Here is a 144,179-nt window from a genome sequence, read left to right as displayed (position 1 = left end):
TTTGTTTTTCAGTCGTGACTCCACTGCGATAATATTATGACTGCTCGCGAGAAAATCGGGCGAACGATTTATAATATAATATTCGACTAGTTTTCCGAAGCGCATACAATCGTAATGGAAATTGCGTGTAAGGCGCGCGGAGAGATGTCGGCGGACGCGCCGCCGTCGATGAATTATTAACACAATAATATTCGGCAAACGGATAATTCAATATAACAACGAGTGCATGCAACTGTATAGCAATATTATTATTGTACGTACTGACTGCGTAGTTCGGCCTGTATTTTATATACCGTATTATACATACCACGCTTCGGGTAACCTCTCTCGCGGCTCACCGTTCGCAACCGGCGCGTTAAATATTTAATTTCTATATTTTCTACTCCTCGCCGGATTCGCCATCCAGCCAGTTAGATCGAGACGTCGTATACTTCGCAGATCCAGCCAGAGCTTGGCGCGCATACAGCTGTTTTTGGACCTTACTGAGCCGGGTGGTCCGAATAGTCACCAAGCCCGGATTAAGGGTTGGGTACAAGGGGGGCCACGTCACCGGGGCCCACGTATGTAAAAGGCCCATAGTCTTCTCGGCTTAAAATTGCATTGAGTGGTAGTTTGTACTTTTTATAGTGCCTACAAGAATTTTTTTTTTTAACTAACAGGCGTTGTGTCTTGTTTCCCGCATATCATGTTTACAGTCACGGTGTTAACCACTACGGGCATGGTAAGTGGGGGCATATTTCCCTATACCCTATACTTAGCGGTAATGATGAATTTCGGGTTGAGACATATAAACACAATAATTGATAAATTTTGTTCAGAACTGGACAATAGAATAAATGCATATAGTGTAGTAGTTGAACACTTTTTATTCTTAATAATACAACATGTTGATTCTACTAATGATGTTGAGGAAAGTGTTGACAAATTCATTAGTGTATATAAAAATTATGTTGATGATTCCATCAAATATGAAGTACTTAATACATTTCAAGCAGTTTTGGGATCAGTTAACAAACATTTGATGGAAGAGAAGTACTCAAGATATTTGAATGGATGACCGAATATAGTATTATTAATATTTTCCCTAACATGCATATTGCTATCAGAATATCTTACCATTCCTGTTGCTAATTGTACTGCAGAGAGAACTATTTCGAAGTTGGCCAGAATAAAAATAAAAATAGATCAACACAAACACAAGAAAATCTGTCATCATTAATGATATAGTCTACAGAGAATGATATTCTACCACATTTAAGCTTTGATGAGACATTAGAAGCATTTGCTACACAAAAAGCTAGAAAAAAGACTTCTATATAAAATACTAATTTTGATTGTAGATATATGTATTATAATAAAAAAATAATGTTTATATTTTTTAGTATACATAATTAAAAATTTGCTTACATTTGTTTTACTATACATTTATATTATTTTAAAGAGTTGTTTTCATTGGTGGGGTAGGGGGCACGACCATATTTTTGCCTCTGGGCCCCTGAAGGTCTTAATCCGGGCTTGATAGTCACGTGTCATCTGAATCTACTGTATACTAATGCGTGCGATGTCCATTCGATTTTCTCGTCAGATTATGCGAACATAATCGTGTATGGTTTTGACATTATAATTATAATTATGGATAAAGAGCTGTATCAGAGCGGTATTACACGATTTGTAAATTATTTCGTTTATTAATTTTGTAAATTTTAAAATTGTGTTTACAGCGTGCACTTAAAAATCTGTGTTATGAAAAAAAATAATACTTCTGCTATTTGTTATTAAATGAAAACCTCTTTCTTTCTTTTTTATAGCTGCGTTGGAAATGTAATAATAAAAAAAGACGAATTGCCGAATCGTCTGTCGGTTGTGCTCAGTTCCTCATTTAAACACCGTGAGTAGGCTTCTGTGAATGGTTTTCTCACTACTGAGAACCGTCGACCACCTTATCGACTTGTCTCTCAGCTATAAAATAATAGGTACATTTTCCGCAGTTGTTCAGATCAGTGGATGCCCTTTCAGGCCGTGGTGAGAATATGTTGAGCGATATTGGTTGCATTTGAAACCCAAACCCAACAAACATCCCCAACCGCTGGACTTAAACATATCACCAGGATCGAAACCACATTCTCGCCGTTCGTTCTTGGGTAATTTGCAGACTCATCGTGTTGATGGTTTGGCTATAGCATTATTTTACCATGCACTAATTATGCTAGTACAATAATAATTCGAGTTATCAAGAATTATTATTTTAGTTATAACTGGAAAATTAAGTATATCGTTGCTCAAATCTATGTAAAAATATATTTGTTTAAAAAATATATTAAATTATGTGTTTGGTTTCAAAGGCTTAAAAGGATAATTCGCACGATTGGTCAACTGATGATAATTAGTGCTTAATCCTTTGAAGCAGGAGGCTTTTGTAAGTTGTAAAGGTGATGGTTCTTAAAAATTTAATGCACCATATTATACGAATAAAAACAAAAATAAATAAATATAAGTTTATAGTGTTTAAACAGGTATTATATCATAATTATTAATTACCACCATGCATTATAAACAACGATTCAGTATCATATTATATAGGTATATACTATATGTTTTAAAAACAAAATAATAAAAACTATTACTGAGTATTAATTTTAATAATAAAAAAATAAAAAAATGAAGTTGTATTATTAGCTTGTAATTTATTCTAAAGGGTATTAAAATGATCTGTTAAACATTAAAATAACAAAATAAATATATTTTTATTAAAACAATAATAGGTACCTATGTGGAGTATTAATACCAAAATGATATCAGAATAGCTGTACACACTGCCCAATACATATTATACTCCGGTTGCAAATCGTAATTATTAATATTATAAAAGTAAACCAAAATCGTTTAATGAAGCTCAAGCCTCAAATACACAACTAAAAGAACACTACTACCGGTACAGTGATGAATTTATTAAATTTGTCATCCTTTGACTTCTAGGTGCAGTTGATAGGTATATTATTATAAAATATAATTCATAATATGCGTTTTGCGTACCAGCTATTTTGTTTGTATATAATGTGTATAAGTGTTAAAGTGTACACCGTTTAACTCACATTTGATAAACAATCGCTACTTCATTGGTACGAGTAACTTATTGGTAGGTAATAATAGAAGAAAAAATACACTGTGTTTTCGAAAAAAAAAAAGAATGATGTATACAATTAAATAATATTTTATGTTCGATTTTTTATTTTCTGTGTAACTTTTTATTTTTAAGTCATCTTTAGAGTAGAATAGCTATGTATGTAACACAGTTATCTTTTATTGAACAATACAGCTTATTGTTTATGATCGCGTAAAGATTAGATCCCCTACCAATAGATGATAACCCATTAATGTTTTTATTATGATTATGTAGTTTTATGCTTGTTTATTAAAAGTTAGGTTTAGGAATTAAAATAATCGTCTGAAACAACTATTGTATTGCAAATCATCGTATGCGGTCTACTGAAAGACACAAATAAAGTCATGACACTGTAGAAAACCGAAAAGCTACACTGCTACCAGCCTCGCTGTATAATACGTGTACAGAGTATGTGTGTAATAACGTTACGTTTGAGATAGTTGTTAAATCACAACAGATAATGTCACACTTGGATAAATAAATGATTATAAAATGTAGATAGAATTTAATTGTTAAAGATTAATTTTATATCATGTAGCATTTGACGCGGTACGAATATATTATGATGAATGCGATCAAAAATTGTTTAATATTTTATGAAAAAATAGCCAAACGTTGATGACTCTTTCCGTATATTCATTGGTATACACATTTTGATCTTGATATTTCAAAGATAAAACTAAATTCGATCTAGTTATTTTTATCTTTTGAGTTATAATATAAAATATAGAATATATCTTCAAAGGACAAAAAAATCGAGCTATCTAGAATCTTTTACTCGACCATGATTATATATCTTATAATATATAAGCATTTATTTATTTGTTCTTGTTAAAATAACACCGAACCCTTTTCACTTCAAGGATCTTGAGAAATACCACTTACCTGGTATTTATGAATGTAAAATATAGGGGGATTTGTTGAGAAGTTATGTGCCAAGTCTTTTATGAAAAAATACTATTTTGGCTTCTTCCGTGTTAAATTTAAGCCCGTATGACCATATGTTGTATTTTTGTTGAATAAGGCGATCTTTCATTAATTTTCCGAGGTAAATATTTAGAAATTATTAAACTTAGTTTAATTAAACTTAGTTTAAGCTCAAATGTATCTCATTACAACCGAACACCCACACTTATCCCAACAATATTAAGTTTGTATCTAGTCCAAATACGTTTAAGAAGAGTTTTGTAAATTTAGAAGTTTAATATTAATGTAAGCGTGTTTGTTTCTACATAATATGATTATAAAATAGGGTTTGAACATGTGTAGAAAATATTTTTGAAAAAATTGTAGTCAAAAAATGTTTTGATGAGGATCGTTATTATTTGTTACTGACGGTCACGGATTTTAAGCTGGTGATTGTCGGTATAGACAAAACCGCTCGTTTAACCAGGAACAAAAATATAGGAACAAATAACACCGTGATAAGTGTTGGTTTTTATATTTTTCTGTCAAGAACAATAGGTATATATGGATAATTGATGCCTGCTCTGACGGAGTTTTTTTTCGTTTTTTAGTTTTTTTCATCATAATGCGCGTATCACATAAAAATATGACAGAATTGTACAGCATTCGTTTTATAAATCCGTTGCAACCGCAGCCACTCTTTACATCGAGCTGACGACACGGACGCGTGTAAACCAGATGATCCTTCCATAACATACAATTGTACGGGATATTATGTTTAATATATTATCCAGCACGTATATTCGGATATTATGGTATACGTATATTTTTATTCCCCTCTACAAATTCCTTCTATACGATTCAAACCTGTAGGCGTGACGATGTAATCCATTTAAACATATAAAAGTGAATCTTGTGAAATAGAAGCTGAATTCTATGAATACGCACACAACACCCGCGATGGTGAGCGCTCACTCTTTCGTAGCGACTTTTCAATTTTTTCGTGTTAACATTGGTGAGTACCCACATTGAAACCACTTTTCCAGTTGAGATACCTTATAAAAAATATTAGATTATTTTTTATGTGTTTTAACAATCATACAACGGCTGAACTTAATATAAAAAAAGCGCCTATATACGTAGATATTATTATGTGCATCACAGTTTTACTATTAAAACAAAACAATGCGTCCGCCAAACGCATAACTCACCATCCATAAAAACAAAACTTTACACTCTAATTTTATTTTCCTTTAACTATAAAATATAAATTGCAAATATACAAATCAGCAATTCAGAAAAACTTATTGATTTTTAATTAATGTTTTTGAAAATGTTTTCCTTTTCATCCATACTTATAACAAAGTAATGTTTTTTTTTTGTCTTCAAAAAAATAATTCTATCTAAATCTCCTTATCGACTTAGGTTCTAAATGAAATTATTTTATATACATTCAAATAAATTGTTCACACTTCAACATCTTTCCGTTATAAACATAGTTCTATAACTAATTTTCAAAAGGGAACATTTTTAATTATTATTTATTTCTTACATAAAGAAAAATCAATGTACATGAGGGGGGTCAAAATTGTCATCTTTATGAGTTTATTTTACTCCTTGAATTTTTCCATAAGCCATAATATAATATTATATTATATAGGGTGATTGAAAATGCATAATAACCTTAATTTTTTCATTAGTTTTATTTTTATTTTTATTCAAATCCTGATTTTTAGAACTTCATTATATACCATTAAAGAAGTTTCTAGGGACGATACAAACTTATTTTTTTTTTAAATTAAGTTCTACTCCTTTGTGCTGTAAATTGTCTTTAAAACATAAAGCTTAATAATTTAGAAACTTGTAACTACTCGTTTGAGTATAAAATAAAGTATTAAAAAAAACTTTAAAATGTACAGTAAAAAGGTGTGGTTTTCATTTTGAAAAAAGTAGTTTGTACCACCACAGGATACTCTTAAATGGTATGAAAGATCTAAGTATTTAAAAATACAGCCTTTATGAATTCTAAGCAATTTTAAAATTCAAAATTTGAATGAATATTTGCTATTTTAAAGGACAAAATAGGGATGAGAACTCCTGAATTCACCTCTATATTTTAGTTTCTTTTCATTAGTAGCGAAACGATTTAAAGATCAAAACATTATCCTAGCTGGCTAGCTATCATTTCAGAGCCAACTATACACCGTTATTTTTTAACTTTTTAATGATGAGTAAACGATAGGTAAAACTATATAATATTAATAAGGGGGGTATAAGCACCAGGCACGGGAGATGGTATTTTGAATGTTCCACCCCCTTCCCCCGGCCAAAATGTTTGTATTTTTTTTTTGTAGCTTTCACAAATATAAAGTGGTCTGGTAAAATATTTTTTTATAATAATTGTAAAGAGAAGAGAAAGAATAGTAGGTACACCAATTGGAAGTTCACTGTCAGCCAAGATAAAACTAATCACATTATACTACGCTATTCATATCACGAAAAATGTCTCCATGTTCAAATGTCAATCTATATAGAACCCCAATCCCTTCAACCAAAATATTTGAGTATGTACCCAGAATTTTTACTAGGTCGTTGGCTAACCTTGGCCCAACATATATCATCAAAGAGACTTCAATTAAACAACAAACCACATTCGCATGCTAAGCACTATTTTAGACAAAAATACACATACAAAGTAAAAACCTCAAGATCAAATTATTAATTTATAAGCCCCCTTAAAACTTCTTATTTTTTTTTATGGTTTTCAGATTGAGGGAAGTTCTACAAAGTTCAACGTTAGTAAACTTCTACTATAAAAAAAATATTCATTAATATGTATAATATTATGTATATTTTGCTATTTTAGTATAGTACTAGCTAAAAAAATATATCTTCGTTAATACTATAGAATTTAATTTAAATGTTTTACAATTGTATACCCATTTTAGATTTATTTACATTCAATACGTATATTATAAAGTTAAAATTATCAAATAATTGTACCTTTGAAAAAGTTGAACTCCACAAAAAAATAATGTATATTATATTTTTTCTGCTTAAGTCTCCGTTGTGAACCATCTGACGATAGCAAAATTAACTCCACGAGTACACGCCCTGCAGCATATTATATTTTTGAAATCATATGTAGTTTCTGGTATCTATTTAGGTATATTGATGATTTCGTAGTAGTGGGGTCAACGAGAATATTCACAGAATATCACCAGGCCCACGTCACTTATCGATACATATATAACGTTGACGTTCGTGTATAATCATTAATAGTGTATACCACTATCTGTGCGTTGTTCGATATCTGTACGTAACAACTTTTTAGAGAATATTTTGATTCGGAACTCAAATTCAAAAACAACAATAATTGTTGACTTTTCAGTAAAAAATAAAAACAAATAACGTTCTACATTAATTTTCCATAGATAAATTGATTGTAACAGTGAACAGCAAGTGGTGGGTCATTTTACAAAAATACAAATAACCGTATCGATCAAATACAGTTTATTGTTTATTGTTTGTAATCATTCAAAGTTCAAAGTGATGTTTTTAATGCGTTTTAATAATATAACGACGATAAAACATTCATGTGGGGAAAAACGTCAGACAAATGTGCACCGAAACTATCTTGATTTTACCACAGACCACGCTTAGAATATAACCATAGTCAATATGATTAATTACGAAGCAATAATAATCTATTACAAAATAAACATACACCAGACTCGTGGAGTAACTCAACCTACTAGCTAAAACGTTTTCAAACATGTTTAAATTTTGTTGGCGTACAGCACTTTTTGAATTTTTATATTTAATACAAAACCATGTTCTATAAGGTTAAACGTACTGTAATGTTTAATTGTGTGTATAATAACTGACGATTGTTCTCTAGAAATTGATTTATTTTATTTTGTACATTTTATTATTTACTAGTTGTAAACGTGAAACGAAAACTATTGTGATGCGACGTTTGCGACAAACCGACAAGACGTATAAGGAAACATGAAATATAGTAAGTGAATATTCTCAAAGGTGTATAATATTATATGGGTACTTTATATGGAGTATATTTATATAAGCTTTATAGAGTACTTTTGTGGTGTGATATGATCAACGGAGCGGATTTCGTCACATACAATGTGACCATGTTTTTCTCACTCATTTCGACATTAAAATAATTATTGTAACACCGCGCGTGTCCACGTTTTTCATAATCGGGGCATTTCGATGGTAAAAAATAATCTGCGCATGTCCGCTGGTGTATATTAAAAAGAAAAAAACCGTCTTCTGCTTAAACCTGCGCTTATGCATTATAATATTTTACACATCCAAATAATGATAACAATAATAATGACCGTGTCGCGTGTGCGTTTCAGATTGTCGTCTCTTTTTTTTTTATAAATATACATAATATGTATAATAGGGCCATAGGGGTATGTTTCCGTTTCGTGAGCGAGCCACATTTGTTCGGATTTACAGACGCGTGAACACGCCATTTTCCCCGGGTTCTCTTTGTGTGGTTTTCCTGCTCGTCTCGCGAACACACAACTTTTTTGTATACTGCAATTGTAACTGAAAACCGCGAACCGCAAAAAAAAAAAAACATTTTAAAAATGTATTCTCATAAATTAATTTTTTTTATAAGCAATAATTCAATACGATTTCACGAACGAAAAATGCTCCAGCATTTAGCTCTCCGCGTAACATTTAAATTGTTTGTAATAGTCCTGATAATAATACTATTGCTGTAGTTGGTATGTACAATGTACATATTATTATATTTTAATATATTTTATCATTGTTATTATTATTTTTATTACTGTTCGGTTCTGGGGACCATTTCTCTAAATCGACCTCGCACAGAGTGCTTTGCAAAACTCGACCGCAACGAGAAGCCAACCGATTTGGGAAAAATCAACTGGAGAAAAATATATCAAGCGTATAGCCCAATAATATTATGTACGTAGGTAAATAATATAGTCAAAAATGAATTGATCATTTAAAAAAAAAGTGATAAACCACAGGTTATTTCTACACCCGGTAGCAGTGGTAAACTTAAAGTGCATAATATATTACATGTGTACGATTTGGTACATAAATAATGTATTCATTAATAGATTAATATTATGAACGATGAGTATATTATAATATTAATTAATATATTATTTATGTACTATTGTCGAAGAAATTTTGTCAAATCAACCGTCAATAATTTTAAACCAAAAGTAGAATAATCAATTGCACTTACATTGTACAATGTAATAATAATAGTCAGTTGTTATAGTCGTGTATTGTGCATGTATAGTTTTAACGAATACGAGTGTACTTATATTGTTTATATCATCTGTAGAATAGACGTAATGAAAAGCGAATGTAACAAAACGGTTTTTTATATTTTAGTCGTTACACAATTGGGTTCCACTAAATGTTAAAAAATAAAATCTAGCGTCGGTCTTGGACCCTAAATGTGTGTAGGTGCTGTATAAAAATAAATGATTTCCACAAAACTTAGAAACAGTAAAAAATAATCAACTGCTAAAGACATTCTTTCGTAGATATTTCAAATAGACCATCCAAACATTCTAAATGATTACATTCCGAGTAATACTATGTCAGTCACGACTATTATTAAAACATATATTCGAAATGTCCGGTCAATTATTCACCCTAATTAACCGAAAAATGTAATTGAAACACACAAAGTTCTTAATTAAATCATAATTAAAACGAATCAAGCGAACCATTTTTAATTGTTAATTACCATGATAACAATATTATTGGTTTTTAAACAACTTTAAGACGAGACACAATTAAACACATTCGGTTTTGTACACCTTTTTTTGATGAATTTATAAGTTTATCTAAAATAGTCAAAATGGAACTCAATTTTTAAAGCCTGGTCTTAAAATGATGTTGTATACTCTGGCTAAACTTCTTTGTTCAATCATTGTGTCGAATTTAAATGTATATTTAAAATTAAAACTTATATATTGTACTTACATAATACCTACGTATTGAAATTGGCACCATTTTTCTAAAATAAAGCAATCGTATTTATCAATTTTAGCTGTTGTACGACCTAGTATGATCGATGACAACGAAACATTTTCCATCTCATTCGTGTCTGTTAACCACACGCTCGAACCACTTCGATGTTCAACTTGCTCTCTCGTCGTGACAAAGCCATGTAGAATTTTCACTGCGAATAATATAATATTGAAAACTAACAATGTTGTCCTCGTTATTTTTGGCTGTTATTCGATACGATTAATGGGAAAGAAAAAAATTGTTTTTTTTCAACGAGTACCAACTAAATTTTTTTTTTTTTTATTCTTCTCTGTTGCGACATTGATAGGCATTCACAAGGCAAGTTTGTATGAAGTATAAAGTTATATAGTTATATGATAATAATATCTTAACGATTCTGTCATTGTGGTTATAATTGTATTATTTAATTAAATTATTTCATTGGGTAATTTCATTAAACTGAACATTTTGAACAAAACCGCCAAATCGTTATAGGTAAACCAGAGTGTTTTATTTAATGTTTAATTAATGTACCTACAAATTTGTCACCATCAGATGTATCTAATTAAGTACATTTTTATTGTCAACATCAACGAAACTAAAATACATACTGTTATCTGACGTCGGGATAATAGGTATTGACTCAATAGTGCTAACCCTAACCTCATGAGGTTCATGCCCCCATTTATACAACTGTAGGAGGTCACGCTTCCCCGCCGCTATAGATTGTAGTATATTTCGTAATGTAAGACAAAACATTAAACATATATATATATATAGAATTTAATATTGGGTATTGAATAAAATAAATATAAAGAAAATTGCAATGCAGTTTTTTTAGTTTTTAACTAATTTATTGATGTCAATATAAAATATCATTACAATTTTGAAATAAATTAGGTATATTAGCTTTGTACACATTTAATTATTTTTTTATACAATAATTTTCAAATCTATTAACAATATTGATGCTGTTCTAATTGCTAATGGACCTTTTACTATACATATATTTACGGATATTGAATAAACCTTGATATATCGATTTTTATACAACCCAACATCCTATCGGTATTTTCAGAATCATTAAAGATAGTAATAGCACAGTATAGTCTTATAAATGCATATCTACTAAAATAAAAAATAATTCCAAACAAAATGTGAATAACCAGAAACGACATTTTCACATTTCACTGTTTTTTTTTAAATTCCATTCCTCCCCTGAAATATGGCCACCACTCTTTAGGGATGCACACCCCCTCAAGTTGGGAACCCTAACGTTAATGTATAAAAACTGTCGACTTGGTTTAATGGATAGTTGAAATTTATTATTATAATATAATATTAAAATAAATTATTTTATGACCAATTCGTTCTTTATTTTATTACGTTATATAATTTCGTGTTTTAAATGGTTATTGTTGTCGCCCAATAATGTTTATGGCCAACTGCCTTGTCTGCAAATATCGAGGTAATAGACGAAGGTATCAGTTGTCATGTTTATTATTACACTTTTGTTTGTTTATATTTCACACCGAAACATTAATTCTAAACAATACTCGTGTTTTGGGCACGGTAAAAAAAAAAAAAAAATCAATTCAATTCAAGAAAAACGCTCCTCAGACTGCAAATATGGACACGTAGGACATGTCATGGCTATAGGGCACTTCGAGATGTGTTCTACAACAGAAAAAACGGAAAATCTACGGCAGATCTACGAAGAAAATTTAGTGTGCACAGTCCAATCATATCATTGTTATAATGATATATATTATTACAAGTCTACAAAGGACTATAATTGGGGTGGCGGGCTGTACCGGTAGTCGCGAACACGGGATCACCGTGTCCGGAATCATTGATAAACAGTGCGGGTCAGTCCATTTATGTAGCAATGCATCATCTACGGCTGCGCGAGATGTATAAACGACGTGGCACACACGTTCACACACATAGAGAGAGAGACGAAAATAGTTGTGATACACGTAGATAAGGGATGGAAAATATAGAGCGGGAGAGGGCGAGCGAGCGAGCTTAACGCCGTACTCGGCAAAAGTTTACGGGCGGCTCCGGAGTAAAGTGCAAAATATTAAGCGTCCGTTTTACGGTTTCCGAGCACATCTCGCCAGCGGAGTCGTTGCCGCCACTGTCGGTGGAGAATTCTACTTTATTATTTTATACGTCTGCCTCCTCGCCAGTCGCCGCCGGGACCTCGGCAGCGGCAGCGGCGTCGGCGGCGAAGTAACTTTTGGCGGGCCCGCGGGGAGAAGTTTTAGTACTTTTCATTAGCGGCGCAACGGGAGCGGAGCGGAAAATGGGGCGCGCAAACTCGAGACCAGGCATGACATATAATAATAATACACACCACACGCGGAAATTATTTCACCCGAACATATTATGGCATTAAATTATGATGTTACGTTATATTATTATGACTACGTCACGACGTACCGCGTATGCGTAAAATGTACCTAGGTACCATGCGGTATGGTGTTTGACTCCTCGGTACAATAATAATGCACCACCTCGGTATGCATACACGCTCTCGCTGTTTGACTCTTTGAAGTCGAGTGTCGACTGCCCAAGCCCAAAGTCGTAGGTCCGCCGCAGTCGTTACTGCGACAGTGCGCGCGGCGGTGGCGGCGCGGACGAGCGGACGAATACAACGAAACGCACCATGCGCATCTCACGCCTTAACTCGACTCGTTAAACTCGTGTCATCTGGACGATTGTAAGCTCTGGAGAGTACGCGGTGTATACGTATACGTACGACACGATAATAATGATACGTTTTATCATTTTTGAATTTCACCAGTTCTGCAATACCGACGAGTCTCCTCGCCGACACTTGTGCTTGGTGCAATCAATCACGAACAAAAAAAAAAAAACCCACCTCCGCTGCAACTGCTGCAGACCGACCGTCTTTTGACACCGCCGGCGACGACCCTCGAGCGCCGGAATATTATCGACGTTTATCATCATAGGTATTATGCAGAGTGATGGTTTTTTTTTTTTAACGCGAGACACTCGGTATTTTACTATATAATAATTTAGTTTTTGGTATATATTTTTATTTTTTGCGCTATACCTATAATAATTGCATCAAAATCGTCGTCAAACGTTTTTTACTTATGTATCGAAATTCTCTGCCAAATTTTCTGCTCCAGAGTAAGAAAAAAAAATACTCTGCTATTCAAAAAAGGTAAAAACTTAAAAAAGGAATGATAACCATAAAAAATGATGTCATGTATTAACATTATTATGACTATTATGTAGTAAAAATGTTGTTTTATAATGACACTAAAAAATCTATATAAATAGGTAAATTATATATTTTTTTAAATGTTAATAATTTTAAAATTAATGAGTGTCTTGTGTTAGAATAATACTTCGTCCTGTACATGAATAGTGTAATTATTTTTATCACGATAAGTGGATGGAGAGGCGGCCGTCGCGAAAGTCGGCGAGACGAAAAAATATCTCGGTACCTGTAACTATGGCCGAGAATAATTTAAAAATTATAAATTATAAGTACTTTGATAGTATTCTGAATAATTATTAGATAAAAACTGTTTTTTTTTTTAAAGTATTTAATACTGTATACCATGAATACTTTTTAAAAGTATTTAATATACTGTATACCATGAATATTTTTAAAATTATTTATGCAATTGAAAAAATTATGAGTTTTGTCAAACAAACCAAAAAAAAAACGTTGCATAACATACGTAAATCTCAATTTCTTTCTTTTGCTATTATTCACGCCCGACATTTGTATGATAATTTGCTAATTTTTTTCCAAAAAACCACCATAAAAATTTATTTGCAGGGGCTGGAGAAACCGAATAAAACCATTAACCCGCTAACAGTAGTTTCATATTGTCCAATAATAATAATATAACCCATAACATTCGGCATTAATAATATTATAATTATAATAAAATAAGTAAAATATATAAAATTAAATACCAAAAAATTACCTGAATATTATTAGATATTTAGAATAAAAATCATCGTTTTTATTCTATGACTGTTATTATATTAATATAGTAAATAGCACAAAATAAAACAGGAAAATCGATTGAATATGAAACAGTGAAGTTCCTATACAAAATACAATTGTATTATTGGGTACTTAAAGAATTATAGGTAAGTATGGGGATAAACGTTCGCATTTCAACTTTCAAGTACATTATACTATAAGGTATACTAAGTAGGTGTATAGGTAAATTTAAATGTTATTAGATTTGATTTTAACGCAATTTAAATTTAACAGTGTCAATTTTTTGCGTTCAAATAAATAATATATTATAAAAACCATTCACTTTTATATGGTTTATTATTATCATTAAGTATTCGTAAAAATACATTCTGAATACTTTTTTTTTAAATCGAATATTCATTATTTTGGTACACCGCTTGTGTAGTTTCGTATTTTATTCCTATTTATATAATATAGTACACTGTTATAACAAAGAAAAACTAGTGGTTTTTCTACCGTGGTTAGATTTAAAATACCTAAAATATTATTTCCATGTTTTTATGTATTTTTGTTTTATGGTTAAGTGTTTTCCTGTGTTCGAAAAATGTTTTCAACGTACACCGACGACTCTCAACCTCGGAGACAAGTGTAATCGCAACACCACCATATTGTTTTTCAGCTTAAACAACACTAGATTAAAATCGTCCCTTTTAACAACTATTTATACTTTTCAAGGAAGTAAATACATTATTTCCAAAAATAACCGAGTAGATGGATTTATAGGTTATACACGGTAAAAGGATGGAACATTACTTCCCGTATAAAAAAGGTCAACGTATTACAAGGTTCCGGATATAAAACCATATCACATCCAAGTCATCAAAGTCACCTCTAAATACGTGCTTACCGAATACCGAACATATCACCACACCAGAACATGCTCCAAACTTCCTGAATCAATAGTCGAAATGTTAAACAACCATACTCAATCAACCTCAAACATCATCAAATAGGTACATCACTGCTGTAGTGCCGCCAAACTACAATTCGAAATCTGAAAAACTTAATGAAAAGTACACTATTAATGTACGGCTAAAATCGTAAAATAATATAAGTTCATATGTTCAATCAATAAAAATAAGAAAAAAATGATTTATACAGTTTTATGGGTAGTCAATATTTTAAAATTGTATACTGTTTGCTGTATAGAATAATCATAATATACCTTAAACTACTAAATAAGCAATGAGTGTATGAAAGCATAACAACATAATATATGGCTTTTTTTCGTTTACTCATTTACTCAATATGCGTATAGTAGTGCGGAGTGGTAGGGTAAGATATTTAGATGTATAGATGATAGTATTTTTTCGTCGAAACAGCCAACATTACTGGACGATCTTATGACGCGGATCGTAATGCTGTTGTTATACATATAATTCTTGTCTAGTAGTATGCATAAGGGTTCTAAGTATAATTTGTACTCGTGCTTTGTAAATCGGAATATTCCACGAGCTATGAAATCAAAGTCAGAAACTGTATTACGCACACACACACATTGTAAATTGCACAAACGCCAACGAATTTCATGGAAAAAGGTATTACGACATATTTTAGTTGCCATATGACGTTCTACGATGAACTAACTAGAAAGCCGTTCAATTTTAATTTCTTTAAAAGTATAATTTAGATGAATTTTTAGACGTACTATAATATGGCAGTGAACCAAATTTTCCTGTAGACATTTTCTGTCGAAAAGTGGAGACTTTTCGGGATGAGATGGCTTAAGCCATTGCTGCAGCTGCCGAACCGGAATTTTCCTATACGCAATTAAAACCGAACGATTCCGAGTATCTGGCCGTAAATCGTCGTGAAAAGGCGACTATACCTAGGAAACGACTTTCTTGTCCAAAAAGTAATACAGACTACGGCCAAACCTTATAACACTAACGGTCCGTATATAAATATTTATGTTGTTGTACGAACAGGCAAAGCGGGGCTTCGGGCGGTACCATCTTAATGGCGTTTATTATCGGTTTCCAATTTTTCGATACGTTTATTTCGGTTTTATAGTGTGCGTCCGTCGTCGACACGTTCGCAGCCCTGCGCGACGTCGGCACTATATTATATGCTTTTGCGTTCCCCAACGAATTGTAATTTCGTTTTTGTTATTTCTTCGAGGAAAACGTTCCGACGCGAAAAACAGTGACATTTGGAACTCTAGCTGGTATATTGAGTTTTATCAATTTTGTTTTTCCGATAATTTTCGTACAAGTTATCGAGACGTCAGCTACTATTATTGTAACGGCGCAGTTTGTGGAAAGGCAAAATTAGTAATAATTTTTGTGTCGATTATTAATTATCATAGTAATGAGAGTTTGTACTCACGTAATAGCTTGAAATATTTTTATGACAGTATAACAACATGTTATAATGCATGCGTCAATGGTTTCACTTCTCATAATAATCTTATTTTTTCATTTGAATAAGCTTGTACCTACACCACCCAGACACAGACAAAATACCATGAACTGGGCACTAGCACCTTAAATAAACGTGCTAAAAATTTTGGTTTTGAGGTAGAGCTTTTTTATGTCCACGCCGAATGATTTATTGATTGAATTCTTCTCATGTATATAATACGAGTAAATATAAGTACCTACGCACAGATAGTTACAATAATCATCGGTATGATGACCATTTCGTCGAAACGAATTTGGTATAACTTAGAATTATTTATAATTATTTACGCATAAGATGTAAATCACGCACACGCAAAACTTATAATATATCTTTGAATTTTCTAATGAATCGTGCAGTCATGCCGGTTAAGAACTCGTGTGTATAACGTACAACTTCAAATGAAAACTTTTCGTTTTTACCCGTTTGCTCGATCGTCTTTATCACGTGTATATCTATCGGTCTCTTTGGGGCTGTACCCGAGTTCCGTCCCACTGGCCTTTTTTTAATACTAATCCCATTCCAAAAAAATAAAAACACTATGTACCATTCCACGTCTGGGTTGAAAATAAATTCATACCACGATTCCGTCCTTTCTAATACATTTAATATAATTTAAAATAATACAAAATCTTAATCACAGTAACAAATTAAATTATAACATAAATGCAGCGAATATATTAAATAACATAAATTAATTCGATATTATTTTTTCATTAAAAATGCTATTTTTAAATAGTTAATAATTTATAGGTATTAGTTTTATTATTGCCTAATAATAATTTACATTCCATACAAGTTTATGTACAATAAGTAATTTTGGTGACAATAGCTAGATATTTGGGGGGTGGGGGTTAACTGAAGCCCTGGTATAATAATGTTGAATAAATTTCCAAACAATATAAAAATAATGAGGGGGGCTATTGAAATGTTTGTTGGAGACTTAGCCCCCCTATTCATTTCTATGTACCCTGTTAGTAGGGTCGAAGTTTAGGTTAATCTTGAATTCTTGGTGTAAAGTGAGGGGTAGTGATTTTTTGATTATTTAAAATATGTATAAGGCTTGGGGCGGATACAATTTTATGAAAAAATTGGATTTCAACGCCTGAAGCGTTTTAAGATTTGGGCTTTCATGAATTTCGCACATTTGTATGGTTAATTTTATAATATAATTTGTAGGTAAGTACAAAATGCAATTCACAACTTTGTGATAAAATTATCACATTTTTAATAAATATTTTTGCATATCTATCAGCTATTTCCATATTTTTGGGTTAATAGGTTATATTTTTATAAACTGTTCACCTGTTTACTTTTGCAAAATACTGCAGTGACGTGTTGATGGCTGACACCATTCAAGATTTAACGAACATCTACCGTTTCTTTTATCGTAATCCCATTGCAAGTGTAGAAACTTTTCCGAAATGTCTTTGTGTATAGAAGCTTGTGTATTATTCGCTCCCAAGCGATTGAACCAATAATTAATACTGTATAATGACCAATGTAGTCTTTAATTGTTTTGTTCTATATCGTGTCCATGATTGAAAGCAGCACATCACTAATGATAATTAATAATAACATTGTGATAAAAAAACAAACAGTAAGCAGATTACGTTGATAATATTGGGTAAAAACAATGCAGAAAAACACTAATAAATAATAAAAGAAATTTACAAAATAATAATAATCACCACATAACTATGATGAGGAAATATTCAGTAGAATTCAAAATATCATATACTCATGCACTTAGAAATTGTAAAAACAATTTTATTTTGATTAAAAAAGCTTTGTTGTTGCAAATAATATATTAAACTATATTATTTCTAAAGCTCTAATTTTGTAACTGTAACTAGTACATAGTCAAGTTTGTCAAAACATTTCGAGCGATAAAGTGGTACTGCACTCGAGGAAGAAATATAAAAACAGTATACATTATAAAATACCTAGAAATAATCGTAACAAAGAGTATTTGAAGGTAGATTGAATGTACAGCAGCTGCATAGACTAGAGTTCATTATTATTATGAAACGTGATATGGCCATAATAATGACCGTACTTAATTCAACGGAAGTGGTTATATATAAAATACCTAAATGTATTTCTCTATCAATGGCGTCATAATCATGTCATAATCAACGGCACCAAAGGAAAAAGGTCTGCAGCTATTATAAGTCCATTCAAGCTGTACGGTTGTCGTTAATCGTTATCATTTACTATCACTACCAGATTATAAATTATTAATTTGAAGATTTAAAGTGTTTTTATTTTTTACTTCTCCAAAAACCAATTGCAGAAACAAAAAAATTCAAAAATATACACACAGTTGTAATATCAGAATCTAAAAGTATATAAATACTAATAAATACTTTTAAAATAGCTTTTCGTTTCATTAAGTCCCTTCCCCACCCTGTATATACACAAGACACAACTTAGTCAACCATACAGTTAGTATTTCATTTTTCTTAGTAACCGACTACTAACTAGACTAAAGTTTGTTATTATGTAAGTATTAAAATTATTTATTATTTTATTCAAATATTATCATTAGCAGGGAACGGATTTATATGTAATAAAAATACAAAAATATGTACATATATATGGAAGTATAATTTATAAAATATGTGCTAAAAACATCCAAATATGTGGGAAAATAATTTAATTAAATTTAACAAAAAAAATACAATTAAAATTATTAAAATTATTTAAATTATTAAATTATCAAAATGATTTGTTGCAATTTCTTTTAAATTTTCGAATGTTAAATGTCGCCTATTAGGTCTCAAAATATTTTTAAAACCGCTAATAATGATCGTTCCGCGTCAACCGATGTAATTGGAGCATTTTTGAAGCGCATAATATCAGAAGGCAATAATTCCAAATTTTTAGAAGTGTGTCTGCCACTTATTATGTCATTGATTGTTTTAAAATCAATATAGCCTGGATTTTTTTCTGTAACTGCATGAATTTTCTTTTTTACAACATCTTCTATTGGTCCGCTTACGAGTTTTAATTTGTCAATCGCTGATTCAACAATTTGCATACTATCATTTAAGGACGTATTTTTTGTTTCTAATTTTGTAATTGTATGTGCAATAAAACTAAAATTCACTGAGATGAAAATTAAATTATTTTTCAATGTTTCATTTTGCATAATATTTTGAGCTTTTCCAATAGCGATAGAAGTTTCTGGATCCAATTGTGAAATAATTTCATAATGATTCATTAGTTAATTATTATTGTTGTTGTATCCAGTACTATTTAAAATATATACAGTCTACTTCTATGTTACTAAAATATATACCATACTTTACAACCATTTTACAATATACTTAGTGACTTGCTATTATTGTAAGCTTTTATGCGATAACAAGTGGTGGTTTGTTGTTTTTTTGTGTTTAGGAAATGTACTTCATTTTTGTGTTTATATGTGATTTCTCTCGAAATTGTTTATATATATGAGCCAAGTTTATTGACCCCCAATATCAACAACGAGTGTCATAAAACCAAATGACGTTGATACACAATATTTGTCGAGAGGTAACAAAAGGCTCAATCCCTTTTGCGTTAGCTTCAAGTGGTCAAAGTACAGACTTGCCCATAAATTTGCTGTTTTCATAATAAACTGGCTGAAGAGTTATTACTTATTACCTATCAATAAAGTAGTTCCATCTTTGGTGACCTAATCGTGTAACCTTGGATGGCCTATTGGTGAAAAGTCTACGCAAATTAGTGCTTTGGAGTCTGGACTCCAACAATGGATGAACGTTTCGAACAACCAGTGGACAAGTTAGTGTGAATGGGTTAGGGGGGGGGGAGAGGGTAGTTTCTATCATTGTACGGCTGGATCGTCCATAGATCGTGATGCAATATTCATACAAATTGATAAAATAAAAAATATTATCAATTTTATTTCATGTTGTTAACGTTTAGGTTAGATGGAACCTAGTGCGTATAGTTTATTTTATATTTTTGATTTAGTAAGTACGACGTATTAACTTCAGAAGACGGATCCTACTATTATTATGTCATTTAAATTAAACATAGTAAAATACTGTTTCATTTTATGGTGAAACGCCTAAACTCTTTCTTCCACTGCAGCTTTAAGAGATAATTGTGTCACTGCAATGACCACTTATCTAGTTGGACTCCTTAAAACTGTTGTCACGACAACGAATCAGCGATTTGGGCTAAGGTCGGCTTAACTAATTAGAGTTGCAGTGGTCAGCCGACCGTCCCACTGGCGTAATAATAATGTCTAATCAAACAGTTCTAGCTTATCCTGTTGCCATCCATTTTATGACCAAAAATCCATTTGACGACACTTAGGAGTTTGGACCTAAGTTACCCAATCGTCAACAACCACCAGCCTAAGGTCTACTTCGGAAATCCCTGGGAACAGCAAACAACACCATGGACGACGCCAGCAGTATCACTGCACGTGACTGTTTGAGCGACTGTCATTTATACCGTTTAAGCAAGTAAAATTATTATCTGCATGAGTGATGCATGGACTTTGACATTATACTACATCATACCTACAGTCGTATTACGATAAGTACCAATATCGTTTTAAATGTTAGGTTATTTTCTATCAATCATGACTTATATTGTACGTGATTTGATAATATTAATGTTTTACAGTACATTACTGTATCACAGTATTTCTATGTTGTATTTTTTTTAAAAGTTTGAGTCCATTTTGTGTTTTCGCCCACAACGGCCACAACTGTGAGTACTCTTACTAATTACATTAGATTAGTTAATTAACGCATAAGTATATTCATACTTATTCATTCAAACTGTATTTTTTGATACACTACCCAAAAGAGATCACATGTTAGGTCGATTCGCCATAACGATATATGCGCCCTGTTTCGCAACTGTTGTTGTGGCACAACAGCTCTTTTCAAAGCCAATGATCCTTTTTGGAATTTAATACATTGGTCTCCTATCCTTACATTTACCCTGTCACATACTAATTTACTCGATTTTCGGGGTTGTAAGCTAAGGCAACATTCTTAAAAGAGTTCTGTTGGCTTTGGAACCACTGGTGCTCTGGGAAAGCACAATGTATCTCAGAATTGAATGACCCCGTTCTTTCACTAGAACATTCTGTGCAAATTTCTATTAATTCATTTAAATAGTTATATAAACATAATTATTTTAAATATTATATGGCAGTTAAATATTATAGTATTATAATGTAATTACATATGAAATGGGAGTGATCAAAAATCGCCATGTATAAATTGTTATTATTTATTTCGAAAACAAATATATAACATTATAGTGTAGATGTTGCATTTCATTTTACGATATTATTTCAAATAAATGTGGATTTCAAGATAAAAATAAGACATTTTAAATTGACAGACACGCCCTGGATAAACAGTGTTGTGAATATTATTATACCCAGGGACATCATTCTTTATTTTACATTTTAATACAAGATAAATGTTAAATAGAAGTACAAATATACAGACTGATTTAACAATTCAATAATTTCTGACAAATAAGAACTTTAAAATTAAAATATTTAATTTTAATCTTAAATCTGTCCTATAAGTTCAACGATAAGCACACGACTATTATACTAAGTACACTATCATAATATTAATTTATATAAGGAGTATTTATCTGTGGTACCTGTAAGCTGTAATATTTACAAATTTGATTTTTTATTGATGAAATATGATTTTTCAAAATGCTTGAAAACAATAATTTGGCAGAAAAGGTAAATTATAAAATTTCAGTATGCATATATAAAAATATAAAAATCTTATCTAATTTTAAAAAGAGATAACTAAATAATATGTCTTCAATTTTTTTATACAATTTTTTTTAGTGTCTTTAACACACGTTAATTTATTTTAAGATATTATATTACTATTTATTAATGGAAACAATGTAATACGAATAAATATTATAATCAAGTTATCCTATAATACCAATATTATTATTATATTTTTGAATAAATACTCGTACTTTACGAATTTAAACTTCTCAGTTCTTATACAATTACACATAATTTCGAACTCATTTATTCTAGTGAGCTAATAAATACTATATTCAGGTGAGTTTTCAAGAGAGTCGAGGTATTATTATAGCGTTACGTTGTGCATAATATGCTCATGAACAAAGCTCTCAAATTTAATTCGATCGGAAACTTAATCGACGCATAAAACATATTCTCAGAATACATTATCAAGCTTTGAGCACAAAACAGAATGTTTTCGAACAGGTCGGGATCGGAATATAGGCACAAGGGTGATGACAGGGGTTATGTCTATACTTATGTGTTATTCGGAAGGACATACATATTTTAATTTAACGGCTACATAGATAGTCATATAGAAGCGTATTTTTCGAGTTCCAAACCCCTTTAAATCTCGGTCCAAGTTCATAAGACTCATCTTACAAATAATAAATATTTTCCCCAAACTTAAACTTTTAACAACGCTTGAACATAAGAGACTTAATACAACGACGATCTTGTGCTAAAATTAAATTTTAATTTCTCATGATTTCAATTTTAATCAATTTTATTCTTTTTTAATAATAATATAAAAGTTTTTCGAGAATTTTTCAGTAAGTACTTACTTTGGTGATAAATCTGGTTGAGAAGTAAATATTTCTAGAATATTTGAAAATCAACTATTAAAATATGAATTTTCACCACTATGCGTTACGTGGTACATATTAATATAGGACTATATATACATTGTAAAGCTGTGTATTGCTCAATTATTACTGCCCTAATTACTTTTACAATAGAGTACCACAATGCCGACATAATATAGGTCTTGTGCATTATTATCAGTTCTGTGAAATTAACTCTAGACTGAAAATTGCTTAAATAACCATAATACGCATCTTACACTGAAATAGTTAGTACCTATACACTGTCAAAATATGCAAACACGTGCAATTTAAAGTGAGAAAATGTAGAATAAATAACTTTTTGCATTTTTAGTTGATGGTAATAGTACCTACTATACCTTTATGTTTGTAGGGTTAATAATATAATATCATATAATTATGTGTCTGGGTACTACTATTACGCTATTCGCCTTCACTTTTTGAGTGTTTTCGGTTTTCATGTTATGGTCTTGTGGACATTATATATTTTCATTGGAATTTATTGTAACCGCAATAGTGTTTTTCTGTTACAACTGTATTTATTATTTTATTTCGTGTGATATTTATATACCTTAATAAATAAAATATATTATTTTATCAGATTTACAGACTTTTGTGACTATAATATTATCATATGAATCTGTTTTATTCGTTCTACGACTCTGGTTGGTTTTTAGATTTTAATGTCTTATACATACTAGGAAAAAATTTTAAAAATGGAATAGTTTTTTTTATAATATGCACTTTATGTATAATCGTACAATAATATGACGAGTTAAGAACAGTATATTAATTACAGCAAGTTAATTATTATGTAACACCATGATGTCTTATCGTGCTATGCCAGTCTAAAAGTTGATGTACGAAGGTCAAATAGTTTATTAACTATGCTATAAAAAAGGGGGCAGTAACTTTGAAGTTCATGATTTTTCGTTGCCCACAACCACGTATTCATATACAAAACTTCCCCAATTCAAAACTATGTTCACTACTCAACATTGAAAAAAAAAATTTGTAATAATAATATATTATACAAACACGCCGAAAGTGCTGAATGTGCAAAATTATGAGTTTAAATTTTTTGAATTATAACCTTTAGTGTGTAGCAAGCACGACATATTATTTATTACAGAGTACGGCACGTCAGAAGGGTTAGAAATTCTGAATTCTGAAGGAAATCTGATTTCAAACAATTTGCTCGTTTCCTAACGGATATGCGAAAAGTTCCAAGCTACGCTCAGTATGATGATCGGTGCAGCAATACGAAAACAGTCTGAAATCGTCTGTGAAGCAGCCGCATCACGTGACGATCTCATATGTTCGTTATTTGTATTAAAAAAACATAATATCAAGTTTGAGTATACAGTTCGATTTCAAAATATTATGTGGAAATTAGAAACACTATATATTATGATGATATTGTATTGTGATTAATTACTTGTATTTTTTTATTACGTATCGTGGCCCCGAATCGTTTGTTTATACGGTATCATTATAATATAGTCTACAGTCGTGATTGCCACAACTTCAGAGCGATAAAATGTCGCAGCTGTTATTCGAATAATAATATTAATATATTACATAATATAACACCAGCAGCAGGCTCACTCTTAAAACGGAGATTGCCTGCAGAACGCATCTTAATGGAGTGTTACTATTCGTTAATAATATTATAGTGTATTCGAATATTAATAATAAATCACTATCGGATTATAATAACGGAAATTCAATCGTCTCGCAATTTGTTTAATATATCTACACACTAACAATTCACTAGATTACATTGCATATTAAAAGGAATTAATTATTATTTTACGTTCGGGCGGCCATTTCGACGTTCGTACGATATATTAATCGACTTACGGATTTATTAGCTCGTAACAAATTAGGTTGGTGTATAACTGGTACCCATAATGTAATATATTTATACACCGAGTTGCAATAATAATAATATTGCTATTATAGGTTCACACAGCTCCATTCGATAAAAGTGCTCAGAATGCGTCACAATGTAATAAAATTGGAAATTAACGAACGTTTCTACTACATCTCGATTGTTATGGAAATTCAATTATTTATTGTATACCCTTTTACACCCGTCGTCTTGCCCTACACGTATATATTGTTCGTGTCCGGAAGTGGGCCACCGTCGATAAAACTGCGTCAAAAATAAAATATTAATCCCCCTGTCCTTAATATTACATAATGACAGTTTGACTATTACAAATGCGAATTCGATAGTATCTATTAAATATGAGTTTACATTTAATGTTGTACTCTGCGCGCTCGTGAATAGCCAGACGTGTTAGTAAAAACGAATAACAATAAAATATTATATTACGAGCACGTGAACAGATCTTTTAGGGAATTATACAGTTCGACAGTCGATTATTTTAACGGTCAGATTACAAATGAAGACGAAATTTGATAATAACTATGAACATTGGTATTTTGAGTACGGTGAACGTATTTCATGTACCAACCTGCGTGCTTTTTGGATTTTAGCATTCAATTATCTATATATAATATAACACCTAATAGATTTGCATCCGCACGTTATTGAACATAATGCGTAGGTATCTAGTTCACAAAATATATTGAAATATGATAATATTACAAACACGGAGTATAAAATAATAAGAAAAAAATTAGTCTGCTTTGCTTGCCATCGTGAATATACCTAAGCAGTGGCGTAATTGCGGGTGGGGGGCAATTGCCCCCCCATAAATAGTTGTGGGGGCAAAGGTATCATTTTGCCCCCACAGATAATCCAACAATATAACCCTTCGAATTTTCTTAAACTAAGAAAGGATCCAATATTTTTTAACATATTATAATATTAAAATAATTTTTTTTATTACCTACTTTAATACATTAATATTATTTTATAGGGTTCTCTTGTTGAATAATATTATGTTGACGTATCGTCAATGTTATCGCGTTATTTGAGTTACAAAAAAATAATCCCATAATATTATTCCATGGAGTATAAACACGATTTTATATTATAATCTTGAAATTGTGAACCGTGATTATTGATTACATGGACGGAAAGTTAATTTTAGATCACTAGCAAATTATATTAATAACTGATAATATAATTATTATTTTTTTTTGTTTATTTTTATACCTACGCGGATTTATTATACGACATAGCGTTATGCCGTGTTAATATGCTTTACTAAAAATCTATACCATTTTGTTGAAATTTGTAAATATTATTTATATTGTCAAGCGTATAAAAATGTCGAATAAACGGCAGTCGACATTGCTCGATTTATTATACTATTTAACAATATGAGTTCTAATACCTGCTACTACAATTTGTTTCCAAACCATAAAATTAGTTTTAAGACTAACCTGGGGGGGAGAGGGAGGTCAGGGTTTTGATTATGGTGAATAAATAATATTGCCCCCCCTAGATTTTTATCCAGTTACGCCACTGTACCTAAGCAGTATTTAACTGTTATAACTTTCAACTGTATCTTGTATCTAAATGCTATTTCTTATGTTTAATCACAAAATAGTCGAAGGAAATAATTTTCATTTTTAAATCACTAAATATCGAGATTGATGCTATCATTAAAATGATTTTGTGATTACCGTGATGTGGTAATTTTACTGTAGCATATATTGTTAAGACTTCACTAAACGCACATATTATTATTGCGATGATTTATTGTATTCACTGTATTCACTGAAGTCAAAATATTCTACTACGAAAATGTTCATGCACTCAGTATTTACATACCTACCTAGTTATAACTTATATTTACAGTTTGTGCGATTATAAACGATTGTTGTGATATGGACAGAACTATAATACGATATCAGCAAATGCATGGTATTATTTTTACCTTGACTAACACATAACAGTCAAATTTGTGCGTGTTTTATCCCCCAAGAGCCTGAATGCAATGGAAAAATCGATTCATAAGGTAACGAAGAAATTTATTGTTTCACCTATATGGATATATCCTCAAGCTATCCTGTATCGCCTTCCCAAGACAAAATTTAAAATATAAACATACACAACACTGGTAAAGTAGGACAGGACTACAAGCCATTAACAAACTTAAAGAAAAATTAACTAAATAAATAAATGGCACTGGACAGTATAAAAGGAAGGGGCTAGAGAGTCCAACAAGAAAATAAATATCATAAAATATATATCAATACTACCACCAGAAAAAAAAATCATTGTAATATTATATTATATGCAATTAGTCTCCTAAATAAACCAAACGACGAACCATTTAAATTCGATAATATTGTCCTAAACCCATTACTTCGAGACACATAGTAGGTGTACCTAACCTACTAGGTACCTAACATAACCAGCGAAGAAGAAAATATAAATATCTATTTTACACTCTTTTACAGTTCGCTATTTACCAACAATCATTGGATGTAATGATAAAACTGACAGGATCAAGATACAGATATTAAATATATTAATTGATCTAAATATTCCCCGTAGTTCCTAGCAAATCATCAGTCGTACAGGCATATCACGTGTACCTATGTCTAAATGTGAACACACCTATGCGACGGAGTAATTTTATTGAGATGCAAAACCACACAATATTTTGGTGTACGGATATTAGAGAATAGGGAGTACGCCATTGCCTAGAACTCTAGTTTAGAATACTGATCATCCACAATAATATAATATGGTCATATGGGACACACACACTGCTGATATTGGTCAATTTATTGGAGAGAGTGCACTCTAAGATATTCTGTTTTTACAAAATTTGTATTTAAAAATATTACCCCTAGACCCCTCTACCCATAATCAAGGCCTTGCCTCAGTAATATAATTACTTTCTGGGATAAACGTTCATGTTATTCGCATCGCATATGACTTAAATATACCATCATACTGTTCCTTTTTACGTTCCAAAACAACGTTTCCAAACATGCAGAACACTTTTTTCAAAACATTTTAAAGCATTATTTTGTATTTTGAGTTATATAATATGTGTATTTGTCATCGTGTAAAATGTTTTCTGTGAAACAAATTATTGTTGAACATTTTTACATTGCATATTTTATTATTATTTAATACATACACCTATATATATATATATATATATGTGTGTGTGTCAATAGGTACTTTATTGATATGTTTTCTGCCATATGCCATGCACGTATGCTCGGGTTGTATCCCGTGAAATAAATAATAACAACGAGCCGGAGCAGCAAAGTTTGCATGAATAAATAAAAATATGCACATACAAATTATACAGGTGTACAATAAATAAACAAACTAATAAAATACACTATGCGCTATTATTACCCCCATTAGTCATTACTTATTATTATGCGCGCGTTTCGTGTCGACGGCGGCGGCGGCGGCGTTCATTTCGGTAATAATAACACGCCGCGTTGCGCGAGTCAATTACATCGAAGGTTCCGTTTTCCGTGCACAGGTACGACCGTACCTACACATAATGATATTGTATCGTATGATGATGTTAATGCATTAAGGTTTATCGGATTCAGAGTCATAAACGATAATAACAGTGTGCGTTTGTCGGTGTATAAAATCGGGAAAACGCGGTGTTGTAATATTTATCGGCTCATAAATATCGTCGACAAACAAATGGCGCGTTGGCGATCGCGGAGCGGCAAAAAAAAAAGTATATATTTATATATATGTAACGCGGCAATGCAACATTAATCCGTGTTTTCAAACGGAAGAACAATAACAATAAATAAAAAAACACTAAGTACCCGTACACCGTGTTCGGTATACTTAACACTTGGTACAGTACGTAAAGGCACCGAGATACTAACTACAACTAAGCTGGGTTCACACTACACCGTGTCGTGTCGTGTCGTGATATGTTGCCGTGCTCAGATTGGTCCAACCACGTGGTTAAATCTGGTTTCTACCACCAATTTTACGGTTTCTACTACGAATACCATGATGTTCCCACATATACCAAGAAGTTGATTTCATCCAACTTTTGAACGTGTGGTTACTGATTTAATAGTGATAATAAATAATTTCAAATAATAATGATAAACAATTTAAAATCTTATTTCTTAATTCTTATTACTAATTAGTAATTAATAATTAATATTCATCCCAACCGTCCAACAGGAACTAAACAAGATTCAAAACCATTATTTGCTTGGTGTTTGTTGATATAACTTTCAATATTCGGTTGTACATAATATGAATGTAGACCTGCAAAATATGTATATTTAATATGAAAGTTGAATCATTTTAAATATGGTACATAATATATTGATACATTTTTTATTTTATATTGATAATATTATATTATTTTCATTTTTAATGGTTAATTACAACTTATTATACTATAGTATTTGTCATTTGAAAATTAATAAGTTTAATTAATACATTGTAATGGTAATAAGAATATGAGTATATGAGTATATTCATTGAAAATTAAACACAGATAAAAAGTATCTATTTCATATTTTTCAAAAACAGTTAATTTATCATGTATATATTCAAAAACTATTTGTCTAGCTGCTACAATATGTTTGTCTAAATTTTTTTTTCTTTTATATTCTTAATGAACATGTTATATCTAACCTGACTCAGTTTCTTTATTTTTAACAAAATTATGCAGCACTACAGTGGCTTTTATTATACTGTTTATAGTTTTCTCACTAGCAATTATCACTCTCTTATAAATTCTCCACCTTGCGACTAAAATACCAAAAGCATTTTCAATGCATCGACGTGCCCTGCTCAATCTGAAATAATATAATTTTATAAATAATAAATATATGAAATTAAACGTTTTCCCTTCAATGACACCATCTATGTTTAGACATTACCTATAGTTAAAAATTGCCTCTTTAATAGGTAATTTTTATTTGCCTCTGCCTGGATATGGTCTCATAATAGATGTTTGAAGAGGAAATGCTTCATCAGCCACAATGTAGTAGGGTATATTTGTAAAATTCTCACTAATGGCAGAAGATATGGGAAAGTTGAATTAATTTTTTAAAATTCTTTTGCCCATTTCACTATTTTTAAATACACCGCCATCACTACATCTACCTGGCATTCCAATATTTACACAAGTAAAATTATAGTTAGCATCACATAGTGCCATAAGAATGGTGCTGTGGCTCCCTTTGTAATTGAAATTTATGGAACCACTACTTGCAAATGCCTAAAACACATTGCATAATATTTAAATTAAAATAAATATTGTTAAAATAGATTATTTAAGTCTTCATATAATCTCATACTTGATGTACAACATGCTTTCCATCTAAAGCTCCAACACAATGTGGCATTTGCCATTTAGATTCAAACTCTTGAGATATTTTTAACCAGCCATCTACACTTGGATTAAATAATACCTAAAATAAATATTCAATAAATCTTATTATAAGTAAATATACAAATTAACAATAAATAAAATGGTAATTTATACGTACATCATCTTTTAATTTATCCCATATAATATTACAACAATCAAATATTAGTTTAGAAACTGTTGATTTGCCGATACGGAAATTAAACATAATGTCGACCATACTTTCACCAGTGGCTAAATACCTTTATAAATAAAAATATAAGTAACATTTTAAAACTTTTTTACATAATTTATTTATTAAATCTCAATAATATACTATTATAAAAATGAACCTTAATGTGGCTCCTACAATTTCTCCAACACATAAAACATCAGGCCTTGAAGGTGAACGTTGAAGATCAGGACCAACTATAATCAAAAGCTCTTCAAAAGCTGAGGCTGACATTCTCGTAAAATTAAAAAATAAATACGAGTTTGAAAGCTGGTGTTCTTTTAACATAGTATTAAAATGACTAAGATTAGAACGTTCATTTAGCATTGGCCGTACATGCCACCTATAATACATACAAATGTTAATTAATCAATATTACTGTTTTGTTAAGTTATTTTATTAGGTATTAGTTTATTTATATAAATTTACATTTGTAATGGCAAATGGTGGCATAAATTGGTCTTTGCCAAATGCCAATATAGCACTGTAAGTTGTCACCACCAGAAAATTTTAAAAATTAATAGTAAAGTATTAAATATTTGTTTAGTAGGTCTAAAATTGTAATTTGTAATGATAAGGGCAGGGTGCACTTATAATAGAGTATGGACTAAATGGTGGAAATAATTCATACTTCAGATCAAATTTACTCTACTGACGACAGTAACACGTATTGACTTATTTAAAACTCTTATTATAATATATTATAACAACTTACCTTCTCTCAGATTTTAAATGATTTTCTAAAAGATAACCGACACAGGAAATAATACAAATTCGTCGTTTAAACATTTGATTGTTATACTCTTTCACATCATTTAAGTACAATTTTCTTTTGAGTTGTTGATTCATTTTGTAGTTTGAAACTTTGAAACTATATTATGCGATGGAAAACGTGTGTATTTCATTAAATATTATATATTATAATTATATATTATATATTAATCATTATATATTTCATATTTGTAATCTGTTAAAAAAAACCGCGAAGATTACTAACCAATCTTTGATATCAATACTCAAAATTTATGGTAAAGAGTGGTATCATGTTTAGAAAAAATGGAAAAGTTCACGACACGACACGACACGGTGTAGTGTGAACCCAGCTTAAGTCGCATTCCCAGCAACTGCAGAGGACATTGATACCGCGGGTGCTGTGGGGTTTCACAAGATACCACGGTTGTGATCACTACTGTTTCAGGGTAAAATTTAGTGAGGCCCAACACTTTTGCCAGACGAATGTAGTAGCGACGTACAGTTTTCCTCGCACCCACACCATTAAATCTTAAAAGTTTGATACCTTTCTTTTTTTCTATCCCATATTTTGTTACGTCGATATTTTATGAGAATAAAGTTAATATAACGAGGCCTTTTATGATTATATTTCTACAGGCAAATATTTAAATATACTTAAACTCTGCATATTATAATCAAATCAATTAGTTTAAGTTCACCTTTGGAATCGATTAACTACTCTTTAGTAATCATGCTACGTAATAAAATTCAAGAATTTAAATTAAAGTATAAGACTTAAGATTTCATATTTCATTGGTTAGGTACCTAACCTAACCTAACAACACAGGATCCGCATTAGGTATTCTCCACTCGATGTGATTTAATATATTTTAATATTAAAATTCTACCCATAATAATTATCCACTTACAATTATTGCCACCCGGTACGGACACATCGCTCACACGTGCCGCGGCCTTATACTTACAAACTATATATTTGTGATTGATATCGACATCTTGATCATAACCTATTAGCTCGTTTGTAAGGATTTCGTTCTGCCATAAGACATATTATAGCGAGTAAAACGAAATAATCTGTTCTTCAGAATTTTCTAGATATTTCTTGCAAAGGTACAGTACTACCGGTACTGGTATATAGTTATTTCAATAGTTATTTCAAAGACCAACACCATAGGGCCGGATGACGTTAAAGCAGTTGATAACCGATAAAATACGTCACCACGAATATCTGGTATGGTTTTGAGATGGACATGGTTAGTCGTGACAAAGGACATTATAATAACACCGTACTGTCTCGGTTTCCAAATAAATATAGCTTATTTAACACTGTACCGGCGAAGATAATTATTTCTAGAAATCCTTGCAAGACCACTGAAAAAAATATAGTGTTTAGAATAATCCCGTTAAAATGAATTGTGTTAAAAAGAAAAAAATATGACAGGAACAAACGACTCTCAAAAGTTATAAACTCTGGAGCTGTTACATATAATAATAATGTTTCAGCCGTATACTATTGTATGTTACGATGAGATGAGTGGTAACTTACTGTCTCTTTAATATACATTTTTTTCACTTTCATTCGTGTCGCGATGACTTTTTCTTGTAACTGTTGTCTATTAATTCGTTTCGGACGTGATGAGTGTTTTTTTAGAATTATAATTATAACTTGATATGAATCAAATTCATTCCAGAATAATTTATTATATTTTAGTATTTAGTAATAGAGATTACATTATTTTATAATATTATAGTACTCACGTGACCAATACTGCCAGTACTAAAATAATTTCAAACTATATCATATCAGATCTAGAAAGAAAATAGTATAAAAGTAATCTGTAAGTTGTAACTATATATACTTGTAAACAATTTACATCCGCTTACAATATTATAATAATTATTAAAAAAACATTGTTCAAATTTCTATGTAGAACAACAATATACATCGATAAGATTACCTGTTAATAATTAGGACTTTCAGTAATTAGAAATCAAACAAAAAATATAAAATATTATATTATAAAAATGTAATTTTAAAAGTTATCATACATTATGGTTAAAATGTGATTTTCACTTACACTGTCCTTGTTTTCATTTTGGATCATGTAATTTAATATGCTTCATCAGTTGGTGTGTTTTTACACAGAATATCCTACATTAAACGTCGATACGTTGTGTATATTATGTAATGAGTTAGAGATTAGTGAAGTAAATATATTATGTAAAGTGATTTACCAAGAACGCTCAGCCATCAATAATTTATCCTTTAATAATGCAGTTATACAAATTCTGAATTTAGGAATCATTTAGCATACTTATAGAATATATTTTAAAATACTTAGGACTCTTATACCATCATAAAGGATTGTCCTAATACGATATAAACGTATTATTTCAAACGAAAACTAACCTTTTTACTGTTAATTTGTAATCATTTGACATTTTTTTTTAAACTTTGCATCTCTGAAATTGAAATTCAACCAAGTGGATTTTGAGTTATCAAACTATAATATATTATGTACTAACTATTGTCCTTAATAATGGTTTTGCACGGAATGCGCAGAAATATATGTAATACCTATTTAATTTATATAACCAATTTAATTATACATTGGTACCATTAATTTTGTTATGTCTATTCAATGAACTCGAATAGACAGATTCTACTTACAAGTCAACAAGGTGAAATATACTATGATCTCCACCAGTAACTACCACTAAGTCTAAGACAAGGACGTTCTCATGACTAAATTTAATAATAACTTTATTACAAATCATTATGCTACTAACTATTACTACTTATTGGTTACTACTAGCATCATTATTCAAAATTAATTTTCTCTGTAGCAGATAGTAAGACTGAACGTGTATAATATAATAGTTTATCATTCCTATATATAGATGGCGCAAGCTAGGAATGTATGGTACAATCTCTGCCCTAAAGCGCAATAAGAATGTTATGTGGTAGTAATTGAATAAGACAGTGAAGTAATGAGTTGGAAAAAGACACACCCAGTAATGAAATTTAATTCATCAATATTAATTAAAAAAACCATATGCTTTTAACAATTTACTGTAGGATAACTTGTGATTATCAGTCGGGAAGAGAGTAGTTTGTATTATTGCCACTGGAAACTTCTTAAATAGCATAAGACATAAAAGTATTTGATAATATGGTCTTTAATTATACTCACAAGTTACGAAATTTAGAAGAAAAAATTAGGGTTAGCATGCTTGGCGAACCTCCAAAATCTTTGTATATTTTACACAATTATCATTAAGATGCGATTTATTATTAGGTACTTCGCTTGCCGTTGTGAAATTCCCACGGAGGCCGTCACATAACACAAAATATTATTATTTTATGTACCTGCATTGCTATATTATGGACAGTAAAAAAATGTTCATACAATAACGGAGGGCCGTTAGTCCCGAATGGTGTAGTAACGGTTATAAAGATGTATAAACAACGAACTTACGAAGTACAATAGGTAATAATAACAATAGTTATATATGATTAAGACAAATATATTTGTTTACGAGTGGTATTCATATGACTACAAAATGTTTATAGTAGCTATATATTACACTCCACGAGAACATAGACAGTTAATAACATTGTCGTTGATGGAACACGAAGAGTGGACGTAATAGACGTAACGACTAACCTACCTCGAGTACCTATAAACTTTGTCCGAGCTTACCCAGACTGCGATTATCTACACCAGAGGTCTCCTGCCTTTTTTTTTAATGATGGACTGTGATAAGTTTCATTGGCCAAAAATTGTTAAGATAGGGATGGATAATGAAATTTAAGATAATAATATATAAAAATTATTCCTAGTAATACTTGTACTATTATAAAAACAATAAATAAAAAAATATTTTGAAAACATTAATTGGCTTGGCGGGCCGTATGTTGGAGCCTTTTGAGTTTTGACCTACAGTCAACACTATTTAACGGCACCAGAGGATTAGTGAGAAAAACTAGCCGACTATGATAACATTAAAAAATAAAACTCTACAACAGTCATTGTGAAAATTCTTAAAAACGATATTGAACAACGTCGCTCAAAAAAATATGCAGACAAACAATACGCTGTACTGAATGAATTTCAAATTTTCAAAGCGACGTCCTTACGTCGTACATGGATTTAAAACGTGAAAAAATTTAACACTAGACCGGGTTCGGTAGTTTTTCAGTTTTCTTGTCGGCCTGCAGTGGAATCTAAATCGACTTCTCAACGCGTGGGGTAGGTATATAGCATATTTTATATATTAACTACAAAATTAGGTATCTACAAAATAAAAACGATTTTGAATTGCAAGGTCACTTGAAAAAATACGCATACGAACAATTCTGAATAAAATCCAAAGCTACTTATTTAAAACGTAAAAATATTCACCCCGAGATCGGGTTCGGGAGTCTTTCAAAGCGGCGGAATCCCCCCCACCCAACTGGGGGTACCTACATAAAACATATGATACGACTTTCACACTTGAAATCACATTATAAACATTCCACACCGAATCGTATGAATTCGACAATTGGTATGATATGATAATCTCGAGAGGTGTTGGTATCGCAGTGTCGAGGGCTCGTAAATATACCGCGGTCGGTCGAGAATTTCGGATATGCCGACTCGTAGCTATCTTAGCGTCGTCGTGTGAAAAAAAAATCGTCTTGCGCGTTGTGCCTGCCGGCCTATTATTGTGTGCGAACGGTTTTTCTAAAAATAAAACTGAACAAAAACGTTGTGAAATAATAATAATATCATACAGCAATCCCCGATGGTGCAGCGTATACGTTTTCTTTTTAAAATAATTACAATTTTTCTTTTCAAAATTCAACGCGACCTTAGGGTATATTATGATCAAATATATATATATATGTGTATTTTTTTTGAAAGTGTTTCAATTTAATAACAATAAACAAGTTGAAGTAATTTTCTACGTTTGTACCCCCTCCTCTAAACCGTCTATAAAGTATACGCTGTTCACAGATTTGTTTTCGTCTTCGTTTAGTATTAAAAGTGTACACATATTTATGTAATTTTTTTCTCCAAATGATTATATTCTAGTGAGACTTCGCTATTATAATTTATAATTTTCATTTTTTTTTCGTGTTCTTTTCGTCGTTTTTTCAGCGCACCCAATCATAAGTTTTGACATTTTATTAATTTTGCAGTACCATTCGTTTTATTTCAATTCCAGAATCATCAAGTTTGCTACCCTTGGGCCCACCCTGCCTCCCACTGCTCCTTTATTTTGGTATCAAATTTGAGATTTGTTTTCTCTTTTAAGTTATAAATAATTATGTACAAAAATGATTATTCAAGAACTCTATATAATTATCGCTTGACACATTTTTTTGTCACTGCACAATATAATATTTTCAACACAAATTTGGAGTTACAATACCTAGACACATCATCTACTCGTAAATTTGATCATTATCTATTGTGTAGAGTATATAATATATTTATACACCACACGCAAAACGTACTATATCATTTTTTACGTTCGTTGTGAGCGCATTTCAACACGCACATGGCACATAGTAAAAATCGTTTTGATATATTATTATTATACGATCTTGATGAAAACCAAAACTGTTGTCTTAATGAAAAAATACAATCAGAGTTTAGTAGTGTTAGTCATAGTTGACAAATAAAAATGTAATAATTCAAATGTGAACAGTACCAATGATTGATTATTAAATTGATATTTTGTTTATGTACCTATTGAGATTTGTGGTTCATTTTATATTTAGATGATAAATTCTTTTAAGTTTTCATGTATTTTAGATTTTCTGAACAATGCTAAAAATAATTTTTATGCTGATAGATATTTCATTATTTTACAAAGTACACAAAGATTAGAACATTTAGTTTAACTATTAGCATTAAAATAAAAGTTAATATATTTTTTTTTTTATTAAAGGTTATAAAATACTAAAATGTAATTTTTAATCTCAGACAAGTTGAGTAATCTGACATAATTAATTAATGTTTAAAATAATATACATATTATATTATTATTATAATTGATAATAGGTCCGTAACTCGATTTAAAAATATTGTAAGCCAAAAATGAATATAAAATTGAACACTTTGATAAATTATAATACAACAATTTTGTATTCAAAATCAGTACTAAAGAATGTTCCTACATAATGCATTTATTTATTTTTACACTAAAACTGCGCATTTGCATTTCACAGTTCTCAGACCTCAGAGTTTTATAAATTATTTACATAAAAGAATAATATTATATTAGAATGTTATTACTTATTACAGTGTAAACCACAAAATGTTGGTTATTTAGCTGAATTTAATATTTGTTTAAATCAAATGTCTGTTCCAAATCTATGAACTTAGAGAATATACGATCGAATGAAAAAAACTACGAACTGAAATAGTGATTGATCATTGTGTGTTTCGATATTATATTTATCAAGAGATCGACGACGACGACGACGACAACAATACTTCAATTTGTGTCACGCGTGCAAGTTTGCAGCATACAGACCATATATTATTTTATACAGATTCACATATATATAAATGTACATGTTATACGAGGATTTGAACTATTATAACGGTCCGAATAGTTTTTTACGAATTTCAAAGACACTTTAGACACACTAAATCAATACGGGTTATTTTGCCGGTACTCGAAAACTTTTTCATTTTATGTTGCAATTTTTATGAACTGCAAACAATTGTATACTCAAAACAACGGGCATTCTAAAGACGGAAACATTTTTCTTTTTGTTTCCTCAGTTTTTCTCGTGTAATATACTTATTAAAATGTTTTACATCACAAGTTTTATTAGTATATTTATTTTTTACTTTTTACGTTTCAAATCGATTTTACTATTCTAAACCATCGAGACTCGGTATTTTAATTCTTATTTTTCCAATATAATATATGACATAATATTATGATTTAGTAGTCTTGAAAACAAACCTAGTTATTAATCGAATTAGAATATTATTACATTATCTATTGTTCAATATATATACATTTTTATAATTCTTGTTTTTTTTTTTTTTATTAAATAAAAGTGTATTTACAATCTATACATACAGTGTATAATAAGTAAGTGTGGTGACTTAAAGAATATAAAAATTAACAATAATAACAATTAAAAGAGAATATTCTTGATTTAAATAATTATTCTCAGCAGATAAAATATTTAAATTATCTATAACCTGTCTACTTTTTATTTTTAGAACCCATAGATTTTATTAAAAAGTTGGCTGGCAGATAAATACTGATGTAAATCTATTAATATGTCTATGGGCAAGTACAATAGGTTGTCAACGGTTTTTATCAAACATTCAAACAGTGATATGGAAAAGTGTTTTTTTATACATTAAAATATTTTTTTTATTTGTTATGTTTATATGTCTTCTACATAAATATTTTTTATTTTTTATCCTACGAATCTCGTAGTACCTATTTCTCAGTATCTTACACTGAATAGTTTATTTATCTTTATGGTTGGGCTGGTATGGAAAGAGCGGCGAATCTCTTTATATGTTTACCTATGTATATACACATCAGAGCATTAATAATATAAATTAAATTTTTTAATCATTAGAGCGTGTGACAAAGAAACAAAAAAAAAAATAAATAAATAAACACAAATAAAATTAGTATAATTATAGTAACAAATTGTTAAATTGTCTAAACCATTCTAAGCCATTTAGTGCTCTGTAGAGATTAGTAAATGGATCTTACGATAGTCAACTTCTTTAAATAAAAACGCACACATTTTATATTCGAATAAATTATATTAATCCAAGTCATCGCAACAAAATATAACAAAACTACTGAATCTCTTGGATTGCCATTGTCGTGTAATTTTGGCACGGGACACCGTCGTAAATGTGGCGAAACACCAATCCGTCTCCTTTTCCCTCGTCCTCAGTTCACCGCCGCTATAGTTATAAAACTGGACGTACGATTTTTTTTTTTTTTTTAATTAAATTAATTTTTTTTTTTTTTTTTTATTTTTTAAAAAAAAAAAATGATGCAGTACAGTATATTTTGTATATATTGTACTATACTCAATATATTGGCAACCGAATTCCGCAATGTCCTTGAAGAAGATGCGTTTAATGTATCGCAACCTTTGTAGAATCAGGCCTATGAAACTCCGTACTTGGCCGAATTAGCCGATTATGTCCTTGAACACGATCTCCAGGGAGGCGTGGCATACACTATCAATAGTAATCGAAATCTGAATACTTCTGATTAGTGAACGGTAGACAAGCAAACCCCTCATCTCAGCGTACTCCGCCAACGAGACAGTAAAAGTTTACATAATCCGGGTGACTTTGAGTCTAACATCATGTTGGTGCGGTAAACGTTCCCATGTTTTTCGGAGGTTCAAACTTCAGATCATAGGTAAACAAGACCACATGCAGCCAGCTGAGTTTCGCTTCTATATTGTTCTATGGTAGAATTTCATCTCAGAGTTGCGTTTTGTCTTATCTCTTTGACAAAAACTGCTGTTTCTGTGTTCCGGGATTTAACACTAATTGTGTATTGAGCTTTAGGTGAAGTACCTATTATTATACAGGTTAGGTGTGCATGTTGTTGATGCGCCTGTTGGCTATTTAGCTACAGTAAATACAGATCGCTGCGTGCGGACCAGACGTATAAATTATCAGCAACATGACATTTCGGTTTATCGCTCTCGTTGCAAATGTTATTTTAATGCACGTGCATACATCACACTATATAGGTACATTGTTAAAATACCACTCAATTAGTCTACACAAATGCATCATCAGACGATTCTAATATTTTTAAATTCGATTTGTCTGCATGGCTCCGGCTTTGTGCCTGTAGTGAGAATATAGTAGTAACAATATTCGATATTTTGTTTACACGATACGATATGATTATAGTACGGTTAAAAACCTATTGATGATAAACTAAAAAAAAACATTAGTTTTTATAGTCACGTGTTCACTCACACCTCACGCGTGTTAGATATAATATTTCATCACTTATTTATTCAATTTAAATCTTGTTTATATCTGATAATCAAAACTATCATGACCAATTAATTTAGTAATTCATAGTTTATAAATTATAAGTTATAAAAAATATTTTAATGAATCATTATTTCACCAACGTATTTTATGATACCATCATTTAAAACTAATTTGTATGCTAAGGTACCTATTCAGTTTTTTTTTTGTATATTTCGATATTTTATAAAACCATTTAGGTACTTTAATTTCATATTGTTATTGGATTTTTACCAACATTTACGTGGTGTACAAATAAATATTTTATATTGAACTTTAGAATGATATATCAATATTGCAGAAATGTAAATCGATTTATACCGGTTATTATAATAAATATAGAGAATAATAATAATAATAATATGTGACTGTAATCCTTAAAAGCTAAATGTATTTACCAGTGGCGAATGAATAACAAATTAGATAATATAAATAATGCCTATGACGATTACAATTTTTACTTCACTACTAATAATTATTATTGTAAGAAACCCAAATATTGGTATTTGGGATACGAAATACGGTTTCACACTGTCTTTAGTCACTATAGAAGTAACTTGGAGATGGAGTTTAAGTTTTTTTAGAACAAAAAGAGAAATACTAGAGAAATATTAGCACCTTGTCTCTGACGTTGAATGTAATATGTTTTATTATATTTATATTTTATGTACAATTATTTTTCATCGGATCGAAAAATATTTAGTCGTAGAGCTTTGATCGTTATATATGTAACTAAACCAAAACTAGAAAACTTTCATTAGATACGCGTAGTTGGTAGGCCTGCCATCCGCTGTTTGAGATTCTCAAACGATAGATCCATTTTCGAGAATAGGACTCACTAGGGTGTGGTACAATGACTTCGGAGAATTCAATAGTTCATAATATCAAAAGCTAACCTCTTAATGAATCCCAAAATTTGACAGTAATATTTGTACAACGAACCCCATCATATCTTCTCGAGCTGGAGGGCAAAGTGATGGCAGGAATATGGAATCGAGGTCCCGTAAATCGTGCAAATACAGGCGTACAACAACCGAATTTACTAATATAATGAAATATTATACTAGAGATAAATATTATTATTGACTTCCAGAATCTAGGTAAAATGATTGAGTTTAAATTTGATATAAATAATTAAAACGTTAGGAACACTTATTATCATTTTCAACAAATAATAATTTCTGAAACTACAATAACCATGCTTATAAGTATAGTTTAACAATGCGAATACAAGTGGTGCATACTCTTAAAAGCCTTAGTATTAGCGAAATCTGATAATAGGACGTCATAAACTCATAAGTGCCTATATAACCGCTTAAATACATCGAATTTGTAATTATTCAAAGTGAGGTTACACGGTGACGTATAGCTGGTGAATGTCGAGAACGGAAGGGATGCCCATAGTAATTTTGGCCACAAAATCTCAGCAGTTGACTTTTAAATGTACTCTTTAATGGTACACTTCAGATCAGTTGATGGCAAATTAAAAATATCATTCATAGCAGTAAAAAACAATCGTTCGGCAAATCGGAAAAGCCAAAATTGTAATCCAGTGTTTAATAATATAGCGTATGGAATAAAATGAGCGGGAGGTACGACGGGAACATATTAACTGGATTTATACTCATTTTTAACTAATAATAGGTATTATTCGATTAAACAAAACGGTTAGTGATAGGGAATTAACGAGAAGGTCGATAGTTTTACGTATAATTAATTTCTAGAATTTGGTTCTGGATATATATTAAAGGGATTCTTTAGTTCATTGCATGTAAAGTATCGGGAGAATTTTTAAACTTCAATTGCGTCTTAAGGAACCTATTTTCTTAAGGAGAAGTACCTACTGAACTTGTTATGGTAAGCGATTTAGATTTGAACGGTCTGTGCTCGTAATTTTTCCGACATGTACTAATAGTCTTCAGACTTATTCTCGAATCGTGAAAAATAGGTTTTGGTACCATGAGTTCTGCGCTTTGGAAAAGAAACACGTAAGACTTAAATGAGTCAATAAATTAGATAAACGAGGCATTATCGGCAAGCGATTATAATGTAATATGTAGACCATAATAAGGAACCCCAAAAACAAAAAATGTTGGAAATTCTGTCCTGAACGACGGAAGCGAGAAATTTTAAAAATCGTGTAAATAACGATACGCACGGTCTGTGTTCGAAGTCTGTCCGGTTTGTCGGGCAGATGCTTCCCGGAAGTCGTCAATCGGGTTAATACAGCAGACGGTGAAGGGACGGCCAGTCGGCATATAGTGCTGTGGCGGGTGGTGGCCTGGGAGATAATGACTAAAGGGCGTTTTTACAAAATATACGGATCGCTTGTATATTTTATAGAGTGCTGAAATGGTGTTTTTGTGAAAACCTGAATTTGAAATATATTGTTTCTGCTTCAGTATGAACAACATTATTGCACAGGTCGTTATATTGAATATACCGATGTTATTACGCACGACAACAACGTCTTGACCGGCATAAATTAAAATATCTTACTAGGTCTGTTTACCTATTAGGTGCTATAATATGATATTATACAACTAAATATCCGGGGACAGGGACGAATCTTGAATTTTGTGTTTACATCGCCATACACGACGGATACGTCATCATCGTACGTACGTATACGATTAAATACATATATTTTCTGTTGTCAGCTATCTGGTTACTATAATACATATCTGCAGTGGTTATATCACAATAATAATATTGTTTCGGTGGCCGCCGACGAGCCGCGTAAAAATACGACGACGAAAACACGCGTATACCATACCGCCATCGCACGGCCGTCGTGTCACGTGGTACACGTGCGAGTATATTGTCTGACGGCGGCGAGCGTCGTGTACTCCACGTATATATTATATTATTATTATTACTATTATTATTATTATTATTATTATTATTATGCCGTCGTGGTCGTCGGAGTCTAATTCGAGACTGGTCCCCGGCGGCGTTCGGTGGTCCAGTGAGCTTAGAGACGCGTCTAAAAATAGGCCCACACTCGCGCGCGCCGCGTCGGAGGCTCACGGGTCGGGGCGGCCGACACCTCCGTCGGGGGGTCCGAGTCGCGTCGACGGTAGACGCGGACGCGCGCGCGCGCGCCGGCCGGCAATAAAAACGCACACGTAACCGTACGCCGGCAGCTGAGAGTCGTGTAGCGCGCGCGCCCAAGTAACAAACCGCGGTGTCGCGTAACGGAGTAACGCGTGGTGCGTGTGGTGCGTGTGGTGCGCGGTGTGTGGTGTGTGGTACGCGGCGCGTGGTGCGTGCGGTGAGTGCAGTGCGTATTACGCGTATTATATTGTGCGGTGCGCGCCCGGTAACGTGCGGTATACGCGTGGACGATGAACCGCGCGTAGCCGCCACTGCAGCGGTCGCCGTCGTCGGACCGGACCGCCGCCGGTGGTGACCGCTACCGTGGTTGTGCAGCGGCGCCGTCATGGAACGGAAACGGAGCGGCCGGCGGTACTACAACAAGCGGAAAAAGACGTGGACGCAACAGTGCAAGGACTACTTGCGGCAGTTCATTGCGTTCCTGTTCAGCAACATCGGCATCATTTGCCTGGTGGTCGGCTACACGATTGCAGGCGCGTTCATGTTCATCTTCATCGAGGGTGCGCCCGGCAACGCGATAGCGGTCATCGACCGGGTGGGCGCGAACCGCAGCGGCACGGCCGACAGGATCTGGGACATGGTGTGCTGCAACGCGTACTGCGAGGACGAGTGGAAGCAAGAGGTGCAGGTGCATCTCCGGTCCTTCCAGAGTCACGTCATCGAGGCCGTCCGCAACTTTAGCTACGAAGGCCCCAACAAGCAGATGACCCGATGGTCGTTTTCCGGATCGTTCCTCTACTCGCTGTCCGTCATCACCACCATAGGTAAGTGGATGGGTCGGCCCCGCGTGTCATGTTAAATCTCCGGTCGAGTGGTTTAGTGGTCCTAACTCCTTGAAGAGAACCCTCTGGTTGAGGAGGTCAGTGGCAAGGGGGGGGGGGTGTCGTATGTTCACTGGGAGATCTTCCAAAAGAATCGAAAATCCCTCCAGGAATCTGGACGATTGGGATTGTTTGAGTACCTACCTATTACTTTAACTGAGACATGTAATGGTACATCATATTATATGAAATTACTCGACAATTAATGGAAATAAAAGCAATAGTTTCGGGAGATAAAAAAACATACCAAGCTTATATCCGGTACGACCGGACCCATCCAAACTTTCTTCAGTGTTCCGATCCAATAATAACATAAAAACTCCGAGAACCGTAAACAAAATCGTCTCTATGTCTGTGGATAATTTCATTTCCCCATAATTTTTGAAATTCTCTTTTCCGTTGAATATATAGTTGTTTGACTTATTTTGTGTGCATTAATACTAATTTATCGTATATTGTTATAATATATTTGTGGTTGATTCGCTTAAAAAAATGGAATAAAACGCCCATGGTAGAATTGATTTTTCAAATAGTTTAAGTCGAGTAAATTACAGACATAGGAATATTTTCTTTCAAACTCGGTATTTGACCCTTTGCCGTTTGTGTAAACCTGACTTAACTATTGTAGCTCACTAAAGGGTGGGCGGCTTTGTGGTTTTGGGAAACTTATAAACCAGACAAACGTCGTGGTTTTACCGAGGTTCGTGAATTATTAATATAATGTAAGACGCCATGACATCCTTTTGAATACGTCAAGTCGAATTTGACTGCCTATGTCAATCTTTCGAGTAATATTATGCATACCTATGTAACTGTCTTCAAAGCGTCTATCGATTTGGTTTTGGCGGTTTTGGTATGAAACATAGCTAAAAAACCAATTATCTTTATATTTATTTTTGTACGGTATTGTGCTATAAAATATATATTTTAATTTCACCACAACGTTTTCCAAACCGATTAAGTTTTGAATTATTATTGTAGTCCGGCAGTTCCTCCTATAAACTTATATTTATCCAAGTGTACCAAATTAGTTTTTAATCGTTTTATATGTATAACTGTATGTATAGATTCATCAACGTTTTTATTTTTTTATTAACGACTTAGTATTTTTAGTCACAATATAATCTAATATCTACAGAGACAACAATCATTAATATTACCGTAAAGAGATTTTAACTACCTAAAATAGTTTTAAACGACTTGATAAAATTGGGTTTAAATAAAATAGTATTAAATTCATTTTATAGACAAATAACAATGAGTAATTATATTCTTTAGTAGGAATCGACGAAAATATACGAAAATATAACATAGGTATAATATTATTAATTCAACAATTGTGGTGCAAGACTACTAATTAAATGTCATAATAATAAACCAAGCTGCCGAATAATAATCATATACGGTATTATTCATGAAAGATATTATATTGTACGATTTAGTTTAAGTAATTAGGTAAGTAGGTAATACTGTCCTGTTATTGAGGCTTCAACTTAATAAATAATCAAAAAAAAAAAAAAACCATAAACAGATATTAAATAATATTAAAATAGAATGTAACTAAAATATGAAACTGAAAAATAAGCAGTCCCTTTATAGTTAGTTGGCGTTTACATGAAGTTCTGCCTACTGAGAAAGTCTCAAAGTTCTATTAAAACCACGTTTGTTTCAACGAATTTTGATATTTTGAACCAATAACTTATGGAAATATACGTAGAAAAGCAACAACTTTTATTTGACGTGTGTTTGACTTATAAGTAAGCGCGCCTTGTAAAAGTTATAGATATTTTTTACCACCCCACATAATAAGTGTTCTTTGTAAAATTTACGAAATAGCGTAAATACTACAACTCGATTTTTAAGAATCTAAAATATGTATTTATGCATTTGCAGTGCATCAAAATTTTTCGATGAAATTCTTGTCGAGCTAAAAATAATATGTGTACTTACATATTATATTATTCTCCTTCACTAATAACGATTACGAATTTGTGCCCCATGTCTCATCAAATACAACTTCGAATTGCCTCTCCACAACATAAATTATAATTTGTCATATATTTTAACCTAGGTATAGCCGTAGAGGTTTATAGCCGTAGAGTATTATCGTTTTTAAACTATTTTCATTTTTTAATATTTTGTCTTTAAAAACACTTTTAGACGTGGTAGTTGAACAATCGACATATTGCATCATGTTGTATGTATGTATATAACGATAATCGAAATATTATGATAACGACACTGATACTGTTTAACGACTATAACGGACTTATTTGTAGGATAATTATATTAGGTAGCCAGGTAGGTGTATGCAATCAAGTACGAATGCTTATTTGAAGTCGATATGCACTTTACATCTTATTAATGTATACTAATTTAATTCTTTTTTATGTCTTTTATTGTTTTACGACTCACAATCTTTAGTCGGCATGTAACAAAAAATTATCTGAGGTATTTTATTTATTATCATTATTATTTTGTTCTCTGGTTTGGCTGCTAACAAAACATTAAAAATCCGTGCACAATTTAATAATATTATAAGTTATAACTAAGAGTGATTGGTTAGGTATATTTTTGGCTAATACAATTCTGACTTTATTTCCTGCTATGCCATAAAATATATAATTTTTTTTCGATATCGTGGCTCGCCCAAATCGCTTGTTTTTGTTTCTATGTAATGACTCTATCTCTACCAGTGCTTGCACACATACACAAAACAAATTTCACTAAGATATCAAACAATAACAATTAGTGGAGATTTTTTAGGGGGAATTATAAAAAAATGTTTATAAATTTGTTCTGAAAATGATTTATTAATGAACATTTTGTTATTATTTAACAATTTTGTATGGTGGGAGAGGGTTTCTACGTGAATTAATTTTTCGGGAGCGGCACGCCAGTGTTCCTCCGCAATGAATATAACTGATAATTGCGTAGGCAATAGGAATTGATAAGTGCGATAGTGATAAGGTAACGTAACGATGATAAGTAGTTACGTGATACTATTAGTTATAAATGCTATAAAGGCTTGAAACAGAAAACATTTTTTTCCAATTTCGATTTTAGTTTTAGATATTGATATTTATTTTTTCCGATTTCGTAGTTGGTTATATGAAGATGGATTATTTCAATGTAGAGTGTGTAAATCCCCCACAAGTTATACTGGTATTTGAATAACACACCTCCCTTTTTTCCTGGCTACGTGCCTAATAAATATTGTAATACTTATATTTTATACAATTTAAAATTAATGGTAAATGGAAATACATTGTTATTGTATGGTTACCGATTCCTTTTATACCGAACCGTCATTGCCTCAGCTCTCAGGTTTAACGTGGGTGCGTCTAACCGAACTTGTAATGACTAATGTTATGACTTATGATTATTAAATTCCTTCGTGGTTTTATACCTATGTGTATATTATTATTAACCGGAACTATCACTACGTTTAAAATTATGCACTCGTGACACGTTGTTAATAAGTAATAACCAAAGACACTCTCATTCGATATATTTTACGGAATCAGACATCGGGTTGATATAGTAGCTGTGGCATTTAGGCGGTTCTACATTATAATGTTACAGTAATATAATATTTTACACATAGAGTTGTATCTCTCACTCCAATGAGAGCTGAACAGGATGCGAAATGTCAGTCATGCTTTAATGTTATTATTTATGAGTTATTACATACATTTCAATATTTATAGGTCATCCACCCATAAGCAATTCCCACCATTGCAGCAAATTATGATTAGTCGTTATCGACTATTCCTTCAGTGACATTATCCTCATCATATTGAGCGTCTTATATTAGGAGCGGTTGTTATTATTATAAACAATTGTTCTGTTATTACTAACGTAGTATTACACTATAATTTAGTATGCTTGGAATTCACGGCATTCAATATTAACCTAATACCTTTTCATATAGGTTCGCACTATACGTACCTATATATATATAATGTCTTGAATATCCCGTATCTTCTTGAGAACCTTCGTTGCGAATTCTCATACTTAAATTTGGGGTTTTCAACAGTAATATGTCTAGACATTTCCAGTCTAATGATACCTATACATTTTATAAACAATTCAAAAACCATTTTTTTTAATGTAAAATCGAATTTTGGTATTTTCAAAATTTGTATTTTTTGTTCGAACAATTTGGTAGAGTTTATAATTAATAATTACATCCACAAAATTAAATAATGAATCAATAAAAAAAAACCCCACGAAAAGCGATGAATAATGTTAGTAGGTAGGTAGTAATAATATAGTAGGTACCTATATATGACGTGACTATAATAAGAAAAATGTTCGTGCTGTCTCTGCATACAGTGTATTATTATTATTATTATTATTTTAAGCGCCCTGCCCAAATGTGTGCGCCGAAATATCTGTTGCGACTTGCGGTGGGCGCTATGCGAAAAATCTTTCTGCCTGCCATGAAATTGATTGGCTTCAATTTTTGTCAGGCCACGGAGTTATTCATTTTTTATCTCCTGGACCGATTTTGCATGCGAACCTTAAACACGCACGCACGCACATGGAATATATATTCAGTCTACAGTACGAACACATTTTGTTAAATTCTCGAGGGGAACGATTTAATAAATTTTCCATTACACAGTGATTTACATACCTAATAAAATAATACATAATATATGAGCGTAAGTCGATTTGAAGACGATACAACATAATTCTACACTCAAACTCGCTTTAATAATATAATATTTTATAATAGTAGGTTAACCACATATTATAATATAGTATAAATGTATATTTTATATTATAATGTAATTTATCGAGTATCACATAAGCTCAAAGCATAGGTACCTATATAGGTACACTTATAATTATAGGTAAATTACGTTCTGTAAAGTAATTTTTTTAGAGGAAAACATTGAATAAACAATTTTTTTTTTAAATTGTTATTGTGTTATGGTTTTAATTATTTAAATGAACTATTTCCAAAATCGTAAAACGTTTAAATATGTTAAGTGTGCGTTTACATTAAAATTAGTAAAATTCTCATCTATATGATATTAATTAGAAAACTATCGTCAGTACAATAATCAACGATGATTTACACACTTTGTTGACAGTCTCTAATATATGTGCAAATATTAAAATATTTATAAGTTCATACAGTTCAGTCAAATTAAAACTTGTATCGATCGCCGTTATGGTTATTCTTATTACCTCCACCATTAACACATACCTACCGGCTACCATCGTTTACGATAAAATCAGTTCATTTTTTAAACGGAACAAGCAATTTTCTCGTTACCTGTTGCATAAACCATTTGTGTAGGTACTAGGTAGTAGGAACCAGGTACCAGGTGCATTGAACAATGTTATTTTTCTGCTCAAACGAAAACTAAGATATTTCATAAATTACTGTGAAAAATCAAAAATATTTGCTTCCTTTATTTTTGTATAGAATATTTTGGCGTCGTGCATATTTACCGTTGCTTATACATATTTTATATGTTATAATGTTATGTAGAAAGAGAATTTATTAATTTGTGTGTGGTCGCCAACGATGGTAGCGTTAGGGTGTAAGGACGAGTTAGTGTTACTGCAGCCACTTAAAAAAATTGAAAATCTCCCGTTCATATGTGTATGTTATAGTACATACCTATATTTTATATACTATACAACGATTTTCTTTATTTTAATAAGCTTGTATAAATGTGGAGACGCAGAGCTGCAGATCAAAATATATCTATATAATCTATTTATACAAGACATGTTCTTAAACATATAACATTATGGAATAATGAAAAAAAAAAATATGAATATTGAATGCTATTATAACTTACTATGATCAACATACTTTCTTAGTCCTTACTGAGTGACTGTGCAAAGGCTTTGTATACCATTTTGATGAGTTTACCAATCGAAAGAATATTATTTTATTTTATACTGTAATGTTTATAAGTAGTAGAGATTGGTTGGCATACAGCACCAAAAACTAAAAATCAAGTGATAATAATTAATTATGCCAAAAAAAATAAAATGAACTCATGTACATAAACGATGTTCTCAATAATAACAGTAACAATACTTATACTTCTTAACTATATAATATGCACCAGGGTTGGATTTATGAGGAATGGGGATGGTTCAAGGACTGCACCCCCTCCCAGAATTTTCGGGGATATTTTTAAAAGCTATGTGTTTTATTTTTACTAGGTATAATTTTTTTCATCAATATTATAATATAATCATTTAATAATTTTACTCTCAGAAATTGACTAAAAATTTATTTTGACCAATCCTATAATCCAGTGGTTCCCAAACTTTTTTGGCTCGTGACGACCTTTTTTGAGATAACAGTTCTACAGGACCCTTCCTTAAGTCAGTGCTTGACTAGGTAATCATAAGAAATAGTATGAAATTCTATTGCAGCGCTGCGACCTGTAAAGACATATGGAGGCTCCCCAGGTTGCACACCTTGGGAATCGCTGCTATAATCTATTAAATCTCTGATTCGGTATGAAAATAATTAATAGGTACACAAATCTATATCATCAAATATATTATCTTTGATGTAGGCTTAGCAGACATAACACGGCTATAATATATTATTCAACTATTTCAACTTATTGGAAATGTTAATATGTGAAATCACTTTAGGATAAATTCGTTATTCAATTTTGATACTCAGGATTTTAGAAAATAACCTCAGAAAATTATTTTCTTCCAAACTAATCCTTATATTTTTCAGTGAATGCCTGTTTAAGTGGATTTTGTTTTGGTAAACCAGTGACCACTATTTAAATTGACTGTAGGTTACATAATAGTATAATACTAAAGTCTAAAAGATATAATATTACGAGTAAAATACTTTCAAATTTTTGTATTTTAGTCTTTGTATTATACTTATTTTATACAATTTTTCAACATTTCTTTCTTCGTGAAATACCTAAATATATATTCATTATTTTTCTATTTATTTAATTTTTTCTTATTCACTCTATCACCCGTCTGAAATAAAACTACCGTGAATCGTCCTTGCACTAGATGTACGCATTGCACATATACATCTGAAAAAACTAGTCACAATTACGTCTGGTAGCACACTTCAAATTCCATCAGCTATATAAGTATTATATTATATGATAGGTAGGGATTTCGCCTCTAAATTACCACCCTCCAGCCTTTATTATCATACTCATCCCATTTGGTCAACAGCCATCGAAAAATCCTTGATTATGCATATAGGTACTATACCGAGATGTATTATACAAGCCACTGTCGTCGGCTCGTGCATCAGTTTGTTCGGAAACAACGGTAACCGACCATCGTATAATATAATATATCATGTATACGCAGCTCACTATACACGGGGAACTGGCCTCCGGAAAAATGTCGGTGCCAAATTATCCCAAACCATAATTAGCGTCAAGCGAACCGCCGCACGCATCTCGGTCATCCGTGAATGTATTACATAGACCGTGTTATAACGTTATAATATAGTCTACTTTAGAGCACTTTTAATAACTCTGCCACTGCCGCCGCCGTCGACATCCCACGTGCATAATTACGTACCAATATAATAGTGTCAATAGCGTAACGTTTCGCGTATATACCTGAATCCTGTATACCAATCTACGTTATATAATACGCATTACGATGTATGCATCGGAGTATCAGACGTGTGATCGATCTCGATAGGATAAACCGACAGTGGATTTATCACGGTCTTCCCGCCGGATGTGATGAAAACCACAGGGACTTTTTGTGGCAAAAACAAAAGCGTAAAGGTGAAATAAACGTAAGTACATACACAAACGCAGTACACTGCACACGTAATAATATTATATGATATTTACGATGAGAGGCGCGTGTAACTGTATATGCGCAGATAAATATTACTGCCTATAGGCATGTGCAGTATATATTGTGTATATTTTAGGCACGTATATATATAATATCATATATTATGTAGCTGTACCTAAGTAATATATATTATACATCAGTTCGACCGTGTTATAGCTGTTTGGCTGTATTAGCACCATCGTATACGATGCGGTTTTATGGATATTATGACGCTAATGGACTACTTCATTTCATTTTATATTTAAAAAAAAGCTTTTATTCCTCGTCAAAACTATGATTGAGTGCACACCGAAATGCGTTGATGAAATGTAGAGAAACTCGTCGGTTATCATTATGGTTATTACTATTATTTTGATACACCATCCGCAACGCAATACGATTGACGTGCTAAATTTTAAAATCCAAAAAAGGGGTCTAATGACCAAAATATTAAGCTATGCAAAATATGAAACACTATGCCAGTAGCTACTAAAGCAGCAGTCCTGAATCCATGTTTGATTTTTAAAATATTATTTTTACCGTTGGTACTCGCCTACGTTTAAATTAAAACAATATTATATATACCTATTATAAGTTATTTTTTGGTATTTGTGCATACATTTTAAGCTCATTACCTTCGTAGAATTGGCTGCTTTTTAAATTTGACACTCATCTGCATGTTATTTTTTTAATTGAGTCCGTATATGAATATAAGTTAATTAATTTACATTATTTAACCATTTCACCAAAATATTATCGAAATACACTGGGTACTTATTTTGAGAGACATAATATAAAATAATTATATCTTATATCAATGTTACGTTTACTTTGGGGCAACTGAACGAGGAAAACGAAAAGAAACGAGAAGTTATAATAATATGTATGGTCTCTACCAAAATATTAACCACAGAATAGAATATGCCCAATCCTTGAAAATTTATTTAGGTTCACATTGTTGAAATCAGCGCAAAAGATAATTTCATTATTTAATTTCAATATAAAATTATTCCATTAAGCTTATAATTCGAGGACAGCAGTGGTTTTCGTCGTATCTTAGACCTTATATTATAATTATGATATGCACAAACATGAAAATCTTACTGTGGTGTATATCATATTATACTCAAAGAAACATACTTATGTATTATACTTCTACTCTAATTCAAGTGTAATTTTCTATCTTTAAATAAATATAATAGGAAATGTATAAAAATATGTTATTTGACGTCTGGTTTGCCAGTTAAGAGAAAAATAATCTTCGTCAATGACGACAAATATGGTTTTGGTTTTTTTAACAACGTTTGTGATATTTCCGAACGCGCTTTGAAATAAATAAAAAAGTCTGCTGAGTTTCAAAAATAATTGGTCTGCTCTCCCCAGCCGACGGGTTGCCTGTTAAAATCAAATCTCGTAGCGTTGTTGCAATCGATACCACTGTGAATAAGAATAACACTACCAAAATACATTCAGGATAAGGATAAAAATAATATTAATAGGCATTTAAAATCGAATTTTGAACTAATACTTAGTTAATTTCGTATAACTTTAATAATTAACTACTTGTTCATAACAAGATTATTTTTCTAACTTGTAATTCTCAGAAATATTCTGTTTTAAATTAAAAATGTATGTGGTCATTCAAAAAAGTGATAATTTAAAAATGATTACAGTTCAAATTGTTTTTAAATGATTTTTTTATATAAAAACATGATTTCTAAAAACGTTTGTACTTTACGAGATAAGGAATAGGTGTTTATTGTTAAAAGAGTCACCCTGTAGAGACACTCCACAAAGGATCGTTACATTTGTTCTTTTAGTTTTTTTTTACACATCGCCGGCTCCGTTTCTGTGATATTATTTCCATTTTGACTACAACTTCATTGAAGTATACTCGGACCATAAATATTTTTAACACATCTTCCATGAGAATATTTGTTCACTCTATTTTATCAATGATGTATTTATAATATGTATATATTAATATATTATGCATGTATGTATGTAAGGTCGTAGTTGCAATGATTTTTTTTGGGGAGGAGGGATGGGCTTAAAATAAAATTATATATTTTCATAACATTTGCTAAAAAGAACAAGTAATATTTACTTAGATCGTAAAATCAGTGTTTATATTATATTTATATCAAAATCAAAATTACATTTGAACGAGTAGTTTTTGTGTTATTTAACTTTGCGTACTTAGAATAATAGACCCATGATAAAGGGTTTGAAAGATATGGGGAATTGGTTATAAGATAATTTTAATAATCAACAAACATTTTATAGTTATTTAAAAAGGTCTAAATAATAGATCTAATATAAAATTTATCTTATATTTGTGTATACAAAATTTTAAAGACTTAACTTTAAATTTTCAAAAATCAGAATTTTAATATATTCATCGTATAATGGAAAAATGGGGAGAGCATGCTTGGTAAATCACTCTATATTTACATAACGTACCCAGAATTTGCACTCGCACGATTATATTTTATAGCAATTTAAACTGTAGTCTTGTGCAAAGTATAATAATAATATTATTACTTACTACTTTCTTAGGTACATGGTAAATTACCATAATTAATTGAGTTTTATTAATTAAATTTATTAACTTTAAAAAAGTTTTAGAGTTTTGAACTCTCGAACCCCTCTTCCCACAAATATGACCTATATAATTATATGTATGTATATTTATACTGAAAGTTAGTTTAGGTTCATATTAAACAATAAAAAAAAAATTGTTCCTTTATGATAGAAGATTAGTAAATGTTATTCAGTTGAATTCTGTTTTTTCACACATTTTTAATCGGATTTCAAATTATTTTTATTCGGTGTTATTTATATTCTGACGATTAGGATTTTTTAAGTTTCAAATTTTGTTATAATATACAATTTTCTCTAACATAAAATACGAGTACCTACGCACGTTTATTAAAAACTATTAGTTTGAAGTTATGTACTTGAAAGTCCATACAAAATATGATTTTTATAATTAAAATTAAAATAAAAACAAAACTTTACTTATTTACAGCACCTACGGACATTTAATTGATGTTCACATTTAGTATTTGTTTGTTAAGTGAGTAGTTGTAGTAGATTGAAAACTATATTCAAAATCAAGCATTTAATTCATTTAAACCATAATGTCAATAAATAAACAAATATAAGTATTGTTGTACTAGTTCAGATAACTATTATTATTTTCGTATACCGACTATTTTAGATAAAAATGAGTATTATTACCTCATACAGTCGAGCATCAGTAATAACTTCAAAGATAACGAAAAGGAAATAATAAAACCCTGGTCAATTCTATAGTTCCATCGTCCATTGTGCAATCAATTATGTGACCAAGCTCTTGAAATAAAATAGTCATATATGAACCAGACAATAAGTGTAAGCCAATAACCTATATTGTTGACTTATATAAGTAGTATTACTGCAGAAAAGAAAGTATTTAACTACACCTCATCATTATCTAATCTAATATTATTAATTAGGTACTTAGGTACTCATATTACAATATTATAAACTAATAAAATATTTAGTATGCATGAAAGTTTCTTTTCATTTTTTATAACTAAACATATGGGTATGTGTTAATAGATAAATTAGTATCAATTAATATCAATTGTTGTGCATTTTCATTTATCATCAAGTAGTATAGTTTTAATAATTGTATTATGACTAATGTATAGTAATGAAATTATCATCAACAATAAATAATGGAATATGGTTCATGAAAGTTCGCCATTATAACATAGTATTATATGCATATATTATGCAAAATACAAATTGGTCGACCGAGCATGCTCTTCCCCATTTCTACTATTTTTAAAAATGTCGACGTATATGAATCACAATTTAAAAGATTAGTTTCTGAAATGATTAAACTATAATAATAATCCATGAAATAGGCTTAAAGATAAAGATGCTATGATGATTCAAAAATTATAGTTATAGTAATTGCAAAAAATAATAATATATTTATAATTTATAATTTATTAAAAAAATGTCTGAATATAATAAATAGGTTCTAGATTAAATAATAAATATTACTTATTCAATTTTTTATTTATCTATATAAAATCATTATTAAGAATAATTATTGTTTTTAGCATATACATTTTAATAACTAAGAAACCATTCGTTTAAATTTTGATTTATATAATATGTATGCATCGAAAATTCTAAAAAATCATTTGTTCAACAATTTACCAAAAATATTTCAGTAATTTAATTTAAAAAGAAAAATTGTACCTCTCCAGGACACTCCTTATATTTTATAAAATATCTGATTGATATTAATTTGAAAATTCAGGTTTTGAGTACACCTACTAAAATATTCCAAAAATTGTAACTAAAATACATTCATCATTAAATAAAAATTCAGGCGAACATCCATGCTGAATCACGCTGCATATATTGATACAATATCGAATAAACTAAAAGTAAAAACAATTAACTAGCACTAAATTATACGGATTTTCGGTTCTTATTGGTACTTACGTTCATAATATCGCGAAGGTATAAATAGTTGTGTGCGAAAATTATCTTGGAAGATTTTCCAAAAGTCTTACGCCGAGTGTTTCAGTAGATCTACAGCCCGTCCGACGTGCTCCGCTGCGTAACGGCGTTATCGTCCGTCACTTCCCGTTTTCGCAAGCCAGACCTGCAGGACCACACGTATTGTAATAATAGTATTTAATTATCATGTGTATATAAAATATACATTTGCCGTCGTCCGTGTGACGTTTGCTTTTGGCATCCGTGATATATGTAAGATCTAACATAATATAAATTGGTGCAGCACGATTGGGCATTTTTAACCGTTCGGTATTCCAAATACAAACAAAGCTTGGGTCCTCTGATATCACTAAAATTAACACTGTTCGTGCATTAAAATTAAAGAAGAATATGCTATATAAATTTTGTTACAAAGTAGTAAGTACCTACCTATATGGCTTTAATAATATATTACCTATATCGGCTATATCATATATTATACATATTTTATACTGTAATAAAATAATATCAAAAATATAAAAGATATATTTTTTCCATAGTCTTCTATTATTTATTACAGCATTATTTCTATAATGTAGAAGTTGATTATTATTTTACTATATTTTACGACAACAGCTTTGACCCAAATTAAATTGCCACGCAATAATTTGTACAGTTTGAAACGATTCTTATACTGGAATGAGAACATGTATTTATCTAAATTAATTTTTTGTTCTTTGTTCCCTTATTTTTTGCAAAGTTATCTAATTAAAACTCAAAATATGTCATTATAGCGTATATTATACATATTATAAGTGTTAATTTATTTTGATGTCAATAAACGATAAGTCAAATGTATATATATAACAATAATTATTAGTTGATTATCTCATAATAATTGGTACCAACGTTGATATAGTACTGCAGTACTATTATAGTATTATCACATAGTAAGTAATTGAAACTTAGTGGCCATGTTCGTAGTATTTACATTTATTGTTTCTAACTTACAAACTAATATAATAATTTAACGTACATGCAATAAAACACTCATTATGTAATATTATAATAAATAATTACTGAATACCTCCATACGAGACTACTGTGACAAAACGTGTCACAAAATTATTTAGAAAAATATAGTGCCTAATAACGTACCTCGTTTTGGGAGAAAATGCACAAACGTGTTGTAGCAGCCAATCGCACATAAATGTCGTCCGTCAAACACTCCAAAGTGCCTGACCGGTGAAAACGGCACGTGGATTATGATAATAATATTGTACGCTATTCGCGTGTACATAATAATCATGCCAGTTTCCTCTCGTCCCACTAAACGTTACCAGCTATACCGTAACCGGCATCACCTGCAGCACGTGCATCAGCTGCAGCTGTGACTTGGGGTCGAGTGCGTGCGAAACGTCTCGCGTCGGGTCCCCGTCGTGGTATATTACGATAATATACATACTATAATATTATGACATTACATAATATTATTAATCGTTGTATTGTTATAAATTATGTAATACCCACATTAGGTTATTATCATTTCCGTGTCCATTAACCGCGATTTTAGAAGTTGTCCCCTGTGACTTGCCTCAGCATTGGTAGCTGGTACGCAAAGCGAATTACAATATGTAATATCATATAATTATAACATATTATGCCTACGGTGCGAGTGTGCACGTCTCGAACGTCCGGAAAGTTTTACACACACGTAGTAGTATTATAACAACGCGTTCGCTTCGGACGAATGAACAACTACTGCAGCAGTCCCAGTTTGAAGGAAAACGTTTCAACGTTTCTACGCCAAGCGCACCCAACAATTCGTTTATAGTAATACAATTTTTAAATAAAAATTAATGTTACTCTTCCATCTGCGGGTTGTTCGTTCTCGTTCGTATGAATATTGAGAGTACACATCCTTTCTTGTTGTCATATTATTACGTCATCTATACTCCTGCAGCCTAAACCTCGTGACCACACGTGGAACCGTGCTCACGGCTATTGATGAAAATATTATATTATCTGTACAGTCCGAATACACCAAATCATAGAGGAATGTCGAAAAAACAAACTTTTAACTTTGAGTTAATCTAAACATGAACAATGGGAGTGTATAATAATGCTGTGGTTATCGACTGATAACACAGTACCTATAGGAAGGTAGCTAAGTAGTATATTGTTATATATTTTGTTTTTTATAGTGGTAATCACACGTCATGATCAAGAGGGATATGTCCAGCGCAGTCTTAATTTTACTGTATACATATTACAGGAGAATTGAACATAATTTGATTTGTGCATCACACTAAAATGTTTATCATTCACACATTATCACACTGAAATGTTGTGTTTTAAAAAAAATAAACAATTTTATAACATGTTATAAATGATTTAACAAGACATAAGTTATTTATTCTTAAAAATTAAAAGTTAAAACATTTATTGAGTTATTAATGAACCGTCGTTAAACCGAATTTTGTGTTATTTCTCAATTTTTAAGTAATATAATAAACGATTATAACATTAAAACGTAAATATAACAAATAAATACTAAAACACCTAATACATACTTAAATGGCTATATATTGTGGTTAGTTACTTGTATACACAAATAAGAGGAAGGTAAAATTAATTTGTATTGTATTTAATTCGTTTGACTTAAACTATACCCACAACAACATTATATAAGTATAACTGTGTCGCGAAAAATAAATAATGGGCACCGAGTCTTAATAATACACGGTTGACACTTCTAATTTTGTTCTCTAGAATATTAAAAGTAAACATTTAATGTCGCCATAAAATATGCGAAAAGTTTTATACGGTTTTATTTCATCTTCAAATCGTATATTAATTGCACTGAAATACTGCAGTGTGTATTTTAGCGCAGCGTGGTTCCAAGATTAATAGGCAATAATAATAATAATGTTTGTCGACCGATAAAAATCGTCGGACTCGTTAAATGTATTTTTAATTTTGATTTTTCTCTTTCATTTAATAATTAAATGATATATATATATAAATACTAATAATAATAATAATTATAAAGCACATTTGACTCTCAGCGAAAATATTATGCTCGCGTAAAAATACATTCAGAACACATAACTCTCGGTACCGTTTAATAGTGTTTAAATTACCGACGGAACCGTTGCGTATATAAACAATATACATTATTATTATTATACATGTATAAAGTGTTTGATATACGCTTTTCGTTTCGCAGAAAGTCCCGACGTTATGCGGTCTTGTTTGTGCAGTTTTTACTGTTTCGCTCACTATCTCACTGTCTCCGTCTCTCATTCTTTCTCCGTCACTCATTCTCTCTCACCATGTCTCTCACCCTGTCTCTTTCTGTCACTCTCGTTCTCTCTCTCGCACACCACATCTTCTCTTCTCTGCTCAAGTCTCCCATCTCCGGTCGTACAACCAATGCTGGGCATTAGGTTTATTTTCGTATTAAAAACAGCATCAATGGGTCTACTCGAGAACTACGCGCCCAGTGAAATGTATAATTGTATGTGTGTGTGTGTGTGTGTGTGTGTGTGTGTGTGCGGTTTCGTGTCATAAACGCCGCACAGTCCACTGGTAATGCGCCGAAACGAGCCAGTACTTCCAACGGATTCTTTGTGTGTACGACGTGCTTGGAAATGATAAATCGGCCGTTGCTTATTGTTGTTGTTGCTGTTATTATTATGATTTATCCGATAGGAAGACGAAAGATTTCGACGTCTTTGGCGAAAACGTCGACTTAACATACGCATTCTGCACGCGAGTCTCTATTTGCATATTTTAGATTACGACGACGATGGGTTTATTGGTTTTGGGATGTTGTATTTTTTTCCCCGTTTCTATTTCAGACCCTTTCACGGTTCATAAAAAAAAAACTTCAAAAAGTTTGACTACCTACTCATATATCCACTATAGATACAGGCGACGTAGGACCATGATACACACCGTAACGCTGGACGTTTCATCTAGAGTTTTTGATTTTTTTCTCCTTTTTCGCATATATATTTCCTTTTTATATGCATACCAAGAGACGTGAGTTCATTGCGTTTGATTGCACACACATATACGTCAGGCTCGGGTTAAATGACCAATGATGTTATAATATAATATCACTACGCAGTATAGTTGGTATCGTGTTGTATAAAATGCGCAAGAAATACTAGGGTAAACGATCAAGGATAAAAGTTGGACAAGAATATACGTTCAGTGTACTTATGACTTCGGTCTAATAAAATATTAATATTTGAGTTGTGTTATATACTTATACACACAGATATATTTGACATAACCCTTATTATTACCATTAACATTATTCGTTAACCAGTGGACATTCTCCCTACAATGTTAAATGAATTTAACTTAATAAATAAATGTCATATTTGAGACGTACTTTGATCATATACAATAATGGTTGTACAAATCAAATAACAAACTAAGATTGGAGGGAACGTTTCGAAAGTGCATTATAACTTATCAGTCCTCATACGATATCGCGCTGCCCATGTGAAAAGCGCTAGTGTTATCTTATGAATAGTTATGATAAAACTCGTATTATATTCACTTACAAAGTATAGCTTTTCTAATTTTATTTTCAAAGCAGCACGCCGGAGTTATTGCAGTTACGGCACTGTTCTACAACAGTGCACAATTTTTGCTAACGAAAAATGCTTTACAGAATAACTGATGCAGTGATATTGCTTGAAAAGCAAGGTTTTGGATTAGGAATTAAGCACATTTATTTATATTGTATTTTAGAAGCTTTTTTTAAAATTTAAAAAATCTCAACCTTTTGCTAATCAGTCAAAATCAGTTTTCAGCTATTTTTTAATACATCCGGCGCTTATGGTCCTTTGTTACTACCCCACTATATTTTCAGCATATTATATAATATATATTATTTAAATACAATATGTTCATAGTATATAATATAATATCACTGAATTAATATGTCAGGGACTGGAACCAAACCAAGCGGTATTAGGGCAAGTAATAAATAATATAATACGATACCTCGTAAGTGATATTAATCATTATATGAATCGTTTTTGAAATTTAGCTTAGTATATTAAAGAACTTTAACTTAAGCCAAACTAAAGTTTTTGTTATATTTAGACAAACCAATACCAACGAATCCATTAGCTCCAGTCTCTTGTGTATTCATATTCCATCAATTATTACACCGGTAAAGGTAGTTTAATAATGCAATAACCCATTGATCTTACCAATTTTTACCTTTGAACTGTAATCTTACTGATTACTCTTCAATTTAAGTTATCAAACGATTAAGCACACTCAAAATGTTACAAACACGATACAAAAGTATAACGTTTGTAAACATTTGTTTATTTAAAAAGGAAAAGTCACAAGTTACACTTTAATAGTTTAGAGAAAAATGTTTTATTTATATTTATTTTAGGTATACAATCAGGAATGGAAAGGTTACTCAATTAGCTGTAACTGGTCACAAGATACTATAACTTGGACATTTGTAACAAATAAGTAATAACAAATACAAACTACAACAGTAATTAGAAACTTGATTATTTTTGTTTATTTCTTCGATAAAATAATGACACAGTACTAACTATATTAACTAAATATTTGTTTGTACGCACCGTGTGGGGATAATGAGGTAAAACTTATGTGTCATATAAGTTAGAACTAAAATTTAAGAGTATTAAGTATTAACATGGAAATGTATTTATGAACTTTGGTTACAATATTTTGCAAAATGTAATAATAACAAATGTATATCTATGGTGAAATCATATTATTATAGAACAAATAAACATGAAATGGCAAAGTATAATATATTATAATGTTGACATGGAGTATGGATAAACACCCTTACACACCAAAAAGTATCACTTATACAGTATACACCAATGCTTACTATAAAAATGATTGAATTTGGGAACTCAGGAATAAGAAAAAAAATTTTTAATTGAGTCTGCTCAATCGTAATACTAAAAATGTCGCTCCGGTTTATCGTTAATTTTAAGTATTGCATTTAAAACAAATTATAGTTATTTAAATATATAGGTGTTTTAAATGAATTAATGCAATATATTATTTATTTATGTATTTACTTATTGTTATAAACGCCTAAAGGCTCAAAAAATAATAACAATATACAAATAGAATGTTGATTAAGGTAGGCAGCAAATTCATATGAAGCAATCTATATTTAATACGACAACAATAAAATATAGGAGAAACTTGGTTTAATAAATCATAATCTTTTCAATCATTACATTCTCTGGCAATACGATCCAAGGGATTGTTATAGCTTAAAGTAGTACCAAGAAATGGAATTGAAAACAGGGAAGCGAATTATATTGAGGAACATGTAAATTCAAGGAGTATAATAAATCCGGGCAAAATATATGGTATTGCTATCCCCGAACACACTGGCCAGATGTCAAAACATATTTGAAAACTAGGAAAAGGAAAATTTGAACATGTGTTATACATTTCATAACAATAAGTAGTACCATCTACATACATAATATAATATATTCTGTGAAAATCGTCATCGATGTGTAACAATAATTAAAATGCCTAATACAACAAATGTGGAATGCTGTATAAGGTGTTGTGATGTGGATGAATAATAATTACCAGACCTAGCTGGTATGGAAAGTGTCATACTCCCAAGGTGAAAATTAAGGCAGTGAGTAGTGCACGAAACAATTATTATTAAAGCTCAAAGGTTCTCCGTTAGTAGTTTCCTTGGTTTCGTACTCTTGTCTTACAATATTTGCCTAATTAACTTGAAATTATATTATTGTGTTGACCAATGACAATAAAGGCAGTAATTTATTATTAAGAAGGTACATCGCATCTTTATTTTTAAGAGAATCATTTCATACAAAGATTACAACTTTTAACGCTAAAAAATTGTTATGTTTTTGAAACCAATTTTAGTTATTTTAGCTATACCTATTACCTACCTACTGTCAATTTACTCGTGTTCAAAATGTGATGATTCAAATATCCTGTAGACGATATATCATGTTGGACCTAGATATTAGTCGGTCGTATGCGTCTATCATAATATTATCGCGTTCATGTCGTTTATTGTAGATCACATAACGGACTGAAAACATTATACCGTACGGTTGACGGGATTTATTATAGATCGTATTATTAAATGGGGACGTGCATTATAGTATTGCATATTTTATCTCGCCCTCCGATCGGTGTAGAATGCGGAAATCCGAGACGTGAATAACAGAGTAATATTATTATAAATCTTGATGAAATAAACCGAGTTTAATAATATTATATTATTATAATGTAAACGTGGGCGTCGAACTTAAACCGGCTTACCCGGGTTTATTTCGGAGGAAACAACCGAATCAAGTAGACCGTTTTAAAATATTGGAAAAATGTCGAGCGAAACTCGAACGGAACCCGATCCCGAGAGCACAGTTTTTTATACAGAAAGCGAATTGCCTGTGGCTAGGGAAACGAATTGTTCGACTAGAATTTATAATATCTAGTGTATACGTCGTGTATAAAAGTGTTAAACTATTATTTGAATTCCCTAAAAAAATAGGCAACCGTTCGCGATACTATTAGCTAGAATCCCGTTCTTATATCAGTTGTAATTAGTTCTAAGATTTATTTATTTGCAATATAAAATAGTAAAATATGCAACAAAAATAATAAATAATATACGATACATTTTCTTTTGCATTTTTGTTTTCCAAAATCATCGATTAAACTATTTATAATTTTGGAACAAATGGAATACAATTTATTGCTTTAAAATTGTTATGTAATAGCTTAATCATGTTTGTTCGTCTTAATTTTAGATAAATTCATTAGCACTTTTGTACCAATTTTATGAAATTTAAATTACAATTACGAGTAATCGATATAACGTAATTTCGTTCGTACATTCACGTGTTGGTGATTAATCACTAAAAATTTAACCATAGCCGTCCAATCAGACGCAGGTAAACAAAATATAAGATAAAGGTACAACAATATCATTATATTGCATAGTATTTTACTATTTTATATTAAGTTAATGATGTTTAAATAATGATTTCGTGAGTAAATATTTATTTTACCTATGGAAATAAGTAATAATCAGGGTCATATTTTGTAAGTATCTCATATAATGGTCATTCGTCAAATCAAATCGTAATAATATCTTAAACACTTTTGAGTTGGCCCCCACTGCAGTAATACCGCAGCTCCAATCGCCTACCTAGAATAATAAATTATATTATTATTATTCAGCGGCGAGATTGCGAGACATTTTTTTCACGCCGCCCGAAAGTTATTATTCGTCGTCGGCAATTCGAACATATTTTTTATTACCAAGTAGGCGGTAACCGAAAGCGTTCGTGTTTACATACGACCGAAAACATGGTCGACGACAATTATAACAATCGAAATTTTTATTGCCAAACCGCATTACACGACGTCGGCGTGCGTCCTCGCAGTCGTCTCCCTATATACATATACTAGCTGACGGACGGATAGCATTTTGGCATGAGAACGAAATTAATAAATTTTGGTTGACGGGTAGACGGGATTTTTTTCAACGGTTTCCGCGTGGATCGTTGGTCCCAGATCACCGAAATCGAACGGTGGCTGGCATGGTGTGCGTGCGCCCCGGCAAACCCAATTTTAAACGTCCCCGGGAACGATCGAGTGTATTATAGTGTGTGATGTGATTTATACTGTCGCGGGTCCTCGGGTCCGCCTGTTAATTAATTAGTCGGAATAATCGTAATAATTATAATATTATGCACTATCTAAACCTCTGACACTTTTTATTTTCGTTTTAATAAGACATTTCGTTTTATTTTTAAATATTAATCAGAAACGTTTACGTCAATGCTCATTATCAGTTTCAACACCGAAAAAACGTTAAATTGTTCAACACACACGATATAATTGGATGATATTCAAAAAATCTAAGCATATACAGCAACGCGTCTGGATAACTTGCAATAATCTCAAAGCAAATCGCTGTAAACAGAGTTTGAAAAATGCTATGCAACCAACCAAACAGAACAGATGAATGTTTGGTTTCGCGTTGTCCTATACATATACCGGTACTAAGATACCGGATGTGTAGGTATACTTGAAATGTAAACATGGTGTGACACTAACTCTTTTATAGACTATAATATACGACTATAATACACAGAAGGGTTGGGGGGTGCATTCAGAGAAGACACGTATTATACTAATATATCATATTTTTATTGAATTGCATTCATGGTCATGTAATCACTTCGAGTGATGGACAACGGTCGGCTTATTGTCTATTTATCGGCTTACCTACATATTGAATATAGACTGTGGAGAGAGAGTGGCAGGGGTGGCCTAATGCGGGCTGCCAGTAAACACCCCCGTTTAATATCTCTGTTCACTAATATTTGTCATTTTTCGTATTTTATTGAAGTGTTTGGACCACGGTTGTCTGCTAGTTTATTGCAGTACCTATCGTAGATAACCGTGGTTCGGATGTAATCATTCAAGATATGCGAGGGCTATGAACAATCCAATGGTTTTAAAAAAAAAGTTGTCTCACGCAGTCGCGAGTAATCATGTTAACCGTTATTAACCATTTCAATCCTATCACGATTCATGGTAAACGTGTCAAATTAAAACGCTTCTACCAATTATTAAAAAGTATTATAATTAGTTTTTATATTTTCTGTTAAATGTGAACTTTAATTTTTCTGGTCAAATCAAACAGTATTTTACTCATGAATATGGTTGAATGTTTATGACTTTCATATTAAATTTATATTCATAATCTATTAAACATATACTGCATATTATTTAGAATACTATTAAAGATCAGTATGATATATTTTTAACGCTTTTAATAATGCTTTATATCTGATTACTTTAAGGCTTAATCACATACTATTTGATACTTTTTGTGTGGCATATTTGCATGAATTTCTTAGAGTTTCCAAAGTTATGAAAATCCTAACCTACTTACGGCGTAAAATCAGTTCTCTGAAAGTGACAAAATAATAATAAGCTTACATTCACTGCTGGTAAAGACTATTATGAATATGGTGGGTATTGGCATGTTGTAATTTATCGATTAAATATTACGCAGAAAAAAGCAAAGTCAATAAGATATGTTGTGCATGAAATCAATTTTATTAATAATATGTATAATATTATGCTTAGGTACGTGATCAGGCACGTATTATTGAATATGAGTGTATATATATATACGTCTTGATGTTTAGATAGATTAAAATTATTGATTTATTTATTTATCTAGTTACCCTTACTTAAAGATGAGTTTTGTTTTAATTTCAGCGAGGTAATTTATACCTATCAGTACTATAATACCTACATCTATTTGCTGTATAATTGTATAGTACTTGTAGTAGGTATAATCTGACGAAAATGTAGCACTGTTTTAAAGTATTATAGAATACTTATAAAATGTTTGTTTTACTTTTAATCAGCGTAAAACTTTTTGCTATTTAATAAAATGTGCAATTAACAAAAGTCCATAGTATTTATTATATACATGTACAACACGAGTCAAGTGTATACGAACTAAAGGAACATGCTTTTAACGAAACTAGGTTGCGAATATTCTCGATTAAAAATTAAGAGAAAATTGTTCAATTAAAATTATGAACCATCATTAAGATCGACTTCAATTAAAAAATATAAGCCATCGAGATCGACGAGTGGACAATTTCAACTAGTCCAACGTTTGTCTTTGGATATTTAACGAAATAATTAGAAAAGAAAAACCGAAGATATTTTATTTTAATATAAATTGAAATATAACGTGCCGTGCGACTCGTGCGTCGTAAGCTCGCAGCGTCTATTCTATTGTATACACGAGTGCATGACGTACACAGGTACCTATAATACTACAGTAAGTATAAATAAATGATGGCGTCTCCGATGCATATAATAACGTGCGCTTGATTTGAGATCGAGGAAAAAAAAATTGAACATTCGATAGTGAAAAATATACACCGTACGTGTAATATATCGTGTATAGCTGCAGATAAGTTACCGGAGTTTGTTTGGATTTTCACCCGAGTTTTGCATCGGAATTGAATTCTCTGAGAGTTCGATCGCTTTTCACGCGGGAAACCTATGTCAAAATCCAACGGGGCCATAAATATTCCTTGTCTTCGGTAAATATTATTTCCGCTCGCAATCGAATCTCAAGACATATTATGCCACGAGTGGTGCAGTAAATAAAACTATTGTAATAATAATAATAATAATAATATGCGTACAGGTTTTTTTGTTTCCACTGGAAACAAACATAAGACGTCTGCGTACATAATATTATTGTTGTTACGAGCTCGACGGATATTATTTTTTCGTCTGCCTCGTCTCCGGCACTTGTAATAGACGCGTGTCTAACCGATGTATATAATGTGTATTGTAGACGTAATATTATTTTACATTTTCGGCACACACACTGAATTATTATTATTATTATTATTATTATTATTGTCTTACGGTTACTGACAGGTATCTATAGTGCAGTCGACCGTACGGTATTTTCTATATTACATTCGTATAAAGAGAAGCGGTTTTCTATAGTTATGTTTTCCGCTTTTCAGCTTCCATTTGTTTTCAAAGTAAAAGAAAAAAAAAGTTTGCGACCTAAAACCGCGACGTTATCTGCCCCGTCCTGCTGGGTTTCTTTGTTGCAGACTTGCAGCCCCGGGTCTTAAATAATATTAATATAATAATAATTATTGTAATGTTATAACGACCGTGGAACGGCCGATCGACAAGCCTAAAGTTTACATGGAGATGGTTATTAGTGTATGAAAAGTGCAGACCTATAATCACAGATTATATTAAAAATATAATATAATATAGTTTAATATAATCTGTGCTATAATGGAGATGCGTTAATATTATTAAATTCAATCAATGTATTTTTATAAGACCAATATTAGTGTTACAGCAATAATTCCAACTATCCCAGACGTGGGTACCTATATAATAACAAGTATAAGTTGCGCATAATATATGATTATTCTAATATGTCCGGTGCCGAGCAACATTATATTATGTTCAGCATGTCGTGTGTGTACAGTTTTGCAACTCTCTGCGGCCGGAATAAAAATGTTCCGGTTTAGTAAAGTTTTGAGAATATTTAAAATAAAGTTTTATTTTATCCAAACTGAAGAGAACGGACCAAAAAATATAGACCCACCCGAGACCGCAACGAAAAGTACCTAATAAGCACCTTAAAATCAATGATAATAATCACTACAGGCATGGTGGTAATGGTAAACAACATAACATACAAAAGGTAACGGATGTCAATGCGACTGAACTATTCCGATATCGTAAGTATAAAAAAATATCGACGTTATACAGCAAGCATTAATTACAATTCGTGATTTGTAATTCCGTATACTTTATTGAGACTGAATCTTTTTTGGTGCCGATTTGACGCTCCGGATTCATGTCAAGTACAGTTCAAATTCAATTTGTTTCCAAACCAAAGTTTTTCGTTCATCGAATCACTGACACCTATCCCAGACACAAACGCAAATTAAGTAAAAATATCGGTGTCGAATATTCGGCAAGATATCAATTTCGTATGACTTTGTAATAACGTATTATTATTTTATTACGTAAAACTGAGCATGAGCTGCATAATGACCTACTTCGCAAACGAAAAAACAGATCATATTATAATTTACAATAAGATTATTCCCTAGAACCGCCTGTGTTTGAATGAAATGTTATATATATTTATAATATGCAATCAAGTAATTGTATACGTTATACCACACTATGTATAATGTACGTGTTCGCGTGAAACGATAATTCGTTATTCCTGGCTCATATTATAATAATAATATCTTCTCGACACGTTGGAATAATAATTCGTGATATAGCTGTTGCGTCGGTGCGACGATCGGTTAGAACTTTGTTCACCAATCGTAATGAATTATAAATTAATAAAGCAACAATCGAATTCGACGGAACTCAAATAATCGCATCAGCATAATATAATATTATTATTGCAAACGTATGCGAATTATTTATACCGTGTTATGTCCACTTGAACTTTACTTGATACTATTTCATCTACAAGAGTCGTTTAATCTGTTTAAATGTATTCCCATTAAATGTGCGTACGAATATTATTAATATTATTATTATTAGTATTGCTATTTTGACCATCATCCAAGTATCAATATACCATCTACATTGTGTGGGGAGTGCTCATAGTTTAATTTTTTTTTAATTTCGAATGCAGTCATAGTCGATATAGTCGAACTCAGTGGCATACCTAGGATTTTAGCACTGTCGAGGGTCAGAGCTAGACGAGCTCGGGAGAGGCATTGTAGCCTCATATATTTTGTATACAACTCTGTATCAACTTGCGACTGTTGAATGTTGTATAGCTTGTTTGGGATTTATTTAATTTGCTTAAAATGTTGAAATCAAGAATCATAATTTTTCATCCAAAAATTGTCAATTTATCAGATAACATTTCAAAACATCGTAAAATAAATGTTTTTTAAACCCAGCACATAATATTATTACTTATTACAAACAAAAAAAATTAAAAGTTTAAGTAAAATGTATTAATATCATTGTACTTATTTAGAAGGAATATTACATTAATACCTAGATAGTGTGTATATTAATGCGAATTAATTTAAAACATATAAACCTATGTCTATGCTGCAGATTTTTGGAATTTTTAATTAAACTATAATATTGTAAATACTCAGATTTATGGTCATATATATGATATATATATATATATATATATAATATTATAGTCGTTTTTATTAATCTATTGTAATTTTAAAATTCATAAAACCTGTCTGAATATTACAAGTGCTAACTCAACGTTATTAAAAATATAGAATACATAATTAATTATTTTAATAGCTGCAAATATTTGTATTCGAATATCGACAATAGTCGAAACAACAGCATTTTCAATAAGGATATCTGATTAACAATTAACAGAAAAAAAAAGAATTTAATGCTTAAATAAATAAGTTTTTATCGCCACAGGACACTCGAGTATAACAAATCTAAGTATTTTAAAATATTATGGTACTTAAATATAGTTTAAAATTTAATCAGAATTTGAATTTATTAATTATTGAGAAGTAAAAGGGGTGAGAATGCTCAATAAATCATCGTAGATAATGCGATTCTTTTAAAGTTTTACACTTATTTTCTCAAAAAGTAATAAAGTTCATAGAAATATTTTTTTTACATAATTTGAACTCATTATACAAAATAAACTATTTTTTTTACTACTTTTTTCAGCTTTATTTTTTAATTTTTTTATTTTTACATTATACAGCTATATCAATTTTACCGAACGTCTAAGCACTTAAAAGTTAAAACCAATGAAACATATAATTTATGCATGATATATTTTATACAATAGTTAATAATATAAACATAAAAATAGCTTTTTTTATTGCCAGTCGTCGAATAAAAACTTATGTTAAATAAATTACCAAACACTGCAAAAAGCGGTAATTATGGTGTATGTTTTGCTATACTTATAACAATCTTTCTATTGAGACTAGAGACATAAAAATTGATTATTACTGTATGTATATATTTTTTAAATTTAATATAATCTTAATATTATGTAGTTATGTCAAAATAAGTGCCACATAATATTATATTGAGAATTAACTGCAGATGGTAATTGGATCTCCAACCTCTACTCCTCATGGACCAATATGTAAAATATGATAATTGTTACTCGAATATTATCATTGCAAAATTATAATAACTAGTAACATCAAAATAAACTATTACCTAATAAATAACTTGGAATATTTCACTCTATCGGAAATCATAAAACCGTTAAAATAAATAACGAACGTTATAACAAAATACAACCTTTTCACGTATATTGCGGATAACATATAACGCCAAACCAATTGAAAATAAATAATTTTAATAATCAATTATTGTAAAAACAACTGACAATACCTAAAATTAAAACAAAATACATTTATAAATATTTTTAAACATAACATGACCTTTATTGGTATATTTGTTATTATGATCGGCTGATAATTAAAATTAAGATTTATGAGTTATATGACGTGGTGGAAAATAGGGCATTCATTCGCATTGTTGTATACGAGTGGTTAAAATCCTAGAAGTGAAAAAAATAGTTGTTTTTGTCCAAACCGCACAATATATTTAAATTTAATATTTAAATTAAAATATTGAATATAATAATAAAATATACTATGTGCATATATTTTCTAACTGACAAAATACCCTCCGTTAGTCCAAATTAAAAAAAATACCATTTTCTTTTATCCATGTCAACCTATCATATCCGGATGATCTTTCCTCTAATTAGTCCATCCTAATTAAAACCATTCTTCATATCATCCCTTTTATAGGTTTTAGGATTAAAAAATATAAGGGCCTAAATTATATTGTAATCTGTTTATTTTTATAATGGATGAGATTATTTAATTGTATTATAGTGATATTGAATATGAAAAGTATCAATAGATTAACTATAAATAAATGCAGAACTATATCCGGAAATCGATGATTAGATATTTTTAAGACAATTTTATATTTTAGCAATTTTATACCATAAGTTTATACTATAAAAATAATTATACTTATGTGGCTATATTTTCATACCTAAATTTTAAAGTTTATAAAAGTAGGCATGTCTTCAGTTTAAGGAATTAAAACGATATCATAACGAAATTAAACAAAAAATATATGATATTATTAATTTGGTACTTGATGAGTCATATTGTTTAAAGTTACAACATCTAATGACTAATAATATAAAATCACTGATAAGATAATTAATACAAAAATATCGGGGTAATTTGTGTAAGATGCCGTGTTGGGGCGTGACTAATCGTCAAAAACAACGAAACACATTAAAAATGGAAACCTTTCAATGTATAATAAATTTCTGTTTGAGCTAACACTGAAATACGTAAATTACATGAACATATATTACATCTAGGTAAACGATATAAACAATGAATGGTGATTGTAGTCTGTGTAGTATTATTTATCTAGTTAATGGCATCCGTCACCGCCGCCTACCACCTACAGCCGACGTCAAATCGCATTTAATACGAGAATAACAGCAGCTGCCGACACTTGAGATGTCGGTAGAGAATTTCAATTTAGAAATGTAGTGTGTATGGTTTGGAGAAATAATTCATTTTTCCCAATTTACTGGATATATTTTAGTACGGGTACAATAATAATATCGTCGATACAAATCATTCGGCGTATGCCAATGCATTGCCCATTTTATGTCAAATTTTTTTTTCAATCAGAAAATGCATGTAAGTTCTGTGTGGGAGATTAGCTTAAATTTCATCGTTAAAAAATTTAGTTTTGAATTTTCCCCTTGTGACTTTTTTCGAGAATCATATTTGTGAATCGTTATGTCACTACTCACTAGAAGTAACGATGGACGCCATATTATATACGATGGACATCATCAAATCGAGGCCGTGCGCTGTGTTATACCAAAGGGGACATTTTGCAGCAAAGGCGAAAAACAACGTGGTTAGTTGTCCACACACTCCAGCACGATTATTACGATAATTTAAAAATCACACAAACGTAAATATAAGTGCATATAACCACTTCTGTCGATAAGTATATCTAATATTCTTTAATAAAGTAAAATAAAATAACTACTGCGCTCGCCGTCACAATAACACGCGTAATGATGATAATAATTATTATTACCGTTGGTATATATTCGGTGCCAAGAACGGGCCTGCAGACTTATTTTGGCCAAAACCTCCCGTCATACATTTGTTCTTCGTTTTTTTCTCTAGTTTTTTATTTTTATTTTTTTTTAAGAAACTTAACGTTAAGACGCCCACGGCCGTCGTATATTACACTGGTGCCGCTACTTCTTCCTCTGCCACAGTGTGCACCGTAGGTTTCTTAGCCGAAAATCCTTCACGACCACCGCTTCCACCTACACCTACTCCTCTTCACCGTCATCCCTACGTCCTCGTCGTCGTTGTCATCCTCCTCCTCCACCTCCTCGTAGAGTCTCTTTTCACCTCCCGCACTGCCACACTCGTGTATCTATACACGTCTCTTTGATCGATGACGATTGTCGACCCCACTTGATGGTTTAGAGAGTTCGGAAAGAAAATGGAGAAAAAAAAACAACGCGATAATCGAATTTGCTGCCGAGCGCAGAAAATGGTCGAAGATTCTCGTTATAACAAGTGTCCGTGTTTACATATTTTTTAGCAATTTTTCTTTTTTTTTTTCTAGAAAACTACTACGGGTAGTACGCCTGACGACATGTCAAGATCAAAATCTATGTACAATTCCCAATCTATCGCCGTGCTGAATGCAAATTTTCGAGTTTCTAACTCACCCGAAAAGAGTCATTTAGAATAAAAATCACTCCATGGTGATTGTAAAACCAATATGTCCTACTTCATTTCTCCTTTCACAGGGTTCAAAATATTTTATGCAAACGACAAAATTTATTAACCCATAAACACACACTCATAAACGCGGAAAACTTATTATTTTTTATTTCCTTCTACCACTATCAAAGTATTGAAATAAATAATATTTTCTCTTAAATAATATCATTAAATATAAACCTATTGTACGTATAATACAAGTATACCTATTCATTAATGAAAAATAGATAGATGGTTTAAAAGTCGTTTTGTTACCCACAAAAGTTAAAATTTTAAAGAATGACTTAAATGTAGATAGTTTTTTTTTTTAATGATTTAAGGAATGTTATGAATTTGTTGTTCCAATTTCTAAGAAAAATTATTTGAGGGTTGTTTATTCAAAAATAATATGTATTTATCAGGTACCTATCTAATCTGGTCTTTGATCTCCATTTTGTAAGTATTTTACATTATCGAAATCAAAATGATATTTACCTATAACAAATAAATTCTGAATATATTTATATTATTCTTACTGTATTCATTTGACCCATTTATTATAATTTATAATTGTTATATCATAATATTTACTATAACCAATAAAAAATTGAATTAATCAATAAAAGTAATTTTAAATTTCTCGGCTTATGAACAATCTAAATATACGCAGTAGTTATAATATTAAAAAGTAGTTATTTTGTTTCATATTAAACATTCTACCTAGATATAATTTTTATTTTAGAACGCAAATCCAGAGTACTGAGTAAATATTGCTTATGATATATATTTTATAAAGCAAATAAAATCTGCAGTAAAATTTAAAATATATATTTGAATACCAATTAGTTTTCAACCAAAACTATTTAATTTTATAAAATGATTTTAGTTACATGTATATAGTAGTATTTTAGAAGATTTGTTTATCCTTTCCAGTCACAAAAATAACTTTAATCAATAACATAAAATAATGTGAACACAGCATAGACATACACAATAATAATTATTATATTATCATTACTGATCAAAAACTCGTAGATATCTTATAAAAAGCATATTTTAAGACAGTATAGAATAACACTAAATTTAGTTTTTACAATGTGTAAGATTCGTTCCCTTGTTGAAACTATATTTTATTTTCATAAAATCCAGTAGAGCGTTACACTAAAACAATAATAATATATAAAGTTTTTAACGGAGTAATTTGTTTAGTGTTTTAACAGAATTATAAAACTTATTTTATGCACATTTCCCACTAGAGAGTGAAAAATAGGAATAGTTTTTAAACGAAAACAATTTCTGTTTCAACATTTTACAGTCGCGTGTTTAGAATAATAATATTTTATCTTTTGGACGAGACAATATTTTAAAACGATGTAACAACTGCTCCCTTCACACACACACGCACACACACAAACACACAAAAAATAATAACTATCGAATAGTTTTAATTGAAAAAAAAATGTAAAAAATCGTTGGTCACTGTTTCCTGTGTTTCATAATAAATTTAAAAGCACAGTGCAGATAAATCATTGAATTTGAAAAACGATTCCGAGCGGTTTATACTATTATTTTATTTTCCCATGTATAAACATAGTCTATGTTATTACAGGAAGTATTTTTTCTAAATTTTAAGCTGTCATAAAAAAACAGTACATGACTAAAAAATCGTCATCATCATAATTCATCAAATAGCTTCAATTGATAGGATAATGGTTTTAAAAGCAAGTACAATAATAATATAAACCCAGTAACCTTTACTTGTTTACATTGCACCGGGATCGTCCCGAAAACAGTGGAAAATTGGAAGAATGTCTTCCATACATACTTTCGAATCTACGTACCTGCTGTATTCTGAAATCTCAAAAACGGTTTGAAAAAAAAAGAATCAGAATAAAAAAAAAAACAATTAACTAAAAAAATATACTACATAGATAAAAACATATACCAGAAACGTAATAAGTACAAAGTATTATTAAACAAAAAAAAGTGCATTCGATGGAATACTAAAACTGCTTGTTGCATCGTCTACGATGATCTCAATGCGTATGGGTAATATTCATTATTCATATGCACATTAGTCATAATAATATGATCGTGCACACGAGTAGACGATTCATTCGCATATGCTTAACCGATTTTAATATATACAAATAGAATCATTTATGGCACTTGACGCCTTTGAAATTGGAAATAATGGGATAGAACGAACGATGTTCAAATGCACATGTAACACTGTTTCGCATACATTATATTATGTGCGATATTCACGAGCGTTGGATTTCGTTGGTACAACACTCGTGAATAAGGGATTAGTGTAAAGCTGAAACGCGAGAAATTCACTTATAAAACGTAGATACATAATTTACAATCGCTGATAACTGCTAATCCGCAGCTCAAAGGTCCAGATGATAGTCCACCTCCTAGACACGGCGATCCGTGAATTCATTATTATTGTAGGTAGACAAAGTGACGCAATAATATTAAAAAGCACTGGCGGTGCTGCTGTTTCTTTTGAACCGAACGGCGCGCGTAATTGTGTTTAAAAAAAATTGTAATAAAATATTCCGCTTTCGTTCGGTTATCTAATAAGGTGTACTTTATCATCACACTGTGCATTTGTCTAATGAAAAAGCGTGTAGAGCGTATCCATGGTGACCGGCCCCCTTAATTCGGTCACCCTATTATTTTACAGGCATATCTTTGAACCCTTCTCAGAGTTTTTTTTTACATTTTTTTATTTTTATTTATATAATTGGGATGTTTTTCGGAAAATCTGCTTTGGATCCGGTACCGATGTACTATTTAAGAGGTGTGGTTTTTTAAATTTTAATTTGTGTAAAAATCAACCGAAAAAAAGACGAAATGCGGCTGACCACCACTGGGCGTACATAAAATATCCATTAGAAGACATAATAACTATTGTACATACTTAATATTGTATAATACAGCTAGTTGACATAAACGTATCGTGTAATTGTTTAAGCCACTCATGAGAAGAAGTATAATAGGCCATAGGGTGCGTTTCTAACAAAATATTTAAAAAGTTAATGTTTGAAAAAATTGTAATGTTGGTATCAAGAAAATCACTAAATAAATTGTGGCCTGGCTAGTAATTAAAAACAAAACTAATTAGCTTCGTCTTAACCAAGTTAAATATTAATGTTTTTCTTCATATTATCTTCAAACTTTTAGAATTGAACATATTGTTGATTAACTATTATCTATTAACGTTCTAACGTTGCCTTAATCGAATTAACTTAAGTTAATCTCTTTTTTTTAAATTCAGTCTTCTCACTTTTGGTCATTACTCGTGACAATCACCCCATCGTTTTCGGTGTGTGATCGTTAAAGGTATGCGTTTCGATCGTTAAAATAAAATATATTGCTATAATAATAATATGTACAAACCTAATGTATACAAATGTACAGTACGTTCAAATGCTTAAATATTTGTCTTGACGAGGTCGTATGCCTACAAAATTATACAGCAGCAGAATGCTGATCTTCTGAATATTACTACTGTGGGTTAACATAACTAAAAATGCAATGTAATTATGGATAGCCAATTGCCGATATTGTAGATGGTCGGTTATTAGAAGACTCTGTTGATAGTTAATCAACAAAAACAGTCATAGAAAACTCTGGAACGATTGTATACGACAGTGTATTATATTGTTATGTGCAACAACGGAAAAGTGATCTGAAAAATAAACCTCATGACTGGCTATGGCTAGAAAAAAATAAATTATCACCTATTTTAGATGATTAATGGACACGTCATGTTAAGTACGTAATGTTGGGTAATTTTTAACTCAAACCACGTACTATCTATAACACCAATGGAGATACTCAAACCGGGGCAGGTATAATAATATTATGCAGGGTGAGTTTACTCATATCCCCTTTTTATCCTTTAATGATGCATTTATTCAAATGCTTACTGATCTTCGGAATTTCTTAGTGCACTTGAGGAACACATAATATTCAGATGATTACGTGTTTACTAATATAAAAAAAAATGAACTGTTGCGTATCTTTTATAATAATATTATGTATTTTTGTATTTTAAATATTGATATAGCTGACTTTGTGTTCCGAATAAAAGTTTTGACTTACCTTGAGATCGGGTTTTTCGTTTTTTATGGAGGCACTTACTTCGTCGATGACGCGAGCGCGTGAAAAACTGTTATGAAAATATATACCAATTAATTTTTCGTTTGTTTTTTTGGTCGATATTATTATTGCGAATACACACTGGGGCAGTTCTTAGCAGTGACCCCGACTGGTTTGGCCACCAATCGAAATTACAAGTAAAAATAAAAAAATATTAAATCAAACAAATCGAAATCGTAAACAGGTCCCCTAAAAGTACATCAAATAATGACAAGAAAAAAATAAAAGTTTATAGTGATATACTGATATCTCATTTTGTACACGCAGATACGCTGTTGTCATGACGCCAACATAACAATTTATGCAAAAATAATAAAATACGATAAGAGGAAGTAATTGAAAATAAATTTAAAAATTAAAATGAAACAAAACACGTTCAGTATAACAAAATATAATTAATTATAAAATGAAATTTTATAAACAATACAGCATATTCATAGTAGATCTAATTTAATATTTATAATATGTTATACATTATTTTAACTCACATAGTTCGTAAACTGTTGCGAGTATAAAAATAAGGTTAGAGAACAAACTTGTACAAAATGCTGTTTTAATTATAGTTTCCTAATAAATTATTCTAATTCCTTCATTTTTTTCTTTGCGTACATTTATTGCAAAAATATAAAAAAAAAATCTTTGAAGAATAAATAAATAATTCAATAAAGCTCCGAACTGATGTATAGAAACTTCGTTTTTTTATCAACGTTTTATGTATATACTCTAACTCGGGTTGACACAGAAAAACCCAGTCCAACAATATTCTTTTTTTTTTTAAACCGTAATAAATCCAATGGTGATTTTCAAAGATAAACTCATGAATAATTTTAAACATATTTTTATAAATATACCATAACTGCTACACTGAAAATGAATTATCAAGTTAAAGTTAAAGTTCAACATAGCTTATAAGTTCTTAGCTTCAAAAATAAATATTATTTATTAGCCATAAAACTGCAATAACTATTACTGTATCTTAAAGCTGTAGGTTCTAATTTCAAGATATTCAATATTTTTATTTTATGAGTATTTTAAATTTTAATTTGATTGGTGGACTTAACAAACACTTGTTTATTTTACTATATAATTTGTTTTGCTAAAATTGTGTTAACATGTTATCACTTAACCAATGGTGTACAGGACCACTGTAATTCATAAGTGTGGCAAAAACAAAAACAAAAAATTAGAGTTTTTTGACGAAAAATCCAATAAAAAAACATCCGTTACATTTCTTGACGAACGCAGTCATGGGAGGAGGTGAGACAAAAATAAGCACATTTTATTTTTAATCTCCTTTATGAAGTACCTGCTCATAGTTTAAAATATACAATCTAAAATATGCGATGATAATAATACGTCGGACTGCGGCGTCAGGGGCGGCAGAGTCGTCAGGAGCGAGAGGTGGATATCGCGTTTCGTTTAAATATTTTATTTCCAAATACATGCTTATATTTAGGTGTATTATTATAATAAATAATAATGACCGAGCACGTGCGAAGGGCGAATAAACGTGCAGACTCAGTGCGCGCGACGGATAGGCTGCGAATAAAATCTGGAAGGATAAAAGATCAGGAAAAAAACAGAAAGGCAAAATGCACTGGCACAAAGGTCGGTGAGCGGGGGCAGATGGGCAAAAAAATATAAAATATAAAAACGCTTTTCGTCAAAGGCCGCATTTTGCGTACGTGAGAGCGTATCTATATTATTATTATTATTATTATTATTATCCAGGCGTTGGATTTTTTTTCATATTATATTGCGTGCACGCGCATGGTTGCAAACATCTACCTATACATAATAATGTATGAACCTTCATTGCGGTATTTATACAGCGCAAAGTTGAGCTTTTATATGTAAGTATTTTCTTACTTTCGTCGCCAGAGAGATCGATTACTACGACAAAATCGTATTTATTATTACAAATCTTAATAACTTAGGTAGGCGCTATGTTATTGAGATCTTAAGTTTCACATAATACAATGATAATAATAATATATTATACTAGATCTTTGTTTTTTTATTTTTTTTTTTTACAAAAAGCGTTTACTATTGCAACAGTACAATTAGACAGTATTACATAACACTATTAGTAGTTGAATATGAATACAACGTATGCGTAAGATAACATAAAAAAATATATTACAGGTAATGCATACTTATAATGGTATAAGGCATTAAGATATTATGATGGTAAAATATCATAATGCGATTGCTCTATTCAGTGTCACGTAGAAAGGGTGATGGTTAGGAAAGCTAATTTTGTTTGAACTGTGCAGTTAAGAGTGAATGAGAGCAAATAAGGGCCTACAATAATGGAACTAAAGTGCGTTGCAGAAATTTAGATGGTAGTAAATCGGAATATTTGGAAATAGAAGTGACGGATGCATAACATGATGAATAATGTGATTAATAAAAGGATTGAAAATATAAGAGCAAGATTTTACACGTTTAAGATTTATGACGAGAAACCTAACGTAATCGGGACGATTACGAATTGTTGGTAGTATGTTCTTGCAGAAAGAATGACTGCTATAACACTAGAAAATTAGATTTGTGTTCATACGAGCAAAATGCTACATTTTCCCGGGAGCACAATATGGATCATACGTTGCAAACTTCAGTTAAGCGATCTTCACTGAATGTTACAACTGCAACTCGGAGAGTGTGCTGCGTGATTTTATCCGTACGATTTCAATATAATAGCCACATATTCTATTCCTGTACACGATTTTATCTATATTCATTTAGTACAACATGTTTAGTGGTTTTCACATCTGGACGATATTGACGTATAATTTAACATAATTTATCAGTTAAACGTTTTTCGTTACCAACATAATATAATAATATTATCATTTCGACAACTCGGAAAAGTTATATACTAGGTAGGTTTGTTGTACTAATGCGGTTGATTGTCGTCACTGTTGAGCCACTGAAAGTTTTCATAATTTTTTGTAAAAATATTTATGATAAATATTACAATAACGATAATAGACTTACGCAAAGTTTGTGCCGCGAAGAACATTGTTCAACGTGTCTAAATTATACATCATAGTGTTTTACTATATATAGCACTTGATTGTTTGAGTAGTAAACGCTGCGAAGATGTTCCAAAGCAAACAGTTTTAAAATTTGCTTTCTACTTTGGCATTACTTTTTGTAGTACTAATATATCCCAAGTGGAGTAAGTAATTGTATTTTTTTCATTTTAGCACGTGATTATACTAAAAATAAAAATAAATGTAAAATTAAATTAAATTTTGAAACTACAAGCATAATATTATACTTATATCGCAATGCTTCGAGCAGTGTCTCACCCAAGATTTTGAAATGGTGAGAAGAATGGGGGGGGGGGGGGGCTAAACGAAAGTAAATTATAATTTGATATCTGTTAGTTTCTATTAGGTCGTTATTACTTATTACTATATCTCGTAACCGTAACAACCTCTACAAATAATTGATAGAAACTACACAAAAAGTTTCAATGAAACATTTTTCAGAAATTTCATGAATTTTACTCTGCTTCTTACTACATACGATTTATACGATAACCCAGCCAAGGGAGAGTTGAGCCCTCGTAGCAGCTACGACGTAGCTCCCTTCCAGGTATGCCACTGGCTCCGAGCATACATTTGATTCCAGATATCGATCATGATAAATTATTATTATGTGCACGTCGTCGTTCAGTATTAAATTTTGATAAGTTATTATAACCCAGCTGCTGACCATAACAACAATATTTCAATATTCAGGCAAACACGTTATTAAATTCTGTACATTTACAATGGTCGTATAGCACTGTTTTAAGACGTGTAATAATATTTCGTCCTAACGATAACGTACTCTAGTGCTACAAACAACACTAAAATATGTATTTTGAATGTTGTTGAATAGGACGGCCGCCTTGAAACACCAACCTAGGCACACGTGTCTGGTCAATGTTTTGCATAAATGATTGCTGTACTAACTTGCTCTGGGCCGTGGTATAATATTTAGATAGGATTTCTGTGCGGGCAATATTGGTTTTGGCGGACCGCTTAAGTCTGCAGCCGATATAATATACTGACTATACCTGGGTAATAGCGGTAAACCAATTTGTATTCAATAACAAATAAATTTAACTAATTTTATGATTAATACTACCTACGTAGTTCGAAAACTAATTTTATCAGGGTTCACTTCACAACACATTACCTAGGTACCTACATATTTATTCACAATAAATTAATATTGTTAATCGACTATTTAAACCCGTATTGTTCGTAAACCTAAATTTTGCTACCGAAACCGTGATATAAACACGTTTAATATATATATATATATATATATTTACGGTGTGTTTGGACCACATCGGTTCACCCGTTTGAAATTCGAAATTAAATGTACGCAGTACGATTCGATCTTCGTATTTAGAATCATATTAAAATTTCGTAACTAACAGAGAAACATAAAACGACAATACCACATGAATACATGATAAATAATTTAAGTAATTTTAAGGATAATATTATGTTATCTAGATGTTTACACTTCTTACGTGTTATATTATATATTATAGTGTTGCTTATCTTATGATTTTCCGATCAATTCTCATTCGATGTATCTAATTCATAACACTGAAAAATTCCATCGATTTCTTATACGACTTGAATATTACGTATATCAATGCCAACAACGATATTATTGAGTAAATAGTACAATGTTGCAGTGTTTAACATTTACACTATGTAGCACATGTCACTTAAAGCTCATTTTTAAAGAACAAAACACTAGCCCTATTACTTAAAATACAATTTTATATTGCAAAGAACTGAAAATGTAACTACGACCCGAATCGTAACCTGTAAAATCATCAATGATTCTGAGATAAGTCAATGTATTTATATAATATGCTTATAGATGATGACAAATCAAAAAGAAATAATAAATCATTGTACCATTCGAAAAACGATTCCGAGCAGAGATCAATATTTACTGCAAGGTTTTTTTTTATAGGACATTATTAACATTTTAAATGCTCGTAAAAAGAGTTTACGAGTTAAGTTTTTTTTTCTCAAAATGAACTGCATATAGAAGCAAATAAAGGAATATATTATCATTATGTTAGGATAACATTTATTTATTACATTTTTGTATTAAGACAACATTTCTTTTAAATTAATTAAAAATCGTCTTAGATTATTATCATTGTGTGTTGCGTAATTTCTGATTATTTGGATTTTATTCAAATTAAATTTTAAAGTAACATAATAATATATTTTATTAAGTTTGATCAAAGTTCTATAATAGTATTATAAAATTAAAATAACACATTTATATGAAAAAAAATTAAACTTCATATAACAAAGTCCAATATCAATCTATGCAGGTCACTAATAATATATAATATTGTGTACCAAATAACACTAAAAAATAAATTGGAAATGCGTATAACAACTGAAATAATAAATTATTAAAATATTTGTGAAAAAAGAAAAATGCTCATAAAGTTTCTATACTTCATCTCAGTGATATAGCCGCGATATGTTCATTAACGCGTTAATAAGTTAGAGTTAAGTTAAACAGTTAAGTTAATTTAACTTAATAAGTTAATTTTGTTATTATTATTAACTTTTGGAGCTTTTGAATTTACTTTGAATTAACTTGAGTTCATTTTGTGTTTAAAAAAGTTAAGTTTATTTCGATTCTAATAATTATGTACTATGGTTTCAAATTCGTTTTATATAAATACTAATAAAATGCTTACCTAGGTATATTATGAAATTACGAATATTATCAATGACCGATATTTTTGATTATTGTGATTATTTGATTCTTATCATTTTTTTTTTTTTTATATTTAAAAACTTACCTATATTGTGTCTACAAAGAAGCTTTAGACTTTTAGCTACACAAAATATATTTTATTATATGTATACAATTTCAATGCATAATTTAAATTAAAGTTTATAATGCTATTTTATTATTATAAAATTAAAAATAATGAACAATTAATACTTAAGAATATTTGCAGAAAAACAATGAATAAAATTTCAAAAGCGTTTTTATGAAAATTAAGTGAACTATTGAAAAAATACAAATTGCTTGTACATATTATATAAGTTACAAGTATGCAAAAAAAAATTGTACTATTACCTTTTGAAACACATAAAATAGTAATAGTTCTTTGGTCTAATAACATGAACAATTTTAGCTACTGATTATTTGTATTTTACCTATATGAAAACAAGAAACTTTTAACTATCTTAACTCGAGTTAAAAAGCTAATATTAAATGATGGTTAACTCTTAACTTGGTTTAATTGATAGACAATTTTGAATTAACTTTTAACTATTAACTTGATTTAGATTTTAATTTAATTTAACTGAGTTAAAAAATATCATTAACCTGCCCAGTCTTGGATAAAGAAGGGAACCTGATATTTGCCATTTTTCTGGAAAATTATAACAACTTATCCTTACCTCAAGTTAGAGTACTTAAAGTCCTATAGGAAGCATAAAAAATAAGAAAAATATTTTAGTTGCGCGAAGTAGTCACAATATGTTGAAGCACATACGCTATACCCTAAGGTATTTAACTATATACTTGCCTGTTAGCCAAAAGTCTGAACAGAATTTGATGCATTATTTTGTTTTCAGTTGTTTGTTTGAACACATCACAGCTTCGCTTAACCTTTATGGTAACCTACGCTTATACCATACTTCAAACACAAATAAAAAAGTCAAGTTTATCGCTATTTTATATTATTATTTATCCTCTGAATCTGGTACCTACCTAATTTTGTATCTGCTAAAAAATATGAAATTAATATTTTATTTTCATCCTAGAAACCATAACACTAATTCGTTATTGTAGCAGCTCATTTTTTTTTCTTTAAAAAATAAAAATAAAACAGAAATAATAATAAAAATGAGTAGTAATAATAATAAAAAAAATTATCAAATGGAAACGGATGTCGGCCACGGATATAGCCGGAGCCTCTGGTGAGCAATTCTAAGCACGGAATATACCCCAATTTGGAACACATTTAATTAAAGAACGTTGTGCGCCTATAAAGAACTCGACTGCCAGTCAGGCTGCCAACGTTGCCCTCCGCAACAATATTTTAATGTGATTATCAAATGCCAGGGTTTATTTTTAATTGAGATTTCTACTGCACGGCGATGAATAATAATACAAAAAGGATTTTTTTAAAAAAAACCAAAAAACATGACAATAATATTATTATGTACTAGGGGACAAACGGACCCAGAGACTGTATTATATAATACAATATTATATTATAATATTATTAAGTTGCACGTTCCGAGCGTGTGAGTCCGTTTTCATATAATTTTTAAACGTTTTTGGCCTTTTCAAATTATTCAGTTTCACCCCTCCGAATTTCATATAATAATGTGTATTATTATTGTGAATTCCACCAGCATAAGTACACATGACGTATTGTATTGTATTATACGTAGTGTGATGAAAATATGAAATGGACTGGAACATTAGAACGACGATTAAAAGGTCAACTGTTGTAAACCTCACTTTGGTCGAAAATCAGGTTTCAACAAAATGTCGTTATACGAAATTCGATTTTTTTTTTTTTTTATGTCATAATTATTTTGTTCTTAATTAACAATGATAAATATTGTTAGTTCCATTAAATGTTATAACTTATAGTAAGTATCAATTGTTTAAGACTAATCTATCGAAATGTTTTGTACATGCCTATCGCTTTTAGAAACGTATCAAACTAAAACAGTTCTTAATGAATCGAAGAGATGAATTGAAATAATTAACAAAATAAAGTTTGATACTATAACTGTTTAATAATATCATTATTATATTATGCCCAATTTATTGTAACCCTAATAAAAATCACTATAGGTGCTTAATTAAAAATAGTGCCATAATTATTATTATATTGTCAAATAGTGTAGGCCATAAATAAATGATGATGTTAATATTGATTTTCAATTTAATTCTTAAAATTATTGATTCATCAATTATTTCCACAAAATATAAAAATACTTACTTATTAGATAAAAAAAATGATTATGTTGCTAAATAACATGTTTTAAGTGTCATCTCTATAATCGTTTTTCCAGATTGCCTCTTAACCAACGATAATATAATTTTAGTAATTTTGGTATTATTTCTGGTTCTTAAAAATATAAACTAAGGTTTTAATCGCTACAGCTTACTGGATACCGGTACCAACAGGTATTTTAAACCTACTTTTGTCAAAACTTTTGTAACATTTGTTATTCCTTATAAATATATTACTTTAATATATTATACCCCATTACGCCAAACAGTTATCACCCTCGTCCCGTCAAAATTATAACTTATTATTAAAATGGCACACGGCGGTTTAGTTCGTTAGTAAGCATCAACAAGCTCGAACTCAAATATCCACTTATTAACAGCTGATTTCCAAGACACTTGAATATTGTTTTAAATTATTATAATAACTATAATTATAGGTTTATATAAACTAAACGTGTCCTACTGTTGATAAAAACCTCATACACAGTGCTCTAACCCCTAGCTACGGAAAACTTATCCACATTGAATTGAAAACCTTCTCTGGATAGCTAGTATCGCAACAATAGGTGCCCCCGACCACGTTCCATACATTTTGGCAGAGGCAAAGGACCTCAAATTTTGTATTGGTCAATGCTTTGGTGTATGCTTAGTGAATAATATATAATATGCAGAGTGTAACAAATGTTACAACGATTATTGAGTATATTTAAAAATTCCAAAAATCAGAACACGAATGAATTCATTATAAAAGGAAAACATGGTGGAGAGCATGCTTAGAGAATCACCCTGTATATAAAACTCAAATTCCATCAACAATATGGAGTAGAGCGTCTTGTGAAATGAATGTTTCAAAGGATTTTATCTCGAAAAAAAAGTCTAGAGCGTGTATGTATTATAAAATGTTATTAAAAAGTTCACTTCTTGAAATGTTCTGTTAAATTTCATAAAACTGTAAAAGCATTTCTTCCGAATTCAAAAAGTCGAGCTGATTATGAGAATCGACGATGCAAAAGATATTACGTTCGACTACACCATCCGGCGAATAATAAACAACTAAAATACGGAACTCAGCGGAACTGCCGGTTTTTCAAACAACACTTAATGATGATAATAATATGTTATTCGCAATATTTATATTTTCAAAGAATTACATTTAGGTTAAAAAATATTACGTAATGGTAGATCGACTGCCACTGACCTTTTAAAAATCAAGTAAGGGGCTAAAATTATATGAAATAAAAAAAAAAAAAACTTCAGTTTAAAACCTCTGTTTAACGTCGAGAAAATGCACATGCACACGACTGTCGTATCACGATACATTCATTATAGTGTCTATTTCCACGATTTAAGGATCGAAACTATGCAGTTTAATATAATATTTACTGTAGGTGCCAATTGTATGCCATGGCAGAATTATAGTAAATTAGCATCATACATATTCAGATATTCTACGTCGTGCAAAAATGTAATCATTTAGATATATACGCGATTGCTTTCGATCTTGTAAACAACTTCCGGTCGGTAAATCCAATCGGCTTTCGCTATACTATTACACCGATGTATCCCGAATAATTTGGACGTGACGTATTGTCCAAGTCAGCAGGACGAAATGACGTCTTCTAAATTGTACCTATAATGCGATCAAGTAAAAAGTCGATAAATCCTGAATGTTATGTATAGATAACAATATCATCGGTATTGCCTACGTATTATTTGACACTATAGGATCGTTTCGTGGGATGTGTCCGAATCGGTTGCGCCGGATTATTTTCTTCGATTTTAAATCGATAATAATTAAATAATTTAAACTAATATACAAGTGAATAATATAATAGTACCAAATCGTTGGTACTGCGTCCAAGTGCTGACATTTAAAACATACATTTTTCTTAATATTATGTACCTTCCAATTTTCGTAACATTTCGATACCAATATATACCTATATACATAATATGTACAACCCTGGGCATAAACGAGTTAAAAAGTAAAAGTTAAATTAATTTAAACTTTTTAATTTAATTTTTTTTAGTTTAATTTTCATTAACTTAATTTTTAACTTCACTGATTTTTATTGATACAATCTTAATAAACAACGAGTTACTTTTGATTAAATCCAAATTATTATTGATGATGCATATTGCACTAACATTTACTTTTTACTATTTTAAACTATATGACAGACTATTTATGTATTTAAAAAATAAATAAATAACTTAACTCAAGTTAAAAAATTAGTTGTATGTTTATATATACTTTTAACTTAATTGAGTAAAAAAAAAAAAATTAGGTCCACTAATTTAACTTTAAAATGTTTAAAATATTTTATATCAACTTAGCTAGTAACTCAGTTAAAAATTATTATTATCTTACCAAGGCTTGATTATATTTACACGCATTTGCACGTTTTTACATAATTATATATATTTATAATGTAATAGTATTGGTTTTTTATTTATTCAAACTCGTATCGGAAGGATGTAGTTTTGAAACAGAACTCCAATATTTATATTATAATATCACATTTTGGCGTACTTACCAGATATGTCCGAGGGTGTGACAATACGACAAATCGATACAGTAATTAATGATTATGACATTATATTTACTGCGAGGGTATTATCATGATGACATGTTCATTTCGCCAATCGTTGCTAGTGAAAATAATAATAATAATCAAGTTATTAATAAATAATGTCAGTGACATTCAACATTGAAAATTTTGCTGCACGACATCACACAAAAATTGATTGCCAACACTGAGCTAAAAAAAAATCATCAAAAACTTCAAAAATTTAATTTTGTTTACGCTTCACGTGCAATTTCAAAAAAGCCAAGTCGCCGCTTTGTCATCAATCGTCATTATTGTCATCGTTATAGTCATCAGTGTCTGTTGCATGGTAATAATCCAACGAATCATAATTTATAGTACCTAGTACCTACGCAGCCTACACAACATGCGTGCGCGTGTGCAAGTGACGCGGAGTCGTCGGAGACTTGCGAAAAAATTAATTCAATAATTAATACAATATTCGTGAAAATAATAAGATATGTGAAGTGAGTGACGAAAGTAAAATTTTGACTGCATACTGGTCTCGCCCCAAAGATAACTGCAAAAAAGGTCTAATCTGAAATGCACCACAGGTTTTATAGCAGGTACGTTGTATCAGAGTTCTTTGCGTTATATTATCTGAGTCGTGGCAAAATTAATATACATATTTTATATTTTAAGATGTGTCAATCATATTGCAATATTATTGTTGACTTCAATGACAGATATAAATTGACGAATTAAAATTTATAAAAAAAAAAAACTGCTAAACAACAATTTCAAAGAGCGTGTAGTAATAATGTGTAACATTGTACAGCCCGCGTACAAATGAGGAGGAAAATTAATTTCAATAATATGTATTTTTATATATTATATTTGTGATAGTGTTATGTACTAACGTATAGGTGTGAGCTAAAAAAAATTCTATGCCTCGTTTGAGAAGAAAATTTTTGAGCGGCAAGCAACTAGGATAGCTATATGTTATAACCACCACAAAATGTCGAAGAGCTCATACATTTTACAAACAAACGTACGACCAGACTCGCTTTTGGATGGCGTTAAGATTTGACAAATTATCGGGCGGTTATTTACAACGAGTCACCAATACCTGATCATCTTGTAAGTCAACATATTATGTCGTAAAACGATATTGGAAACGGGTAGCCGTATTCCTAAACACACCGGTGGACATTATTTGGTACGGGTAAAGCCTGTACCCGTGGTCGCAACGTAATATTATAATATTATTATTTCTATTATTATTATTATAATTATTATTATTATTAATAATACCTTCGTATAAAGTTACACACATAGCAGGTACCTGTATAATACACGCTGTTAATACGTTGCCAACGCTCTGAAAACGTACATTTTAATGATATAATGATCGTACAGTGTCCGTTCGCACATATCATTATAATACAATGCAAATATATACGTGTGCCTGAAGTGTGCACACCTATAAATACCACTATGTATCGCAGTAATAATAATAATAATATCATATAAGCCCGTGCGCGTGTGTGCGTATAGCTGCGACCATTGTGTGATCGTTTGTCCATTAATCATGGTACGGTCATCTGTTTCGGCGCTTAATGTGCGCCCCCAATGGATTTATTAACTCGGCTCTGCCCCGGCGGAAAGCCATTTGCAAAACGGGGAGGATTGGGGGGTGGGAGAACGTGAATTAGAAAGTTTCGCAGTCCGCGACTGTCTGTCGGTACACGCGTGTTTATTGTAATACCGTACCGGGGTGATTCGTTCAAAAGTAGGCATAGTATGAACTGAAATATCGTTTGATCGAAAAGCCGCCGCCGCTGTGAGTCTGTGCAGGTCACTGCTGTACGCCTATAATTGTCTACTGTACAATATGATATGCTCGTCGGAACTTTGAATACCTACTTCTTACGTTTTAAGCAACACAGTCATAATTCAATCGTAATTCGTAACCGGGATTCGATTTTGACTCGCTGAAATTCGCAGGAACACACGCTGTGCTTCGGCGGGATAATGAATAATTAGAATGCGTACACCGTCATTCGAAAACGTAAGTAAGTCATTGACCGAGAACACTACTTCTACTGTGGGTTAAAAAAAGTAATACGAAATATAGGTAATATCGTTATATTCCTTATAACATTGAGATATATTTTTTATTTAAAAAATTAAATTAAAAATATTCTCAAGTGTGACGTAATGACCTGAAAAAAAAAAACTTCAAAAAACGTAAAAACTTTTCGAGAAAACTCGCGTTTACGTTTTAAAGAATCGCACTCTGTATAATGTCATTTATTATACTGTGTGTAATATGCGCAGCAGAGTTACCCTTTGAATCCGTTTATCGATAATACGTATAATACTATGCTACGTAATACTCAGCGCAGATACGTAATACAATAATATCGTTACTTCGGCATTTTTTTTTTCCGATTTCATTCTAACGCGCGTCAAAAATACCGCCCAGCGAGTTATACACATGTATACGTTATGTACACATAAATCGGCTTTTGCTATAACCGTATAATATATTATTATAACTGTGTTTCGTGTATACTAGTGCACAGTATAAATCATTTACGGTGTGACGTTTCGAACTTTTGAATTTATTTTCACACGCGTGCCTCGTGCGATGGGTTGCGGGGGTGGGGGGGGGGGGTCTGGGCGGGCCCGGGAGGTGACGTGCGTATTATGATAATTGTGTTAAACTAAAACGGCCGCTGCAACTAAACTCGTAAAATATTACAGTTCAGTTTTATTATGTTATTTATATTTTGTCTTTTTTTTTCCAAGTGAATTCGTAAGCCCCACAGCCGGGAAATGACCAATTAGACGGGAGTTCAAGATTTCGAGCGATAAGACTTTATTATATTCCGGACAGAGTAGGCGGGCGACGATAAAATATATCATATAGACATTTGAGTCGTTTTAATTTTTTATGATCACATAAAATTTGAAATATACTTCTTACTATCACTACAGAGGGAATGTATATAGTATGGCGACGAGATTGTCTCAAATGGTTTTAATGGTTTTTTGTTGATTTCGAGTTAAAAACGTATTGTAATACAAGTATAATACAATTACGCTGCTGGTTAGCCGAATTATACGAGTTCGTGGTTTTTAAATTCGGTACATTAGATCAATATTTTTTTTTTGTATGAAATCTATACGCACATATTGTGTTTGAGCGGAAGCAAACAAAAAAAAAATGATAGTTATGAGTTGGAATATAAATACTTTCTATATTATAATTAACAATCATTTTACACTAACTATCAAGAGGGTTGAAGAGCAGAGAGCGAAACTCTGGTTACACTCAAAACAAATTAGGGTTTCTTTGCATAATAATAAAAACCGTCAATAACTCGTATGTAATCAACACAGTTTTGAAACTACGTTAATATCGTTACACACCAGAATATTATTAATCGATAAAATTTATCATCAGATAGATGTTGTGCACTGTAGAATAGAGTATTCAGAGAACTGTATCAAGTTGCATTCGTATTTGTTTGGCTAATTATAATATTGGTTTGGTTGGTTTAAGTTTGTTCGGACGAGTTGAAAGAAGACGTAGTTTAGATACGCCCACTGCACATATGGTAAAACAAAAAAAAAAAATATGAAAATATTTAAACGATAATAATTTTGTTCGCGACTTGAATGATTTATGTACATGGACCACCCTGCAGTACACTAAACCACAGACGATAAAACTGTACAACACGAAATAATATAATACAATATACTGTTACGTCATAACTCAAATTTAGATTTAATGATTATTCATTATTATTTTTAATTATATTATTAACTCGATTGGTTATTAGCGTTCCATAATGTATAGCCGACGTCTATTAAAAGATAATATAATATTTATGGACAAGCTGTTATGATTCGCAACACTCCCATTACCCAAAAATCCTAAAAAAATATTTTTAAGCTCAATGCGTTATGGCCAACAATGACGAACTACTCATGTACAATTTTTTATATGTCGCAATTTCCGGAGCGTGGAGTGGTATTTCTACAATATTTTGCCAAAGTGTACACAGCTTGTGAATATTATTAATGATATCCAAACAAAACGATGACAGGTTCTTTTACGGTTTGTTATGGTATGTGTGACCGTGTAGTGACTTATGAAAGGTCAATCCCACTAAGCCGCACAACTCTCCATTAAAAGGGTATAGGTAGGTAGGTGCTATTATAATTTATGCAGCGATGACAAATGACATAATTTCAAATATCAACATCATCGTTTTGAAGAATATCGAATTAATTATAACCACATAAACGAGCTTCCTCCTCCAATTTTTCTTCAGCTCATCGATGAAAGCCGAGTCTATTTTCGATTAAATGTTTATTTATATTTAAGTCAGTGGGTACTGTAATTTTTAGTCCCTGTGGGGTTTTCTGGATTCGTTCCAAGTAACTCGAATTCGATTCGTTCTTATAAATACAATTTTATCGGATAGTAATTAACAATTACAGTTATTAAAATGCTCATAAATCATCAAACACGAAACCTGTATTAACAACTGCAGGTTCTAACTTTCGGCCACTTTCGATAAAGCTGGTTCAGATATTATATTAAAGCTATACTGGGTGACATTTTCCACGTTATCAATATATCGTCACAGGACGTCATCATCACTAACAATAACACACACGCGGGGTGGTCCGAAGCAGTATAGCTCCTGAGACAGTATACATCGGACACGTTTACCACATTTTCCACGTCGCGTATGTCTGTCGCTGTTATTATATATTTTTATTCCGTTCGCGCCGAGAATAATGGTCCTGACGAAAATATATTTTTCGGACAAAACACGAGGCCGGTCACTCGGCCGTGTACACATCACGGGTCGCGGGGGATTACGAAAACCAACGGACGACAGCGGAACGGACGTCAAACTCGATATGGCGCACTATATTATTATTATTATTATTATTATTATTATTATGTACATGCCTACATGCCCACACACACACACCTATGTAAACAACGTTTTTCTCCCGCGACGTTATTCTGACGCTGGACCGAAAATAATCTTGGTCCGAAATCGAATGAAACGAAAACACTCTTCGCTGGAACTTTAAATTGAAAATAAATTAGATGAGACCGGCTTTAACGGCGGCGGCATCCGGTCTAATGATAATAATATGACAAACTATACACACACATATATATATATATATATATATATATATTATATAGATATCAAGTTTAAATCCGAAACGCTGCAGCACTTGCAGCTTGTGACAAGACGTAGGTATTCTCGACGAAAATCCAAATACACCCCGCTGACGTATACTGAATGTTATTGTATTGACGTGCTGCTGTTTTATATTACTATTGTGTTTGATTCAAGTACAATGTGGGTACGCTCGGCAAGTATCGATCACTCAGCTGTTGTCTTTATAATATTATAATAAATAAAATGGCGCTTTTTTACATCCGGGATAATTGTTCGGAAACCATCAAACGGAATCGAATGGGGGGCTTTTTTTTTAATGTAAACAGCACACAACTATAATACTGACAAATTATAATAGTATAGTTTTATGAACCCAAATTCTGTCCACCGCAAAAGAGTATTGAGCGATAAACTAGAAATAAGTACACCAATGTTGCAATATGTCCAGTAAAAAAAAAAAGAAAGAAATGGAAAAACTTTTTTCGCTAGCGGACATAGGCGTAAATCTCAAGGGAACTAAGGGGGCTTAGAACCCCAAATATCTCATTAATCCCCCCAAAAAATATACAGTTTTTAGTTGTGAGGGATTGAAGCCCCTTCACTCATCGACGTTGAAAATGTAAGTCCACTCTGAAATTTTAATGGACTCTCGCCTATGCAGTGGTGGAGTGGAGTAATACTCAGCTATATAATCTGTCTGTAAAGAGAATAATCAGTCGGGCGACCGAATTACGTCAGTGCTGCACATCTCCCACCATCTTCGCGGTGTTAGAATGATCACGTGGCTCTCAACGAGCCAATCGCATCATTGAAGATGTGCAAAGAGTGATTGTTCTCTTTTGAGACAGAGTACCTACACACATGTCCAATTAGTTGTACATATATCAGAAATGTAATTACCTCGAAATAATGAAGTACCTACAGAAGGTATTATAATTCCGTGGAGTCAATTTCTTGGTAACTTAGTTCTCAGTATGATTGCAAAAATAATATTTTTCGTTTCAGTTTGATTGTCGATATACCTCCTCATACCTACATAAATATTTATTTTCATCACATAGTTTGCGATAAGTATTTCCAATTACCTTACGTGCGACGTTATGACGGACACTTGACACTGGTAACGAGATACTCGCGTGTCTATAATACAATGTACAGTGTGGTTCATCCTTATATTTTCCTTTAATAACGAGTTTATCCAAATTTAGATTTTCAAGATTTTTAATTATAGTTATTAGGTACTTAAAGACTATATTTTCAAATGCTTAATTTTTTTTTACGTTTTACAAAAGGAGTAGTTCTGCGATGAATTAAATATGGGTTTTTAAATGAGTATCGCCATTTTTACTATACACTTTATTTTAGTGAATAATTTTTGTGAACATTTTGATGCATGTACTTAATTCGAAATTCAAAGAAGTACTATTTGAGTTATTAAAATATTTTTACTAATTATAACAGACGTATACAATAATCTTTAAAAATGGTTTTACAAAAACATTGAATATAAGTATTATATTGGATCTAAAAACATGAACGTCAATGAATAAATATTAATTCTACGATTTCAAAATTTTAAAATAGCCCGATATTTTTCAAGACCATCTAGAGAAATATATTCTTATCCTTAGTACACTGAGATAATAAATAACTAAATAAAACTATTGGATTCTTAAAAGATAATCCACTAAAAAATTTAATTTATAGTAGAAAACATTGGTTACTCATTTGAAATAGTAGACGTTTGTAGTATCAAAGGACATCCTTTTATGTGGTAGTACAATAACAATCTAAGGAATTTTAAAATACGGTCCTTTAGACATGAATTATTTAAAAATTAAAAAAACTAGATTTTGAATAACTGCATTATTGAAGGAAAAAGGGGGTGATCATGATTGGTGAACCACCCCTTGTATATTATTATACATCAAAGTCAATAGCCTCGAAAATTTGACTATCGCAGCAATGCGCGTTGTGGAGTCCCTCGTCGTAAGCGCATCACGGCCTACCACCTGCACACCCATCACCCACCCTAAGGACGTCGATTCGTTTTACACGCTTCATTACGTATTAATTTTATGCCATTCTGAGACGTCTATTATTTAGTACACGTATAAAGTATATACATACACACGGGGTGATCTATATTTATTCACTTAAACGACAGTATGCGACGTTTTTATATATCTATAAATCAAAAACTCGAATTTTCAGTTGAAAAAACTAATACCGCCACGAGATTCATTGACGTGCGATAAACCTCTATTCAGACGGTTCGCGACACGAAAATATAAAATCTAGTGACGAATAATAATTGGTGAAGTGTCAACGACGTCTACTGTCGCTTTGATATCGGTATCGTTTCAAATAGTTTTCAGATTACACCTAAAGACAGACAAACAGCGTAGTTTTATATACTTTTAAAAGTTCCGAGTCCACGGATGATACACGTTAAAGAGGTTTACAACTCCACTGGCAACAACTGCAGTTCATTAAAAAAAAAAGTTTGATCGTTTAAAAAAATAACATTCCGTATATAGCTGCGTACATGATAATATACAGTCTGAACAGTTGACACTCGTTATGTCGAAAAGTATCGACGTTTTTGAAAAATTTTTCCTACTTATTATAGGTTGAGTCATTGCAACACAAAATACACATTTTAAATAGAATATACTACATAGTTTTAGTATTTTTTTCAAAGTTATCGTTTTATGAAGTCATATATAATTTTAATTTCGTATTCTGAGGCAGAATAATTTTACTTTGAATTTCAATATATACAAATCTAATTTTTAGCTATAAAAGAATTATTTAATGTAAAGCGGAGTGAAGGGACATCGCAATTCCCGCAAAATGTAGGTCCACTTCTCCGCTTCAAATAGGTACTTATAAAACTAATTAAGTACTCGTCCAAAATTCGTTTTTATTTACCGAAATTGTTAAAAATATTTATTCATTGATTATGCTTTGGAATAAGAAAATTTAAAAAGCAAGTTTTCACGCAAAAAATTAAAATGTAAACAGTTATAACGATAAAAGTAATATTAATAACAAATATTTAGTTAAAATATTTCCAAAGATTTAAGTTTAGATTCTATTCGAGATAATTACAGTTGAATTTTAAGGGAATCGTTCAATTTATTAGTCTGTTCGGGTGGCCGGCGAGATAGTATCGACCAATGTACTAAATAATTTCTGGAGGGGGGTCGGGGGTACTTTTTTGCAATATTCATGTATATGTAATACAATACGTGCCAAAAAGTTTATAAAATATACAAAACAATATTATAATATAGTTGATATTAGGTATTATAGGTATATAATATTAATAATATTTAGGTACACTGTACAGCGTACACTCATGTAGTATGCTCAGTATGAAGTTTTATTTTTTATGTTTTATTAAGCAATATCAACACACATAAGACGTTATAAAATGTATAATAATAAATTAAGAATTCCTTTTTAAAATTATTACAAGAGATAAAGTTGGTTATCAAATTATTGCTCTTGTTTAATATGTCAGTACAAACTATACATAATTTTGAAGCCTTCAAAAGTTTCTTGAGATATTTATTTCCGAGGTTTTGGTAATAGACAGACAAAACTTTTTAGTTAGGACTTTCAGCGAAGACTTTTTTAGGCCTATGATCGATGAATCGTGCATCTAGTTATTCAATAAAATTGTCGAGAAATGTTAAAAACCAAAAATAAAATTTACCTAAATATACTTTAGCACAGGCCTAAAATGGTGGAAGGGGGGGGGGTAGGCTGAAGGGGCTATAAATTATAGCAAGCTGGAATTTTTCAGTCTCCATTGTAAATTATTTTTATTTTCATTTTTAGATTATAATATTATTGTGTTGTGTAAGCGAAAGTCCGAAACATTATTGCCTATACCCCCTTCCCCTCTCCTCGTATAAGTTAATCACTCTACGTATCTATGTACTTACCTTAGAACCTATAGATTTACAAAAACACAGTCTTAAATAAAAATAAAAATAATCATAATTGTAATTTAAAAAAAAAAGAATTGCTTTCTCGATTCACTAAATGTGTAATCACAGAACATAACATAATATAAACTCAAACGCATTATGGTACAGTAACTAGAGTATTGTTCAACATGAAGTTTTAAACTTGACGAAACTGATATAAACTTGATTCCCAATTACTGTTGACGGGAGAGTAATAGTTTCGTAGATATAACTGCGGTTCCAAGCGGACACTGTTTACTGATTATTGTGAAAACTAAACATATGGGTTTGAACTATGATGATTAGGTACATTGATTTCTGTTCCACACTAAAAATAACATGGACTACCTATTACAAATTTATATTTACCATTATTAAACAGTGATAAATTATCAGTAATTTAACAGTTTTAACATTTTTCGATATTAAGCAGTTATTAAAAAAGTAAGAAAAAAATAGACTTTTATGGGGGGGGGGGGGGTAATAGACCCTTAGCTCACAACTACGTAGTAGATTACTAACCTAACCTAACAAGACTGCTTTCTATAATGGATTATATTTGGCTTGTACACGGCAAACACATAATTTTAGAAGAGTACATTATATAAATATAATATATTATAATCTTATCTTTTTCGATTAGTTTTTGGTAGACCTTAAGGACCTTAAGTTAGGTTACGTTACTGATGTTTTTTTTTTGTACATCCCGAGAGCGGGTGTATCGTGTTTTAGTATAACATAATATTGCGAAAGACAAGCCACCCTCCATTACACGTACCACGAACGACATGTCAGTCTACCCGTTATTTTGATAGATACCTATAAACTATAACTATATTAAGTGTGCGCATGTACCTATCGTAAAACGGCTCTCCGGTTACGATGATGATATTCATTAAAACCGACGACGAGCACGAATTATTGTTGCGGCATCGACAAGGTGGTTGTTGAGATCCTATAAATAAGCATGCACACAATGCGTCTTACCATTGTAGTATAATACTATGTAGGTAGTGTAAACGCGATTTGTCGAGAGTAGACAATTTTGAAAACAATCGCATCACGAGCTTGATAATAGTAATAATAATATTAATAATTAAATATGTTAACTTAAATATTATACTAAATAACAGTCAATTTGTCGAGCGTGAGGAACGGTCACCCATCTACAAAATATGTGAACCACTGAAGTGATCGTCTTCCACCGCAACTCGTATTCATAATGCCGTTTAATTTTCACGCAATATGCTACCGGAGAGCACGGGTGTCTCCCAAAAAAAAAAAAAAACGCTTCCAAATCTAAAATATAACTTAAAACTATTATTACTATGACTTTGTCATATTTCAAAGACTTTGAATGGTTGGGTTGGATGAAGACTTTACAACGGGAATCTGTAAGTCATATCGTTATACGAACGCGATTATTTCTGCTCGATCTGGTTCAATTCGATTTGTTGGCATCGATTCACACATTCGGAAACTCCAGGCGTCGTCGTCGTACAAGTCGCGACGTGTTTGTAATTATAAATTATCGCCACCAACGTAATAACCTATAACGGCCGTCGTTTGAACTAATGCGGATGATTTATTGACAAAACTGCGCACACTTAGAGTTCACTGCCTACCGATTTTCGACTAAGAAATAATGTACCTACGACCATATATAATATATTACACGTGGTACCAGTAACGACTGTACAGTTGTACGCAATAATGGGAGTTTACCAATTTTACTACTCTTAAAATGACCTTTCAAATATAAATAACAACTTCGCTCGGTAATTTTCAGGGTCGATGGACCGATTGCAATAGATAATTAGCCGTTGGTCATTTAAATTTTAAAAAAAGCGGGTAAGTGGCAGTCACCCTGCTGTACAGTAGTTTAAAAGTTTGTCATTACATCGGCTAGGTGTGAAATTTGAATTCATTGTGTACGAAAAAAAGATTTTGAGCGAAGATGGTTAGGTCCGATAGTATCTTTTATTTATAATATTTATTACAAATATTATTACTGATTATTATCTATTTTTAAATGCTAAAAAAATGTATTTAATCAACTATAAGTTAAGATAACATATATTAGTTAAACTTTACTTAATAAAAATAATAAAAAAGTACATTTTTAATTACAAAATAATTTGTACATTTTCAATAAAAAAAATTGTGAATTGTATTTTTAATATTTTTCAACTGATGTTGTAAAAATTTATCAGGAACCTTGAATTAAATTATCAAGTTTTATGACCTAATGTCCTAAGAAATATAATCTTATGGTCATTTACAGAAAAAAAAAACTAAAGAAAATGAAAACTGAAAATTCCCTTAAACAGTTTAAAATTGGTTAAAATATTTCAAAAATGTTATCAAGTATAATATAAACTAATAAAATAAACACATTGTGTAATTTATATTTTAAAATATTTGATTTCAGAATTTGTACTTTACTGATATATAAAATACACCTAATGATATATGGTGCTTTTATTGTATTCTTGAAAAACCTTTATTTAAGTTTTTATTCGGACAAAAATAAAAGATATAACAATTTCACCTATTCAACCTAAGGTGAACATAGCCTATACCCAAATTGTTCAAACTATCATATTATGTAATAGCAAACTTTTATCCACTTCTCGAAAAAATATGTTCTCGATTTTTTCGCATTACCTTGATTGGTTGATACATGACGATTTATTCTGTTTCCCCTTCCGCCGTTCTATTTTGTAAATAAATGCTCTTTTCCACAATATATGTGTATGTGTGTATATTATGTGACGTGTTTCAAATGTTTCGATCTTTTGCTGTACGATCGGAAAATGTTCAAATGGAACATTGAATTAATTTACTGTACTCCATGTTTATTCTGAACTACAAAATCGGTACTAGAAGGAGGATATTATTTTCACATGCAAAATCGAAGGAAAAGTAAATACATGGATCATGAGTTCTGATTGGTGGCTTACGTTGTTTCAGCGGCGAGGAAAACCGCTAAACAACTGCAGTTGTGGGTGCAATTTTTATATCGTACCTATTATAACATTGACAGATTACTTAATATTCTTGGTCACTTATCTATTGATCACACATTATTACCGGATTTATGCAGAGTTTACATCACACCAAGATGTCAAGATAATTTTTTAAATACATTTTGTTTAAATAATGCAAATATTATTGTACATATTTTATGTCTAATAAGTTTACATTTTTAATTCAATATCAATATTCTTAATGTTGACCTATCTTTACATAAACGCAATATTACAAACAATTATTTGTCGGTTGCTAAATTTAAAACATAGATTATACCTATGTAATAATATTGTACAAATAATAAAAATAATACTTATGAATTGTAAAAACATAATACAAATCCTAATTATTACGTAAGTTAAATGCATAACGATTGCACGCAGTTATTTAAAAATTAAAAACGATCGTGGAACGTCGATTCAAATAAGTCGAATTCAGTTATCATCGTTTTGCACACAAAGATGACCTTTGAGCAACGGCTCGAAATCGAAATTGAATATTTATCAGAAGGGTATTCGATTACAATCGCGTTACAGGTCGAAAATATTATTCTATTCTTACATACACTATACTATACAGCCACGGTGCTTGTGTGTACGATTTAATAGTAATAATAATAATAATAATATATAGTTTGGAAAAACTCATCAAACGTCGATTTTCGGCGCAGTCGAGCACGGCGGTATTCGTTTTCGTGCAGCCGCTCCGCGTGTACGTACACCCAATCAGGCCTTAATTTAAAAACAAAAACGATCGGAAACGGATGGAAAAAAAACCAAAACTAATACCGAACCGTAGTACCGCAGCAACAAGAATGTGAGGGATTTTATTGACTTTCGCGTGTCCAAGAAGAGAGGAAAACAAGAATTCGTTATATTATTTTTTTTTTTTACGCGTTTCGCCCTGAATGCGAACCGTGCAGCAATACTATATGTGGCCTTTATAGGGTACCTATTATATTATATAACCTCCATACACGTGGCAGACCGCAAAGTGTAACGATCGGAAGTATTGCTGGCGCCGCCGGTGGTGGTGGAGTAGTGGGTGCAGGGGTGGCGTTATCGGCGCGTTGCTGATGCCGCGACTGCTGCATCTACGTTTATCGTGTTCACTGGAGTTAAACTTTTTGACGAATTTCGATCAAATCCCAGATTTTCCGACCCCTCCGCCGTCCAGGTCGCGGCCGCAGTTTTTGGGATTTTTCACATATTAAACCGATCGAAAAAAAAAAAAAAAGAAAGAAAAAAAGCAATTTCCCTCACTCCGTTACTCTCGCCATCGCCATTCCTCTCCACGGCGGTCGTCGCCGTCCTCGTCCTCGGTCCTCTCGCCCCTTCTCGTCATTCTCCGACGACGACGGCCATGCTATTATTCTTCCTTTACCGGTTCGTCTCGTATCATCGTCGACCCGTAAAACCCTCTGTCGATACATATACCCGAATATATATATATATATTATATAGGTACCTATACGTGTATATGGGGCGGTTTCCGTCGCCGTCCACGAGATCCGTTTTTTTTTCTTTTTATCGTCGTCTTACCCTCTTGCATAGGTACACTTACCTATATATACGATGCGAACGACAGATTGACAGACTGGTATGTATAGACGTCGTCGTTGTCGTTTTCGTCGTCGACAAGAGATCAAACCGACCTCTCATGCGTGAGATTTCGTCAGTAACGTCTTTAGATTTTCGGAAAATCGGTCTAGACTACACTATATACGTATATAAACCTACGTTATCTGTAACTTTCAGCGTTATATATACATGCGTATATATATATTTAATGTAAAATTATTATGCGGTTAACAGCGGGCGATTCGATTCTCTGTCTCTCTTCGTCTCGTTTTTTTTTTTTTTTTTGCTACTCATAAATTTTCACAGTAATAGTCTGTTTCGGCACAAACGTATGCAATAGGTATATGTGTAATATATAATACATTCTGAAAATCGTATAAATATAATATTATGCTCGGCGAGCGATAGTTAATATTCTACGCATATACGTCGAACGATTTGAATATATATATATACATAGTATATACGTTAGCATACATCTACCAGACACATAAATTATACGGCGAGCATCGTATACGGTTGAAAAAATTTACTTTTAAAATTTCCTTTCAAACATTTCACTCTCTCTCTCTCTCTCTCTCTCTGATCGATTAAAGCTATGATATCGGGTGATTTCATGTCGTGTATTATTGTAGTACCGCAAAGTCACTGGGGTTTGGCCCTTGAATGACGCCAATGACCGACGTTATAAAATAATTACTATGGGTATTTTTTCTTTAGAACACCCTCAGTGTCGTCTTAGGCCTGCGTACAAAACATTGTAACATTTACATATATTTTAAATAACATTTAAGAGTTAAAAAGGGTCTTAACAGGGTAGGTTAACCAATTTTTTATAACTGGTTAAAATAAAAATACTCTTAGATAAGTTATAATCAATTTAAGTTAAATTTATTCCAAAATTAATTCGAGAAACTAAGTTAGGTTCCACTTCTTATGGAAATATATAAATTGAACCAAGTTAAAAGTTACAAGTTACTTTTTCTTGAAATTACTCACATTCATATTTTGTTTCAACTTCAGGAAAACAGCTGCTGTTCAGTTGTATTTAACAGTGAGCATTAAAGATCACACATCATCTTAGAATAAAAACCAATTATAATATTATAGTACTATATTAGAGGTATTAGAAATATTTAAAATAAATACACAAATGGTAATTATTTATATTATACTAAAATAAATTTTTTTTTCAAAATTGTAACACGTGGATCCGTGATAATAAGAAATAATTATAGTAACGAACAACGACAGAACCCTGTTTGTAAGAATTTATTCAATTCTGACAAGAATAATACAGCCGATAAATGAAATGAAATTCTCTCCTTTCATTATGTATGTTGTATACTTTAGTATATTGATAAGTGTGAAATGCGCATAGATATATAAAATTAACATTTATATATCTATGGAAATGCGTGAATAAATCGTCCATTTCATCTTAGCCCTCGGTTGATGTCACGATTACCAAAACATATTTTAAAACCAGTGTAGCCACTCACAGAAATATAATATGGAAATAATCAATTTCTAGTTATTAATACCTTTTAATTAGAAAATAATAAATATCATGATGAAGTAACGAATACATTTAATGTTATTTTGTCATTAAATATCATCTAAATTGGACGTTCAATGTTTAAATTATATTTCATACAAATATTTAACATTTAAGTTCGTATAATATTACAAATTACGATCATTTTTTCAATACTATATAGTTTTTGGACCCCCTAGTTTTGTGAAATCGTAAAGGTCACCCCGATGGCTCACATGAACTGGAAGAGTCATAACTCATTCCAAATCAATTAAATGTTGGTACCGTGTCTTCTCTGTGCGTTCTTTGGTGTGGGCCATACGGACGAGTGGTTCGTTTGATTTATTTTGAGTTTGATTGACAGCAGTTCAGACCATTATTTTTTTTACACTGCGGATCATGCGTGGGTCTCTCGTCGCAATTACGATATGCGCTGGCACGAAAAACAAAGGCTCGGAATGCCGATGCAAGTTTGGTGAACTCGTCGGCTAGCTCTGTTCAGATGATAATTATATAATATTTACCCGTGCCGAAGACGGACGTCACCGCCGCCGTAATGTAAGCACGCTTCGGGAAACCTATATTATTAAATATAGCGTGTGTATAATGTGGATAACGTTCCGCGTTTCTGGAACCGTTCCACCACAGGAGATTTGAAAGTCAACGAAGATCAATTTTGATGCCTATACAGCAATGTTGACGTGTTGTGTACAAGATCATTCGCCGACAGACAACAATACTACATGCGCGCACACACACACACACACACACACACGCACACACACACGCTTGTGTAATATCGTATGAACAAAATAATTTTGTACGACGCCGACGGATGATCGATCAGCGAACATCGAGCGAGACGATACTCGGCTGTTCTAATATCGTAAATATTTGATGGATATAACATAATAATATTACAGATAGTACAGTGTACACATTCCGCGTACTCGTATAATGATGTGCACGACATGAGATCATGAACCTATTAAAAGCGTGTTAAAAAAAAAAATCATCTGCAACACGATAATGTACTGTGTATATAATAATATTGTTATATTCGATGATGATGAATTACAATATTTAAAAAAAAACGTCGTTTACAATAATATACATGCTAGTTGACGGGCTTATTACGAACGATGATAATGTTACTCGCGCACAGTGAACGTAATAGAGATATACATATTTCGTGTACACGACGTATATACGACGCACTCACATATTAATATATTACAATTATTATTATTTACCATTATTAAGATGTACCCGAGCGTAAAGAAACGAAAAGTTTGACATTTGGACAAGTTAATTAATTGTATCGACTCGTCGTTAGCGGTCTATTGAGCGACGTTTCAAAGTGACTGTATGTGTGTGTGTGTGTGTGTGTGTGTGTGTGTGTGTGTGTGTGTGTGTGTGTGTGTGTGTGTATAATACTGTGGTCATGTTTAACGCTCGTTTTTCTAGAACATAAATATGTATTATTATGAAATATTGTATAAATTCGTGTACCAAGACGCATACGATCGTCTATGCAGAAATATCAGACGCTCTCAATATTCGGTAATGTTTTTAGAACCATATTCATTCCGGTCAAACCTGAAATCAGTATAATATATTACATTTTTACTAATTTCTTCATATACGGCACAGACACTATTTTTAATTTCACAAAATCTAATGATATCATATTATTTACGCAACGAATATTGGAAGTAAGGGCACAGCTGGAAACGAATTAAGCTTTACGTTTGGTTTTTGCACCGAATTAGAATTGATTTAACAACTCGAAGTACAATAGTACGCAATGGATAGAGACGGATATTATAATAGACAATTTATATCTATCTACTTGAATACTACCTATAGAACAAAATATAGCAATAAACAATAAAATTGCTTAAATTTAATTGATTTTAAACGATTTAGGTATGTCATGGTAAAATAAATTAAAATCTTTTATAATTTTATAATATAATATAACATAATTATTATTATAATGTATTACAATCGTGCGACAGACGCAATAATAACTTTACGATGATTATTTCCGATGGTGATCGAAAATTATACCCTATGTATAAACGTTTCACGATAATCAGGCTAATCAGGCTAAATAAGCATGTGAATACAGCCATTATTATACTATCTATTAATATACCTATGGAAAAATGAATACATGGTAAGCTAAAAATAAAAACACAAAATAACACAGAAATACTCTTTAAAGAAAAAAGATAGAGTGACTTAAATCTTGAAAAAAAAAAATATAACGTATTCACATAAATTATGATGTGATATTATCATAAATTAAAAAAAAAGTAGCTAAAGCTAAAATTGGACGGAGTGAGAAAAAAAATATTATAATAATAATTGTACTCCAGTGGTTAAAATAATATATACACTCGTTCAAAATAGGATAAAAATACATATTCAAATATATGTAAATTAAAATATACCCCCTCTTTAAGTGTAGCGGCCATCATCTTTTGATTTTTAAATGGCAGCCATTATAATGTTTATACATAATATATTCCTATAAAGAAAATTAAAAAAGTAATGACGGTCCAAGTAAAAATAATAATAAAATGTTGTTTAAAAAATACAAACAATTTATTAGAAAGTAGGTAGGTATTAAAAAGGTTTTTCCATTATAATTGAAATATTTGTTTGTTTTTTGCAATTAAATCTTTTGTGTTCAATATTACGTTGAATAAATTAACTTTTTAAAATACTACACAAAATGAAATGTATATAGTTTTGACAAGTTGTATTTAATGTTTAAAAAAAACAAAAAATCATCAATAAGAATTTAGAAAATTACAAAAACGTAAACACAGCAAAACATGCCTTCACGCGAGTTATCTCAGTAAAGCTCAGTAAAATGTAAAGAGATTTTAAATAAAAACAACAATTTGACGGTCGCCTTTTCTAAAATAAATTGCCAAATGACCTTGCAGTATTAATATAATATTTAACATACCACTTTGTACTTTGTAGTACAAATGTTTTGCACATTTGTTATGCGTCGACGGATATCTCTGGATCATTTTCGATGAGCTTTATAATACATTTAAATGTGCCTTACGGTCATCTAGGATTAGTTGAATTATGTATATTGTATGGTAACGGCAGAGTAGAATGAAACAATAAGCGATAATGTTAACTGGCTAATTGTAGTTAAAATATTTTTTGTTCAAAGGCTTATACATTTTGGCGGAAGACAGAAGATAACAAATGAAAAATCGATTAAAGGGGGGAAGATTAACTACAAATAAATCAATACAAAAAAGTTGGAGCCTTAACATTTTATAAAATTTATTTTCACGCTAAAGTTTCATGAAATCATCATAAAGTTTAAAAAAAATTCATAATATATTGAATTATAAGAATTCTTCTTTCATGGAATAACTTTATTAGGTTGTATTATGTACCGAGAAATAAATTAAAAGTAAGGTAATATTTTTTATACACTAAGTATAGTGTTTAATAATTGTAAACTAAAATTTTGAATATGTCGTAAATTCAATATTAATGAAAATACTTGTAACATTTTTCTTTAATTTAAATTTATAGTTTATACACACTTTACCTATACATAATGTAGAAATAATCACATAATTTATGACTTTCAATTTCCATATACATTTTATAATAACTCATATTTTACACTATAAGATAAAACTATTTTAATATATAATATAACAAATTAAAGTTCAATATTACTTAATATTTTAAACACATCTATATTGTGTTGTATTTTTGTATGAAAATAGAAAATTTCGAGTTAGGCATATATTATGATCTATATTAGGTAGGTACCCACATTATTGTACATTGTACATAAGCCGTTTGAGTAATACGCGTGTTTGCATATGATTAAAGTTTAAACCGTTGAAATGCATTTTCTCTCTGCCATTGAATACTCTACTTATCGTGTACAAATCAAACGGTACCACTTAACAGATAATCTTGCAGAGAGTGCATAATATTATTATAATTATTTGCCGATTAAACATTTACGCGCGAAAAAGACGACCCGATACTCATGTTTCGGAGGAGTGTGTTATTGTGAACGAAATTACGTCCGGTCGGTTTTATCCACTGTTTGATAAAAATAATAAAATTACGAGCAGCAGCAATGGCCGCGTCACACACACGCTTCCGGTGCACATGCAAACATACCACGAGGTTTCGGTTCCGGCCTACGCCGCCACCATAATTTGTCGGAGAAAAGGTGAGGCGGAAACAGACGCGATCTCGCTCGAATCAGATGTTAAAACTGTGCAATAAAACACGATCATATTATTTAAATGCCGTCACGCAGTCTGTCCGTATACTAATTATAATAAAATACATGTTATACGATGAGCTGATGTCGTGAGAGATAAAACCGATAATTATCCTCTGGATGAAAAAAATCTATAAACGACAGTGCCAGCTGTTTATTTGTATGCACTCATAAAAAAAAACATACGTATTTGAAAATTATTGTGACAATATGGTGTGTATAAGCACGACATCAAGAGAAAAAAGTCATTTCGATCAATCCATTGTTAAAGGGAAAGAAGGGACGTGAATGCTTGGCGAACCATTTTGGGTAGTTAACCTAATGTTGATCGTATGAAATTCGGCGGCACCTACGACTTCTTATTTTGTTAAGCGTGTATCACGTTTGGTACGTATAGAGTTTTATTTTTATAATGTTTTTTTCATCAATTAATATTGTTTTGAGCTATCCGTCATAATGTAAATACTATGATATTTTTATGCCACTGCATACAATATATACAGTATGCACCGTACATAGTTATGAATATAATTTGATTTTGTTAGCACTTTTTTAACCTGTACATTTTTTGTTGAATCAAAACGTGACTGATGTAGTTATTCAATGTTTATTTAATTATCGTATTGATTTGTAACCTTTTTTTATAATATATATTGTAATTTCATTTTCCGAGGGAGCATTATAGTTTTTTCCTTTTTCAATGGTTATGTACATAAATGTTGAATATTGAAGCAAAAATGTACATTGGCGATGCTTCTGAATTATATGAATTTAAAAAATCAGATTCGAACAATCCGTACAGACGAAAAATTGTTAAAAAAAAGTATACAAACAACGGATTTTTTCAACAAAATTAAATGTTTTTAATGTAGGGTGAATGACCTTAAACGTATTACGTCGAGGAGCTCGGATAGGCGTGAAATTGACTGTTTCTAATTATTCCACTTGGTATTAACTTTCTACAATACTATCAATATGTTTGAGATTAATGAATAAAAATACTAGTTACTAGTTCAAACATCCATTGTATTTGTAGCATCCTGTTCGGCTTTGTATTTCAAACTTAAAGACAATAATATAGGTAATAAAAATAATAATTCAATGTGTAACACGGCGAGATGTATAGGCAATTTAGGTACATTACTTTTATAAAAATATCTTGCAGAGCAGTATACCTGTGTTCAATAACAATGTTATATTAACATTAAATATTTTTACTCGTTTCACTCTTCGTTAGGATTTTTTTCTTTGTCTTGTTTTCAACTTTTGGACGTTTTTTCAACACACTGAGGTCACTCGGTAAAAAGATAAAATTCGAGTGGCGGAAAAAATATTATCTGCAGACTAGCCGTTCTCCCACTACAGTTCGTGGCGATGCACAATATTATTCACTTGACCTTGCAAATTCCCTATCCGGGTGATCCCTGACTTGCAGACTTTACTGAAGTCGTGTGTTACGTGCCGGAACGCAGTATCACGTTGGAATATATTATTATTAGATCGAAAATTTCAACTTTTCGACGATATCTTTTGAGGCAGTTATTATGACCGAATGCCGACAAAGTACTTTTCAGTAAGTTGCCATAATGTTATAGGTACGATTTCTATAGGTGGCTTTCTAAAAACTGGGAATCGCCATCGTACTGTGGTGAATGGTAGTTTTCTAGTTGGAAAATTTGTTCGAGCGGGAGAGACTCGACCATAACGTGAACAGGAGGAATCGACGGTACCGCCAGTGATGGAGTATTATAGAAGTTTTCGAGCATGCGTGACAGATCCAAAATATAATATTATTTGCAATAATATAGAGGGAAAACGCATCTCTAGAACGATTCGTTGTGATGTATCGATGACTTTAAACTGCAGCAGGCACTCGGGGGCATGCATACGTCAGATCTTAAAAAACCGAAAAAATAATATGAACCGACGAGCACAGCGGATTACAATACACCCGAGTTTAGGCACGTTATGTCTTTCACGAGCGTTTAAACACACGCGGGGGGCTCTTCCTAATGTGCACAGAAATGCATAAAAATATTGTACGATACGGTCGATACGCGGACCAAACGATAACTATACTCAAGTATTACCTTATCATAGTATGGTTATATTATTGCATTACGGTTACCGTATTTTAACGTGTAAATGTTTATTTCTGCGAGTGTAACGGGGGATTGCATTGATGAAAAATCGCCGCCTCGCCTGCAACGCTAACAAATTCGCGCTGTTGGATTAATTATGCAACCGCGCACCGCCACCGACGAGAGTTAAAACAAATAATTTAAATTGTACACGGAAAATTAAAAATTAATCATTTTTTTTTTTTTTTTTTTTAATCTCGACGAGCCAGAACATGATTTATTAGAATCCATTGCCTGGAGCGCCGTCTATAATATATCATAACGAAGTATATTCACGGTCACGTTATTATTTATATTCGTAAATTGATAAAATTCAACGGGTCGAGACCGGCTAATGAGAATATTTGTTTAAACAATTCTCGTAGGATAATAATAATTCATCACGAGGCCCTTATAATGGTATGTATACATAAATATAAAATATACTATGCGACTCGGTTAACATCGCGCCCCGAGCAGAAACGTCTTTATTAGAAGGGGTCCACATTGAGTCCGTATAATTCAATCACGTCAGTCGTCGACGTTTTTCTTTCACAAGCCCAACGTCCCTCCGTCGTCGTAATTGAACGCGACTCGATATTGACGACGGTTTTTCTATTTTTCTTTTGTTTTCCGTTTGAAGTTAATAATCAAAGCTATTGAGTGACATTATATTATTATGTATAACAATATGTAAAATTATGGCAAGTATCTACACTGACGTGGACGTTTCAAGATTGAGAAATGTATACAAAGAGATTTATTTGACCCACATTGAACTTAATAGACTGTTAAACTATTAGTTTATTTTTAAAGATTAATACTTTTCAAATATTCGTGACATTTTTATTAATATTTTTTTCATTGTTTGTACGAAATCATTTTAAAATGTACACGAGTAAAAATAAATGACATATTTGTGTTGGTGACACTTTTAATTTAATCTATAAAAGTAAAATGTTAATAAATTGAATATATTTTTTTAGCATCCAATATTTATATTTATTCATATAAATGTTTCCATAAAATATATTGTGTTATTATAGAATATTAAATCAGAGTTACAATGATTTAGGATTAAAAAAAATAATGCACTGGCTTTGATAAAATAAATAGTGAAAATGCTTAGACAAAAATCTTTTCAACAATTTATAGATATTTTTTTTTTTCAAATCCACTAAAATGTATCGTTACTATGTGTTTTGAGCTCTCAGTCATTATAAAACATACATTTATTATTATGATATTTCAACATTAACGTAAATAACTCGAATTCTGGATTTACTAATGTATAATATTGATTTATGTTATAATAGGATGTAAAAACGAATGACTTAAGCCTCTGAGTGGGATGGCAGCTAATACGTGTTGCGGGTTTCAAGACATGATGCGTTTTGTTATTTTCAATATATAACTAAGCATAAATGATACATGTGCTTCAACGGAGCAAAAGTTTTTTGAAAGTTTTATGTAAAGACATTTTAGTCTTCAAATGGATAATTTATTTTAGTCCTGAGATGTCGTCCGGTCAAAAGCTAATTTTTTTCAGAAAATATTCTAAACAATGTTTATTTGTGTAGAAAAAATATACTCTTAATAGGTAGACATTTACTCAAAATAAGTAAATACACAGAGAGGTAGGTTGGCGAATTTTCCCAGTCCGGGAAGTATGATTCAAACCAGCTCATGCACCACAAATATAACTTTAAAGCATAATTAATGCACAACAAATAACTATAAGGCATTATTTTGCTTAAACTTCATAATTTGTTTGGTGAAACTCCAGTTAAATATAATATAATTCTAAAGGTAATACAGGAATACAACAATTGTAAAAAATAGTTTATCGTTTTTGTTACTAAATCTTATAAATATTTATCTCGCATGTCATTTTTTGTTTTCCCCGAGTGTCTCGCTGACTTGTTAGTATTTTATCGTCACCACTCACATCAAATAATTAATATAAACTGTAAAAATCAGTGGCACACCAAGTGCCGTACCAGTAGTGACGTAAAAGCGAAAATTATATTTGTTCGAGCAATTAGAATAAACCAAAACAAACTCAAGGTAATGAAATAATTTACTTGCTACGGTTAGGACATGATGTATTTTATTATACCTGTAATTATTTCGAAAAAATATTGTGTAGTCAGTAAAAATGTGTTGTCGGAGACAAACAACTGGACGGTGGTCGGTGAGATTTTCGAGGGCTGCGGATATTATAAAATATCGGTATGGCGTATTGTTATAATAATTCACTTGCATCCATATAGCAGGCACAATGCATTGTCAAATACAATAGATGTATACACATATCATACGATTACCATCATAGACCATAATATATCATAATATTGTACATACTTCTCTACTATAACCGAACGTTCACAACTCGTCAAACCATTCGCACCTTTTCGCGGACGACCCAACATAATACTATGTGTCGCATTGTGATTCGTAATACAATAGGATAATGCTCAAATCATTTCAATCCCACGAAGTAGTCATTATCGAAATATAAAAAAATTGGACGGTTCGTTCTATTTTTCACTAGGATTTCACCTCTAGTATTATAATAATAAACGTGTATCTTAAACATTCTTGTACTATGCGACGTATGATTTATATTATGACATTTTAATATAACTATAGATGATTGCGAGCTCCGCTCTGTAGACGAATATTATGTAAATTTCTCACCGTTATCACTGTCTGCCTACCGTGTCCGCCGTTGACGTTTTTAAATATAATATAGGCCTTCAACACTGTCACCGAGGCCGGAAGCCTCCAGTGGCGTGCCGAATATTATATTGGGTCTAAATTAATCCCGTCAGTCAAATAGTTTGAAAATGAAAAATGGTTCATCCATTTGTAAATAATTATTAATAGATTTCCATACTATCCTCGTTGGTATCGAATTCGAGTACAAAAACGGGTAATCATATTGTGGGCGGCATAGGGCGGTAAGTTGGATGTGTTTATCATTATTTACGTGGAAATGTTTATATTTTTATGTTTCATCTGTCTATTTAAATACCTATACAATAGCTATAAGTTACAAGATAAATGATTTACCTAAATCATTTTTTCAATTTTTTTATGGGCATTGTTAATAATGTCTATTCTTCTTACGTATTTATTCGATTTTATTTTCGAATTATTCCTTGTACGAGTGCACAACATTGTAAAATACATTATTGTACTTGGCGTAACAATTAACCTAACCTAACCTCTGCCCACTCCGCAATACATCACTCGTACTTAAAAACAACAATAAACGCGGACACAATGTCTGTGCCCAAACAAGAGTCAATAATTATATTCGCCTTTAATCAATCATGACGTGTCTCGACGTGTTCGCAGGCTACGGGAACGTGACTCCGCGGACGCTTCTGGGCAAACTGGCCACCATATTGTACGCAATTGTGGGCATGCCTTTGTTTCTGCTGTACCTGTCCAACATCGGTGACATACTGGCCAAGAGCTTCAAGTGGATATACGCGAAATGCTGCCTGTGCCGGAACTGCAAGAAACGCCGAAAGCGCATGTTGGCCATACAGCGGAAGGAACAGTGGAAGGTACCTGTATATTATAACAACGTGTATAGAGACTGCGCAATGAATGCCATAATATAATATTATAATAATACTATATTGTTATACACAGAATAAAACGAAAATAATAATAAATAATATTATTATAATATACAGACTGTGGCGGCGGCGGCCAAACTGCACTGTCGATAGTAAATCAAAAATGACGTTGATGTATCGCCTTCGAGCGAACGGCACTTAATCTTTAAACCGGTAGTGGGCGGTGCGGGGGGCCAGGGTAACGGGCTATTTGGTCTCCTCTCACCGTCGAGTTGTACCTACATTATAATAATATTATACTAGATTGGATTGTTATTATTATTTTTATTTTTGAACGCAATAGCAGTCGTTATTTAGAACAAAACGTCGACTTTTGTGTTTTTGGAAAAAAAAAGCTATTTTGAAGCATATATTATAGTATTATACACAATATTAATAATAATATAATAACTTACAGTGAAGGTTTTGCTGCGAAAATCGCATTCGAATATCGGTAGCAAAATATTTTCTTCGGGTTTGCAAAAAAGTATAGACCACTTTAAATCACAATATTATATGCGCATAGAAATAAAAATGGCCTCCTGAGAAAACTATAGGTATTTTATCCCTAGCGTCAAAATAATCATTCTGCATTTTTTTTATTATCTACGTCGTCTTTCCTGTGTCGTTGTAAATAATACGCACACATATACTTATGCACATATATATATATATACCTATATAATATATATTATTAGAGTACCGATATTCGAAATTATTTTTCTTTCAAAGCCCTGGTGACATAACCCGCACCATCGTTCATTTCACATTTGTCCTGGCCGTCGTTTTTGTGTACCGTCGTTATAATAATAAAAATAATAATAATAGTAATAATAGTAATAATAATAATAATAATAATGATAGTAATAATAATAATAATAATATTTCTCAGATGGATATGCGAGACTTCAAACTGAACACCGGCGTGCTCACCGAGGGCGAAGAGAGCGACGACGAGGGCACGACCGACGGAAGTTCCTCGTTAAGCTTCAACGACACGCAAGAGGTTACCGTGCCCATCTCTTTGTGTCTAACCATAATGGTCGGGTAAGCGAACGTGGCGATGGTGACGGTATAATAATAATAATAATATTACATTATTATGACACTCGACGATAAGTCGGGTGTACGGATTAGAAAATCGTTATGTATAAACTATGAAGTCTAAATGGAACATAAAAACATTTTATTTTATTCAAAACCTTACAAAAAAAATTTGGAAAAAACTTATCTGTGGACTTATAATGTACCAATAACAGTGATAACTTACAACGTGTGACGTGCATAAGGTATTGAAGTACTAAACAATGTCTAAAAATGTCTGCAATAAATTTTTGGACGTTTTTTCTATGTCTAAAATTTAATTGTCTACCTATTTGTTTCTATTTATAAGCATTTAAATTATATTGGATCTTATCGAATCAATTAAGTAATTGAAGAAAATCATGGGTCAACGTTTACTACCCAAATGTAAATAAGATAGCATCGTATGTAACCTAATTAAAATATAATATTATACGTTATTATTGAATATTTGACTTCAACACGTTTCATCGCAAATGGGTTTGTAAATGACATATCATACATACATAAATGGTAACATAATATTAATTAATTACAATATGCTCAGTTGTTCCCGAAGATTTTCTTTCATTACTAATGAAAAAGATGTCTTGAAAAGCGCACGTCGTAATAAAATGTTACACTCAAATGATTTCCTTCAATTTCAATTTTTTTTAATTCCGAGATTTTCATTCGTCATAAACACAATTCAATGTACAAGACTTTTTTTTATTTCTCTCAGGTGATATTTTTTATTTTATGTTTTGTATAAAAAAAATAATAAGTGCAAAGTATTACGTCCTACACTTCTACTGTATTTACATTTTAAAAATTGTTTGAATATTATAACCTAGGCGGTATTAAATATTGTATTAGGTACATACTAATTGTCATACTTTTATGATTCACGATATTCTGAGAAAAGAAAATTGAAGTTTCGTAGAATTTTTTGTAAGTTCCTTCTAACCCTCCTTAACGTTTTCTTATGTACCGTAAAGTCCATGATGAGCTGGTAATTCATAACACTATTTACCATTCTACCCTGTACGACCAATCATTCTAAAAATTAACCTATAACCCGTATTATCGATCCACCATTTCTTCTTCAATATAGTCTGTATTAGTTATTATTACATACAATTTCAATATTCTCTCTTACTAGTAAGTATAAACTTAGGCTATTGTTATTTTTATGTATCTACCGTATCTGTGCCCTTGGTGACCTGGCAGTTTTGCGAAAAAATCACCAAAGTTATCTATGTAAGACAACATATTATAACACTCAAAATATTAATCTAGATAAAAACGAATCATTTTAATCTCACATTTGTAAGATAGCATTTTTACGATTAATGTTACAATCATATATAATAAATAAACTTCCATATTTTTTATACTCGTAAACAAGTATGGGTTTTAAATAGTTTTAATACGATTTTACTCGTTAGTGTGTACTGCAGACTGCAGAGAATCAAAAATCTAGATATGATAAATATTTATTTACTTTAATTTATATCCAGACGGAATTGTCATCATCATACGTTGAATGTATAATGCCAACCACAGATCCCTGTTACAAGACCAATTCTCTTTAATAAATAAATAACGATAAACGCGTTATTTCAAATAGTATATTATTTCGATATTAAAAACATAATTTTTCTCCGGGGTTATTTCGAGGACCTCAGAAACGGTCCGGTCCGACAAATCATTATTGTTTTTTTTCTTCGTAACCTAATGAAAAGGGCGAAAAAATCTCCACACTTAATCGGTTTTCCATAAAAGCACTCGGAGAATAATTTAATTACAGCCCTACAGGCCATCCGGATCGATATACGACTTAACCGGCCGGCGGCCACACGATAACGGTCCCTTGGAGGTGGAATCGATACAGCGGATATAGATAACGAATGAACGCTGTTCATCATTCACGTATTATTGCAACCCGGCATCGGTAGGTGTAGTATATATCGATGTAAATTATTTACGACCAGATAATCCGCCCCGCACGGATGCACTGTAAATTTTCCGGTTATTTTGCCGTCAACGCAGCTTCAGCGTGCGGAATTTTGCACGATATATATCTCAATAATGCATGTAAATAATAGAACGCAAACTCACCGCCTCGTTCGGCGTGAAAAAGGCTTCACTCGCGTACGACATAACATACATTAGCTATAATAATTATTGAATCGGAGTTATCGTAGCAAAGTCTTAGATTTTCGTCACTCAAAACTGTGTACCGTCCAGTGGTCTCAAACTCGCAGCCCTCGAACCCTTTCGGTGTGGCCCGCAATAGCTTAAACATTTTTAATATTTGTTTTTTTTTTTACTTTTGAACAATTTATTTATTTATTTTATTTATTTATATTTAAACATCAATAGTTATCAATAGGGCTCGGGTTTAAATGCCCTAAAAATACCGAAAAATGACCTTTCAAAAAATGCATTATTTATTAAATAAATACAAATTAAATTACTATCAAAAAATAAGGAAAAATTAAAATTATATTTCATTACAATGTACAAAAAAAAAAATCAAAATTAAAAATTAAATTACATTTGCATTGCATTTTACAATAAGAATTTCTTTAATGTTTTGGAATTTAAATGGTCGACGGTTGTCTGCCAATAAGTTTTTATGTATTGAAAATGACCTCTCTACATCGACTGAGGTGATAGGAGCAAACTTGAAAAATGTCAGATCGTTTGGTGTTAATTCTTCTGGAATAATATTTTCTGGATTAATATCTCCTTCTTCTTCTAATATTTGCCATATTTTTTTTATTTGGTTAAAGCCTTTATTTTTATTTAAAACGTTGTCAAATTTTAAATTTACGTTTATTCAAATTTGACTTGGTGATTTACTTATAGATTTCCTTGGATGGTGTGACATAAAGATTGTAAAAACCGGAAAACCTGATGTTAAATTAGTTCAAATAGTTCAAAATAAAAATAATTTATATTACGTAGTACTATACTACTATATAGTAGGTACTTATATTTCAATAACGTCAATTTTTTTAGTCATAATACGACAAATAGATAAAAAATGTTCTAAAAATTAAAAAATACATTAAAACCGTCAAAAATGCCCCAAAAAATTATTGTGGTTAGATCGCGAAGTACTTGAAACATATTTGTATCTCGGAAAGCATCGAGTAAGATATCCCAAAAAAAAGATGCAAATGCATTGAAATCCGAGCCCTAGTTATCAATATAATATTATTTGACACTCGTAATGTTTTATTTTTACACCCTTCATTGCCGATGATATAATTTTTATTTTTATCATTCGTAGTAATCGAAAATCAATAATGATTTGTAAAAAATTGGTGTTTAAGTGTAGGTAGTGTACGGACTTAGTCCGTGTGCTTTGTGCTTAACTCACATATCGTTATGTCTATATAAATTGTACAGACAAAAGTAAAAAACAATAAAAGGTCTATGAAAATGTTTTGACCTCGAACCTTTGATGCATAAATATATGACCATCGGGTAATTTGAGTTTGAGACCACCGGTGTACACTCTTCTCACACTGCAGACGATCTGTATACGAAGAATACGCTGTAGTACGGTTGTCGTTATAAAAAAACATTATAAGTGTTGGAATTGATTGGGTAAGACGGGGTCTTTCTTTAAAAAAAATATTGTGTAGGTACTACTTTTAATATTTACACCTACTATATCAAACGATAAGATATTTCAATATTATTCAGGTACGCATATTTTCTTTACACTGTTGCTTACCTCTTCTGTTTTTTCACCCAATTAAGCACTTTTAGGATACATATTTCTGAAGAACGATAGGATTGTTTTGAAACAGGGATCTATAATTTCGCAGGGTCCACTCGTAAGCCGCAGCGACTTTTTGTCACGTGTAAACACCGCTGATAATATTATATCGTAAACGCAATAATATTATTCACCATCTCATATACTTATAACCGTGTACATCAGTGCGTTTGACATTTTATACGCGATGGCATGCTTAAAACTAAAGTTTCGCATTATTATTTTTGTTGCCTCGGTGTCGGAGTTTGTGTGCCGCGTGCACAAAATATTCGTTCTACGAAAATGTTTTGTCGCCAGAGTTTCGCCATGGTGTGCGCTGAAACGTAAATAAGCACCTCCCAGCCCTTAAAATATTCCAAAAATATAGTGAAAGCGTACATTGTTATACTATAGTGATAGTAGGTATTACTTGTATCTATACAAAATCACAAGTCATGCCGGTTGGAAAAAATGTCTTTACTCGTGCTAGTAGTGCACTTACTACGTATCTCCTACACTTCTTTCCCGATGATACTCTGAATTTTCCAAACAAATGGTAGTAACTGGTAAAAATTATTAAGCATGTATTTTCATGTCAACTTATGTAATAACTAATAACTAATTTTCATGATTTTGGTTAAAAACGAATTAAAAAAAATTGATGAGGTCTATAGACTTGTATCGCGTGTGTCTGTAACCCAAACAAAAAATACGTATTGCCAAAGTTTTGTTTACTCCAATATTTATCACATATGAATCATGTTTATTATGCAAGATTATTAGAACAATAATTTTCATTACCCACTCGAAAAACTATATTTTGGATTTTGCGCATGTCCCCAGAGTCCTCGATCGGATATTGTAATGTAGCAGCATAGCAATTATAACATGGAACATAACACGTAAAAAAAAAATACATATAATTTATATATTGTTATGGATTGTAAACACAATCAAAATATAAATATATTCCCATATTCTAAACTTGCGACTAAACTTGCGACTAAACTTGTCACAGGTGTATTGATACTTTGTGAGTAAATAAAATAAAAGATTAAACTTCAAACCAATATTTAATAACCATTTAGAATACTTAAAATAAGTTGACAATAGTATATGTAATTAAGTGAATCAGTTGTTTACTCAATGGCTCGTGTTGCCGAGGGTCTTTAATCAATAATAAAAAAAAATAAGAATAGTTATAAGTTTATAACTTAAGTCCATAGAAAAAGACTACTAATAACTGATTTATTTTCTTTTGCAAAGTTTGTATTTTTTTTTTTAATTGTAACGCAATATATGATATCATAATTTATTTTCACTCTTATCTATAAGAACAAAACTGTTTAAAAAACAAATGTTAGCAGCGTCGTAAGGAAAAATATACATTTGACCATGAATAGTTCATAATGTTCGTATATGAATGGTTCATTTGTTTGTATGAATAAAGAAACAATGGCTTACGAATTTGAGGCAAAAGGATAGACAACCGATCAAGAAGACTGTTTATTACGCGCACCATTAAATTATCGAATGTTTGATAAAAATATAATGATGCAGAGTACTTATACATGCAACCTCTGGTTCTCGGAAATGTTCAAAAGGGTACCTCGGTTGTTGAGCAATAACAGAGTGTACGTGTATAACTACAGTATAAGTAAATGTTATGCCGTTACCACGTTGGTTCGCTCGATTCATGACCACGGTTATACTGTTGGCTATAAGTTTTAGAGGCCTTATTTTAATGTACCAAGAACTATATTATAATAATTTAATACTCCACCACCGAGGAAAAAAAATGTTTCTCCGCGTCTGAGTTATGGCCGTTTTTCACTGTTTTTTCTCCCCACTGCGACCAACTCGGCTGTATAAAAAACGATCTCTGTCGCAAATTTATATTAGGTTCTTGCTGATTTGAAGTTTTCTCAATTAAAAAAATATAAAATTCAAAACTTCTCCGACGAGAATTGTTTTATGCCATTTTTTTTGGTCTTGAAAAATATGTTCACATTAAATTACATTTATTTTTCTTGGAAACGGTTAGTTGTCAAACATGAATCATCTTGACAAACAGTAAAAAAATGTTATAATAATAATAACAATAATAACAACAACAACAAAAACTTATATAACAACAACAACGTGTATGTGATTGTACCAAATACAATGATTGGTTGGAAATAAGCAAAACGAAATATTTAATTATTACTCGAGTGAAATAGACCTAAAATTACAATTCAGACGATGTGTTACTTAAAAGGCCGTATTTAAGAAGGTATTTAAGAAGGTATTTAAAAAGGTACTTCTCGTATTTAAGAAGTCAAAGGTCATCAAAACCAGTTACGCGTACCAGCAGTTAAAAATACTATATAAAATTATATTCTAATCGATTGACATTTAAATTTAACCACGTAGTTTGATTTCATAACGTTTTGTCTCGTTTTGTTGTAACAACAATTTTCAGCTGTGATTTGTGTCGACTTTAATACTAACAAATAATGCAAACACTCGAGAAAATACGGTTGTACGCATCATATAATATTTTTAATTTTTCGAATAATTGTTATTACACTATTAAGTTGTAGATAATTCAACCAAATAATAATAAATATTATTGTTGCCATTTGTAGTAACACGTTAAATAAATTATAATGACAATATATGTCGATCGACAGGCCCTTACAACGTCATAGTTATAAAGTGTGTAAATATTTATAGTCATATTATTTAGTCACACGCGTATTGCTTTCGAACTCACCACAGAATTTATGTAAATTGTGAATTGATGGTTATAGTTCTTGAGTGAATGCGTGGAGAATATAATAAATACCTACGACCAATTTATCAATTAGTAAAATATATTGTTTATTCAATGAAATTCAAGAGCTATCATACGCCTATTAAAATGTTTAATACAATATCACATAATAATACATAATATTTTTGTATGAGCAGTCGTGATACCTAAAACGTATGGTAAGAAAAGAGACTATAATTTTCATAAACTATTCTACAAACATGACATATAGGTACCTGGTTCGGGTATGGTAAATTATTTACCACCACGCTTCCCCATAATACATGATTCATTTGAAAAAGACAATGAGATCAATGGAATTTGATTGTTTGCATGACCGAGGATATTCGATGTGTCATTTAAATCGTTCCGCTCTCAATAGCCACCGCGTTTAAGGCAAATGTCATTTGACTAGACAAATTCAAAAATGTCACTAAACATACTTTTGTAAGGTAGATTCAGATTTAGATACTTCAAAATGACGTTTTTAACACGAAAGAAAAAACTGACACATCGATCGATTGCCAATCTCTTCAGTCGATTTAGTATGAAATATTATTATTAACTATTTTAATCGCACTATGACTTTATTTCAGGTTGGTATTGTAATGAAAGTGTCTAAAATTGTATAACTTATCATCAATCATATATACATGAAATACTGTAGATGAAACTAATTAGTTGATAATTTTTGTGTGTGTGATAATAGTTTTGAATTGACTTTAAATAATTTTAAATTACAGTTCACAAATAAAATATATTCATTGTTTTTAGTAGACTTAATAATGTGTTATCGCCTAAATCATATGACAACTAATGTGCAATAAGAAGTAATATACTGTACAGACGAAATGGTTTAGCTGTTAATTAAAAAATGTTATCGTAAAATCACCGCGTGTGACTCAGGTTGTAATTAAAAAAAAAAGCAATGAACTTCGTTTTGACTGAGTCAAATTAATTTTTTTCTCACTATTAAACTTTAAACTTTTGGAGTGTTTAATTCGTTTAAATCGCTTGTTGGCTATACTTCCTGTAGAACTTAACGTTTTCACCGCTGACTCGACTCGAATAAGTCGTGTTAATTCCTATCGGCGTACTCGTATTTGACAGTCACCACGACAATATATTGGGTATTTCATGGTTATGTAATATTAATATGATATTCGGAGTAATGAGCATTGAATAATAATTATAGGGTGTTTGTCGTCGCGGGTCGAAAGTATAGTTGCAACTGCAATATAGGTATTATTGCAATCGATAATTCGCCGGAATACCATAGGTACGTATGGTGCGAGTCAAAATGAAATGTTTATTACATATTATTATTATTATTATTATTATTAGTAGTAGTAGTAGTAGTAGTAGTATGTTATTGATATGACGCCGCACAGTACGTTTGAAGTTGCATTTATACGGAAATTTGTAATGAACTATAATGTTACCGTTTTGACAAGCTGAATATAATATCTCTCGGAATCCCAAGCTGATTCGCGGAAGTGTTACTGTTTCAGCATAAAATACAATAGGTATATATATTAATATACTGTAATATTAATATATATTATTATATAACGTATTACAGCGTTGAACAGACAAAAAAATACCCGGTGGAGAGTTGTTTGAGCTAATGGATTTATTTTGCCCGCTCTCTGTTTCTGCGTGTAATTGAACTTCCCGATAAATTAATTTTCCAACTATTTATTACAATAATCATTATACGGGCGAGAATAACGCGCACGGCCGCAAGTCAAAACTGTGTTTTTAATAATATTGATATAGGTACCACGATTTCACGGTTCCTCGGTTCTCGGTTGTAAACAACTCAATAATTATGCTTTCCCGTGTTACGTGAAACTAATAAACTTTTGAAATGGGTAACATACTTTTTTTTTGTACGTATTTTGCCGTGTGCAACGACCAATATAATATGCACCGAATGGGTAGACCTAATTATTATGGTTTTAATATAATAATCACTATTATTATAGTGTTGCTAAAATACATTAGTACACGCTATATGCACATATTATATTAACATTATAACGTTATTAAAAGTATAATTCAAAACTTTTTGGAAACCTGCACATATACACCGTGAGCATTATACATCAGTTAGGTTGGGTTGGATAATTTCAACACACGAAACGTGATTAATTGAGCTCTTCTCTATCTCTCTTCATTTGTAGCGCACACGTGTGCGTACTATCACTGGAGTTTTCACTTTGAGTGTTTGATAACTGCGCTTCCTAGGTACATATATTGGAATTATTTTATCTGCATCACACAACCTTTCTCTCTTTTACTGCGTATACGGTTCAAAGGGCGTACGAGTGCGGATTTCGAAAAAATAAAATCGAAAACAAAACATTCTCACGTACTCTCGAAACTAAACCTTCCTAATATTTCGTTATTTTTTCCGCTCGTCGTGCCTCCGTCGGCACGGACGGACGTCGGTTAATAAGGCGGCCGAACCCGATTCATTATTATTACTACTACGCCCCCGAGGGTGTCCGGGGATTAGCCTTTTTTTTTCTTTACGTCCGGGATACGGTTTGGGTGGCAATGAGTAGTGGGAAAAAACACCACAAACAACAAACGATTCCGAAGTGTTTTCGCAGACTGACATTTCGTACGTGGTCGCCAAAGCATGAAAAACCGAAACGTCATTGCAATAAGACTAGCTAGGTAGTAAAAGACTGCAATGCGTGATGGGCTGTACACATGTTAATAATAATTTCTGGCTAATGAGAGGTAACATATTTTTTTTTTAACAACTTTGTAGGACCTATCCTCTATGACTGGGTAACACCATAATTTATGGGTGTAATAGTATCTATATCATATTTTTATATTTTAAATATTAAGAGTTCTGAAATATCATGAAATTTATTTTCGATAAAGCATAAAAAAATAAATAAGCTTTATTTAGGAATTATAGTAAATACATATATTTCTTAAGTGTAAAGTGGTAAATGTTGTAGAAATGTTTCTTACATAGTACATAAAACAAATAACTTAATAATTCATACAAACATATTTAAAAAAACTTCAGAACTCAGTTTACTATTAGATACTTGTTTATTTATAACCGGAGTTATCCATAACTTCTATGGTTTTACGTGTATAGTACTGGTAGATCCCGCGCATTTGGTTGCCCGTTAGAAATGTCAACTCTATCTGATTTAAACTGTGTTAAATTTATTATTATTTTAATGTTTGGTGTAAAGTGTTCAAAACTTAAAAATAATTCATCGGTCATCTTGCATCTCAAAATACTTTAGCAAACACCTCATTAAATATTTTTACTAACCCATAATAATACTAACAAAAATCAAATATAACTAAGCCACTAATTACCTAGTTCATTAAATCATATAACATCAATTTATAAATCGAATGCAAAAAAAAACAACAAGCCGAACTTCATTGATTTTCTTCAGCGTGCTCAATAAAACAGTATTGTTTCACGAGATCGCTAAACATCTCCAACTTCAGACACTTTACGCGTTATATTATATATTATCAAAGTAGTTAAGGTTGGGTATCGTTTCGAGCGAGAATAACGTGACTATCAGCCCGGACGCACACGCGCGTAAACGTGTACCTACTACGATGTTATATAAACGCTCGAGCGATAACGCTCGGCGCGGCGACGACTTTGCATAATATAAAATATATTGCACTTGATTTATTCGCACAGGACACGCGACGGTCTCGGGCCCGGGGTCGAGGTGGTGGTTCATATAATATTTTAGTACGGAGAAACTTCCGAAGTCTCAACGGACAACAAAAGACATTCTTATTATAGAGGAATATTAGTTAAGTAGAAAGAATATTGCCAAAAGGAAGCTAGTTGTAAGGTTTTATTAACGGGGACGGGGTTGCACCGCTCTTCCGGGTTTTCTGTAGCGCTATTGATTAAGTTTTTTTTATCGGTTTACACGAGAACATTAAAATATTATTTTTATTGCTATAATTGTGATCGAAAATGCATTCATATAGATATAATTTGTGCACCTACACGTGCGCTTATTATACAGGTCAATCCCCTCAAAATAACATTTTTTTAGAGATACTATTTATATACTAATTCCCCTAAAACTAAACTGAGCAAAATGCATCAGTTGCCCTTGACATTTTACATTTTGGTGGAAATCAGTAATTGCCCTTGCCCTCGACAGAATATAATATTATATTCAACCAAAATACCACAACTGCCGTAAAATATAGGCCGCGGCCATTTAGTATTAGTATTGAATAATGGTAATAAAAAAAAAAAACTCTATAATAAAATAATAAATCCAATATTTCAAATTATAATAATAAACGACATAAATTGTAATCTGTCAAAACAAAAATTGAAATACAAAATAATTGTTTTGTTTAATATTTACCCATGTCCGTAACATTTTTCTGTTTGTACCTGCAGGTGAGCTATTTTCCGCTAAGTGCAATTGGCATATTTTTTAAATGCCAAAAACAGTTACTGAGGGCAACTGGCCAACACTAGTTGTAGCGTGCTCAGCATTTTTTAATGGGGGCTTATGAATTTTAAACTATTTTCAGTACACGTTATATTATTATAGCGGTGAATATACTTTCATTGCGATTTTTCATATCATATTAAAATAAGCCGAAGGGGGTTCCATATGACACCCGCTCACCCCTCGGATGACCACGCCCCCGGCCAACACTATACATCAGTATTCTATTCTGTAATGTATAGGCACGTATTACAAGGGTCGTCGTTGGGGAGACGTCGGTGGAACCCAATATTATTATTATAATAACAAAAATATTGCAGCAAGCGGGCACGCCCGAATTTCCCGTTTTTTTTTTCACCTCTCACAACGATGACTAAGGGGTGTGATAAATACGTCTCGTTGACGGCGGCGTCGGTTTATTTCGTCAGTACTGCAGGCATATGATATACCCACACTATACTGTAATATGACGATGATACGACGGTTCCTGCTTATTATGGTGATAAATATAATAATTATGTACACGTGTATATATGTATCATATATATATTGCGTATTATATAATATGAGTATTATAATACGAATAGCGTCCGCACCGACCCATATATTTTATGATGGGTATCTATCTGTCATCGGTCCAGCGACGGTGACCTATAAACAAAAGCATGATATAAACTGTGTGTGTACTTTCAAAATAATATGCTGTATGCACCTTTGCGCCCCCCAATCACCACTAATGGGACACCTGCAACATCCGCCGTGTAAGCGGCACGCATGTAAATTTCACGGATTTATATAATATTATCATAACAAGCATATTGATGACAAGAAAACAACAGGTGCCTACTAGGTAATATATTTCGACGTAAAAGCTTCACTGACCTCATGAGATTCGATAAACTGCTGCTGTAGTAATTATACAAAATAATTATACTGAGCGGATGGACAACAACATAATATGAAAAGCTGTTAAAAATAAAGCAGTCAGGTTGTGTGCCAGTAAAAATGTGCACTGACTAGAAACTTCATGTTGTACAATGCATCAAGGAAGGATTTTTGGCAAGAAAAAGTAACAGGTGCGTTTTTGTAGACTTTAACACCGTGTCCAACATCCGATCTAGTGCATCATGGCAGGTGAGAATTGTGACAGGATGAGAGACCTTTTCAGAGAATTTTATGACGAGGTCCGTCATATACTGTTGTACGCACAAAGAGGAAAATTAATTTTGACCATTAACTATCGTAATTTTTTTAAATTATAATGTTATATTGTTATTTCGTACTATATAATAGTGTATACATAAAAAATAAAAAAACATCACCATTCGCCATCGAATGAAGATGTAACTGCGCTGGGCCCTGGGCAGTATAGCTCGTTTATTCTCTTCGATAATACCATTATTGCTCTCTCCATTATAAGTCATATGATAATATTATAAAATACAGTTGGTTTATTTAAGTTGGTTTCTACCGTGCCAGTAGTACAACAATTTAATAATATATCCACCTGCTGCAGGCGGAAACGATAAAAAGTCCGTGTTGTCGGCGGTTCACACGCGCATAAATATCGCCGGGAAACGGTTTCAATTCCTTTTCCGCCGAGATGGGACCGTCTCAATACTCACGGCGCAATACGTAGGCCATTATAATATATTGCAAATGGTGTGCGTTATTGGCTACTATCATAGTGCTACTAGGGCTGTATGTACAAAGGATATGTATTTTTTGTTCGTTATTTATTTTTATTTTTTGTCCCTCGCCCGACGACCTAGACCACATGTAGAGGATATATTATACGGACGACAGAGACCACGGAGAACGGCGGCGAAATGGCATACATTTTATTCCCGGCTCGCTCCAGAGGCGTTCGACGGACTGATTTATGGCCGGCGTCCCCTCATCCCCGCCGCCGTTGTCGTCTTCTTCTTCGCGTTGCCGCCGCCTCCGTCCGATCGGTCGGTCGGTCGGTCGGTCGGTGGGTCGGAAGGTCGGGTCTCTCGGAATACAAACTCCGCGGCGGCGAGACTGCTGCAGTCTGCAGTTGCCGCCGCGTATTAAAAGCGAAAAAAGAAAGTATCCGATGGCGACGGCGGTGGCTGGTGGTCGAGGCTCCGACAACAATACGAAACGGACAGGGCGAGGGATGATAGTGGGCCGGTGGACGTGTATTTGCTCGTAAATCGTATTCGAGGGCGAGACTTTCGAATTGGATTCGTCACTGAGTTATTGTTCGCAGAATTGCGCCGCAGCGGTATATCCGAGAGCCGATACAATCGACAGCGTTATTATTATCACCGTCATCGCATCCGAACTTCTCTAAGACACCAATAAACGATCTTGATGGCTAGATCACTGCACGAGTGCAGGCTTAAGCCCCGAATAATAATATTATTTACTATAATGATAAAAGTGAATAGCGTTTGCTGCCCGTCGATCATGCAGTAGTTTCGTTGTTATTCTTCGGATTCCGTGATTTCTGTATAGCCACTAACCTGTTATATTATCCGACTACAATCGCAGCGCCCGGAGACAACTCGAACATCGCTTTCGGGAGAAAATAGCAAGAATGTTTGGACCCCTGCCCGAGTGTGACCGACGAAAACCTGAAACTCAAAAATACTTAACGAGATCGTGTATTCCGCACATCAATGTCGTCAGCATATAGTTACGAGGGGCGATGGGTACGCGGTTCTGCTGATGGATATCATGCCCAGCATATGACAGATCCTTATAATATTATTATGATGGTGTTTTTAATCATTTACTTCAAACTTTATAGTTTGTGGACAAACCCAGAGGGAGAGAGAGAGAGAGAGACTTTATGAATGACTGCTGATTCTACTTCCTGCGCAACATAATCAATATATGTATATATATATATAATATAAAAACGGGTGTTGGTCTGTCTGTAACAAATAAACTCAAATACTGTTGTGCCATTTTCGATAAAAAAATATTTCAATCGATTCCTCGAAACTCGAAGAGTATGTTCACCTTATTTTTTGGACTCCTATAGATAGTCTTAAAGGGTAGCTCACACACGTTTTTTTTCAGCTCACTAAAAGACTCCTTTTTCGTTTATTTAAAGAGTTGTCTAATTACGCATTATATTTCATTGCAATTAGTAGACATATGACATAGGGACACATTTTCAAAAAGAAACAAATTGTTGTCACCGACAACGCCGGGTGGCACAGCTTGTCTATTATAATAGGGCTTTCACACTTTTCAGACTATTTCGCGGGAGTGATGGAATATCGTTAGCAACGGCCAATGTTGAACAAATCGCAGTTTTATTGACGTTGTTAAAACGTAAAACCTTACGTGAACAGCACATACGTTATATCGAGGAAAGCGTATCGTTATTGTTTGTCGTTATTAAAATAATATTATGTTGTTGCTGAATTATATTATTATGATCGAGTAATCATCGTCGTCGTCATACTGTAACCACTGTCATTAATCCATTAATGTACGAGCCATAAAACATTTGTAAGCCGTTTGTCATTTTTACGACCGCGCTGTATCCTCCGCCAGTTTGGTAGTCCGGAGTTTCTCGAAAACAATATTATGTCGATTGTAAAATTAGTTCGAATGGATACACGAATGTGTATAACAAGATTCATTATTATTACGTATTCGGATCGCGTGCTACCAGTACATTATTATCGTACATATAGTAGTTCGGTAAAAAATAATTATGATAAAAAACCCTCCATCTCGATTATTTTCTGTAAGCGAAATCATAAGCTTAAACGTGTTCGGCGCAACGGGAAGGCCTAATCCCAACTTTCATGATTACCTCTACCTATACTACGAAACAATGCCCACGCCTAATATTCTCTTTTGAACAAACCACTCACATTATATTATAATCGTGGGAGGGTGTTGGGTTATCGACATCGTATTTTTTTCGTAGAGAAAAGGTGCGACGCGTGTATGAAATCTGATCGATAACATTTTTGGCATGAACCCATTTCAAGTGCAATGGCTCTAAACTACCTGTATAATAAACTTCAAGGAAAGGGTACTTTATATAATTTTTTAAGTTTTGAATTTCTCTCTGGGCGTATATTATATTCTAGCTGTATAGTAATTAGTTATTAGCCTAATCCTATCAAGACCAAAAGTTCGATTAAAAATATTTGTTTGTTCCAAGTTTTAAAAAGTTTTAAAATGTTAAAAAAGTTATTTTTTACACAATTTAAGTTATGACCTTAATGACAATCTGTTTAAATCAAACGTATAAGTAGATAATTAAAAGTATTATTTTTTTGAGAAAAGAAATGTCCACCACATTCTCTGCTGAACTTCCATTTACCATCTTCATCGTTTGAATACCATAAACAGATGATACTCCGAACTTATCACATATTTGATTTTTCTATTACCCATTCCACTATTTACGTAAGCTATAATATTATGTTTTTGAAAAACAGTAATTAGATCAAATGTGGTTTAATACAACTTTTTTTGTTGTGTTTTTTGATAGATTTTTTAAATACATAACTATTAATAATGTAACATGATAATTTGAAACTAAAAAAATTATGTTTTAAATTTGCTGAATTGCAATTAATATAAGTAACTGAATACAAATTTCTCTGTATAGGTTGGCAGCAAGCCCGAATTATACTATCATCAGATTATACAAATTCTAACGATTTATCATTGTTTATATACCGTGTTACTCATTGAAAACTCATTGTTTCAAAAATAACCAAATGGTTTTTGGGAAAAAAATGTTTTACCTTGTTTCTAGTAGTTAAAAAATGATATTAAAAAAAATATTAATTTATTTTTTAATATATTAATTTATCCCTAACTTTATTTTTAAGTCTTACTTTTTGAATGACAACATGTAGGTTGAATTTCATACTCCAAAGTAGAATATTCTTCAAAGTATTTTGCTATATAAAAATAGAATTTAGGACGGTTAGTTTATCAGATAAGTATTTAAAATTTAGAAGAGCTGCGTAAAGTAGTACGCTGCATGTTACCCTGCAACATGTTGGTCCACTATACTAGTCATATAAATTTTAAATTCTTATAACTCAAAAAGTCATAAAATACTCATCCTAAATTTGATTTGTAAATATCAGAGATAAAATTAAAACTGTATAATAAGTAAAAACTTGAACAATATTATGAGGGTAAAAAATATTTAAAATATAATTTTTAGTAAAAAATTGTTTTGGAAGGACCTTTGAAACCATGTAAAAAAATATTTTCCAAACCATAAATAATTTTTAGATGATGTGTGTCTTACGTTAAATGCATTGCCCTTTATCGTTTTTAGTGATCCTTTAAATGACTTGGGCTTATTGTATTGCCTTATCCAAATTACTAGAAGATATTTAATTTATTTTCATTCCAAATAATTGCATCAATACATTTTTCAAACCTTAAAATAAACCAACTAATTTTTACATTTTTTGTGACTTTTGTATAGACTAACATTTAATAAGTATATTTTTGGGGAGTATCGTATATAATTTTATAATTTTCATTGATATCTACACAGTCTATACAAATCTTTATACGGTTGGTGTTTTGTTGATCGTAGGTTGGTAAAGACTGAAAAGGATTTCATTGATGGCACTTTGGCGTGGGTATTTGGCTTTAGAGTTGACTTCTTCAACTAGTATAGAGTTTGAATTTTATAAATCCATCGTCTTGAATATTTTCACAAACTGTATTATAAATGTACAAGTCAATAAAATAAAATCGATTAAATGAGTCGTGACTGGCCGTAATCCTTCAGGAAATTCCCGAACAATAACTGTGGGTAGTCTCAATGTAAAGTTGTTGAGACTCGACTCCACTGTAAGGAAAAACGGAAATGGTACTCTTAACATTTCAAATAATAATGATAATAATAACAATATATCAATGAGTTAGGACCACTGCTGATGCAACCCTCGTCAACGGGGTTGAATTCCAACTATTGCTTCTGAATCGCATTTCTATAATATTGTTATAAAACGCTATATAACTTAAAACTCGTTTGCTGGACGCCGCTGAGCTCAGTTTCATAAATTGTATTGTTAATATTACGGACCGCCTTATGATATGATTAGATTATAATATTATCCAAAGTGGCATCACTAAAAATGTTCTACCCCCGCGCCAGCAAGTTATTGCATTTTATAAATAAAACATTCCCCTTGTATAATATGCTTATTGTACTAAACATCATGATGTGTAATTTGAATAATTATCTTAATGGAAAAAATAAATACGTTTTGTTATATTTATTAAACGCGACTAATAACGCACCACACTCTGCGCTCCATCTGTCAGTCTCATTCTGTCTGCGTCTGCTCCGTATCTCTGTCTCAGTTCTCCCACACACACGTACGCATCCTTCAGCTTGCTCTCTCGCCACCTCCAAAGGTCGTGTAAGGTTATCCCTTTAAATATAATATGAGCACTCTGTGTCGTCAAGGTCGAGTGGTCGAGATATCGTACATATCACGTTGGGATGGAGAGGTCGACTCTCGACGGTGGTGGGACTTTGAGTTTTTACACTGTCGTACTCCCCAAGCGTGCTTATCGCCGTTACGCACAGACGAAACTATAGGTGCATTTATTATGACCACCACGAAGGATTTAGATTAATTCTTAGATAAATATTTGTTCTCCGTCGTCATAATACTTACTATACATTATAATATAAAGAAAAACGAAATAGCGTTTTATGTTAAACCACCCCGATCGCACACAGTAGTTCGCGACCTGCAGTATTATAAGTCTTATACTCGTATAGGTGATATTATTATATCGACTCCAACACGGGATTGTACAACACTAATCAATTTCATCGAGGCCACAACATTCTTAAACGACGATTTATTTATTTTTTACATTCAGGTAATCTGTATCGTTTTAGATATAATAATTATCTTAATTATTAATTTAATAATTAAGATATATTAATTATATTGCGAAACTAAATTAAAAAAATTACAATGAAGTATTAATAATAAATAATTTAAAATAACTTTACCCATACCGTATATTTTGTAATAATATACTGGTCGAAGAAATCAATAAGCGATGCTTGCGTTTACATAATATCGGGAGCCCCCTCGATCCGGGCGCGTCGGGTGTTTTCGTGAGCAATTCGTCAACGTTCTTCAGTTAGATTAATGAACTAATAAACGCAATACGTGAGCGACAAATTTAATTGAATTAAGCACAGCACGTGCCACCTACATCCACGTGTGTTATAACCACGATATCGCATATTATTATAAATTACATATTTTTATGTAGGTGCATGAATACACCCTGATCGTGACGTCGATCATTCTCGTGTGATGGAATTATTGTGTGAATTAAAATAGACGTTTCAAACACTACTGATACCTGCAAAGTACAGATCTTTGTCATTTCGGGTTACAATTTGTAGGCCTTTCATTCGATATAGACAGACCATGTTGGCCCTCTTTGAATGACTCAGCCACTCCCAAAACAAATCTTTAGTAAGGCGTATATCTGAGTATTTATTATTATTTATACGTAATTAAAAAAAAAAGATTTTTAATTCAAAGTCGTTTAAGTTCTAAATTGCCACAATGGCTATACAGTATACGACCATCCACGGGCGATGACGACATCGGGATTTCATTCACCATTCATTTTTATAATTTGATTTGTAAGCTACGTCCCCTGACTGACGCCGTCACTGTCTCGCAGAGTCTATGATGAGTTTTGTCTTTATAATTCAGTATTAATAATTTAATCGAATATGTTTTTCTTACATCCGACCTGCATCAACTCGTCCTTCTCTTTGTTAATCGTAGTCGATGATTTTTTTTCATTTAAGTCGTCTTCACTATTCGATGATTTCGGTCACGTACTGCACGTAATACTCTTAGAATAATGAAAATAATAAATATACCTTCCCCGAAAATATGGTTTAACGTCAGGTAAGGTGGTTGGGGATCCCAGCGAGAGGGTCTACAACTTTTAATTATCCTCCCGTATACCACACCCCACACCTATCTCCCCGTATACATTGTGTGTGTGTGTTATCAGGAAAATAATTTGTCCTCGAGTAAGTTTTTACTTCCATCCACATCGACTTGGAACAATATAATAATAATAACGATATTATGTAATATTATTATGAAGCTATAAATACTGTGGAGGTCCAATAATAGCTACGAGCTCAAAAGGGGTCAGCAAAACGGCGCATCGGTTATGCAATATAGCTACATTGGACCGTTTACATGCAATAACATTAATTATTCTAATTATTTGAATTAAGCAATCTATACAATTTATGTTTAATAAGCTAAGTGAAGTCAGGATGAAGTTTAACTTGAAATTTCGAGGAGAATCCGCCCACCCTTATGACACTCCTAAGTCATGGATATAGGGTTAGGTTACCATTCCCGACATAATTTTCTTTTCAGTCTGGAACGCAAACATAGCATTATATTATATTAGTACTATGGGCATTGGTATCAAATGTGCACCAATCGACTGCGCATTTGCACGCAACAGTGGCAATACAATAAACAGTAATAATAATATGCCGCCTGTGTAAATACAGTAATAATATTATCGCGTGTAACCCGGTAAGTGGTCGTATCGGCGGCTAGTTGATAAAAACCCCAGTGTCGGTAAACGGGCACGTTCGGCCGCGATGAATCGATTTTTTTGTTTTTTTTTCACAAGAATCCCCATTTTTTCTCTCTCTCTCTCTCTCTATGCACGTTTATAATAACATAATAATAATAATAATAATAATGTAGAATATTATATAATATATAGGTACTGTATTTGGCTCGCGAGTTCGTAATAACATTGCACTACGCCCGCCTTCGTGTAATCGAAATGGGATTTCGACAAACGATACATCATAACCATCCGATATTGCATACTTTACCTACCTACGGCCTGCAAAACGCCGAGTTTTCTCAAACGAGCGCCTTTCACGTCCCCAGTCCCGTACCTGCGCACCCATCCCGTTGTTAGCATGATATTAGCTGAAGCCACCACCCGTCACTGTACCATATACCATATACCTACACACAATGTTATATACCGAACAAAACAAATCACCGGATTCGCGTGGAACTTTTCACGAACAAAAACGTCGAATCGCTACCCCTAGCAGCACCACATTATTATTTTTTCGTCGTCAACGTCTTTTTTTGTCGATGGTTTTTATCGTCCCGGCGTGCGGCTAACCATTTTCGATGGGTACGCAGTCGTCGTCATTCGCTTTATGGCCGATCCACTACGATCATCGGTCCATAAAAAATATCATACTGTTATCTTTACGAGAGACCATGCCACCTGCGGGACCAGATTTATATGTATCCATGATGAGGGGGGAGGGGATACGCATATCGGTTCCAACTATTGATTTTGTATCGACTGGGCCAGCTACCGTTCTTATTAATATACTGCTTGTCAATTCCGACGAGCCTTACATTAAATATAATATATTTAAATGTTTAAAACTATATTGTAAACTTTAAAAGTGTTGATAATTGGTACATAGAATATTGCATAATATATTATGTTGATAACAATTATTTAAATGATCATTCTTAAACCGTGTTTGATTTTAAATTGTTTTTTTTTCAATATTTTGATTTTTCTTATCAATTTTACTAATGAATAACGCATAGTATAAAAGTTAATGTTTAGTCTTAAAAATCGTGTTAAAAAAAATACATTTATTAGTATACTTTCTACTATAGAAATATTAATGAACGGTAGTACTTTCAAACAAATCAGTATATAAAAATTATACATTTGTTATTATTATCATAGTTAAACACTTATTTTTAATATTATTTTGGAAATCCCGAATTCTTAAAATATATAATTAATATACTAGCTTTAAATTAAAAATTGTTTATGATATTTGTATGCTTGTATGCCGTGTTTGAGAGCGTAAATAATTTGAAAAAATACTGCAAAGAATTTGTATGCCATTTTAGCATAAATTAATTGAATAAAAAAACAATATAGACTAATACATACGTCATATTAAAATATTTATTAATTATAAATTATAATACCGTAGAAACACAAATTTAAACTATAAACTCGGGCAGTCTATTATAGTTAACGCTGTAGTACATAATAAGTTAATATTATTTGTAATCCTATATCTACAAAAGTACTTATTTAGTGGTGCAGTCGACAAAAGTGAAACATTCGTCTGTCTTCTAATAATATATAATAAACTCGTACAATAGGGTCTGTTTGAAATCGACCGCCATGCGTGGTATAGATTATTTTTAAGTCTTATACTGCAATTTCAACTGTCGGATTACGTAGTAGATTACAATATAGCAACTATCAAGTCATCAATTATTTCCCAAACAGCAGTATTATAAATAATAAATCATTTGTGAATTGTGGGTAACGATAAGAGCGTCCGAGTGTTCTAAACATGCGTGTGTGATTATCGTTTGAACTTAAACGGTTTTCAGATCACCTAAAAACGTCTCGCATGTTAGCTATTAATCTTGTATGAAACCATAAACACTTATTATACTACATAATATTTTCATCTTGAAATATTAGATTTTTGATAGAACTGGGTGAAATAAAACAATATTTCGTCATTTCTCTGGTGTAATTTATGAACACGACCAAAGGTGTCACGATTCATATTTAGCCACCTAATATTATATATTATGTATTAAAGTAGTATAAAAATAATTGAAAAAACAATTCTTACTAATTACTGGAATAGTGATGGCCGATGACTTAATTTTACGATATCGTCTTTTAATTATAGAAATCTTAAAACAATAATGTCCACAGTGCGCAATTCCTGATACTCTACAAAAACCCAATAGGTTTTTGGTTTTATTACATCATAAAATTACCTTTGTCAAAATTGGTATTTTTAATATCCACCACAACGCTCCAGATTCATTTTTAAGAACGAGTAGCTCAAATTCTTCTCGTATTCTTAGTGCTCGTCGGACAAAAATAATTTTTATATGTGATTACCCAATAATATATTAGCAATCGTATAATCTTTCGATAAAACCGGATTCGATACATCGACATAATATAGCTCCAACGATAACGAGCACAGAATTTCCGTCATGATATCAATATTCCTACATAATATAAAATACGTACTTAAGAGTAGGGTCCATCAACGTCGTCGGCCTCGACCACTCGATTGTCGTTGGGAAAATATCGATCGGCGCTCTTCGATTTTCACCCACCGATCGTCGTTCGACGGATTTTTTCTTTTAATATTTATGTTTATATCGGTTTGTTTTTTCTTTTCCAAGGTACATATCCGGAGGCGCCATATTGTTCTCCAAGTGGGAGTCCTGGGAGTTCTTCGACGGGTCGTACTTCTGCTTCATATCGCTGAGCACCATCGGGTTTGGTGACTTTGTGCCGGGCAACAGTATCACCGGCTCCGGTACCAGCCTCGGTACGGGCACCAATACCGGTACCGGTACGGGTCCTGGTAACCGATCCAGCGCCGGTACCGTCATCGAGCTGAGCTTCATACTGTGTTCCATGTACCTGATGCTGGGCATGGCCCTGATCGCCATGTGTTTCAACCTGATGCAACAGGATGTCGTGATGAAAATCCGGACGTGCACGGACATCGTTCGGAGGATCAGCAGGTGTAAAAACTGATCCATGTAGCGTACCCAGAGATCATCGTTCAGGATGGGTACGAGCGAGTTCGGAGTCGTGTGCATAACTGCCATGGTGTACCCACGCGGTTCGTAATTTGTTATTAAAATATTATATTACGCCGTTGTTGACCAAACGAACATCAGAAGTCGTATTCAGCTGCACTCGGACACCCGCTCTCGGGATTCGACCAAACGTCATTTTCCTGAATTACCCGCGAACGCCGACGAAAACAGGAATTACGGACGCCGATTATATTTAGTTCAATGCATTTTTTATTGTACTATTTTTAGGTTTTTTTAATGTATTTTATCTTTTTTTTTTCCCCGTTTTGTTTTGTTCCACTTACCCCCATTCGTGTAAATAAAAGTCATTATGTTTTACTTTATGAGTTGAATTTTAGTTTGCCGCGAGAAATTAACAGTCTGACCAGCGTGCTCTGAAACAGAAACACATTTATCTTACCGTCATAGGACAGGTAATCTCGTACTCACTCCCTCCTCCTCCACGGTAAAACCGTGCGATTTTCATTTTCTCCGTGTTTCCGCGGTCTTTTATACATTTTACCCTTGTATATATTATTATTATTATTATTATTATTATTAGTTTTACAATATTTCCGCAATTCCGCGTATAATTCATTACCAGAAAATGCGTTATTAATTAGTGAGCTTCCGGGCCCAAAACGTCGTATCATTTGAGTGCATGACAAAACAGAAAACATCTCACTCGTGCCAAACACCCACCACGTGTGGCCACTATATTACAACACAATTAACTTTAATGTAAAAATATGCATTTATTATGTGTACATGTAAATCTTTTACGAATTCAAAATATATATTGTATTGTTAAAATGTTATTTTTAATACTTATAATATTAAAGTTGATTATCATTAAACAAACTTAAATCTGTATTGTTATTATATTAGGTATTATTATAATAATTATTAGTATTTTTTTTTTTCCATTATTGTTTTTATTGAAACCGTGTTGGTACATTTGTACAAATACTTTATGCAGGTCACAGATATCCGTGATTTCCACGACGAATGGGTATATATATATATATATAACCTATATAGACAAACCAGAAATACAATATATATATTATGTATATAAATTATACAGTAGTATTAGTAAGTATACTGTATTGACATTAACCTGACCATGTAGTACAATAATGATGAATTTGACTATGACGTATTTCATATCTCCAGTAAGTACGTTGATATTATATGCTGTTCACAGTGTATCATAAAAGTAAAATGTATATTATTATGTAGATAGCGATGGTTTGATAACATACAATTATTTTATATGAATATATATATTTACAAACATTATATTTTTCTGACGAGAGATACTAGAAAAGAACGTCTTATGTTCTTATTTTTCTGCGTATAATTTTTTTAATGTCTTTTTATTTCATCTCATTCAATTTGGAATAGGTACATAATAATGTACAAAGCAGATAATATATTTTAGTTTTCAATAAAAATGAAAATCTGCTGCTTTATATCGTGTATTAATACCTTTCAAATACTTTATGTGAATCCTAAGACCCTAACTATATAATATTATGTATTACAATATTACGATTCCCTATAATAAGAACGATATGTGGAATGCCTGTACCGATTTGAGAGCAAAATAATAATTTCATTTTATAACCTACAAAAAGGTCTTTCTATTAAAAGAAAAATAATAATATTAATTTTACACTCACCCCAATCGTTTATAGTTATTGAAATTAAAACTTCGAGTTTACATTTTTGAGCTTGGAAATGTTTTATTCCGATAAAAAAATGAGTTGCCAAACCATTATTGACAAAAAGTGAATATTAAATGGTCTCACTGTGACGTAAACGTTTTGGGATTAAATGCAACCTGGGATGTTTACAAACTAGGCTTTCCCGAAAAAAAACTTGGCAAATAGGCCCAAAAAAGATATCTACAGTAAAAAGTATAGAGATACGCAAGTCATTAACTTGTTCATCCACAATAATACCGAGTTCGATAGCATCGACCGAGCATCAATAGGGTGGACTGCGGAAGTCCGATTGTAACTTCCACTATAAATAAGCCATATCATCATTGTCTAGGATTAGTGATCGATGAATCACTACAGTATCTCGTTTATAAGTAGGTTTCTGATTGGCGGTATTTCTTCGTCGCAATTATAAAATCAGAAAAAATACCGCGGTTCCAGTGTAACGAGTTAGGTATTGTTTGTCTTTCTTCTTAAGCACAATTAAAGATGATGATAATAATAATAATAGTAGTAAACCGATACAATAATACTATTTGTTTGTTTCAGTAATGGGATTGTATTTTCAAACATTCATTTAAGAGTCTTTACTTGCAATTACTTAGATATTAAATATGTAAATATAAATATATATTTTTATACAAATTTAAATAATAACGGGAATATAAAAGTAATAACAGTATAATATCCCCTCCATTACTCAAAAATAGAATTCCAAATATACAGTTAATTATTTTTATTTTTTCTCCATTCTGCGTACTAAATTATATTTTAATCATACCATTACTATTTTTCACAAAATTAAAATTCTATTAACATTTCTTTTAATAATTTATGGTTAAATATTTTGAATTGCTTATTTTAAACCACACCTACTTTGGATTATGAAAACAACTGGTTATTTATTATATTTCTATCAGTCATAATGCGTATAGGTACTCGTATTCAATACAAAAATACAAATACATAATATAATCAGTTTTAAAACTATATAGATTGAATAACTTATAAAACGTATTATACCTTTTCCCATACGAGGTATTGTGATGTCCTAAAACACAATTTAGTTTGTTCTTATTTTATTTTACATTCTAATATTTTATCTCAAATGTATTGATTTTTGGGCAAGAATGAAATATTTTATTCAAATGTAATCCAAACATATTATTTTCCCTGGCCTATGGGTGACCTTTTGTGTAGTTTTATCTTGTAATCTGAATTGTTTTCCAGTAGTTCATGACACACTGCAAACGATTTTCTTAACATTATGTTTACTTATATTTTAAAGGTTTATTCTTTGTAATCTGACCTGTTTCAGGACACGAAACTGTAATATTGAAGTTACAACTTTAACTTTTCTAATGTGTTCTGACAATTATAACAGCTAATTACAATCCATCAAGGTTTAACGTTATGTGAATTGCATTTACTATTATTCCAAATATTTTAATGCATCGGAAAAAAACGAATATATGACATAGCTTTCTAAAATGCTGTAGTTTGCTATGAAAAAAATACATTTAAATTATTTTAACAAAATCATTTTACCAGAACCAGAGACACCAGAAAAGCTTATCCCATAGAACCTCGGATATCCATTACAATATGTCTCATAATCATAGATAGGTGAACCTAAAACTAAATAATTAATTAAGCTGACTAATCAGATTACCCTTTGACCCTGTGAGTCTATGAGAATTGAAATAATTGTAAGACAATGAGTAAAATTATATTCCCCAACTTTTTTTATTTTCAATTTTTAATCAACCAACATTAAAACTGTTCGATTATACTAAAATCCAGTACGTTAATATAGTTTGTTGAATCAACAATCATTTGTATAATATCAGATGATTAAACATTTATACACAATTTATAAAATCCATTACTTGCCGTATACTTTACGATCTATACTCTACGATACTTTTTCAAATATTTACTGAGCAAAAATGTAAATTATTACTTGAAATCAGACTTCACCGAATAAATTATTTTCAAGGATCACTATTAAACAATTTTCTCTAATAAGAGACCAAAAATATGATAAATTATAATCATAATCTATTCGTACAATTTACGACATCCAACACGAATCACTGCATTGTTCTATTTTCTTTTAAAAAGTATGGTACTTACGAGCCCAGTCAAATAAAAAAGACTCTCAAAAAAAGACTCTGCGTTCCAAAATACTATATGATTTTGTATGAGCAGTAGTTTTGTTACTCCACAATTTAAAATCTCTATCAGAGTATAATGTAAACATACATAAACAAAAATTCGGACAAGATACGGAGACCGGTCTAAGGTCTTCGAGAGCACTCTTCTTGTTTTGCTCACCTCAGTGCAGTTGTACACACGACGTATAGCAAGAAGTATATTTTTCATATTAAACTTAGAGCGATGACAATAATGATTAATAATAACAATAAGAGAATTAAATTCATTTTCAATTTATGCTTAGGATTTTTCATAGACGATTTCTTGAGAAAGTTTTTAATCGTTTGAGTTATAATTGTATAAATTACACGAAAAAATCAATTAATCTATGGAACGTAATATTCGTAAATGACTCCAACTTATCCAAGCATACCAAAAAATAATATGTTATTGATGTTTATTGTATCGTGTGATTGAAATTGTAACGTGTCACTCAAAGAATCCAATTATTATGGTATCATTTCGCTCTATAGGTAATTACTACGGGATTGAATAAGTACTTCACCTTCCAGTCGACCTAAAAAATGAAAACTAATAGAACTTGAGTAAAATAATATCTAATAAATTATTGAATACGAAAACCTTATATTACATTCGAAAAATCCGAAACTTTCATTGATCAACTTCGATAAATCTCGTCAAATACAGTACCTTATGTATAAGTACATTATTGGGATTGAAAATGACATTTTTTTTTTTGAGGGGAGGAAGCGGATAAAAAGACCTTTTTTCAAAACGCCATACCAATCGTACAAATGATGAGATAAAAGTTCTAAAAGGAGATTTGAAGTACCCGGCATGTCTTTTCGAAAATGCTTTGACGCTTTTCATAAATTTAGAATTTAAACCAATTTAATATTTTATGAGATACATAATATTACTCTTAAATTAAAACTCTCAAATATAATCTTATATTATATCCATAAGCAAAAAAAGCACTAACACTTTTCAAAAATTCACCCTCATTTTTCCAAAGTTAATTATTTTCCCTTGCGTTTAATAATTATGTCACAATGTGACTTTCAAAACCCTTTACATTTTTAACATAGACCCTCCTATGTATCTGTACACTTTGACTTTTCCATACATTTAAAAAAAAAAGCTGAAAAGTCGTGTATACATTAAATTAATACTACAAAAAATAAATAACAGACCAACAGCGGAAACGGAACGCAGAATAGTTAAATGAATATTGCAAGATACACATGTTGTTAAACGGAAAAATAATTTCTATGTAAAATGAGAGAAGGTGACAATATGGTCACGTAAGTATAAAATAAAATAAACTCAATTTGCGTCATGACGTGAACATATTTTAAATCAGAATCGTTTTTATTATAATTACCTGTTTTCATTCAATCATAGTTTTTTTTTGTAGTAGTAGTAGTAGTAGTAGTAGTAGTAGTAGTAGTAGTAGTAGAACTAAACAACAAAATTTTGTTAACAATTTATATTCTTTAAGTTGCCCCTTGTAACAGTGGTTTTCTTTAAAATTGTAATACTTTAAGCTTACAAGTTTTTTTAACCATACATTCTGGATACAATTAGTGTGTGGATTTAAATTAACAGTGCTCCAGCGAAAACAATAAAAGGTCTACAACATTAAAAACTAAATTAGGGAAACAATTTTAATTTTGTTTTTTTTTCAGTTTAATTTTTGTATGTTGGTTTTGAGTAGGTACCTTAGGCGTATAAAAAATATTCAATTAGAAGGTTAAATCACTATTTGCATACCTGTTTAAACTTTACCAAAAAACTTAATTACATGGTAATTGTTTAAAACGAACAGAACCCCATGGTGGGCACACACCGTTATTTTAATTTTGTGCCACTTCTGACTAGACTTTAAAATCATTAGTATCGCGGATGTTACGAAAACCGTACAAACCTTTTTTTTTTTGTGATAAATTTCCGCCCTAATTGTGAGAGTAAATAACCGACGTGAGCAGTTTTACGACGCGTTTAACTTATTTTCGGCCACTGTAACGTATACGGGTTTCACAAGCGATTAAAACATTAAGTAATACAATGTTTGAACAACATCAGTCCATACGAGGTCAACACATTTTGAC

General features: G+C 31.6%; 1 protein-coding gene and 1 pseudogene across 1 annotated transcript; one reads left to right on the top strand and one right to left on the bottom strand.

Annotated features, from left to right (window-relative positions):
* Nucleotides 1–29,258: 29,258 nt before the first annotated feature.
* Nucleotides 29,259–31,805, bottom strand: LOC111031564 (annotated as a pseudogene).
* Nucleotides 31,806–43,612: 11,807 nt separating this feature from the next.
* LOC111031544 (TWiK family of potassium channels protein 7-like) lies at nucleotides 43,613–138,858 on the top strand. The gene is made up of 4 exons (XM_022311547.1): nucleotides 43,613–44,391; nucleotides 114,087–114,301; nucleotides 115,248–115,402; nucleotides 137,759–138,858. Exons 1-4 carry the CDS (start codon nucleotides 43,953–43,955, stop codon nucleotides 138,117–138,119), a joined length of 1,170 nt encoding a protein of 389 aa, XP_022167239.1. The 5' UTR covers nucleotides 43,613–43,952; the 3' UTR covers nucleotides 138,120–138,858.
* The last annotated feature ends 5,321 nt before the right edge of the window (nucleotides 138,859–144,179 follow it).

Source organism: Myzus persicae, unplaced genomic scaffold, assembly GCF_001856785.1.
Source record: "Myzus persicae strain clone G006 unplaced genomic scaffold, MPER_G0061.0, whole genome shotgun sequence".
Classification (NCBI taxonomy): domain Eukaryota; kingdom Metazoa; phylum Arthropoda; class Insecta; order Hemiptera; family Aphididae; genus Myzus; species Myzus persicae.
This window is presented reverse-complemented; position numbering and strand designations above follow the sequence as displayed.

Excerpts from the sequence above, each read along its gene's own strand:
- LOC111031544 (XM_022311547.1), top strand. The coding sequence starts at position 43,953 with ATGGAACGGAAACGGAGCGGCCGGCGGTACTACAACAAGCGGAAAAAG. Across the intron at positions 44,392-114,086 it reads GTCCGTCATCACCACCATAG|GCTACGGGAACGTGACTCCG; the intron begins GTAAGTGGATGG and ends ACGTGTTCGCAG. Across the intron at positions 114,302-115,247 it reads AGCGGAAGGAACAGTGGAAG|ATGGATATGCGAGACTTCAA; the intron begins GTACCTGTATAT and ends AATATTTCTCAG.